A 126,764-nucleotide genomic window follows, 5' to 3' on the forward strand; every position below is an offset into this window, starting at 1 on the left:
GCGTCTTGCTCAAGGACACTTCGACACTAACTCTTCTGGGTTAACTCTTCTCTGGTAGCACGGGATCGAACTGGAAACCTCACGGCTTCCATCCGGCCACTCTACCCCTGAGCCACTGCTGCTCCTGTCTTGTTGACAAAACAAACCACTTAAACCCTATATAACTTCCTTGACCCAGGTTTTCCCTGAAGTTTCAATCTCTTAGCCAATCTACAAACGCAATTTTATTCAAAGTGTATTTATTTTTCGCCTAATGTTCACCTATTCTGACATGCCCAGATTCATGTGGTTCTTGTGGCTAAGTGTGTTCTTAACTCTCTTGTTGACCTGGCATTTCTCTGTTACTTAGCATTGCTAGTTATTATCTGGGCATTAAGTCCAAACTGTCATATGCACTCCTTACTATTGAATGATTCTTATGGTGCTCAGCACCCACATCAGATGGACCCAAACAGACAGTTCATTTAAGTGTATTCTTGACTGTAGTGCAGTTGTCTATAGGGCTAGATTACTGCAGGCCTCGACTCTAGTGATTCTCAACAAAAAAAAAATCAAGAGCCCCCATTTTTCAAAAGGAGATCTCTGATGGTGAAATCAAAGAAGGGGACCTGCACACTGTCAGAAACTTGCAAAAAGACGTTTCGGTCGTTAGACCTTCATCACGACAGACAATCTGTTGTCAGTCATTGTCAGACATGCATTGTCTGTCCTGATGAAGGTCTAACGTTTTTGACTGTCACCAACCATTGAGGTGTGCATCGGCCTTCTTCACAAAAGAACCCCCATTTTAACATGGATTATGGGGATTAGACCACAGACTCCCATTTGATACGAATCCGGTGTATTTACATGATACTGTATGTGTGGTGCTCATTAATATGCGCTGTCCCGTCCAAATAAACGCCCCCTCAAGGACCCCATGTTGAGAACCAGTGGTCTAGGCTGATGACAGAGGTGGGCATGGACCCAAGGTTGGAGAGAGAGATCTTATCCAGGGTTAGGTACTTAAGCGCAGTCCTATACTGAAGTAAATGTCCACCACTGGTTATATTTGTTTGCCTGCTTGTGGTGCTCCTCCTCCAGACATAGTGCTGAACTTCCGGACCACCTATGTGAGCACGTCAGGCCAGGTGGTGTATGACGCTCGCTCCATCTGCCTTCACTACGTCTCCACCTGGCTGTTTGTTGACCTCATTGCTGCCCTGCCCTTTGACCTCCTCTATGCTTTCAACGTCAGTGTGGTGAGTCTCTGCACAGTCTGTGCGTGTGCGTGTGTGTGTGTGTGTGTATGTGTGTGTGTGTGCGCGTGCGTGCGTGCGTGTGCGCGTGCGTGCATGTTTGTATTTCAGTTTATTTCATATTAAAACAGCATGGTTGAGATGATCATATTCTCAATCTCAGTAAAATTCATTTCATGGTATGGTAACTCTACACCGGGAGACAAGTCTGATCTTGTTGGTTTAGAGCTCCGTTCTATTGACTCATTGTACTGTATGGTGACAGGTGATATCACTATCCAGGATGAATACCATTCAGGCGATGAGTACACTGCAGGATTTTGGTGTTTATATTACTGCTTTGCCAAGGGACAGTAGGTTTAGTGATTGCGTCTTTCCTGGACAGTGAGTTCACTGAATGCCAACCACCACTGAATTGAACTGAATGGTGTCTTACATGGATGGGTGTGTAAATATTTACTTGTTTTGGGGGTATTATGTCTGTCCTCGTACGTATCAGAGCCAACATAAAGGTAGTGATCATTGCTATAGAGTGTTTGTTAATTGACAGGGGTCTCCCTGTCTCTCCAGCTCCTCTGGCGTCTGGCATTTTGTTTTGAAATACAAAATATGGTCATGGGTGGTATGGCCGACTTGGAAGGATTAATAAACAGAAGATTTTCAGGTGGGTTGCAAAATTTCAGCCAATCAGGGGATAGTACCCAAGTATCATTCATTGTTATAGTGTTCCAGTTCCAATTTTGTCTGCTCATTTCTTTAATAATATCTCAAATTTATAGCGCTTTTCTGAGTACCCAAAGACGCTTTGCATGGGGGCATGAGAAAACAATAAATAAAAACAACTTTATTAGGGGGGGGATTCTTTTTTTGAAACGGTGGAAAGAAGAAAGGGGGGGGGGGGTTGGAGTTAGCTAGGGAAAGTGATTTTGAAGAGGTCGGTTTTGAAGATTTGGAGGGTGGGGGCATCTCTGAGAGTTTTGGGGAGTGCATGCCTTTGCTGGGTGGGCCAGCAAAGGCAAAGGCTCTATCGCCCCAGGTACGGTACTTGGTCTTGGGGACCTTAAGGAGGTTTGCGTCACCAGACCTGAGGGAGCTTCCCTTTGTGTCATAACTTCCAATTTCACTTGTTTAACCTGTATCCTGTCTGAGTTCTCCTGATCGGATCAAATTCGTATCCCGACCTGAAAAAGCATTTTCTGTTTAACAAAGAGCTGGAGAGACATGGAGACTCCTGTTACTGAGCAAACAGTCTATAGCAATGAGTACTATCAGAACATGGAGCTATATAACACTTATTTTAACCAAAGAAAATAACTTACCCTACCTTTAATTTCTATATAGTGTATGTACTGCAGAAATGACAACAAACTTAATAACCAACTAATATGATATTCTGATGTCCACACATATTTGCATGGAAGAAGATATGTGTGGTGCTTGTTCTGTCACCTTTGAAAATACAGTGGAAATAATTGCTTTTAATCATGATATAATCTTGTTCTTGTGTTTATTTTCCACAAGTAATGGTAGTGTGGCGCAATGGCAGAGAGTCAGTCAAACTTTGAGAAATGGATAACGAAAGCATAATTGCATAAGCTCCCTGATGGATTTATTAACTCAAGGTTTTAGCCAAACTGCTATTCATCAAGCAGAAGAGCGACACAGAACCAAACTTTCTAATCCTGGCCAAAATGAATACATACTTAAGAACCTGCTATGGGAATAATGTATCAATATTTCCATATTTTTGAATAGAAACAGATGGTGAGCGCCATCTTATTCAGAACACGTTGAATGTACTTTGTGTTGGTTTTGACTAATTAAATTGGGTGAGCTGCTGACAGCTGAACAATCAACACAAGCTAAAACTGTATCTTCCCTGGGGGTTTGTTATACAGCAGTTGATTACCATGCATGCTTAACCACTTAAACCATTAAAGGAGCATTTCACCCCTGGAAGAAACTGCAATCACTCAATGGTAATAGTATTTGTAGTAGATAACAGTAGCACAATTTAAAATTTGCACCCTATGGCCAGAAAAATAATGAAATCTGGACTGGACTGCTGCATTACTACAATGACCATAATGCTTTGGTGCACTGCCCCTCTTTGTGGGGAGGGGAGGTTGCATGTGGGTGTGATCTCCAACAACAACATACAAACAGCATGCCAGTGTTGCCATGTCTGCTTATTATAAGCGGCTTCTTTCTAAAATGTAGTTGATATTTGGGCTTGTTTCCAAATGTTTTGATTGTTGTTTAAACCAGTGGTTCTCAAACATGTTCATGTATTTTTCCACAGACCCCCATCTGAAATTATAATTTGTGCCAGGGAGCCCCTAACAAATATGTGTCAAAAATATTCCACATTTTGCACTTTTTCCCCCTCAAGATTTTTTTGTAAATAGCAGATCTATAAGCTCACAATGGGTCGCGAAGCGTTGTGAGCTTGTAGATCGGCAATTTTCAAATATATAATATCCCATGTCTAGGTAAAGTGCTCTTGGCCTAGTTATCTTCTTTTGGGCTTGTTTTCATAGACCTGGTTGCTTATTTCTCTCACAATATCTGGCAACACTGGAATTTAGAAGAGCTGAAGAACGTGTACCTCGCACACGTTCATCTAGTTACATATATGTCCAAGGATTCGTTAGTGATGTCACATCACTGACAAATCCTTGGTATCTTTATGCAGTTCTACTTCCGTGTCGCATAGTAGTGACATCACTGTCGAATCCTTGGTATTGTGATCCTAGCCTTTCGCGACAGTGTTTGTTTACCAGCGCCGCCACTCCACGCTGTATTTTGGGTTTTTTTCACGCTTGCGCTTATGAAACACTAAACAGGATTATTATTTCATGTCAACATTCAAGTACAACTATCAGAAGATAACTCAGCTAAAGTAATGCCTCACTCTGTAAGGGGGGTTGCCCGCTGGCCGCAGCTAATGGGAGTGGCCGAGTGGGGAATGAAGGTTGAACAAAGTGTTATGGACACCCCTTGGGGCTGTCTTTGGAGCTGGTCTGACTGAGACGCGTCGAGACAACATGTAGTGGGGAAAGGAATGAGACCAATATCTCGTGACGTAAATAACGTCACGAAATCTTCGAAGATTACTAGATATCTAAAAACACAGATTATACACACAAAAAAAACAGGATCTTGTTTCTTGAGTCCTAAACTTCATTAAAAGAAGATCTAGTTGCAAAATCGGCGAAATGTCCCTTTAAACCACACGGTATATACTTAGTTGACCGGGGGTCCCCCAGGGCTCTATACTAGGTGCACTCCTTTTTTCCCTTCAACACCAAATTTCTTAAAATAGCACATCTACATCGATAATGCATTGTGTGCTTGTAGATCTGCTATTTTAGATCTGCTATTTTCACCCCATAATAGAGATGTTAGGGTTCTAGTGGTTAGAAGCCACTGTAAGCGACCTCGCCGCTTAAGGAACTCAATGCCAAACATGGACGAAAGTCAGCTACCAAACATGGTTGCTGAATGTGGTTGAAATTGTAAAGTTTGAGGATAGGTTTAGTCAGAAGCGCTTTTTAAAACTTTTCATTGGTTCAATATTTGTAAAATCCACACCCAGACGTGAAGGGTGTTCAATAGCATTGATTTATTTAAAAAAAATAAAAAGGTAAAAAAATGGAGATGGTTTCTGTTCGACAGCGACGATATATAAATGATATAGGCTTAGAGGTCCTATACAGTATATACACTTTCAATTCAATTCAATTTCATTATAGTGCCAAATCACAACAAGTTGTCTCAAGACTCTTGTTGTCCCTACACTACATGTAGAGCAGAGACATTGTCCCACCCTGAGCAAGCAATTTTTGGGACGGTGTCAATGAAAAACTCCCCCTTAACTGGAAAAAATGTCAGGCAGACTCAGGCTCTTGGGTGGGCGGCCATCTGCCTCGACCGTGTCGGAGGGAAAGAGAGAAAAGAGAGAGACTGAGAGAAGGAGAGACAGAGAGACAGAGAGATACAAGCAAAAGCAACACTGGCAGCAATGACAGTAAAAACACTAATACAAGTGCAGTAGGCTACTGTAGTTGCAACAGTAGTAGTAAGAATTATGACTGCAATAACAATAATAACGGGTACAAAATCAGTATAATATAACAATAAAGGTAAATATAATAGTGTGAGCTAATATATTATGGTATAATAGTATAATAGTAATAATGTTAAGATAATATATAATGGTTTAATGTAGTATAGTAGCAATCTACAATCACAGTACGTACTGTAAATAGAGGTCCTTATGCACTGTGAACAATGATCTCTCTGTTGCAGTACTTCGGGGTCCACCTGCTGAAGACCGTTCGGCTGCTGCGGCTGCTGAGACTTCTCCAGAAGCTGGAGCGCTACTCCCAGTACAGCGCCGTGGTGTTGACCCTGCTCATGTCTATGTTCGCCCTGCTGGCTCACTGGATGGCTTGCGTCTGGTACTTCATCGGACGCAAAGAGATCGAGAGCCCCGGCTCGTGGGACATCGGTTAGTTTAACCGCAGAAGCACGCACCAGTTATACGTGTATAGATACAGCACATGCTGTATGCACACAGAGTTCGATTTGCTGGGGAGGGAATAGGGGGAATCCATGCCTCTGATTTTGATACCCCCTTCTGGTCATCAATTTTTATCGCCAGTGAGGCTATGTTCTCTTTTACCCCTGCTACTGGTCAGACTGAATTAAATACATGCATTTCCTTTTGGGAAATGGATATTTCTGATATGCGACGCATTGTGAGCTTGTAGATTGGCTATTTTTGCTATTTGTTGTATGACAAAGTATATAAAGTAGGGCTTGGGTAAATGTTTTTTTCTCTTTTACAAATCGAACACTGTATGCACAAACCACATGCTCCTTTGTTTGAAATTAATGTCTTGTTTGAAACGAATGTGAAGCATCCACACACCATGGCTGCCTGCGAGCTGTACGTTCACCTTTATCACTCACGTATTTACACATCTGCTCCCATTTGTTCATGCGGCGTAAGCTCATACAGACCTGACTTCAGCAGATTGATGTTGGTGATTTTGTATCAGTGCTGACACAGCCCCTCATGCATTCTCATCAAGACTGATGCTTTTAATAAGGTGGAATTTGGCTGATGTTCAGCAAGCATCCCTCACAGGAAAGATCTCTGATCCCTCGGGTGGCATAAAACCTGAGCCTACGCTGTGATAAACACACACAAACAGACGTGTGCATCTTTTTCTGAAGGGATCAAGCTGTAATCCTTTTGACTCTGAATTGTGGCAACGATCCTTCTCAGACCATGTGTTCTTCAGCCCTAACCTGACAAATCCTTTGCCTGAGACACACACACACACACACACACACACACACACACACACACACACACACACACACACACACACACACACACACACACACACACACACACACACACACACACACACGTTAGTGGGCTCACAAGCACAAATATCTGTACACAAACAAGTGCACATGTACATGCATGCATACACGCGCGCACTCACCCACGCTCCTCAACTCAGAACGATGCTTAGACCCACCCATATTTTGCCCTGGGGATATTTATTTATTAAGTTGGTGTATACTCAGGGATTTTTTGGGCAGTTTAATGTGTGTCAGTGATTTTCATTCATATTTATTACTAACACATTACATCTCTGCTCTCATTTGATCTTGTCATATGTACAGACCTGACATCAGCAAAATGATTTTTGTGATTTTGAGTCCACTGCTTCGGCACGGCAGCCTGTCTCTCTGTCTCTCATTTTCACTGCCACTGTCTGTCACCCCTCTCTCTCTCTCTCTCTCTCTTTCTCTCTCTCACTGTTTTTGTCTCTGTCCCTTTTTCTGTATTGATTTGTGCCAAGCCACTTTCGGCAAATCACATAATGAGAGACAGCAACATTCTGGTCAATAATATATGAGTCAGAGTTTAGTCAATTCACTGTCAGACAAACAGAGGAATCCGATATAACAGATGAGACCAGTATGGCTGTTCTATTAAATCCATTAGAGATCAAAATGTTGCTTATACAGTATACAAATCAAGGGCCCGTTGTTGTAGTGGTGGCGTGCGTCTTTTGTCGGCAGCCTCATCAATAATTCAAGGGCATGGACCCTTTTCACAGATGTGTCATAACAGGGTGAACACAGCTGTAGTTAATTGAATGAATAGTGGGTACATTTCATTTAGGTGTTAAGTAGAAACAAGCCCACACACTTGCACGCATGCACCTACAGTACCTTTGTGAGAAGAAGGCCAGCTCTCTTACAAAAGGAGAGTAGGCTATACTGAGGTTGAACTGAAGAACAAAGACATTTTTTATTTTTGGACATGAACCCTAGCCTCATTATTCTGGCATGTCATAATAGGCGAACATTTGATAAAAAATAGCAGATCGGCTATTTTCTGCAAAAAAAAGGAGGCAACCCAGTATAGAACCCTCTCAACAAACGATATAAGGTGGTAAATGGTCAAGTCCACCAGATTGCCATTTGTGTATATGACTGCTTCCTGTTGTTAACAATCAGTAAGCACCTAAACAGTGAGGATGACAATATAGTGGTTATGAGGAAGAGTGTGGGAGATGGCAAGACAAGACGTTTACTGTAACCTGTGCAGGTCAGAGACAGAGGTTGCTGCACATCAACAGTTGAATAAGAACCGGTTTAACAAAGGAATCACACCCTGGGCAGTAAACTCTAAGCTGACTGAGCCACAGTGAGGCTTTTGATCATACTGTAGAAATGACTCACCAAGACATCAACATCAATAGATTCGATGACCAGGCACTAGTTGATGCCAAAAGATGATGGGGTGCACATGAAAGCACAAGTAGATGTTAATATGCCCCCAGAAGTATTTTAAAGTAAAACTTGAGGTCTCCGCCAGGTCAGGTAGGTTATTGTGGTCCAGCAATGTTCAGAATTCGCCAATCAGGATGTAATATGAAAAATCTGATGAATCCGTCTTGATCACTTGCGTGATGTTTAGACAACATTTGTAATTTGTAGTAACATAACATTGTTTTTTTGCAAAAAACGGCCCCTGCGTTCAGGATTTCCTGTGCGCATACACAGTTTTACACAGATCCATGCAGTTATAGGTAAAAACACGAATCGGCCTGTTATAGCACCACCATGAGGCTGATTTGAACATTTTCAAGTGGCATTTCTTCCTCGGCCTAGTGGGAATGTGCGTGCATTTCACAGAAATTGCACACTGTGTTCATGATTTGAGGCATTTTGTTCAAAATGGAGCACTCCCGCAAACTTTGGAAGCCAATCTTAGCCAATCAGGATGGGATATTAAAAATCGGAAAGACCCGTTTCATTTAATGACTATAGAGATTCTGTGTACCGATTTGCGTGATGTTTGGACAAAATCTGGAGGAGTACGGTCAATTTTTTTTTTTTACAAATATCGGCCTCCTGGTGGCGTTATAACAGTCCTGTGTGAAAAAATTGGGTCAGAGGTTCTGCTCTGGCTTCCAGGGAGTGTGTGTTTCGCTGTTTCACTGCGATCAAGCCAATGGTGCCGGAGATTAGCTGATCACAGACAGAACCAATGACGGACGGACAGACGGACATAGTCTCGGCCATGCCTTTCAGCCTGGCGGAGACGATAACCCTTTTAGTATGTGCCACCTTGACTTTTGCAGTCGCTTTCACTGAATTATTAACATGGACAGACTTCTAAAGACAGAATATCAAGCACAAAGTTCATCTGAAGTTCAGCAGTGTCAGTGTGCAACGTGCAAACAAGTGTTGGACAGAAACGGGCAGAGGGGTTAGGTTTTCCATGGTAGACGAGAGGAGGAGAGAATGTACTCAGAGTGAATCAGTACCCTGGACAGTGCCTCATAACTGTTGGCAACCTTGACAGAAGCGAGGACAGATCAGCACCCTGGACAGAGGCAGAAAAGCTAGAACTGTTTCCATGGTGCTAATAGTAGGGGGTACTAAGCACAAAAAATGGCCAAATCGTTACGCGGCGGATAAAAGCATGAAATTTGATACAGATGTCCCTTGGGTCATCCTAAAACATCCTAGAAGGGGTGCCCAAAAAAATCTCAAACAGGAAGTGAGTTATGGACAAAATTCAAAATGGCCGCCTAAACTGTTGACCGTTGACTCAAAAGACACCAAAAGAATCTCCAAAAAGCATAAAATTTGGCACATATGTCCCTTGGGTCATCCTAAGACATCCTAGAAGGGGTGCCCAAAGGAATCTGAAACAGGAAGTGAGTTATGGACTAAATTGAAAATGGCCGCCTAGTGTTGTCGATTGACTCAAAAGACAACTAAAGAATCTCATAAAAGCATACAATTTGGCACACATGTCCTTTTGGTCATCCTAAGACATCCTAGAAGGGGTGCCCAAAAAAATCTTAAGCAGGAACTGAGTTATTGACAAAATTGAAAATGGCCGCCTACAGTGTTATCCATTGACTCAAAGAACAACTAAAGAATCTCATAAAAGCATACAATTTGGCATACATGTCCCTTGGGTCATCCCAAGACATCCCAGAAGGGGTGCCCAGAAAAATCTTAAACAGGAAGTGAGTCATTGACAAAATTGAAAATGACCTTCTACAGTGTTGTCGATTGACTCAAAAGACAACTAAAGAATCTCATAAAAGCATACAATTTGGCATACATGTCCCTTGGGTCATCCTAAGACATCCTAGAAGGGGTGCCTGAAATTATCTGAAACAGGAAGTGAGTTATTGACTAAATTGAAAATGGCTGTGTACAGTGTTGACAGACGATGCAAAAGACACTCATAAAAAATAATCTCATATAAAAGCATGAAATTTGGTACAAATGTCCCTTGGGTGATCTGAATGCATCCTAAGGGGTGCCAAAAAAAGTTTTAATAGTCTCTCAATGGAAAACACTCTTCCCACACGGGCTGCACTGCTACAATATTCAAATCGAGCAGCCAATCTGGCATTTGGTCCAGAAGCCTGAAAGCTATGCAATCTCTACCATCTCCTGACAAATATGGATGGATTAAAGTCGCTGATTCGTGGACACCTTTATGGACACTCTTGCCAGAGGCTGCTTAAGTTTGTAGAGAACTCAAGTGTGGCGGCAAAGCTGAGCCCTTCTGTTCAAGAAAGTGTAGATGCCGGGATGCTGGGTTACCTTGCAGAGCATTATGCCAATGTGCTGGTAATTGCGAAATGGCACACATGAATACATGTACTAGTTACTAAACACTAATCACAAAAAAACAGTAATGATCAAGAAGAAAATACATGAGAAGATAGAGCGTAAAACAAGCAAGAAGATGTAGAGTGCAAAATAAATAAGATGCAGAGAGTAAAATAAGAATATGCAGAGTAAGATAAGATGCAGAGTAAAATAAATAAGAATATGCAGAGAGTTAGATAAATAAAGAATGCAGAAAGTAAAATGAATAAGTGATGTAGAAATTAAAACAGAAGGTAGACTACAAAATACGGCAGGTTATGCACTGCATAACCTGTCGTATTGAGTCTGCATAATATGCAGACTGCCATGGTCAACTGTTTAAACAGCCATTTAGAATTTCTTCAACATGGTCCCTTCCTAAAAAGTTTAATAAACAAGCAAATAAATAACCTCTTCTAGGATATATTAACACATTGGGTGCCAGCATTTTTTCATAACAACTTACGTTGGGTGCCAGCATTCTCCCCATTGACTGCGCTTTGCTGTTTAAAGCTCTTGACTCCACGAGGAGCAAATCCATGTAAAAAAAAACATCCATTCATGTTGCGCGATGACCCTGGCTACAGCCTGGAACGATAACATTTCACTCGCGAGTTACAATGGGGGGGGATCGCGCATCGCGCATGACCGGTTTTCCCCACCGGAAACAGATTCGGAGATATAGGTGTTTTAAAGAAGGAAATAGACAGGAAGTGGATGGCAGCCATGTTTTTGTTTTTCCGGTGATCTATCTGGCCTATCCTTCTCAAGATCACAATGGGTACTCCCAGAGCTGCTCTAGCCCCGCCCGTGTGGAGAAAAACGAAAAAAACAAAAAGACATATTTCACGGTCTGGACCGTGTTCGGCACCGGACCGCTACTCTGCGCAAACACGGTTCAGACCGTGTTTGGCACCCGATGTGTTAAGAAGCACTCAATGTACGTACCAAATTATACACTTTTATGACGTCCCTTTATGTTTTCTTTTGTGTCAACTGCTTTAGGCGGTCACTTCCTGTTTAAAACCTTTTTGGGCACCCCTTGTAGGATGCGTTCAGATCACCCAAGGGACATTTGTACCACATTTCATGCTTTTATGAGATTCTTTAGGTATCTTGCATCATCTTTCAACACTGTAGGCGGCCATTTTCAATTTAGTCAATAACTCACTTACTGTTTCAGATTATTTTGGGCACCCCTTCTAGGATGTGTTAGGATGACCCAAGGGACATATGTGCCAAATTGTATGCTTTTTGGAGATTCTATACGCTTTTTGAGTCAATCGCCAGCACTGTAGGCGGCCATTTTCAATTTAGTCAATAACTCACTTCCTGTTGAAGACTTTTTTGGGCACCCCTTCTAGGATGTCTTAGGATGACCCAAGGGACATGTGTGACACATTTTATACTTTTTGGAGATTCTTTAGTTGTCTTTTGAGTCAATCGACAACACTAGGTGGCCATTTTCAATTTGGTCAATAACTCACTTCCTGTTTCAGATTTTTTTGGGCACCCCTTCTAGGATGTCTTAGGATGACCCAAGGGACATGTGTGCCACATTTTATGCTTTTTGGAGATTATTTTGGTGTCTTTTGAGTCAACGGTCAACAGTTTAGGTGGCCATTTTGGATTTTGTCCATAACTCACTTCCTGTTTAAGATTTTTTTGGGCACCCCTTCTAGGATGTTTTAGGATGACCCAAGGGAAATCTGTATCAAATTTCATGCTTTTATCCGCCGCGTAACGATTTTTCACTTAGTACCCCCTACTATAACACCATGGAAACTCTTTGAGAATGTTTTTATTTTTTCCATTCTTTTGACTGGACTCGTTACCTGTAGAAAAGGAGACCCTGTATGAAATATAATTAAATAAATTATTATTAGGAATCCCACACCCAACAACAAAGCTATACATGAACCTTATTGTATATGTCAGGATTCTTCTTCTTCTTTCCTCCTTGTCTTCCTACATGCCTTCATATCCTTCCACCATCCTCATTTTGTCCTCCACCCAACTGTCTCTCCCTCATTACCCTCATTTGCAGCGGAATCCAGGTCTGTCTGTCTGTCTGTCTGTCTGTCTGTCTGTCTGTATGCTGCTTCCACCACTGTGAAATTACCTTGACTGCAATCACTACCCTGAGGAATTATCTCTCTCTGTCTCCGTCTGTCTCTCTCTATCTGTCTGACTCGCTGTCACTCTCTCAATGTGTGTGTGTGTGTGTGTGTGTGTGTGTGTGTCTGTCTCAGGCTGGCTCCATGAGCTGGCCAAGCGTCTAGGCACCCCTTACTTTCTGCCTCCGTTAGCCACGCTGGCCCCCGATGCGCTGCCTCCCAGCGTGGTCAGCGGCGTGCCGGCCAACAGCAGCCAGTGGAACGTGTCTGGGTCGGAGGCAGTGGGGCGGGACTCCTGGAACTCCAGCCAATGGAATGGGAGCAGCGTGGCCGGAGGCATGGCCGCGGCATCCGGGCCCGGCATGATAAACGGAGGCTCCGGGATGCTGGGCGGGGGCCCCTCCATGCGGAGCAGCTACGTCACATCACTCTACTTCGCCCTGAGCAGTCTAACCAGTGTGGGCTTTGGCAATGTCTCAGCCAACACAGACTCAGAGAAGATCTTCTCCATCTGCACCATGCTCATAGGAGGTGAGTCTTCTAATACATACTGTATGTTGTCTAATACAAATTGTGTGTCTTCTAAAATCTACCAAATAACATAATTAGCTGTTGCTGCCGCAGCTACTGTACTTGAGCCACGTGTTGTTTCTTGGCTTTGCGTGTCCGAAAGTCCAGCGATGTTGTCTTGCTGGTCCCATGGCTTGTGTGTTTGGACAATAGACTGTGTTAAAAGCTGAAGTTGTGTCCGTGACGTTATTGTCCCTTGAACAGAGCGTAAAACACCTGCATTTCCCCCCTGGAATTTTACTCACACACGCGCATGCACACACACATTGAGTCTGATCTGGTATTACAGAGCTTATGTTTGTTGTTTGCTGCTATTTTTCATTCATTAAATATTGTATTATTTCCGCTTTGGAAATATTGTCTTTGTTTAATGTCTCAAGAAAGACAGTTTATCGAAATGAAATTGAATTCCGCGACCGGGTGGTTTACCAGGCTAGGGTTTTTGGGCAGTGGATGCACTGAGGCGTCAGACCCCTTAGGCCTCAATGCACACTAAGTGGGCTGTGAGAGATGAGTACACGCCTTCCATCTGTCTCTCTCTCACACACACACACACACACACACACACACACACACACACACACACACACACACACACACACACACACTCCCACGCATACACAAATATAGATACAAAACCTTGTTCACAGAGCACACAAATATTCTCAGTCATAAAACTCTCCCAATCGTTATTTATCACACCCGACGTCCCTTCACCCACATCCACCCACCTACTCACTGGACAGGACACACATTACTCATTTACACACAATCACACAGTTAGGCATGATTTGCGCTGTCTCTATAAAGGGTCCATTTCAATGAAACCTAATGGTCTGGTCCAAGCTGCTAATGAACGTTTTATAAATGAACTATCCGCACTGCTGAACTGCCATAGTTTCAGAGAAACCAGCTAATGCAATGAACACACTCAAAACTGCCATGACCTGTGGATGTCTGACTGAAAATAGCACACGTGTGTTTGTGTTACCCCTGCATGTATGAGAATGGTTGGCCAACCGGAGGTTTAGGTCATGTGTCTATAACCTCAGCCGGAGCTGTCATCCACCCTGGGGGAGAGAGAGAGAGAAAAGAATGAGTGAGGAAGTGAGAATACAAGGAGGAGAGTGCAAGGTGCAAGGACAGTGAAGGGCATGAATCCTAGTCAACAATCGACAGGGTAAATGGTCATGCAATTAGAGTGCAAAGAAAACAATGAAGTGCTACAAAGTAACTAGGATAGCAGGTAAACACCAAACCTAGCGTCTGTCTAAAACAAAAACCGGATATCTAAATAATATTCTTAGCATTGTGGTGAAGCAAACAGTATGTCTATCTAAAGAACATAACATTATGTGAAGTAACCAACACACATCAACAAATACGTGACAAGAATGGACACTAGGAGTGCTAGGGGGTGAGGTGGAGTGTGAAGATGTGAATTTTCAGACTGCGGCATTGCGGTGGGATGTGTGGAGTGAATCTGCAGTCCTGACTGCAGACCTCCCGTGGAGGTCATTCCACAGCTTGAGAGTCGTGAGAGAGAATAGTCTAGGATGCGGCAGATACACATGCTGTGTTATCTGATGTGTGTGAGAACGGGTGGATCATGTCATGAAGGTAAGGGCTGTATGCCCTTGATTCAGCAACCAGAAGCAAGGGAAGGGGAAACAAAGCATGAAAACTTTTGGGATGTTGCAATAGGAGGGAGTTGCAATAGTCAAGCCTGGACATGCCTGAGGCCTGAGTAAGGAGCTGCATGTGCAGACTTCTTGTGAGGAAGGTCTGATCCTCTGGATGTTGTAAAACTACATGATCGAGTGATCATAGCAATAGGAGAGCTGATAGTCCACTCCCAGGTTTTTGGCAGTGTAAACATGAACCACTAGGTTGTCAATGGAATTTGACAGAGCTCTGTGTTGAGCTTCAGGCGGTGATAAGACATCCACTGTAAGATGTCAAGGGATCTGATGTAGAGGTAAAAAAAACAAAAACTAAGGTGAGGGTGATGTTATTTTGTTAGTTTTACTTAAAGTAATAGGTAACTTTTACAAAAAAAGGGTTAGGGTTAGGGTTAAGTAAAATTGTATATCTTTTGTGAGTGGCAAATGTTTCACAACACCCATTCCATGAACTTCACCCCCGAAAGCCTTTTATAAACATTTTCTATTGAAAGTGGACAGGGGCGTCTTTCCCACGAAAATGACGTCATCTGGCCAGAAAACGGGAACACACCGGTTTCCTGTTTGGCCCGGAAGTACCGCGCTAGTAACAAAAAGGAATTTCACGCTGTTTTTATGGCATTATAGGATTTGAAGAAATCCTATAATCCTAAACAACAGCAAAAGAAAACACAGCTCACAGTAACTAAAGCTCCACTGGCTAAGAGAAACGATCCGCAGATAGTATAAAACAACAAACAGAACTCTTTTTGAAACGCTTCCGCCTTCCGGTGAAAACAAATGGGACTCTGGGTAATGCAGGACTCCGCTAAAGACCTGCAATGACGGTAGTCACCAGCAGAGGTTGCTAAAAATCGTTATTTTTGGACCTACCAAGTATGGCTTTAACTGTAATGACCCTGCTGAGGGCTGATTAGGACTGAGGAGTGGGAGGCAGCCTTGGCAGCATGGAGTGCCTCTGTGAATGCAATCAGTACAAGTGACTATGTTGTGAATGTCTGAAAATGTACAATGTACTGTACATTAACACAGGAGACTTTCAATGTTTCAACACACATTGGGTTTAGTACAAAATAACATTAAAGTATATTAGAAATGGTAAACAATCAGATGAAATGATAATGATTAATTTCCTTCACAATGGGTTTAGTGCTTATTGGCTTACCACAGCTGTCTCCTAGCTCTCCTCTCCATACAAATAATAATGTATAAATGTGTGATTTCATGCTGGACTTAAGTGTTTTTTGTTTTTTATTGGACTGTCACTCTGGCCACCATAACAAACACACTCAACACACACTTAACCCCACTTCTCCTCCCGTCTCCCAGCACTGATGCACGCTGTGGTGTTTGGCAACGTGACAGCCATCATTCAGAGGATGTACTCACGTCGATCCCTCTATCACACACGTACAAAGGACCTGAAGGACTTCATCAGGGTCCACCGGCTGCCCAAGGCCCTGGAGCAGCGCATGCTGGAGTGTTTTCAGACCACCTGGTCCGTCAACAATGGAATAGATGTTAATGAGGTAAGGATCCTCAGTGTTAATCTAATTGTGTAAAAACTTACCCATATGGGTTAAATATGACCCTTACAAATTACAATTTTAACACTCTTATAGTCCTACTTTTCGGGTGAGTGGATTGGGGTGAGTCATGCAGCAAACGGGTGAATTGACCATTTCCAGAGGCAAAGTGGTCTCTGCATATATGTGGTAATTTGGGGACTCGCTATGCGCCAGTGTGGGAGGAGGGGAGCAGTAGGGGCTGTGTTGTTTCCTAATTGCAAACTGTCGTGAGTCATGATGCAGAAAATACCGAAGGCGTAACATCCATATCGGTTACTGATTGGTCAGCTAGATAAAATATTACACATACTGCCACGTTCAGTTTGGCTTATTGCCACATTATTGAATCATTTCATAAAGGACGACTTCACACATTTTCAATCTATCGTCATATAAATGGTCCTCACTAATGCTCTTGATAAAATGGTACCATAATGAACATTAGTGAGGACCAATTAAATTAAGATAGGTTGAGGTGAAGTCGTCCTACATAATATACCGTAGTGTTCAAAACAGCAGACACGTACACAGATCTTATTACCTAACACACCCTAAACGTAAGCTTAATCTAGCGTCCCTATTCTGGGCATGTCATAGGTGAACATTCGTGAAAATTGGCAATCATTCAGAGATTTGGGAGGGGTAAAAGGAGGGGACTTTTTAATGTAAACTGCATCATTATAAGTCGCGTTAACCCAACACAGGTAAACATATTTAAATTGAATGAATGCCCTTATATAACCTGAGTGCAGAGCCTGACTGATCTGCAACCCCACCTTCCCCTTGACACTCTCAACCCCCACCCTGTACACACCCCAACACATGAATAGCTGCTGAAAGACTTCCCAGATGAGCTGAGGGCAGACATCGCCATGCACCTGAACAAGGAGCTGCTCCAGCTGCCCCTGTTCGAGTCGGCCAGCAGGGGGTGCCTGCGCTCCCTCTCCCTCATCATTAAGACCTCCTTCTGTGCCCCAGGGGAGTTCCTCATCCGGCAGGGGGACGCCCTGCAGGCCATCTACTTTGTCTGTTCTGGATCCATGGAGGTGCTGAAGGACAACACAGTGCTGGCCATACTGGGTAAGGTTCTCAACCTTTTTTTAAGTTCTGGACCACTAGCATATCCTCAAGGACCGCCCCACCCCACCTCGCACAACGCATCATAAGCTCAACATATTGTATCTACCCCTCAACAGTCATGAATTCATTTCAAGATTCTTTTCCGCCAACACAAGGCCTTTTTGTAAAAAATTATTCTTCAATTTGATGGACTTGGTGAAATGTTAACATTGATACATTTAACAAAGGTATCATTTCTAAACATTTTAAAACATTTTCTCATGCCATGGACCGTCCATGGCTGAGAAAAAGTGCTAGTATTATTGCGTAGCCTATTTTTCAGATTTGATGGTTCCAAGGAGGAGGGTAAAAATGTAATTGCCTGAAACAGCCTAAAAAATACTGTAGGCCGTAATGGTGGAAAATGATGAGACTTCTTAGAATTTGTGTGATTGCTGTGAAATAACGAAATGGTTATGTACTCTGGGGGGGGGGGGCAACAGTCCATTTCTTGGAGAGAGATAGAGAAGAGCCTCATATATGTGATAGTGATACTGTGTAATAGTCAAACAAGGAGAGACCACTGAAGAGTGATGGAAGAACTTATTGTACACTCTGTATTATAGGTTAATGAATGTGAGAAGCATCCATTTGATTACACCCCGACATGTCCCTGGATAATCTGTGTGAGCCAAGACATCAAGTAAATACATAATGAAATTAACTATGACCTTAGTTTAGACCCTTAGAAAGAAAGAGAAAGAGAGAGCTGGAATGGAAAAAGGGTCTGAGATTGAAAACCAAGAGAGAGAGAGGGGGGGGGGGGGAGGGGGAGAGAGAGATTCTGTGCTGAGAATGATTTCTCTGCACAGTGACTATACAGCCAAGCTAATTTCACAGTGCCGAGACTTCATCCAGGGAAATGTAACTGACCTGATCTGGATTCAGCTGGAACTGTGGTTAATGATGAGGGGCAGAGATGTGGTTAATGATGAGTGGCAGAGATAGGGAGGAATGGATGGAGGAGGGAATGAAAGGAAAGAGTCAAGGTGAAAAGAAAGTCAGGGGGAACGAATGAAGGGGTACGTCTGTCTAGTGGGGGAGGACAGGCTGAGAGAGAGATGATAAAAATGGCTTTGTTCTCGTTCTCTCTCCTTCCTAATAGTTATTAACAAAACAAAAGTGACAGATTGACAGAAGAATGAGCCAAGACGAGGCTCTTAGAGGCATTCAAAAACCTACCGTACCTGCTGGGTCTCCCTGAAGAAACCACAGCGCCTAATAGTTCTCACTACTCTGAGAGCCAGAAAGGACTTGTTGGAGGCATATAGCATTTGTCAAAGCCCAAATTGACTGACAGACAGACAGACAGACAGACAGACAGACAGACAGACAGACAGACAACGTGTGCACACATTATGTCCATTAGATGTATATGTGCAATTTGATCTTACTGATAGTCATGTGTACGTGCAGTGCAAGAGGCTTGGTATTGAAGTGTGTGTGAGGTGTCATGCACCAAATGAATAGCAGTGTGACACAGACTAGATGAGCCGCGGGCTTCCTCACTGAGAGAAGGAGTTTTGATTACTGCCATAATCTTGTGTAGCTGAGACACACACATACTGTACATACACAGCACACACACAGACACAGAATATCAGCGAGACATACAGTATGAAGTCGAGGGCAGTGAGAGAAAGAGGGAAAAAAGACAGACTGTGTGATTTGTGCAGTCCTGTGTCCTCACTTACAGTATACTATGTAGGAGGGTTCAGGGGCTGGTATGAAATAGGAGATTACTTCCCACACACAGACAGAGTGTGTGGGTGTAAAACGCACATAGCAGTCTTGCCGCTGTGTGGCCGTGGCCTTTTTCTCTTTAATCTCACCACTGCACACATATATTCTACATCACAGAAAGTGTTCGGTTCACACCTCATTTATTCTGCCGGCTCGCAGCTCAGAAGAGCAACCAGAGAGGCCTTAAAAATCAATTCCCTTTCCATCCTTCTACAATAATAGTATTGTAATAGTCTAATCTCGCTGCACTTCTTTTACCATTCAGTGTGGCCCCCCACCCCCCACCAAGATTGTGCTTAGAACAGGTGTGTGTGTCTGACCGTGCTGAGTTGACAAGGTCCAGTGCGCCTAGAGACCACGTTCCCTCTGACCTTCTGATGCATGGACGGATACATAGATAGATGGAAGGCTTACTTGATGGATAGATGGTATAGGTCATTATACGGACGATGACTGCAATTTTACTTTCATTAAGAGGCAGAGCACATGAGCTCTTGGCCGATCTATCCATCATTCAGTCATGTTGCATATTGCCCACATATTTCTGAGGGATTTGATCAATGCCCTCAGAGAGGTGGGTTTTGTCTTCATGGTTAATGCATGGATGAAAGTCAGACAGTAGAATAATAGTCAGATAGATATGGAGATGTATCTTTCCCCTTCTCAGGTCTCTATACCAGCTAAAGGTTTTGATTGACGAGCGGTGTCACATTTCGTCATGGTCAAAGATTCTTATTTATGGCCCGGACCGCTGGCATAGTGGTCCAGGCACCTACACTACAATGTAGCCTGACAGCGCGTCGCGAGTTCAAGTCACGATCCCGACGGCCTTTGCGGTGTGTCACTCCCTCTCTCCCCATTTCCTGTCAGCCTACTTTCCTACAAATAACTTGAAAAAGTGCTCCTCGGAGCACAGGTCTCCGCCAGGTCAGGTAGGTTATTGTGGTCCAGCAATGTTCGGAATTCGCCAATCAGGCTGGAATATGAAAAATCTGGCGGATCGGACGTATCCGTCTTGATCACTTAACTAAAGAGATAATTTGTACTGATTTGCGTGATGTTTGGACAACACTTGTAGGAGTAATATTAAAAAAATGATAATAATCGGCCTCCTGGTGGCGCTATAATAGGGCAATGTTGAAAGGGTGGCATTTGTTCCTCAACGTAGTGCGAATTTGCATGCAAAGTTTCACCGCAATCGGACGCTGCGTTCATGATTTGCAACATTTTGTTCAAAACAGGCCACTCCTGCAAACTTTAGATGTCAATCTTAGCCAATGATGATGGAATATGAACAATCTAACAGATCCGTCTTGATCACATGACTATAGAGATCATGTGTACCGATTTGTGTGAAATTTGGATAAAATCTGAAGGAGTAATATCAAAAAAATTGTTTTATATAAGTCGGCCTCCTGGTGGCGCTATAAAAGGCAGATATGAAAAATTCAGGGCAAAGGTTTTTCCTTGGCCTCTAGGGAGTGTGCATACAAAGTTTTACACAGATCAGTGCAGTTATAGGTAAAAACACGAATCGGCCTGTTATAGCGCCACCATGAGGCTGATTTGAAAATTTTCAAGTGGCAATTCTTCCTCTGCCTAGTGAGATTGTGCGTGCAAAATGTCACGGAAATGATGTGTTCATAATTTGAGGCATTTTGTTCAAAACAGCGCACTCCTGCACATTTTGGAAGCCATTTTAGCCAATCAGGATGGAATATGAAAAATCTGAAATACCCGTTTTGTTTAATGACTAGAGATACTGTGTACCGATTCGTGTGACGTTTGGACAAAATCTATAGGAGTACTGTCAAAAAATGTGTTTTGCAAAAAGCAGCCTCCTGGTGGCGCTATAACGGGCCCATGTGAAAAATGTGGGTCAGAGGTTCTGAATTGGCATCCAGGGAGTGTGTGTGCACAGTTTCGCTGCGAACAAGCCAACGGCGCCAGAGATTAGCTGTCCACAGACGGACAGACAGACGGACGGACGGATGGACAGGGTGCAAAACATACTCTCTCGCCAGGCCGTAAGACAATAAAGGCATAAAAAGCCCCCCCCAAAAAAGATGCTTATTTACATTCCAGCATCTTCACTGGAAGTGAAGTCCAGGCCTGAGAAACTCACTGCAGTTTTCTCAGGCAAGTTTGTTCTGGCACGCCATGCTCACCAAATTATTGATGATTTTTAGGGCATGGGTCTTCAACAGGGGGTCTGTGACCCTAGCATCCCTATTCTGGGGGGAATATTTGCCGAAAATAGCCTATCAACAAGCACGATGCGCTTTGAGCTTGTAGATCGGCTATTTTTGGCATCGAGGGTTTAAGTGGTTAAATGTCTGAAAATTACATGAATTAACATGAATCCAACATATTAATAGAAAAGATAATGTGTAAACAAACAAACAATATTAATTTACACAACACTGGTGATGATAGTGCTGTCAAACAAGTCTATGAAGCTATCTATGAAATCTATGAAAAAGTTTAATCTACAACACAATTTTAATACAATATGTAGTGTGTCCCTGCTTCATCTCTCTCTCAGCTAAGGGATCCTTGGCCTGAAAAACATTGAAGATCCCTGATTTAGGGCAATACAACATAATGCACCCGATCCACCACCACCACCACGCACGCACGCACGCACGCACGCACGCACGCACGCACGCACGCACGCACGCACGCACGCACGCACGCACGCACGCACGCACGCACGCACGCACGCACGCACGCACGCACGCACGCACGCACGCACGCACGCACGCACGCACGCACGCACGCACGCACACACACACACACACACACACACACACACACACACACACACACACACACACACACACACACACACACACACACACACACACACACACACTGTACTGCATGTCAGTATCATGGTCAGTATTATATCAGTATCATGGTCAGTATCTGTCATGGTCAGTACCTGTCACAATACCTGTCACAGCCCTTTGACTTTTGTCAGGCCCTGTCACATTAGGCCTCTCTCAGCACTGTGTGACAGGGATGTCAGGCCTGTCACAGGGCCTGAAAGCCCTGTGACAGGGCCTGACATCACTGTGACAGGGTTTCTTTTGCAATAATGAATGAGCGCGACTAGCGAGACTAAACTATAATGCGACACGAACCGAAACCCACCACTGGAACCCACATTTCTTTCCCCTTTTTTCTAAACTGGATCACACAGCTCAATTTTAAAATGAATGGGACGGTATGGTATGGGACCTGGAAGTTGGATAGGGGGCACTGGCCCGAAAAAGGTTGAGAAACACTGCCCTAACCTAACCCTAAAACACTTCCTTTCCCTATTCCATTCTTACTTAAAAAGCTAAATACTGATGTTGATGCTGATGTTGATGCTGATAATAACCACAGCAACAGAAAACACAATCTAATTTCCTCTGGCAGTGATGCAAACCTGCAGTAAAACTTAACCAGATAACAGAACAAGTTGGCTGACAGACAGAGGGGAGGGTGAGAAAAATGAAGAGAAAGAGAACAAGGCAGGGAGAGAGGTTCATGAATGTGTATGGCAAGGATAGATGCACATGTCAGCTCCTCAAAAGGTCAAGAGGCATTGGATGATATATAGTGTAGGTGTGTACAGATAACCCTGCCTGTGTCTATGTGTGTTTGTGTGCGAGTGCGCGTGCGTACGTGCATGTGCGTGTGCGTGTGCGTGTGCGTGTGCGTGTGTGTGTGTGTGTGTGTGTGTGTGTGTGTGTGTGTGTGTGTGTGTGTGTGTGTGTGTGTGTGTGTGTGTGTGTGTGTGTGTGTGTGTGTGTGTGTGTGTGTGTGTGTGTGTCTGTGTCTGTCTGTGAGAGTGGATTTATCTTCAAATACCAAGCCCCCAGCCCATATATATGATGTTGGACGTCTCACTCACACACACACACACACACACACACACACACACACACACACACACACACACACACACACACACACACACACACACACACACACACACACACACACACACCACACACACACACACCACAATACCCCTTGCCCTTGCGCTCAGATGCACATCAATGAGAGACTGAATGTAATGCTGTGCCGGTATTAATAATGGATACGCATTGCATTATTAAAACACCTTGACTATTAATGCTAAAATGTGGAGGGAGGGGAGCTGAACCGTGGAGAGCACTGTAACCTATCCATACACATGATTACAGCCTACCTTGGCCTTTTAGCCATCAATGCTACGATGACAATGCCATCATCGTACACCTAGCGATGCTGACACCATGCTTGGGTCTGTTGTCAGCACAGAGAGCGGTACCTGGGAAGGGAAGACAATGGCTTGACACTTGACATTATTCTCCAACAAGAAAGTGACTATTCTCAACAGGTAAATGGTGGTGATGATGATTTGTAGTAGTAATTTCTGTCGGGATGAGGTGTTACGGATTGAGACACTCGAGATAATGATGACGGCAAAAGCACTGGTGATGATGATGATGATCATTAATTCAATTCAATTCAATTCATTTTTTATTAAAGTGTCAAATCACAACAAGTTGTCTCAAGACACTTTACATGTAGAGCAGTCCCGACATTTTCCCACCCTGAGCAAGGAATTTTGCGACCCCTTAACTGGAAGAAACGTCAGGCAGACCCAGGCTCTAGGGTGGGCGGCCATCTGCATCGACCGTGTTGGGGGGGAAAGAAAGAGAGAGAGAGAAAGAGAGGGAGATACAAGCAAATACAAGTAGTAACAATAACAATAATAATAAATATAATAGTGTAAGATAGTATATAATAATATAATATAGGATAACAATAATGCTAGATAGTAGTGGTATAGTATAAGATATACAGTATAGTGGTGGAATAGTATAATATAGTAGCAATTCACAGCCATGTTCCATGGAGAGCCCCGGTCCACAGTCACACTCTTGATCTGCAGCTGGGGGTCCGTAATAACAATCCATGGAACTGCGAAGTGGGAGACACAAAAAAATCCAGGGAGCGGGTCCCCGTATGTCGGGTAAGTGGCAGGCCTTACTGGAGGATGATGATGATGATGATGATGATGATGATGACGATGGCGGTCATGAGGCGGTCATGAGATGATGACGGAGGTCATGGTGATGAAACATCAGATCTGTCTGTGGGGAGGTGGTCTCCCTGTTCTTCTATTGAGCAGTAGTTCTCAACCTGTGATATTTGGCTGTCCGCAGATGACAGTGAAGTGCCAATTTGAGAAAAGGTTGAGAACCACTGCTATTGAGAAATGTTGATCCTGTGCATAGGAACTACTTTTGACAATTTGGCAATTTATTCTTTAATTTATTCTATACACATTCCAGCATAATAGATCTTTTACTTTATTTCAAGGATGGATTACAAAGCGTTGGATAGGCAAATTCGTCAGCTTCAAGACAGATTTTACTTTATTCTTTCAATTTTTTGTAACCCATTGTTTTTCACCCAGTGCCTATTGCCTAAACTGTAATCCTGAGCGCTCTCCCTCTGCCTTCAATACATGAGGAGTGAGCAGGCCGCTTCTTATCACCTGACAGGGGGGAGTTTCCCCGGTAGGACGTAACGCGTGGAAGGAACACGTTATTCCAACCAGTTTCTTTCCCCTCTATCAGGGGCCCCGGCTGACCAGGGGGAGGCAGCGAGACAGATTTTAAAGTACGTTTCTAGCTCTTATGAGGACAGAGATCATTCAAAATGAATAAATGCTATCCTGAAGGACCTTCAAGACTCGAAAGGTTTAACCAAATATTATTTAACAATATTCCAAATGTGCTAGCCTCTTGCGCTCTGGGGTGATGGTAATGAATTCCCTCATGTCAACAACTTGATAGACTCCGGCTGAGACTCATCATTTACACATTCAGGTGGTTGCTACTTGCTTCTGTGCTTTTCTTTGATTTGGGCCAACCAAAGAAATCAGAAATTTGTTACTGTGGCATGTTGTAAACAACTTGTACACTCAATGAGGATAGCTTGTGCACGTAAAGTAAACACTAAACGGGAAACAGCGGGCAGGCGCTGATTCGTGATGATGATAATAAAAACAAAAAAGGTGTAGTTTAAGAATATAAATGTTGTATTTCTAAAATAGGCCTATTTTCTTTTATTCCCCAACCCAGTTCCATTTTTTATTTACTATATGAATAACATGACAGGTTTAATTTTTTCTTTTCTTTTTTTCCATCATTTGTTCAACGTCCTCAACCTCCTGCTCGGGGGGGGGCGGCCGCACCCCCTGCACCCCTAGTTCCTGCGGCTATGCTCCTGTGGTTAGGTAGGACCACTGCACTGCAGGTTGACTAGCGGTATTGCATTAAGGCCAAAGCATAACATGTTTTCTGTGTTAGCTCAGCAGTAAGACCACATTTTGTTTGGGAGACCACAGTTAAAACATAAACCTAAATGAGCTTTAGTACCAGTGTAACAGAGGTTTCTGCTACTACTTCGATATTGTATTAAAGGACTGTATTACTTAATAGGCTGGCTATTTCTATCGATCGCCGCAAGAGCTTGACGGGGGGCCCGGATTGGATATAGATCCTTAATCACGCACCTTAGATATGGTGAAAAGGCCCTGGTATTTATATAGGTATTATTACTATTATTACTATTGTTACTTATGACTGCCGACGCTATCCCATCTGACAATCTCGGTATTTATGGGTAGGACATGATGCCATGCGGTCGCAAGGCGACGTCACGCTGGCGTTGTGTCCATATACGGGCGTAGTACTGGATATCGCTGTCCTTTGTAACAACCAGTATTTGTCAAATACCAAAGATGTATTAATCTGTAGCATATGCTGCTTAGAATCATTGATGTGAGCTTCTTTTTTTTCAAACTCTCAAACAGAAATACGGGCACACATACAGACAGACAAGTCTGACAAGGGTACTTGACAGATACACAATCCTATTCATCTCCTGCACAGCTCAACATTTCTCTATGATCATTATTGAAAGGTTTCCCTGACATTGTCAGCACCAATGTCACCAGTCATCTCTTTGACAAAGACAACCAACTGTGGAGAAAAAATGAAAAGTACATGGAACTTTATTATAGAAGTACAGATAGAGGAAGATTACACGTGAAGAGGCCATCAAGCCAAATTAAGTACTGTAGAAGAGAAGAGAGATCAGGAAATGTCCATTAAAACAAGACTACGGCCTTATTCTGGGGCAGACAGAATAGCGTGGGGTGTGCAGTGTAATGTGTCTTTCTCCACCCGGTGTTTGGTATTTTGTGGACTTGCCATGCACCAGGTGGGGAAAGACCACCCCACGCTAATCTGTCTGCCCCAGAATAAGGCTGTGTATGGGAGGAGAGATGTAGTGGTGTGTCATTTGCATATCAGTAATGCACTGGAACGTTGGCGTCTACCAGGACTACAATTTGCGGCATCTTCCACCTGCATGCTTGGATCAGGTCTACCAGCATATAGCGAGTTGCGTGTTCATTGATATTTTTGGCACGCTTTATATTGGCAGAAGCAAAACCCAGACAGACATCTCAAAAGATCTAACAAACCCGCTTCATAATTTATGTGTTATCCTTCTCTGTTTCAATATAGTATGGATGGATCCCTCAAGCTGAAAAGAGAAATAAATAATGTCAAAGATGTTGACAGCAAAGGGGGCAGAGAGACATGCAGGAGGGGAGATAGAACAAGCCAGTTGGACAGAAATGAGTGTGATGAGTGTAATGAGGGTGGGGATGGGGAGAGGAAGAAAAAACATGTGAAATAGCTGCTGTTGCTCACAAAGCAGAGTGATTCTCTCTCTCTTTCAGAACTCCTACAGACCCCCATTACACTCCCGACTCCCTACCACGGTGCACATCTATCAGACCCACCTATACCCTCCATCCCTCCCTCCATTATGCCCTCTCTTCTTTGTGTTTCCTCCAGCCTCTTCCATATCTCTCTCTCCTCCTATGTACCTCTGTTCCGTTCCCCGTAGAGCAAAGGGGCTTAGCTGTGAAGCCCTGGAGCAGTCTGTGCTTTTCTTTTCAGTAACCGTGCGTTGCTGTTGACTGTTCTTTGACGTACTGTAATAACATAATGCATACAGTGCATAATGGACGTGATTGTCATACAGGATGCCGGCATCATCCGCCTATAATTCTACAAACCTCAGTAGTGGTGAGGCCAAAATCGTTCTGCCCGGTTCTCCTCAGTGGCTGCGGGGCCGCGACGCGATGTGTGTGTGTGTGGGGTGGGGGGGGGGGTTGCCGCGACGGGACACGGGGGGGGGGACGCGGGATAACCCCACGTTTGCAACTACTTTCGCCTGCGCACTTCACCAGGTATGGACTAGTGTGTATAATTGACCAAGTGCAGGCATAAAGATAAAGACTTGAGCATTGCATTTATATTTATTAGTGTACAAAACCTTTAATTGTTCTCTCTCTTTGTTTATTATGAACATTGTACAGTTCTATACCTGTCCTTGCGAAAGCCATCTACTCTGTTTCTCCAATTAATGACAATTAACGTTTCACCTTTATTTGATAATGAACACTTTCTTTGTCTCTGAAACATTACCTACCCAAAATGCGATCAAATATTTGAATAACTGATCAGTTTGATTTTAAACTACTATATCCGGCCTGGGAGAAAACCTCTGAAGTGAAGTCATATCATCAATATAGAGAATTCAGTTTGCAAATGTGTTTCAACATTTTATGCATTAAGGCGTTAAGTTGCCTGTAATCCTTTCAAATGTAACATGATTTGTGTAATTTTATGCTCCATCATCATTAGATGTTCCTTGTTCAAATGGCATAATTCAGATAATGGCTACTAGACCTAATGCTACTAACTGCCAGTCCGACTGCATTCCCTCCCAGTCTTTGGTATAGTGGGCCCCAGCGTCCTCCAACTGATCAACTCCTCCCTCCTCTCTGGCTCCGTCCATGTCACCCTCAAACATGACATTTTACATCCTCTTCTCAAGAAGAAAAACTTAGATGCTGCTACTCTGGCCAATTTCAGGCCCATCTCACTACTCCCATTTCTGTCCAAACTCCCGGAGAAAGTTGTTTACTCACAACTACAATAATTTTTACTTCAGAACGGACTTCATGAGCAATTCCAGTCAGGATTCAAGCCAGGGCATAGCACTGAATCAGCTCTCCTGAGAGTTTTTAATTACTTACTTTTAACAGCTGACTCTGGTATCTCTCAGTCCTGGTGCTCCTTGACCTTTCAGCTGCGTTTCGACACTGTATAGTGTACACCATGAAATTCTGCTCTCCCGACTGGAACACCATGTTGGCATTACTGTTACTGCCTTAGCCTGGTTCCGGTCCTACCTCACTGATAGATCCTTCTCTGTTCTAGGGGAATTCTCATCCCCGTGGCCCCCCTTACATCTGGAATTCCTCAAGGCTCAATCCTGGGGCCTATCCTATTTCTCCTATACATGCTGCCCCTAGGTTCCATTTTTGCCAAATACAACATTGCCTTCCACTGCTATGCGGACGATGTCCAAATTCAACTTCCCCTCACAGTCAATGCAAATGACTCCCTTCAGCTGCTTCTCGACTGTCTAAAAGAAGTCAAAACCTGGATGGCCATACATTTTATAACGATAGCAAAACGGAAATAATATTGTTTGACCATGATATTGCCCAAGCCACCACCATCCTAGGTACCCTCAATTCTAACATCTGCTCATCGGTCAAAAACCTTGGTGTTACCCTCGACAGCAATTTCACATTAAATGAACACATTAGCTCTGTCGTCAAAAGCAGTTTCTTCCAATTAAGACTCCTGGCCAAGGTAAAAGCCTACCTCCCCCCTAAACAACTGGAAATTGCCTTCATGCCTTCATTGCATTTCTTCTAGGCTTGATTACTGCAACTCGCTATATATACAGTAGGTATTGAGCAGTCCGCACTTAGGCGCTTGCAGCTGGTGCAAAATGCGTCTGCCCGTCTCCTCACTGGCAAAAAAAAGTGAGATCATATCACTCCTGTCTAGGGGTGGGACGATATATCGATATATCGATATATCGCGATACTTTCTCCCGCGATAAATAATCGATATCCTCCCGAAAAATATCGATATAATTTTTTTTAAAGTTTGTTATACGTTGTTTTTCCTACTCTGTATTTGTGTAATGATGATTTTGAACTGTTTGGTGCTATTTTATGTGTTTATGAATTGAATACAAGGACTATCGTGATATATCGTTGGTGAATTTTCATGCAATATATCGTGATATCGCAATATATCGGCATTTTCAGATATCGTGATATATATTGTTATCGTGGGCCTAATATCGTGATACATATCGTATCGTGAGGTACCCATATCGTCCCACCCCTACTCCTGTCCTAGCTGCGCTCCATTGGCTCCCTGTCTATTTCAGAATTAATTTTAAGGTTATTTTATTTGTTTTTAAATCCTTACATGGGCTGGCTCCCTCTTATCTCGCGGAGCTTATTGAACCCTACTCTCCAGTCAGGGCTCTGAGGTAAATGTGCTTTATAAAAGTTTGATTTGATTTACAATGAAAGATGGTAAGGATGTGAACAAGTGGTAAGGATCTGAACAAGTGCCTGAAAATGGCAAAACGTTTACTGTTGTTCATGCACCAGTAGGGATTACTAGGGGAGCTAACTAGTAATTAGCATGCTAGCAACAACCAGGACAATAACCACTGTCCTATACATCCGGCTCATGGTAAGAAGAATGTGCATTTCTCTATAGAGAGGTCTATGTTTTGGTGCCAGCAGTGAATTCACAGGTGAGCTGCATTACATATATACCCCGTCTAGCACATTCATGGCCTTTCCGGCTTCTGTTGTAGATGAGTCATAGGGTCCGGTCCTTTCATGTCTCTTTCATGAGCTCAAATACAAACAGTGTGTGTTTAAATTGGACCTAAGCAGCCTCTCTGATCCTTATGACCTTTCTCTGAAGTGGAGATATATCGGGAGAAATGCACATGCTGCAAAAGTATTGCTTCAAAGATACTAACCTGTGTGTGTGTGTGTGTGTGTGTGTGTGTGTGTGTGTGTGTGTGTGTGTGTGTGTGTGTGTGTGTGTGTGTGTGTGTGTGTGTGTGTGTGTGTGTGTGTGTGTGTGTGTCCGTCTCTTTTCTATTTACATGTACCTGTGTGTGGCGTTCTATGTACGTATGCACCTTCGTCCTGCGTGTTTGTGTCTTGTCCGCCTCCGCTCAAATGGTGTCACCAGGCAAAGGGGACCTGATCGGCTCTGACTACCTGACCAAGGAGCAGGTGATAAAGACCAACGCCAACGTCAAGGCCCTGACCTACTGTGACCTCCAGTACATCAGCCTCAAGGGCCTCCGCGAGGTGCTCCGCCTGTACCCCGAGTACGCCCAGAAGTTCATCAGTGAGATCCAGCACGACCTCACCTACAACCTGAGGGAGGGCCACAGTGCTGACGTGAGTACCATGATGAGAGAACTTGAGAGAGAGAGAGAGAGAGAGAGAGGTTGAGACTCAGTCTCATGCTGTGCACACTAGTGCCGACAAAAGCTACAAAACGACCAAGTGTGACCAGCTACATTGCTGCAGATTCACCATTGGAGTGTTGCTCAAGTCGCACTGCCACTGAGTAGGGTTAAATAGCAGAGGGAACTGGTTAACAGCAAGGATGTGATTTTCTTCAATTTACGGAACAGAGCAGGAAATGTGGGTAGAGAGAAGTGGAGTGGAAATGGTGAAACAAAAACATATGATTAATTGACACTTCACTACAATCAATCTGACCAGAAACAGGAATAAAACATATCCCCACTGCCAATAAAAGAATGCCCAGAGGGGGATATCAAAAGCGGAGGCATGAATTTTCAATTCCAATTCCCCAGCAAATCAAACCCTACACACACACGCATACACACACACACCACCACACACACACACACACACACACACACACACACACACACACACACACACACACACACACACACACACACACACACACACACACACACACACACACACACACACACACACACTCTCTCTCTAAACAGATCCCTATTTTGCACATAGATGCAACCTCTCAACATTGGCCTCACATGTCAGTCACGGCAGGGGGCTTGGGTCACCATCATGGCAGTGGAAGTAAAATGATGCTGGGAAAATTTCAAGGATCAGCATCTCGTCTCAGCTACCGCGAGGAGGCCCAGACCTTGACACATGGGTGGACTGTATGCATAATCATCTAATCTCAACTCCACTTCCTCCTGAACACACACAACACCCCCCAATGCATGTAACAGGACACACACAAATACACCTCACATAAATACGCACACACTCCCTCTGATACGTGTGTGTGTGTGTGTGTGTGTGTGTGTGTGTGTGTGTGTGTGTGTGTGTGTGTGTGTATATATATATATATATATATATATATATATATATATATATATATATATATATATATATATATATATATATATATATATACAGGTATAGCCTTGTGCATTGTATTCATGTGCTGCCAACACACAAAAAAAATGTTTTCTCATTACCTGCTCACACGTAAGTGCATGCATGCACGCACACACAGAAACATTACTGTTACCAGCAAGACCACAATCACATGTATGCAAGTTCAAGTTCACACAACACACACACACGCGCACGCACGCGTAGGGCTGTCACGATTATACAATTTTGCGTGACGATTAATTGTCACGCAAAATAATTGCATTTCTGTTTGGCTTTTAGGCTTTGAAGTTGCACACTGCAGATATGACAAATAACCTAAATATACAAAGAAATGACTGACATATTTAACAAATTCATTCTTTCAAAAAGGATCTACAAGCTCACAACGCGGCGCGAACATTAATGCAACGCGTTGTGAGCTTGTAGGTCGTCTATTTCCACTATTTTTGAAAATGTTTGAAAATATCTGAAAATTTTTCAACATGGAAACGATTATAATGATTATGACGATTATGCTAAATAGTAGCGATTACCTCAAATAATTGCGATGAGACGATTATGTAATGCGATTAGGCGATTATGTAATAGTTAGTGACAGAGCCTACACGTGTGCACACAGGCTTTGCCTGGTGCAGCAGCAGATTGAGACATCGGATCCAGGAATAGCTGCGGGTACTGCTGTTTTGAGCCAGCCCTGTTGCTAAGAATAGAAGCAGGGGAGGCTGGGGCTCTCCCTGACTGGCTCTGTACCCCCGCAGCTGCTGCTAAGATTGGATCCTGCCTGATAAAAATAGCCCAGCCAGCCGAGTAGGGGGAGGGGGGGGAGTGTAGGAGTGCAGAGGAGGAGACGCGACAGGGAGGGAGGGAACCTCGACTCTCATAACCTCTGTTGTTTTTCTCTCTCTCTCTCTCTGCGCTATCCCTTGTGCTCTGCTGCAGTGCTGCTTGCTTCTTCCCGCCATGGTGTGCTCACTGCAGAATGTGAGCATGTGAGTGTGCGTTTGTGTTGCTTTCTCACAGCGAGAAGGCAATGCAGAGCCAGGTGTGTGAAGTGTGTGTGGCCCTGCGTCTTGCATCTCGAATCCCAATGATGTCCAACGTGGTTATTTATGCAAATCCCTTCTGTGTGACTAACACAGGGAGGGAGTGCAGTTGTGTGTGTACAGTTGTGTGTGTACAGTTGTGTGTGTACAGTTGTGTGTGTACAGCATGTAGCCTGGTAAACCATGGCGGTCGCGTGAATTCACATTATCATGTGTCTTCTGCAGAGCACTGGGCGGGCGGTTCGCAGACCAAAAAGTGCTCAGGGCCTTGTGATTGAGAGACGCTGATTGGCTCTTCTACGTTTTGGTTTATGCAAAACACCCACCCAGCGCTTGGGGCCAGACCGGTTTGCAGAAGACACATGATAATGTGAATTAAAGCGACCGGGATGGTTTACCATGTGTGTGTGCGGTGTCTGTTTGTCTGTTTTGGCACAGTGGAATAGCAAAAGTAAGCCAAGACCAATGAAAAATTGGCCTTGGTCTGTCCTTTTTCAGTAAACATACTGCAGAGGATAAATGTATAGACAAAAAAAAGATGTGCTGAGAAAAACTGAAAATGTATATGAATCAAAAATAAGGAGGGAGTAGAGTAGAAGGATTAGAGATAGATTAAGAAGTAAAATAAAAAGATGTATAATATGAGAAGGGGAGGAAGACATGGATAAAGTAGAAGAAGGAAATGAAGGGAAAATGCAAGGACAGAAATATGTGGATAGCAAATTCACCAGAGATGAGGAAGAGGTTGTTTAGTACACAAATTAAGAAAGAAAACAACAACAAAGTCAAGAAAAGCTGAGAAAGTTAAGAAAGAAAGAAAAGTTTTGTTACTTCCTCATGTCCCTCTGTTGCGGATTCACCGGCAGCTGATTCGACAGTCTGCCACGACGTACGTGTGTGTGTGTGTGTGTGTGTCTGTGTGTGTGTGTGTGTGTGTGTGTGTGTGTGTGTGTGTGTGTGTGTGTGTGTGTGTGTGTGTGTGTGTGTGTGTGTGTGTGTGTGTGTGTGTGTGTGTGTGTGTGTGTGTGTGTGTGTGTGTGTGAGCGCGTGCGGGTGGGTGGGTAGAGGACACGATGTGCCGCAGCAACCATTCGGGTTACGCCACTTCTTTTACCATGCGTTCCACGCACGCACGCACGCACGCACGCACGCACGCACGCACGCACGCACACAGGAGGCGAATTCATGTGGATTCATGAAAAGGCACTCAGACATTCCCACATGCATGCACGCACGCTCGTGCGTGCACACAAATGCATGGAGACGCATTTATGTGGATTCATGCAAAGCCACACTTTCCCTTTTTCACACGCATACATGTAATGTGCACTCAATCTCAGACATTCATGCACGCTCGCACACACACACACACACACACACACACACACACACACACCTCTGCAAGCACATAGTATGTTTGCATGCACGCATGCATACACACATACACACACGCACATGCACGCACACACACACACACACACACACACACACACACACACACACACACACACACACACACACACAAATTAAAAAATTTGTAAGCACATTATTTTGTGTACATACACCACCTATAAATATGCAAGTACATTACGCAACAAAGAAACAACGCATGCACCAACACGCACACAAACATTATACTTGCATGCACACGTGCACACCGTCACATAATAACATTACACAGAAGGCATGTTGATTGCATATGGGAAGAATCTGCCATTTATCCAGCATGAGCGTTCTATTAATTTGAACCACACTCACATCCCCAGTCTCAGCAGTAGACCTCAAGCATAAGACATGACTTACATGCTGAATGGGAATGAACCCACACACACACACACACACACACACACACACACACACACACACACACACACACACACACACACACACACACACACACAAGCACAAACATATGGATACACACACAGTGGCACGTGTGCACATATATCACACCCCCGCATCGCAATTGCACTCCGCGGTTTCCTCTGGCACCGGGAGCTAAGATTAGAATGAGAGAGCTAAAAATAACCTCACTCTGGTGGAGGGGAGCGAGGAGGGATGAGGGGGGTTGACTGAGAGCACGGGAGACGGCGAGGAGGGAACAGGGAAACGAGAAAGAGGAAAAGAAGAAAGAATGAAAGCCGGGCAAGCATGGATGGAGAAAAATGGAGAGAGAGAGAGAGAGAGAGAAACTTTTTTCTTTACAATACAAACACATAAGGAGTATGAAACACAGAGTGAGAGATACTGTAGGTAGAGAGATATATAGAGAGAGATAGAGAGATACAGTAGAGATAGAGATAGATAGATTCCTTTTGCATGCCAGTCAGAGTTGCCCCTGTGCAAAGGTTTCTGTCTTTTCTTTTTTTTACACAGTGAAATATACATTGGTAAATTAGCTTTCACATCATATTGCTCAGAGGTGGATCTTAACCTTGACAGCAGTACTTAACAGAATGCAGAGAATCTAGATGGAAAGGAGATTCAGTAGAAGGATCTCTGAAATTTGATAGCATTCTGATCATTACTTCCAGAGATAACTAAATTACATGTGAAGGCACATGCTGTCCCTTTTGGAGAGGCCCAAACATCAACCAAATAAAAAACAATTGCCGTCAAATGTTTCAAGAACTAGACATATTAAATAGGTGGTGATATCTCAACTTTTAGCGACCTTCGTTCCTTTACTAAAAGTAAAATGTGTCTTTCTAAACCACTGACTTCTACAGAGTCAGATGTAAGTGAACATCTGATTGGAGGAGGTCTTGTCTCGCCTCAAACAGACTCTGTCAGGAGATTCAGCATGTGGAATCAAAGAGTTGCATAATTCAACATTCACTTGCAAGTTCAGAGGCATCGGATGAAATATTGTTCTTGTCTACCTCCTACTGGTGAGAAGGGGCCACTACACCAGAGTAAACAATGACCACTTCATTACTGGCAGGCACTCATTGACGAGTTTGCTCCCAAACCTTTGAATGGCACCAATTGTCAAATTTAATTCACACTATGAAAAGGATGTAATTAGAGGTTAAATGTTTGCGCGTGCGTGCGTGCGTTTTTCTTGAGTTTTTCTAATTGAGTGTCTCAATGTTAATTTAAGTGTGAAAATTGTCAGGGGGACATTTACACTCTCTCAAAGCTGCGATTCAAAACTTATTTTAATCAATCTCTGTGTTAATACAACATAACTAGTCTAGAACATCTGCAGAGGTGGTCTCCCTACTCTTCCATTGAGACATTTAGACCCCATGGTGTCAGGTAGGACACCTGCTGATTAACTTAATTTTTTAGTCTCCCACACAGGAAATCAGGGTTCGATTAATGGTTAGGAGTTAGGACATGGGTCTTCAACAGGGGGTTCTCAGACGTTGTTATTTTATCTCACTCTCTCTCTCTCTCTCTCTCTCTCTCTCTCTCTCTCTCTCTCTCTCTCTCTCTCTCTCTCTCTCTCTCTCAGATGGACTGGGAGAGTAACGGCGGTCTGGTGAAGAAGCTGCCCTCCATAAAGGAGGATGAGGAAGGGGGCGACGAGGCGCACGGTTCGGTCCTGTCCCACTCTCCTCGCTCCCCCCTGCGTCTCAGCAGGGGGCTCAGCTCCCCGCTGCGCTCCCCTCTGCTGCCCCCCCGGCCGTTCCGTGCCCCCTCTGAAACCGCCCGCCCCGCCACCCTGCAGATACCCGTGGTCAGTTTCCTCAGTGCGCCTCCAGAGCTCAGCCCAAGGTACCACACACACACACACACGTTTGTATTACTATACAATTTACGGCCAATTTGAACCCTAATCCGAAAGTCAAAAATAGCAGATCTACAAGCTCACAAAGCTTTGCCTGCGACGCGTTGAGCTTGTAGATGTGCTATTTTCTGTGCATGACACACACCCACAACTAATCTGCATAACTCCAACCCTAACCCATAAATGTAACCTCTACATGCCTAATCATGATCCTAACCTCAACCTTAATCTTTTCTTAATTGTTAGACTAAAATATTTGTAACCATAAAACATACATTGTTCTGGTGAGGACCAGGAAAATTGTCTATTTCTCAAATTCTACTATACTATACATGTTTAGTAATACTAACACGCAGGCAGGCAGGCAGGCAGGCAGGCAGGCAGGCGCACACACGCACACACACACACACACACACACACACACACACACACACACACACACACACACACACACACACACACACAGTACTCCCACACATACAGTACATCTACAAATACACTTATACAGTACATGCACATATGCCCAGAGACTACAATTAACACTTGAACTGAGCTGTCTGGTTACCATGGCAACAAGTTGGAAACACTGTCGGATGGCACCGGGGTGTCACTGGGTTCGGAAGATGGTGTCAATATAATATTTTGCATGTGTGCACACAGCATGATAAATCATAAGCACTGGATTGTGGTCGTTTCCGTTTCAACAGAGAAGAACAGATCATGTAAAATCAATGCATTCAATATCATACCACAAACAAATTCGCGCACGCTAACCCAGGAATTAGTATTCTCTTCCTGTTTTCACTTTCTCTCTCTTCTCATTCCTCTGTGTAGATTTGTGGATGGAATTGAAACAGATTGCAACTCCCTCTCTTCCCAGAAGTTTGAGTTCAGTCCCAGCATATCTCCTGCACCACCCTCCCCGTACCCCGGTAACACACACACACACACACACACACACACACACACACACACACACACACACACACACACACACACACACAGACACAGACACAGACACACGCACGCACGCACGCACACACAGTCACTCTCTCTCACACACACACACACACACACACACACACACACCATTCACCAGACTGAAAAAACATTCAGTGTGAGCCAAGGGGCTTAAATCTTTGTCAAATAACAAATATTTGTAGTGGAGGAGAGATTGAAAGTCTCTCTCACACTGTGATGGAATAGAGTGCTGTGGCTCAGTGTGATAAGACATTTTCTAGATGTTCCTAAGATCATCTGTTCAAACCACACACGTTCCCTGTCTCTGAAGCGTTTCATGTTTTATGTAATCAAATTTGTGTGTGTGTGTGTGTGTGTGTGTGTGTGTGTGTGTGTGTGTGTGTGTGTGTGTGTGTGTGTGTGTGTGTGTGTGTGTGTGTGTGTGTGTGTGTGTGTGTGTGTGTGTGTGTGTGTGTGTGTGTGTGTGTGCGCGTGTGCGTGCAGGGATCCGGGAGCAGTCAGAGATCAAACAGAGTGTATCTAAACTGGCTGATGAGGTGAGTGTTGACTCTAAACTGTATGTATATGTATAAAGGCCAGACCGCACCAATGCAACTAGTCGCAACTCCTTGCAACAAAACAGTTTTAAGGCCAGTCCACACCAATGCAACTCCTGCAACTGCCATTTGGGATAATGGTTGCAAGTAGTTGCATGTTGCAAGGAGTTGCAAGGAGTTGCATTGGTGTGGGGACTGGCCTTAATGTTCAGTTTGATCATTTTGTTCTGTGGAGTCTGTATGTACGTACGCATATATGATGTAGACATTACGGGAAGGAAGAAACGCAAGCAGGCGAATACAGACAGTATGTACATCCACTAATTAGGTCCCAGAGTCATTCCATGTTGTTTTAAAGTACATTTATTTCTGTGTGTTTCCTCACTGTAAAGATGACCAGTCTCTCCAAGCAAGTCTCTCAGCTCAGTCAGGAGCTGCAGATAATGACACGCCTGCTTAAGCCCCTCCTTCTGACGGCACCACAGCCAATCCTGACAGCCCTGACACCGACGTTGACCCCGTCGTGTCCTGTCAGCAGCAGCCAACCGGCCTGCAGTACCTGCCTCGGAGTCCCGCCCTGCTCCTTCCAGAGAACTGATACGTGCTCCCTGTTGGACAGCGGAGACGCGGGGGCAGTAGACTTGCGCGGATGCCTCCTCCCCACACCTCATTCACTGTGCAGGCCTCCCTCCTGTCCCGCTCCACCACAGCCATCCCAGCCTACCTGCCTGGGGGGGAGCGCCGAGGAGCCCGGGTGCTCTGACCTTCCTTCGCCCGGGGGAGGAGACCGAGAGCTCTCCCCGGTCCTCCGGAGCAACGGGATGTTCTCCCCCCTTCTCCAGGACCAGCCTCCCCAGGCCTGTCGCACCCCGTCGCCCTCCCTCTCCTTCACCACGTCTCTCTCCTCCTCCTCCTCCTCCTCCTCGTCTCTCTCTCCCTGCCAAGGCCCCCATCACCCCCGGCCTGGAGGTCTGCTCCCCCCAACCCCCTCCCAAGACACCTCGCCCCCTCCTCCCCACCTGGCCTCCCACTGCTCAGCTCCCCCGTCGCTCACCTCCTCGCCGGCGGACCGCAGCTTAGGAGCTTCCCGCTCCTCCGCCACCCCTCCTGCCCTGCCTCTCGTTCCCCCTCCCGCCACCTCCGCCCTCTCCCTGGACTCCACGAGCGAGAGGCGAGGGGGCGGGGGAGGTGCCCCGACTCCTCCCTGGTCTCACTCGCAGCTGCATCGGGGAGGAGGAGGAGGGGCGGGGGCTAGACCCGGAGCTCGCCCCCAGGAGCTGGAGATGAAGCAGTGGGGGAGGAGGCCAGAGGAGGAGTCCTCTGCAGAGGACATCAGCTTCATCGATGAGGAAGAACCAGCGCTATGAAAGAGAGAGAGAGAGAGAAATGCAGCAAAAGTGAGAGTGTGAGAGAAAACAAGCCTGAGGGGAGGAAATAACAATACCATTGAATCGCAATGGCTGAAAGAACCAAATGGATAGAAGAAGGGATGGCAAACAGAATGGAGACAGTGCCAGTTTGTGCTGGAAGCGACAGACACTCCTAAAAGAGACACACAGCCATACATACAGAGATAAAAACCATGTGTCAAAGTCACATTCCTGCTCTCTTCAGGCCTACACTGCAGAACTACTTCTGCTCACTCCGTCTTGTGAAGTTTCAACACTTGAGTGGAATCCAGAGGTACTTAAAGCCACTGGGGACCCTGTAGCACAATGTCGCTGATTTAAGATATTTCCCATGAGAGCGCCAGAACCAGTGAGCCCAGTTTTTGGCTCCAAACTAACTTAACTCAACAGAACAGAACATGGGTTTTGAGTACTGTTGTTAACCCCACATGGATGGACGACCCAGATGCCTGTCCAGATGTTTCAGCAGCCTTGTCGTTGACTCCCGGGCGAGGAGTCTACACGATGTCTCGAGCTCAGCACAGGAAGCATGCGTTTACCCATGTCAGATCATCCAAGCCACCCTGCTGGGACTGGGAATGTAAACTCCTCATTCAGTCTCCACCTGTTTCAAGTCATCTCATCTCTTGGACTGGAAACCCCACATAGACATTTTCCTGTTGAACACGCACACATGCACACACACGCACGCGCACACACACACACACACACACACACACACACACACACACACACACACACACACACACACACACACACACACACACACACACACACACACACACACACACACACACACACACACACCTGCAGAGACATCCTTTGTAAATATGTGAGCTTGTTCAGATTTTTTGACAGAGTATGCCATATTTTCCTTTCCCCTTGTGTATCCCTCCAAGAACATCTTTTGGGGTACACAAGCTAAGCTAAGCTTTCAATACATGAGTGAGTGAGTGAGTGAAAGACCAGCCATGTGAGCGAATGTGTATGAATTCATGGAAAGCCGCAATGGACATGGCAGAGGTTCTGATCTAGGGATGGAGATAGATGTGCCAAAGCCCAAGGCCAGATCAAAGGCACGGTAAAGAAGTTAGACCACGTCATGTAAACCAGAGTCATCGATAGTACAAATATACTGCATATCACTATCTGTGACCGTTTATTACCAGCCAACATTATACAGGTAAAGCCTGAGTTATACTTAGTTGTGTGCAGGTGCCACATGCTGGAAATAGCTGATCTACTGTAGATCAGCCATTTTCGGTATGCTACACTGGCACGTAACTAAGTGTAGATCAGGCTTGAGATAATTCCTACAGCACCCCCGAGCTTTAGCCATTCAACCATTCGTGCCTTCTCCATATATGATGACATACGACTTCCCAAGAGATATTTAACTATTGGCTGACTGGCAAGCATTTGATCACGCATCACCATTAACACTGCACTGCGCTTCATTTAAAATGAACTAATTTATTTATATATTTATTTTTTTGTTGATGAATGAGGGAAGTGTTAGGAAATCTTACCTTATCATCACGGTGTCCAGCAGGTCGACTGCGGGGGACTGGGTTAAGGATGATGTGCTCCCCCCTCCCCTTTTAAGCTCTAATTACTCAACGTGTGTAGCCTTTTACACTCCTACAGTATGTAGCGCCAACACACACACACATGCGCACACACACGCACACGCACACACACAAAACACTACAAGCCACCTCCTGAACACAAACGCAGGTACACACAATCATCATCATCTGCAATTCCTGCCTTGACCACTGAGCTTAAATGCTGGTACAAGACAGCGTACCCAGGCAGCAGCATCCCTACATGATGGTTCGACGACTACCTGATCTAGCATTATGCTGTCAGCGACATTCTACTGTGTGCAGGATAGGCCAACCACGCCTTCTTTGTAATATAGGGCAGGCAGATTTCTGGTTTCTATTTTCTGTAGAGGGTGCAGGGGAGGGGAGGGGAGGCGGGCGGGTTTGGACTGTTTTCACGTCAAAATATACTAGTTTGTAAAGCAGACGTCCCACTGAGAACACCAGGAGTTCTGATTCTATTAGGGTTCCTATTGGACAGGGTGAAAGGGCTCCATTAACATTAACATGGCACAGGCGCACATACGGGCAAAAATAGGCAAACTTTCTGTGAACATTCAGTGAAAACAGCCGATCTACAAGCTCACAACGTGTCGCAAAGATATGTTATTTTCTCTATTTGACATACAACGAAGTATATAGGGTTTAAGTGGTTATGGGGTTTTAAATCAAATGCATGTCAAAAGCTATTTGCATGAGGAATGTGCCTGCTTATGATCTATTGACAGATGACAGGGAGGTGGCATTAAACAGGCCGCTGACCTACTGGAGGTTATTGGGCTTCAGATGTATTTTAACTACTGTTACAGAAACTTTACCAGGAATAAATACTGTACAATAAAGAAGTGTTGTTTTATAAGATTTATAAGACTCCTGTGCTTTGTCTGTCTGTAAAGGGCAAAAATTATTGGTACTAAAAAAATATATATATCGGCCAAAAAAACTTCAGGAAAAAAACTATTAGCGGTCGACTTGTACTGACACCATGATACTGACCAGGATACTGACACCATGATACTGACTCTAGGATACTGACACCGGGATACTGACTCCAGGATACTGACACCATGATACTGACCCCGGGATACTGACACCGGGATACTAACACCAGGATACTGACACCAGGACCAAGATACTGACTCCAGGATACTGAGCATTATTCTGATACCGGGATACTGACTCAAGGATTTTGACACCAGGATACTGACCTGGGGCCTATTTCACGAAAGCAGAATTAGGGGTCAAGCCTGGATTTAACACCTATCCTGGCTTAATTTAGCCAGGATTAGCGATGAATCAGTTTCATGAAAGCTGAATTATCTTGCCAGATTAGTTTAGCCAGAGCACCCTGGATAAGTTTATCCATGACTCGATTTCACGAAAGAAAATTTACGCAATCCTACCTTAGTTACCATGGAAATGTAGCTGTGAAGTTAGCCTGGTAACTTCCAGGCTAACAGCCAAGTTTACTTAATCCAATGCCTTGTTCTTCAAGTTTTTCCACAGTTAATTCAACACATGTGTTTGTATATGGACTCATTGACCCTGCATTCAAATAAAATGAAATAAATACAATAAGATTTAATCAATTTAATTATATTACTGAAATAGAAAAAACAAGACTCGCGCAACAAAAATCGGCAAGACACACCATCTCCGGTTTACTTCCTGTATCTGCATAGTCTCACGTAGCTATCTACGTGAAGTGGGCGGACGCCTTTTTAGAAGACCAGAAGCAGGTTGGCGTCCGCCCACTTCACGCAGATAGCTACGCGAGACGCGAGACTATGCAGATACGGGAAGTAAACCGGAGATGGTGTGTCTTGCCAAATTATGTTGCGCGAGTCTTGGCTTTTTTTTGTCGATCTGCTGTTTTTGCTATTTTAGAATGTTTATGCTGTAAAGTAACAGTTTTGGCCATAATGAGGTTTCCGCCCGACAGACAATATATTAATATTTATATTGTACATGCAAAATTGCTGCTATACGAAAACGTATTGTTACTGCACTGTTTCTTATTTTGATTTTCATTTGTAATAAAATGTCACTGACATCACAAGGCATTCTTCATTTTACGTATGGTCCAGTATATTATTATTAATTCATATCAGTCACTGTATTCCAGTGGGGCAAGGCTGATCGAATCCCAGCACAGGAACCTCGGCATCTGAGCAATCTAGCTACTATCTTTTTTCGCCTTTATCATAAAGGTTGCTGGACAAAATCAGGGCTGGCAACACTCCTGGATCCCGCAGGAGTCTCCTGGTTTTTGACCACGTCTCCTGACACACTCCTGGATCGCCATTTCTTCTGGTTTTCTCCTGGATTTGGTATCAAACTTCACCAGAACACAGGAAATTACATCTACTATGTTCAAAAGTTTCTAATCATACAAGGAAGTAAAATGTATAATAAGCAAGAGAGGAAACACGGCCGCAATAAATATAGATCCAGCGTGGCAAAGTATTGCCGACAAATTAAATGCAAAAGTTGTCCAAAATATGCAATTAATTTGTATACGTCCATAAATATATAATTCAGTTAGGCTTAAACATGAGGAGTTTAAGTGAATGTTGGAATTATAATTATAAACACTTAGAATAATTTTCTAATTTCTAAAATCGAAGATCTACAAGTGAAAAGCTTGCCTTTTGGCGGCCGGGGGTCCCCGGTCCACGGGGGTCAACGGGGGTCCAGGGGTACACGGGGGCCGGGGGTCAACGGGGGTTCGGGAGTACCCGGCCCCCCTGTGTACTCCCGGACCCCCGTTGACCCCCGACAGGTGTTCGGGGGGCCGGGGGTCCACAGGGGGCCGGGGGTCCATGGGGGGCCGGGGGTCTGGGGGACCACGGGGGTGGGGGTCCACGGGGGGGGGCGGGGGTCTGGGGGACCATGGGGGGGCCGTGGTCCCCCGTGGTTGAATAAGTGTGGAAAAACTCATTGGTTTACGATTGGAGTCATTGGACTAACAGCTATTTCACAAAACTTGAAGAACAAGGCACTGGATTATTAAAGCTTGGCTGTTAGCCTAACTTCACAGCTAAATTGCCATGGTAACTAAGGCAGGATTGCTTCAATTTTCTTTCGTGAAACCGGATCGTGGATAAACATATCCAGGTTTACTGGCTAAACTAATCTGCCGAGCTAACTAAACTCAGCTTTCGTGAAACCGATTCCTGGATAATTTAAGCCAGGATAGCCGATTAAACCCGGTTTATTCCTAATCCAGGTTTCGTGAAACGGGCCCCTAGTTGCTTGTTTCTCTCGCAAAACCTGGCAACACTGATAATGACCCTATGAGCTACAACAACTCAAACAAACAGTGATCGGTTGGATCTATAACTCTTAACATCCCTTCACATCCTCCACATCAATCATCATCATGTCTGTGTAGCAGTATGTGGACATGTTCTCTCAGCCCTGCAGATCCGTGTAGGCCTGACATCTTCTGCAAGAAGAACAACATTCCCTTTGAATTTAAAGAAGTCGCGCTGTTTGACGGTACGTACGTTCACTGTCTGTGGTGGAGTCTAATATCAATACTGCAATGCAGAAATACTCCGTTACAAGTAAAAGTCCGGAATTCAAAATAAATGTACTTGAGTAAAAGTATAAAAGTGTTGGTAGGCTATGTACTTTACGTACCAAAAGTAGAAAGTACTCATTATGCACAATGTCCCATTTCACAAATTTTCAAAATGTATAACAAATATTTTTGTGCAGATCTGATGCGATGCATTGTTGTGAGCTTGTAGATCTGCTATTTTCTAATGGCCGAAATGTATAGGGCTCGAAGTGGTTAATGTAGCCTATATGTTTTGTAATAATAGTCAAAATCTAAAGTAACTATTAAGTAAGTAGTAGTAGAAGTAAAAGTATTGGACAGTTGAAATACTCAAGTAAAGTACAAATACCTCAAAATTGTACTACAGTACTTGAGTACATGTAATTACTTTCCACCACTGGTTAATGATCCGTCCTTGAAACATTTCAAAGTTTATTTGGATAGAAATTAGGAAGCCAAGCCATTGGGCAAATTAATCCTATAATTTATCAGGCTCGCTTGCTTTACCAGCATTTACTTACTTTACTTGCTTTACTAGCATTGGATAATACAATTTTATCCATTTAAAAGATAAAAGTAGGCCAACATAAATTGATTTGATGACTGAAGCAATTTAAGACCCATATTAATAGTAATCATGACTTAAAAGTGAATATAGAGTTACATCATAAATTAAATGACCACTTCATCCATTTTCAACCTAAATACATGTAATCTGTCCTCACAAATGCTCATTATAAGATGGCACCATTTCTGTCTATTTGGTCTGTGTCTACTAGTGAAAATGGCAGATCTACAAGCTCAAAATGCTTGTTTCGTGTTGCGAGCTTGTGTATCCGCTATTTTCACTACTTCTTAAACTAAAAAAATATATATATGGAAATTATTTTATTTCTTGAATTAATTCATTAAATACTTTTTTTGTTTAAGCTTTTGTGTGTGTGTGTGTGTGTGTGTGTGTGTGTGTGTGTGTGTGTGTGTGTGTGTGTGTGTGTGTGTGTGTGTGTGTGTGTGTGTGTGTGTGTGTGTGTGTGTGTGTGTGTGTGTGTGTGTGTGTGTGTGTGTGTGTGTGTGTCTCACTAGGTGCTGGTTTCAGTGCGTGTGCAGATAGAACAGTATGTGTCCAGCAGACCAGAATGGTCAGCTGTCATCACTCAGGCATGGAGGTTCCTACTGGCTAAAGACCAGCACATGAAGATCAGAGGTATATAACACACACACACAGAAATGGATTTAGAAGGCACTGGTCTATGGAGTCGACTACTCCTCTAGACCAGTGGTTCTCAGACGTTTTAATTTCAAAGACCCCCATAACTCTGAGAGTGTACAAATGGAAGCAAAGGGTCCATTGTGTTGTATTTATACGCTCCAAGAGTTACAAACATGTAAGGGTCCATTTTAATTGTTGCCCCCTCAAGAAACCCTGAGGGTCCCTGGACCCCACTTTGTGAACCCCTGCTAGTTAACTTAAAATACATTTTCATTTAACTATGTTGAAGAAAGTTATAACGTAGCTTTTCAACTTTTAATAACTCCCCCATTTTCTCTCTCTCTCTCTTACTCACTCACTCACTCACTCACTCACTCACTCACTCACTCACTCACTCACTCACTCACTCACTCACTCACTCTCTCTCTCTCTCTCAGAGCTGCTTCAGTCGTCTCCAGGTGATGACTTCACAGCGGAGCCTGGCATACCGGCACATGGTTCTAGAACGGCGGATGGCTCCATCTTGCCACCCTGCCCGCCCATCCCCCCCAGGCCCGGAGCAGAGTGTTCGCTGTCATCCTGTACGCAGAGTTCCTGAAGGAGCTGGCGGCCATCGCCCAGGAGCACAGCGCTTGAACCCCAAATTTCACTGTTCTGGGGGGAACGTTCACCAGAAATAGCTGATGTCCAGGCTCATGTCACGTCAAAATGCGACGCGTTGTGAGCTTGGAGATCAGCTATTTCTGACAAAGAGATTTGGTGTAAAAGGAAACGAGAGCAGACAAGTACAGTTGCAACTCCTCAGGTCTGTTTCACTGTGTATATCGAGAGTTTAAGTGGTTAACCTGGTATTCTCCTGGTGTAATCACTGACAGGTTAGATCTGTCAGTGCAAGCAGTACATGAGGTCCTGGTAGGATTGAAAGCCAGCAGTACTAGAGGTCCTGGTAGGATATAAAGCCAGCAGTACATGAGGTCCTGGTAGGACATAAAACCAGCAGTACTAGAGGTCCTGGTAGGATATAAAGCCAGCAGTACATGAGGTCCTGGTAGGACATAAAACCAGCAGTACTAGAGGTCCTGGTCCTAGGATATAAAAACAGCCGTACTAGAGGTACTGTGTCAAAGAAACATTGCCAGGATAGATAAACAAGCTGTCTTGGGAATTGAACTCGTGAGATTTCTGTTCTGGGCTGTCACCATAAAATCATTATCTAGCCATCAGCCCACAGTGGCTTTGTAAGCCATTTGTATTAATATGTTGTATTTTATAATGCAGTACCATTCAAACACACCATAATGTCACTATCGGGCAGAAACCAGCTATCTCCATTTTTCTACTTTTTCTTTTTTTTTCATAAATCAGTGCTATGTATGTCTGTGTGTGGGTTTTACAAATATTGAACCAATGAAAAGTATTAAAAAGTGCTTAAAGACTAAACCTCCTAACTCCATTGTATCCTCAAACTGTCGGTCAAACCACCTATCTGCTGTTTTTTCCATCATTGATTAGAATGACAAAGTCAGACGGAAAACCATGAATGGTCAAAAACTCTACTTGAGCTGTATTTGGGTAAAGTGATGATGATAATATAAGGAAGGACACATTCAAGTATCTGACAATGCATAAAGTCACCACCAACTTTAATGAGGCAGTATTGTGTTGTTCTTAAAAATAAAATAAAATAAAAACATTTCCTGAAAAGTTTTTATTTGACATTTTGGTTTCTGCCCGACAGCACTGATATACAGTACTCCTGTCAGGACGTGACTGTGACAAACATATTTCCCTGTGTGATTATGAATATGTAGGGGATCATTTATTTGTATTGATCATTTATCATTTGCATATAAACGCAATGAGATTATTCTAATGATGCTTAATCTCTAAATATATTTTGTGACGGTGTGAATACCAGACTGGTAAATTTTTTTATTTAACTGAATACATTTTACAGTTTGATTACAAATCATATTTATAGCCTTATACAGTTTCCATACTGTTAGCTGATACCTAAAGATGTTCCCTTAATTGTGTCTTGTGTCTTTTTGTGATTACAGTTGGTTGATGACCCATAATTATTGTATTTTAGTCATTCTTGGTTATTACTCTATCAATCGTTCTGTTTTTGTATAATAACGGTCACCTTATTTTAACTGAAGTGTTTGTTGTTCCCTTCAGATTGTTGTGTTGACATCCGTCACATCTTAAATAAACAGCTTTTAAAAAGACGTTTCGTGTATGTGTGTTTGGGGTGTGTTTGAATGAGTGTTTAACCCTCTTTTTGGACAGACTGACTAAAAAGACTAAAAACTGCTGTTTGGACGCCATCTAGTGTCCATCAGCAGACACTACATCTGTCTGAGGATATGGGTGTAAAATGTATTTCAGATTTTAAATCATTTTGACACTAGGTTAGGGGTCTTCAACAGGCCTTTTGTAGTCAAATGTATTTACATCAGTGTGTTTATACAGTTTATCAATGTTTAATAATAATAACAGCTAATGTCCCTGTCTTGTTGACATAATTATTTTAGCCTGCTTTACATTATGTTCTTTAATAGAAATCATATTGATTTAGAGGGAGGGGAAGCATAATTTCTTAATTGATTTTCAGTAATCCCATCAGCGTCTTTTAGCGACGAGGTCTACATCTTCTTGGACGTTGTATGGACGTCGTACGGACGTCTTTTTTTTGTATCTGTTTTTGCAACGCAGCTGACTGAGTGAGGTCCGACTCGGACGTCGTATGTACGGCGTATGCACGGCGTATGGGCGTAACGTTGTATTGACGTCTTTTTTTATGTGTTTTTGCAACTAGTGAGGTCCGACTCGGACGGCGTATGCACGGCGTATGGACGGCGTATGGACGTAACGTTGTATGGACGTCATATGGTTGTGCGCACAGTGGGGCAGAGAGAGAGGTCTGTTGAAAAGACAGATACATTTATTGAAAAAAACTGTTTAGATGGCTTTTCCCAACCTGTATGCCAAAATAAGGTAATTACAGGTGCTGACAAATATGCCATGAATAATTATGTTGTCAGTACCGTTTATAAAGCCCTGCACCGTTTTTTTCAGCCAGCAGGTGTCATGGCAACAACATGAGACCAAAATACTTAATTGTTTTGTGCCTTTTCTAGTCAAATGTATTCATCAACGTGTTTATGTACATTATGTTACATCAATGTTTAATAATAATATGTATTATCATATTCATTCATAATAATTATTATTATAATAACAGGAACTACTAGTATTATAATCTTGTGTGACTTGTGACGACCGGCCGATATATAGAGAATGAAATGCATAATTTATTAAATAATATAAAGGTAATGGTAATATCAAATACATTGTAAAAAAAAAAAAAGAGAGAGAGACATGACGCTTTATTAGCAAGATAGTCTTTTATTATATTATTCCTCATTTTGCTGGTTTCCCCTGAAACCCCTTTACTGTTACAGAGTAGAACTGCCTTAGAATCTGTGCTGATGATGTGGCCATAGCTGAATGGTTAGAGAGCCTGCCTGGCCAGCCATACATCCCAGGCTCAATCCCAGGCTTCAACAATGTGTCAAAGTGTCCCTGAACAAGACACTTAAAAGAATAGTTCAACCAAAAAATAGTTATTTTCTATCACTTACACACTCCATGAAGCCTTGAATTCATGGAGATTTTTTTGGTTTTTGACACATTCCTGAGCACAGACTCAGACAGTTGGATGCATGGCGCATATAATAGGCTATCGCATTGTAGATTAGTAGGCGATAATTCCAATATTCACAATACACTCCTCATGTTTAAGCCTAAATGAATTATATATTTATGGACTTGTATATAATTTGTATGTATTTTTGGACGACTATTTAATTTGTCGGCAATACTTTGCCACGCTTTCTCCCTGGATCCATTTATTGCGGCCGTGTTTCCTTTCTTGCTTATTATACATTTTACTTCCTCGTATGATTCCGGGGAGACATCAAATTTCTCTTTTGGGTCTTGAATCAAGACCCAGGCTCCCGGGGAGACATAAAATTTCTCTTTTGGGCCTTGAGTCTTGGGACTCAAGACTCAAAAGAGAAATTGTATCTCTCCCCGGGAGCCTGGGTCTTGACTCAAGACTCTTTTGGGTCTTGAGTCTTGGGACTCAAGACCCAAAAGAGAAATTTGATGTCTACCCGGGAGCCGGGACCCAAGCCTCAAGACTCTTGAGCTAAAAAGTTTGTGAACCACTGCCATTTAGAACAGTGGTTTTCAACCTTTTTCATGCCAAGGACCCCAAAATTGATATACATTTGGCCGCGGACCTGAAAATGTTTTGTGCCAGGGACCCCCAGAAGCAAAGATTTGAGTTAAAAATGTTCGCTTTAAAAATGTATATATATTTCAAAGATATGCACACATTTTCTAGATTAAAAAAAAATATCAGATCTACAAGCTCATAGCGCGGCACTCGGTGCTGCGCTATGAGCTTGTAGATCTGATATTTTTGAATAGCCAAAGCTAAGTGGTTAAAAATCATTGTGATGCTATCAGTGGCGTACCCACCGTAGAGGCAGGAACTAAAATCTCGCCTCCCCTAGAAAATGAAGTAAAAGACTGACTGAAAAAAAAACAGGCAGTGAAAAAAATCCAAACAGAATACTGTCCGTCGGACCATTAGCCCGCCTCCTCTAGCCTGGGACCAGACGAATCTGCCAGTGCAAAAAAAAAATGCCCTCTGTGATTTGGGTCCGGCACCGCTCCATTGTGAATCCATTTCCTGCTCCATAAGTCTGGGGTGACCAATCAGGGCCCAGTATTCAAATATGGGAGACTGTAATTGGTAGTTGGTTGTAGGTCTAACCAATTGCGTCCAGAGCCATTGTTTTGATCCCGCCCCTTGGGGAAAAAAACTTCCTCATAGAAGCACCAGACTCATATCCACGCAGTGATATAGTCTGGCTACGCCTCCTCGTCCATTCACGCGGGCAGGCTGAAATACGTTTTTCAGTTTTGTAGTCAGTGTGTGTAGTATTTTTCCCCGAGTAGGGGGGGGGGGGGGGTCTCGCCTGCCCTAAATGTAATTCCTGGGAACGCCACTGTTCCGTGAGCTACTGCAGTGCTGCTGTTCAGCCACAGAGAAGAACGCCGCTCTGGTTTTGGGCTCCATGATTGGTCAAGTTCAAGGATTCTGACTTTCATGGTCTTTTATAGGAATACGTGAAGCCTGGCTTTACCATCCTGGCTTGACAAGGTCTAGCTCGACAAAGTCGCTCCTTTTCAGCTTGGCTTGGCGTTCATGGAACGGAATAAACCAGGCTGTAGGGACCAGACTTTGTCAAACCTGGATTTGACTTAAAGCCAGGCTCATTTAATTCTCCTTCCGTGTAATAGGCCCCAAATAGCGTCCAAATAATCAAATATTAGGCTTGTCTGACCATTTATGGGTTATGCAGTAATGTAGTCATCACAAAAGTAAACTATCTGTCACAAGGCTTCATGAGAGTTAAAAATAAGGGGCTTCATTCACTAGTTGAGGCAAGGTGATATGATGTCTGTATCAAGACCGGCCCTACTCTGCCTCTCAATTATGGTTGAATTTGTTCTGAGGGTGGGTAAACCAGAGACTCGGAGTAGAAGTGTCATCTCAACATTGTGGGCTTTTTTTTGTATTATTACACAATATAAACCTGTGTAAATATTTAAAATGTGTGAATTTGAGAATAAAATTACATAACATATGTATTTTATGTATTCAAAATACAAGATCTGAAAGCATCTTGATACAAGTAACATCAAATTATCTGTCCCACGTATACGTATTTTAAATACATGCATTTATACACACCTACAAAGGCAACAGGTGGGTAGGAGAAGACTAAACGAGGGCCCAAATGTATTGAAAACGGGGATTAATCAATGTTACATAAACACAAGGTTGTTGGTTCAAATCTGGCTTTCGGAACTTCAGGCTAAGTATTAAAGGACAAGTCCAGACTGAAATAACATAATAGCCTTTTTTTCCTACTGATATTGATCCCAAATGACTGGCCATGGGGTCTATTTGCAGAATTGCCCCTGTCGTCCAGTTTCTCCAGCAGCCCCCATAGCATAGAGTGGAGCCCATAAGCATATCGCTACTTACGCAATTTGTTGCGGCCAAAAGTGTTTTTTCTTCATGAATCTGTTATTAGTTGTCATTACACACACATCCATGCCTTGGTTGTCCCACCCGAGCCACCACAGTCTCGTAAATCAGGTTTTGGGGCGAGCGTTCGGCACAACTGCCAATCAAAGTGACTATTGGTCAATCACAGCCATCACAGCACGTCTTTTCTGGGACTTGGCAAAACACATAACAGCTGTAAATACATGGTTGGTCTGTTTAGCAGACTATGGCGGTTCGTGTGTGACAACCAAGGCATGGATGCGTGTGTAACAACTATAACAGATTCATGAGGGGGGAAAAAACACTTGACCTCTACAAATAGCATAAGTAGCGATATGCTTATGGACTCTCTAATATGTCTGAGTCATAGTGGCCGTGGTCCGCCCGCCCCCCCTCCCCCCATTAGCCAATTTCAATATAAGACTAAATTTAAATATTGCTATATTATGCTAAATATGCTATTTGGGGGTCCTTGGCATGTAAAGGTTTAGGAACCCCTGGTTCAGAAACTTCTTTTGACTTCTGAGAAATAAGACTCACAACACAAACGAGGGTCCTTCTTTAAGGTCTGCATATATTTCATTGGTAACATTCGTTCTATCAGAGCTTCAACAAAAGGTTTGAAATGTCAAGGGACAACAGTCTAGAAAGGCTTCTGAGAGGCAGAGAAACTCATACAGGAGAAGGGGAGAAAAACAACAATGTAGTATTGTATTCTGGACAATTAATGCTTTGTCCCCCAGGGGCCAGGCCCAATCATTTCTAGCTTTTATTCCTGACGCCCGCCGTCCCAAAACACTCTCTCTTGTCTTGACAAGTGGATAAGACGGGATGCAGAGAGCACAGGGAAGGCGCTGGAGATGAAATCTCAAGTATGCAGGTATTGAGATACGCACACTCCTCTGTACACTTGTACACTAAGCCCAGCTAATTTGAAAGGGTCAGGGTAGTGGCGCATCTATCGGCAATAGAACTGCATTTCCCATTGGGATTATAAACGATATACTAATGAGATATATATATATATATATATATCTCAGACATAATAGGGCAACAGTACACCACAGTACCGCCACCATTGCTTTCAAAACAGAGAAAAGTAAGTGCACACAGAAGCAGAGGGGTGTGTGTGTGTGTGTGTGTGTGTGTGTGTGTGCATGTGTGTAAGGGGGAGAGGGGCACACAGAGATAATGTATATTTCCTAATTCACCTCAATAAACCTTGCTCAAGTCCAGGGTGTAGTGTCACACTGCAGTGGATTCACACTGCTATACCAGAAGTTACGGATCAGACATATTGGGGAAACAAAATCAAAGGGGAGCGGAGGAAAATAAAAATCCAAAAAATATATTTGTGTTTATATTTATATATATTTACGAGGTATGTATCCACAAAAAAGAAAAAGAAAGAAAAAAACACAACCAAAAAAAACTTCAAAATAAGCAGTCTTTTTTTTTCTCTCCAAACATGTCCTTTCTTGTGATGTCTTAAAATAACAATAATATTAAGAATATTTGTACATATTGTTACTGAATAATTAATTAGCAAAAATAAAACCAGGAAGCGTCGCTCTCCCAAAGCCCTGCCCTTGGGTTCGAACCAAGTCCGGTTCTCTGAGACAGAGCCTCCACACTGCTGGGAGTCCAAAAGAACCAAGGCCTCCTGGCCACATGGTGGTGCTCATTAGACTGCTGTACTCCAAAGAGGGGGGGGGGGGGGTTCTTCACAAGTCTCAGAGAGAAAAAAATATCTTCACCTCATCTGTGTATTGAAAAGAAAAGGGTGGGGTGGGGAAGCTGAAACCGCCGAGACCACCCCCATATAACCGTTAGTTGTCCAACATCAGCAACCATCGACCGCCTCAAGTCTCCTTGCTGAGTTTTGGAGAGAGAGGGACTGGGAAGGCTGGGTTGGGGAAGCAGTAGGTGCAGGGAGGGAGGGGGCAGGGGTTGGTGAGGGGGAGACCCGCTGTAGATTAAAAATAATAATAGGTGTCTCTGTGCATCAAATCAAAATCTTGGGGTTAAAAATAAAATAATGGAAGAAAAAAAAAGTCTGCAGGTCTTCCTCTCGATGATTGTTAGTTAGGCTGGCAACCAGGGGAATCCATCCCCCCCTGTGGTCACGCTAGGTACTGCTGCATTGCCGTCTTCGCCCTTAGGGTTATAAAAAAAAAGAGTTAGTGTGACCTCAGCAGTTTTATTAGCATGCAATGTAAACATTTTGCTTTGGTACTACTTAGTGTATCTTCTGTACTACTTGATTTGCACAACAGGAATCATTTAACATAGTATACTACTTCTTTTATAGTACTTCTTTCCTAGGAAAGATGACAGAATATTGTTGTGCCGGTGCAACCCTAGGGGGGCTTAACTTACACATTTGTGAAATATGTTGGGGACAATCTGCAAATACAGTCAAGATAGTACACACGAACATGTTTGTGTGTACTATCTTGACTGTATTTGCAGATTTTGCACGGTCTGTCGTGTGTGTGTGTGTGTGTGTGTGTGTGTGTTAGTGTAGTACCTTAATTCTCGTTGCTGTCAGGCAGAAACCTCCATATTTCAACCTTTTAGTTGTTTTGTAAATGAATGCCCTACTTCAGCATACTACAGTCACACAAAAGTAGCAAAAATACAAGCTCACAACATGTGATCTTATGGATCAGATTATTTTTTAAACAAAAAGTAAAAATAATTAAACAAATAAGTGAAAGTGGTTCGGTCTATCTGTGGGTTTTACAAATATTGAAACCATGAATAGTATTATTAACAAGCACTTGTGACTGAATATAACTACATCGGATCCACTAGAACACAGGTTGTTTTTCCCATTTTCTGAAAAGTAACATACAAGGTTTCCACCCGACAGCGACGGGTATGTGTGCGCATGGTGAAACAGAGATGGCCCACCTGTCACAGAGATTGGGGTCAGAGGATTGGGTCAGTTTGTGCAGGATATCTACAAACCCCATCTCCCTCAGTTTGTCCTGCCGCTCCTGAGAGCCTGATCTCACGCACGCGCGGGCACAACACACACGCGCACAACACACACACACACACACACACACGGAAAGGGTTAGGCTGTAGTTTCTATGAGCTTGGAATCCCCCATCGATGATATCATGGCAGGTTTCTGAACTATCCATAGCCCACCAATGAGACGCAGAGTTTTGTTAATGTTATTTTGTTTCGTTTTTTGTGTTTGGTTGATGTTGTTTGAACTGTCTGTGAAATATTGTGGTTAAATGTATGAACTCTGTATTTTGAAATTTGTGGACCCCCTTGAGAAATTTGTGGACCCCCTTAAGATGATACATCTCATGGATGGCCCCTAGGATGGCACCAAATGTTCGCCCCTGATGGTACATCTCAAGGGGTTATTCCCAATAAAATAATTTCAGTGAATAGACTCAAATTGCAGCATCTTATAATGAGTATGATATATGATGATAAGGTTGAAAAAGGGTAAAGTGCTCCTTTACTTAAACCCCATTTACTTAGGGTCATCAGAGGCCCCTAGCGGATTGCACTGGGCCCCTTGTTTCTGCATCTATACTAAATATATACGCAAAAAAATAGCTGATATAAGCTTATTTTCACCAAATGTTCGCCCCTGGAATAGGGACACTAGGGTTCATGTAGTTAACTCAAGAGACCCTCTCTCTGGGTGTGACACTCACCATCCTCCTCGTTCCAGATCAGGTTGGAGATGCAGAAGGTGGCAGCCAGCTGCAGTTTCACATTCGAATGCCCCTGTGAGGGATGTGGGAGAGAGAGAGACAGAGAAAGAGATGGGATAATTAAGCAATAACTTACGACAGGCCATGGTTTATTGTCATTAACACAAAGCTAAGGGGAGTTGTTAAGCTCAATGCAAAGCAGAGTTATTGATTTCATAAAGTGCTTACCAAATATAGGGGAATAAATTAAGTTTTTAATACAATTTTAATTACAAGAATAATTTCTACAAGAGAGTAATCCCAGACTGCCAGTATAAACAAGGCTGATATGCCCTATAAGTGCATGGAAGCACCAAACTATTGTTCTAAATGTGAAGATAATCAATATTGAGAAACTGCTTGGCTTATTTCTTATCTAACATGTTACTCAAAACTATGTTTATTGGACTGCATGAATGAAATAGAGATCGTTTCCAAACAAGCTGCCATTGTAGACAAGCGACTTGGCGACACCTAGTGACAAAGTCGCTGCTGGTGTGAGCATGGGGGAAACAGGACGTGATATACAATTTGACCAACCTGTTTTATAAGAGAACAAAAAAATAAATAAGACTTGAGTAACAGTCCCCTACACACTGGGAGTGTTTTTGTGTGCTATTAGTTATTTAAAAAAACAAACAGCTAAGGGTTATCTTGTGTCCCACAGAGTGCAAATATTATGTGGCGATACAACAACCAATAACTTTTTTAACAAGGTCGATATTTCACCGCAAATAAAAGCATTCATTCATCACAATCGTGGTGTGTTTTGGGACCAGATGAGTTCCTGTACCATGTAGTATTTCACTTTCTGTAGCATGTCGTCATTGGTCATGATGAGGTCCTTGGCTGTGTTGCCGTCTGCGATGTTGGCCAGGATGCACAGAGTCTGAGGCACAAGACAGACAAAGACAGTTAGTTCCCTTTTATTGTTGCTTGGTTCCGACCGCACAGAAATGTTGAAGAAGTTCTACCGGTCGGTAATGGCTAGCTCTCTTCTTTGCGATTGCATGCTGGGGGGGTTACATTAATGTCGGGGACACGAGCATCCTGAACAGGTTCCCTCCCTGGGGCTACCCTGGACAAATATAAGAACGCTTGCCCCAAAACACGCTCACCCCGGGTTAATCCGGCGACCTCAGAACGGTCGCCACCAGGTATTCCTAAACGTGACCTCGGTAAATCTATGCCTCAACCTAACCATTTTCCTAAATGTGACCTCAGTAAAACTATGCCAAAACCTAACCTTATTCCTAAACTTAACCTCAGTAAAACTATGCTTAAACCTAAACTTATTCCTAACCTTATCCTCAGTAAAAAGTAAAACTATGCCTAACCCTAAACTTATTCCTAACCTTATCCTCAGTAAAAACAAATACAAAACTAGAAGAACAACTCGGGGCGAGCTGTCCGCGGAAAAAATGGGGGCGAATGTGTTTTGGAGCGAGCGTTCCGGTTACCCCCTGGACGGGCGAGCGAGGAAGCTGGACTCAAACCCCCTTCACTTGGAGATTGTGGCAAAGTTTAGCAGGAGGGGTAAAGATAGATTCATCTTCTCCGTGGAGACAACCAATAGGACTTAGACAGTCCTTTGAACAGCAAGCTATGAAGATGTATAACAAGGCACACGATGGTCGCTTGGCTCACTCAATAGATGAAATGCTTGGAAAACAGTATGGACACTATTAGACATGCTTCTGTGCGTTCCTTTGCATTTTCCTTTGTCTTGCACTATGCAAGCACGGCTGAGGGTGTATAGTGTTGCATGTTATAATTGCATATTGTAGATATGTTAATTTGTTGGGCATCTATTGATAGGCATGTCCTCATTATGACCACGGGTATGCACTAAACGTGTGACAAACATTTTTCATTTCATTGCCACTTTAATAGTAGAATGTGCTCAACAATGTGCCTTTTTGACTTAGCAGTTTTACCCCATATACAGTTTATTACAGTATATCTGTGTGAGCCCAACCTGTTCTTTGACTTCTATGCTGTGCTCTCCTTCCAGGATGAGAGTGACCGCCTGCATGATCTGCTTCCCATGAGAACTCATGATCTGGTCAATGTGCTGAGAACATGAAGGAAGACGGGGGAGAGAAAAGCACAGTTAGTGCGTGGGAGAGGGGAAAGGGGCAACATGTCTCAGTGTTTGCATCTGTGGAACAATGGCGGGCCAGGAGGATGCAGGAGTGGTGAAATAACATGACATTTCATGCTTTCCTGGCCGATTCGTGACATAATACACAGCACATTGATCTGCCTGTGATTGGTCTACTTTTGAGACATCTTGGCCTATAGTTTACGCCACATGTTTTTGCCAGACCCAGGGGGTCAGGCCTACATGAGGCTTTGTCTGTCCCTCTTTTCCTCCCGGTTCAACGTTTTTGTCCATATATGGTGCTTACATATCCCTATTTTTGATTGGCCAAGCTTAGCGTGACGTAGTGCTCTGTCGGCCATTCAGATTTCCGGCCATTCAGATTTCAACCACTAGGGGTCTGGCAGTACCAGGTCCCCTGGTTCCCTGTTTATTTTATTTTAGTCTGTACCATGGCACCATATTTTCAATGTGGTACTTGCCTTTAAAAACAGTGTCAAGATGGTGGAATTGGTCAGGTTGCACAGTGTCAGATTTAGGAGAATGACAGCTTCAGTGTGACATGGACGGACCACATCAGAAATGTGGTCCTTTACGGGGACCTACCACGGGTCACAGATAAAGTCAGAGAGAGAAGGATGAGGCTGGCAGGGCACTGCGCATCAGACACCCGGAACTAGTGGCAAGCAAACTGATACTATGGGAGCCAACCCAGGGCAAAGCCAGGAAAGGCAAGAAGCGCAACACCTACGTACTGTAGATACACCGCGGCGCGACAGCTTAGCTAACAACACTGTAGAACTCAAGACCCTGATGCTAGATAGGAGTGTGTGGAGGGCAGCGATTCAGGAGTCCCGAGTTGGTGTTGGCTAGACCGCACTCTCGCATGGCATCTTGGCTATTCCTGTGTGTGTGTGTGTGTGTGTGTGTGTGTGTGTGTGCGTTTGTGTCTCACCGGGCGTGTTGACAGGAGGTTGCGTAACAAGCCGAGGGTCTTCATCAGCACGTTGGTGTCGGGGTCCGAGAGCAGTCGGAACAACTGCTCCGTCCCCAACGACCGCACAATCTCCACCTTCACCTTCTGATCTGCCTGGAACGCCATGTTCTACAACAACCCCCCAACACACACATTTAACACTCTGGCCATAGTCGGTGTAGGCAGATTGAATGACGTACAGATCAAGTGTGAGAGAAGGACGGTGTGATAATGAACAGGAATATAAAATAACATTTTCTCACCATCAGTGCCCAGATCCCATTGACCCTCAGTGCAGGACTGTCACTCTGGGTTAGGCTGCATAGTAACTCTATCACCCCTGACTCAAGGATGGGCTACACACACGCACGCACACACGCACACACACACACACATCAATATTTTAAGAAGACAAGTCTGCATGGAAGTGTGTCATCAATCATACTATCGCAATCTAATGTGAATGTGAATGTGAATGTGTGTGTGTGTGTGTGTGTGTGTGTGTGTGTGTGTGTGTGTGTGTGTGTGTGTGTGTGTGTGTGTGTGTGTGTGTGTGTGTGTACCTCTTTGCTGGGGGAGAACTCCAGCAGCAGGTTGCATAGTGTAGAGGAGGCCATAACCAGGACCTCATCTGGGGCATTCTGTAACAACTAGAAACAACCACTAGGATGAGAAGCATAGCAGCTAGTCCTAAAGCAACACTGGTACTGCTGGGTTTCTATTCTACATTAAAATAAAAGTACAAATCGGCACAATCGTAGATTGTGAGGTTGTAATTATATACGGTATATACTGGGTTAGGGTTAAATGAGTACAGGTAAGCCTTTTAATGAGCCACCCCTGACTTTCTGTCCCCATACTCTCTATTATGTATGATCCCACTTACTACAAGCTACTGGTGGGATAGGAGTCCTAGACATAACACTGACCTTCATGAGTGGTTTCCACACTGCGTGATCATGGAAACTGGTCCTTAGCTGCTGCACCGACCGTGACAGACTGTGGAGACACCTGGATGGATAGACAGACAGACAGGCACAAACAAAAGAGAGGCTGCAGTCATTTTTAATTCAGAGAGAGAGAGTCTGTCTAAGAAACACAGGGACTCAAGAACCAGGAGGTCATCAGAATGTGAAAGCATGACCAGAGTGTCACAACAGAATAGATGGATGGATGATAGAACGAAGCAGAGGCGAGAGGTCCCCAACATACCTGACAGCCGCTAGACGGACTTTGATGCTAGATTCTGATAGGCCGCTGACTATCCTGTCCATCATGTTCTCCGTCTCTGTGATCTGTAGGGAGAGAAGGAGGGGGTAAGGCCTCTAGTACAGGGTGTAGACTAGAGTATTCACACTTACACACTGTATACTGTATGTTTGATTGAGTGGAAAAGTCACCTTCTTGCGGATGTCCTCGTCATTGGAGCCCAGTGAGGCGTACAGTTTGAAAGCGGCTTGTCTCAGCTCGTGAGCGTGCTTTAGGTCATGGTCCAACTACACAGGAGAGACAGTGGCCCCCGTTACAGTCCATTACAAAGCCAAAACTTAACAAAAATCGCTTTAAGATTCTAACTAGTAAAAAAGTATTCTGAAGTACAGGAACTTTACTAAAGACTGCAGTAATTCATTTTTGGGCGGTGAAACCGCCCCTATAAGTGAGATTTGGAAAAATGTACATTTTCCTGCGCTGTGATCTGGGCCCAGGAAATTAGTAGAATTATCCTGCGCTGTGATTGGCCAATCACAGTCTATTCAGGACTGTGATTGGCCAGTGTCACATGACACATGTGCACAGCCCTATATAAGAAAGCATAACTTGAAAAAAACCAAAAATTTGTTTTTTTCAAGTTATGGTTTCGTCCATCATAAAGAGTGTTTCAATAAATGTATTTATCTTTTGTACATGATTGGTTGACTCCATTCAGTATTGTGATTAGCTAGCAAGACACCGCCCACTTCACACAGGGTGTGATTTTTTTACCACCTGGCACTAAATGGTAATGTATTGGACATCTTATAAATTGTGATGGCCGAGGTTTTGTCAATTTCCCTAGAAACATTTACCAATTTAAATTGCAGCCAGCCACTAAGAGTTACTGGGGCCAGTCTGATTCAGTGGCATCATTTTCTGTAGATAGATAATACTACAGGGAACTGTTCAAACTGCTGCTCCTGCAATTGTAACTTCCTCAAGTAAAGCTCAGCAGCTGTAAGGGGACTTAATCTGGTCAAATGAAAATAAAATAGAAATTCACAGAACAGGGAATTGTCTGTGGCGAGTTTGATGTATTTTCTTGATTCGAACGCCACTCACACACAAATCTCTAGATGTTACTACAAATGCACACACCCTCTTGATGTCGGTGATGGCAGACACTGAGCTTGGGTATTTGAAGTAGTCGGCCAACATGGCAACGAGGTGATCAGTGGTGCTGGCGATCCTCTGAAGCTCCACGTCAGGCTCCATCAGGTAGGCCAGGGTCTCTGCCCCCTCCACTCGCTCTTCCAGCAGACGGTCTTTACTGCACATCCGCACCAGGCACGGCAAGGTCTGGGGAGAGGACATGGACAGTCAGATATACTCACACTCAAACAAAATGAGCACAGCTTATCTTCAAGGGGTCTTATTATTTATTAATCGATAGGCCTGTCCCCGACTAAGGATTTGTTTAGTCGAATCTAATTGGCGACTAATTGCCAATAGTCGACTGGCAGTCGACTAATGCAATTTCTTCTTTTTTTTTTTCTTCTTTTTTTTTAGGGCCAAAATACATTTTACTTCAAAGGGCCAAGTCTACACAGTTTGTTTTGTGTCTCCAGCAGAGTTTCTAGTGTCTCTATCTCTCTCTGGAAGAGGTTGCACATGAACTCTGCAGCCGCACTGAGGCGCTCCAACACAAACAATACCAATACAAAGACGAGGAATAAGAAGAATAAAGTGGAAGTTACGTGTGGTTGCAGGTGTAGACTTGGCCAAAAAACAATTAAAACTATTTTTGGCCCTTAAAACTAGATTCGACTAAGAGACACGCAGTCGACTCGGACCCCCCGCGACTAACCAGTCGACTATTCGACTTAGTCGAGGTCAGGCCTATTAATCGACCACTTGTTTTAATGGTTATAAAAAGTGACGTAGATGAAGACGGCGTAAGAAATACATTTTGTTTGAGCCGTTCAGATTTTATATTAATTTTTGTAATGACCTTTTCCAAGATCCATCCATTATTATACACCGTTTCAGGTAACACATCCCAAATTAATTTTGTCACTTCTCTCTGAACTACTCAAGTCCTTCCCATAAGACAGACAGGCTTTCATCATGTGAATTGATGCCCTCTCTGGAATGTCTCTACGCAGGACGTTTACTTCATGTGACTCAGGCAAGCTGGTTAGAAGCTGGTTAGCAGATATATTATGACAGCTCGCATTGGAAAGTAACCCATATGAACTGTAGAACAAGGTGAATTTAGAGCAGCATTCCCCATTATATTGAGTAGAGGATGCTAGTGTGAGAGTGAACATTTTGATGCACATGTTCTCCCTATGAAAGGATACCTAGATTAACTGACATTTATTATAAAAACGTTTTATCTTGCAATGCACATTTCCAAAGTTCTTTCCATAATCTTGCTAAAGGGGGAGTGTCCCTGCTGTATGACTGTCAAATGGCTATCTCACCTTTAGAACTACGCAGCTGTCATCTGTCCTGATGGCTCCTGCTCGACACATGTAGGTTAGACTGGCAGAACAGGAGAGCAATTAAAAACGATTAAATCACACAACAACAAAAAAACAATCATTTCTCCATAAAAGAAACCAATGTGTGAATGACTATCCACAGCCGATATGTCTTATCCAGCAATGTTATGGATCCCATGTGGGAAAGGGGCTTTACATTCTCTGATCTACATTGGTATTCACTCACTTCAAGTATGACTGTAGATAAATGATTTGTAGATACATTGCTGCTATTTGATAGGTTTGTATTTTGTACAAAAGAACACGCTTTGTGTATATTTTATATTTGTTTTGATATTTTTACTCTTACTTTCACTATTATTTTAAGAGTTCATCCACTCTTTAATACCTGGTATAAACTTACGATGTGACAATAAACTGACATTTTATTTACTAATGTTGCTTACCATTTAGCGGCTGTTAACTGCATTTCAATGGGCTGATCCCGTTGCATCATTCTGACAAATACCTGAGAAAGCAGCTCACCCTCCACCAGCACTGGAAAGACATAGATAAAATATAACAACCATATGAGTAGAGGAGAGGAGAAGAGAGAGAAGAGTATAACAGAAGAGTGTAGAAGAGAACACAAGAAAGACAGTCAAAGATAAGAGAGTCAAAGTGACGAGTCGAAGAGTTAAAGAGAAGAGTCGATGAGAGTTGAAGAGAATAGAGTTGAAGAGAAGAGGAGAGATTCCTCACCATTCACCAGTGTCATTGAGACCTGAGTGTTCTCGTACGCCAGGACTGAGAAACACTTTAACGCCTGCATCCGGACCTGGAGCAACCATGAAAGAAGAGACAAAAAGAGAGACATTGACAGTAATCAGAGACATGAAGGAAAAAACACACTTTAGTGATGGGTATAAGTGCTTGTAAGATGGAGCGTACGCACACACACAGTTATTTACCTTGTAAGAGGGAGATATAAGTAGAGGCGCGATATTCTGGATGGCGCCATGATTGAAAAGAACCATCTGGTGCTCTGGGGTCTGGAAAGAATACACACATCCAGTTAATACAAATCTTAGCCAGGAAATAAATGGAGAGTGTGTGTGTGTGTGTGTGTGTGTGTGTGTGTGTGAGCCAACCTTGCAACAGTGGGAGAATATCTGTGTAATGTACTCCTGTGTCCTCTGTGAGCGGCTCAATAGAGACATAAGATGGGGGATCACAGTGGGGTCCTTAAAAAGAAACAGACAAAGACTATTAAGGGCATTTTTCTACAACTGCCACCATACGCAATGCCGTCTTGAAAATCACTGGGATCCAAAAGCAGCTAAACTTTTTCAGCTTTTGCATAAAAGCTCATGTGACATCAACCGCCTTTTATCAGCTGACCAATCACAACAAAGGAAATTTTGCAGGTTGTTGTTCTGGTCTGGATAAGAGAGGATACGGAAATGGTGCATGCTTGTACAGTACAGGATGTGTGTGTGGCCGGGCCGCGGAATGGCGGTCCGGGCTGCAATGCCAGCCTGACAGCGTGTCGCGGGTTTGAATCCCAATCCAGACGACCTTTGCTGCATGTCAAATCTAAAAAAATAAAATAAAAAGTACTGCGGAATGCCTGATGACGCAAGGTTAGTCAGCTGTTGGCCGACTTCAATGTGCGTCCTGTGCCTGCGTGAAAGGAAACAACGCTCCATACCAGGAGGTGGCAGTAATCTGTATCCCAACATATCTAGCAGGGCCAAGCGCCAAAGCAGAGATGAAAATGGCTGAATGCAAAGTACACGCTTGTATCCTTGGGAAGAATGTTCTCTTAAAGTTAACATTGGTCTTAACATTGGGAGAATGTTTTCTCAAGTTCAGGAGACTAGAGAATGCATTAGTTTGAGACAGACTTCTACTTGAGGTCATAAGATCACACTCTACAACTTATTTGTATAATCAGACGTGCCCGTTTCAGTCAAATCTTCGGCATATACTGTTGCAAATAAAACATAAGCAATATAATTTATTAAATAAATTATAAACTGCCACTACTACTGTTAATATGAATTGCTCAATATGATAAATATCTGGTCGTGAATGAGTGAAGTATGTGAATGAATAATGGTACTGTAACAAATTAACAATTGAATCAAGCAGGGTGTTGGGGTTTCCAAATCATTACCGTCATTCCGACTTTGACGACTGAATGAATGCGCTTTGAATGTGTTGTGGGTGAAATATCACTTCTTTGCGAAAGGATTTACAGTACATTTCATTCGTTTTTCATTCTTGGAGCACAAGAGCATATCAGCAGAAGAATGTAAGCATAGCCGCCGAATCGCCAGAACACGTTGCTTTTTCACCACAGTGAAAGGAAAATCCTTACTGGCGGTCTGTCTAATCCGTCCCGCAGGATAAGAAAAAATCCATGATTGACCATTGATTTTGTATCTGCTGTATGAAAGACAGCTGTCCTCATGTCACTCTCTCCTTACTGCACCAGCAGCTTGTTGTGTGTAGGTAGGCTAATAGAGGGTGATTGACTGTGATAGTTGGACAGGAATTGAGTGGAGTCAGAGAAACCCAGTGTCGCTCAAAGGAATAATTACAACATGGACAGGTACAGGACCTGATAGCATGACTGAAAAATGAACATACTAAATTTGGGTAATCCACTCAGTTGTCAAAAACAATTTCTGAAGACACGAGAGCAGAAAGAGTGTGCGTGTGCATATGTGCGTGTGCACAACTGGTCCAGCCCGCATGAAGTCGTGCCTGTGACCTAAAATGAGTTTGACAACCCTGATATAGATCAACTTCAGCATTAGTCACTTGCTATGTTAACATTAAGTACACCTAATTGACAGTCATTGTAGCTCGTTGAGCAGAACTGGATGGTTGTAACGGAGATTCCCAATGTGTTTATACGCGGACACAGTTATGGTTGTGGAACACACACGTTGTTCCTTAGTATTGAATCAGTAGTATTTCTACACCTCTGATGTAACTTTCTTGTTGAGAATAAGCAGAGCTTTCAGCCATGGTAATCATACATCGTGGAAAGCTATTCAGAAAGTAAACAGTGCCAGCACGGGCAAAACCCGCCTCCTACAAAACTGTATCCAGTAATTTCCACACACATGCACGCACACAGACTGTTACCATTTGCACTGATTCTCTCTAGACAGGATATGCAACTTTGCAAAAGCGGACTAATCCCAGTGTATGACGAAGGTTATTGACGATTTCGCAATAATTTGAATTATCCGCAATACAATTATTGTGAGTGTTGTTTTAACACACACACACACACACGAGGGTGAAGTAAAACCACAGGCCACTTACAGTGTAGAGCAGCTGCACTGGAGTGACTGGACTTATAAAGACAGTTCTGAGACATCTGAGGCAGGCTTCGATGAAGATCAGGTCTGGACACAGGAGACCTGGATGTGACACACAGGTTACTTATGCTATATACACAAGTAAGACGCGCGAACGCGGGAAGCGAACGCAAAAAAAATTAAATAAATATGAAAAAAAATATTTAAAAAAAAGTAACCAATAAAAAAATACAAAAAAATCTGCGTTAAAAGGAGCATCTTAGAAAAATACAAATTCACAAAAAAAAAAACTTTGAATGTTTTTGAACAATTCAACAAAGTGTAGGTTTGCTTCTTTCAAAGTTATTAAAAGCGATTTCCTGCTGCTGTGTGTTTGTATGTGTGCGTTTACCTTGCAACAGGGCAGGTATGATGTGACAATCGACTAGGGACTTGATGTTGTTCTCAGTGCCCATGGCGAGGCTGCCCAGCACCACAGCACATTCTGTTCTCAGCTCTGAGCTGGATGAGCTCTGTTGTAGCAAGTACAGTAACCTGGATCAAACAGCCAACAAATACAAAGCAGGTTTCACATACTGTACATAAACAGTAAAAATGTTGGTGGTAATAACAGATTATGCTTTTTTTTTTTATGCAAATACACGTTTGCTATCTTGCTAATAGGGTCAGGGTTACTTCTGTATATCTATTTGTATTTGTCTTCTGCATAACCATGGGCAAATTCCCACTGCATGTACAGTATATGCATTTTGACAAATAAAATGTACTACTGAGGGTGAGGAGGTCATGTTGGACTTGTAAGAAAATGAGAGGGAAGGAGACAGAGAGGGAGAGCAGGAGGGCTGAAGAGAGGGTGTGTGAGACACATGCCTGGGCACAGCTCCCAGGACAATCAGGTTGGCTTTCTGTTTATTGTTTCCAATGACGGCATTCTTCATGTCACTGTGAAGATACAAGCACGCACAGACACACAAGAAGAAGAGATTCAGCTATCCATAACACACCCAGAAACAGCAGTGTATTGTATGCATCATCAACAAAATTGAGCAGTATCTTCAGTCATATAGTAGGCATTAGGTTGTGTTAGGCCAGTAATTAACAGTTTGGGCTGTTTGTTATGACAAAGACCGTAAAAACCCAAACACATTTATTATTACTATTATTATCATCACCGCAAATCAGACCCACTTCAAATCCTCTGCTTCTCAAGTACGCACTCTCTCTCGCTCTCACCCCCCCCCCACCCCCATGTATGAGAAGCTCTGTGTAGAACGGTTACGAAAAATCGAATAAAAACAAGGTAAAATGCAAGCAGTGCAAAACCACGTTATGCTAGGGCTGGTATGGATTTTTAGTGACCGCGGTAATAACTCGCCGTTTACCGGCGGTATGGCGGTATCGCAGCCCTCACAAATAAACAACGATGGACATGAATTTAAAGATGAAGCATCCAACAGATATGCCTAAAGAGGCTTCACAACAGCTGTCCATGTAGCATCACTGTAAGATCGCGTCACGTGCAGGTGAAACAATGCTAATCACAAAGATGGATACAATACATGGAAAACATAACCACTTGAATTGAAAAGCTCTTTGACTAGATTGTACAAAATCTCTGCAAAAGATGAATCAACTGTCCCAAAGCTGGCTCTAACAACAAATACATGGATGGCACTTACCACTGAATATTATGTCGCCATGACCTAGCCTATATTTTGATTTAGGTTATTGCCGGCCAGCTGAGCCAGTCAATGTTATGAAGGATTATTCTGAAGTGCCTATTTTTTGCAGTACTGTTCATTGCTTGTTATTCTAATAAACGGGTGCATTATTTTATTGATAAAACATTACGCACGGTCACATACAAAAACTGTGCTATTTATTGTAATATAGCTATTTCAATCTGTTTGTGCAAGATCAAGCATTTAGGCTATATTCAAAAGCAAGACCCTGGGCTTGGTCACCTGATGCATTATAGAGACACTAAAAGACCTGGGGTTCAGCAGGGCAAAGCATCTTTAAACATTCTGGTACAAACAGACCAGCAGTAAAGCAGATATGAGCCTCTTCAGTTGAAAAAATTGTCTGTCTGCTACATTTCCATAAGTTATGATGTCTTCCTGAATGTGCTCCAGATGGTATCAAACAGCAGGTGAATGAGCCTAGTGGGAAAATACAGCTGCAACAGACAGTCAAATCAGGTACCTGCTGGGATAGTGGAGTGGAGCAGGCCGTAACTAGAGCTAGCCTAGCCTGGGTTAAAAATAAAGATGAAATGGTCAGAGTCCAGCCCACTGGAGGGCAGGAGAGAAAGGGAGATACAGGGAGTGAGTGAGTCACGCCGACAGTGAAACGCACTCTCACACAGACACAGACAGTCACATGCAAGTCTGCCGACACGTAAACACACAGGCACACTAACACTGCCGTGATTCTTGTTGTCTCCGAGTCCAAATCAAGCTCTCTCCATCACACATGTTCAAACCGGTTGTTTCAAATGTTAACCTGTGAGCCCTCGCTCTGCAATGTGAGGGATGCGTTTCATATTTATCTGATTTCAACATACTTCCCCATATCCAACCCCTATAGCCTAATTTATACTTTGGCGTACAATGATGTCTAAGTTAAGGACACCTTTACATTGGCGGTGCACACATGATGTGGTTGTACCAAACTCACATGACTCCCTGCAGCACTTTCTGTGGGTCGGGGTCGAACAGTCGGTCAACATAGTGCCGGCTGGTGGCAGTTACTTCCTGTATGGGCATGAGAGACAAAACAAGGCAAACAATGACATCATGAAACAGTTTGCCTACATAGTCGCTATCTAGCTAGCTAGGGTCAACACCTGCATCACACACACATACGCACGCACACGATCTTGGAAAGGTGTTACATATCCATGGTTAGGTGTGTGTCACCTGAAACTGTGTTTATGTTTACATCATCATCTGCAACCTCATATTCAGAACTTTCCCCAGAGTCACTGAAGCACAGACAGCCTGGCCTAATGTCTGCGCCCTGCTTTCAACTAGATACCGTAGCATTATTCCTCAATAAAATGCAACAATTACGCATGAATATGTAAACAACATACAAACTCACCAGCCCCACCATGTGATCTGACTGGAATGGGGACTACTATTGTAACAATAAATGTGGTGGAAAAGACAGTTAGGCTATGAATGGAGAAAACAACCATCACTCCATCAGCTGCTATACTTTGTACTGTTACTGAATATTTCAAAAACAGTGAACACATGTAGCAATAATAAAGCAGTGGGGGGGGCGTTTCCTCTAATAGCTACCTGAACTTATCTGGCAACCACTGTCACTGTGTCACTTGTGATAAAAGCTAAATCATATCTATCTTTGGGGATGTGATCTCGGTCAAAAACACATCAACAGCCGAGTCACTAGACTGATAACTTTTGCTGAGTTAACGCTGTAGTGATACATGTCTGGAGCTAACTGACGTTAGCATAGCGAAGCTACTATTAGGTATATAACGTTAGGAGAAAGGCAAACTAGTGAATCATGATGGGATCGGATCTGATGCATTCCTGCTCATTGTTGTCTGCAGTGGGTTTACAACGCGTTTGATCCATTCTTTCTCTACAGTACTTTCAGTGTGGCTAGCAATGCTAACTCATTCCGGGTGACACTGACAGCTCCAGGATGCGTTTGGTTTAAGTCACACGGTACGCCGACGGGGTGGATCCTGGCGGCGGTCCGCACGTCTTTCAACTTCACCCACGCCTCGGCCTGTCACAATTATTACATAATCGCCTAATCGCAATTTTCTTTTAGATAATCGCAATTATTTTTTGCATAATCGTTATAATCGTTTCCATGTTGAAAAATGTTCGCAAATTATCAAACTGTCAGAAATAGTGGAAATAGCAAATCTACAAGCTCACAACTCGGCTATTTTCACTACTAATGTTTTAAGGAGATAGTTATAAGAAGGTATAAAGTTATTAAGGATGTCAAGTAATTTCTTTCGTATATTTAGATTATTTCTCTCATCTGCCCTGTGAAACCTCAGAGCCTAAAAGAATTTTTTTTTTTTTTGCCATTATGTTCCAGCGATCAACGGCAGAAACACAATTAAATTGTTAATCGCAATTATTTGTGTGATAATTAATCGTCACGTAAAAAAATGCCATAATAATCGTGACGGCCCTACCGACCCCGCCCGCCGGGGCACAACGTGACACAAAAGTGTCCTCCATCATCTACGTATGGGTGGACGGACCGCCCTTGCTGTGCATGTTGCAAAGCCCTTTAGCATCGCCAGGCTAGCAGGAACAACTTAAGACCCCCTTTCGTATAGACCCGTCCGTCCGCTTTAGCTCCATACGACCCGTCAGAACGCACGGTGCGTGCAGTGCCAGAGTGAATGCAACGCAGAGTGTACAGATGTGGTGTAAAGGATGGGTGTGGGACTCACAGACAGCACACTGATGCGGAGAGGGGCCTCCAACAAGCACGCCATCTCTCTTCCCCCTGATCCCAAGCCCCCCCAATCGGAGCGGCACTCTGCAGTGTTGCCATGTACGCTCGTTATAAGCGATTTTGGGTACTCAAATTTTTTACTTAAGTAAAAGTATCAATACTGCAACGTACTTAAAGTACAAAAGTAGAAATTACTCATTATGCAGGATGTCCCGTTCACAAGTTTTCAAATGTATAAAATCTAAAAAATAATTTGAAAATAGCAGATCTACAAGCTCACAATGCATCGCATCGTGAGGCATTGTGAGCTTGTAGATCGCCTATTTTCAAATGGCCGAAATGTATATAGAGCTGAAGTGGTTAATGTATGTTTTGTAATAATAATCGAAATCTACAAAGTAACTAAAGTTAATTGTAGTGGAGTAAAAGTACAATATTTGAGTAGAAGTCAAATTATTGAAAAATGGACATACTCAAATAAAGTAAAAGTACCTCAAAATTGTACTTAAGTACAGTACATGAGTAAATGTACTAGTTTCTTTACACCACTGATTGTAAGCGACTTTGGGCTTGTTTTTCTGTAAAGTCAGTGAATGGTTCTTTTGGGCTTGTTTTCCTAGTTGCTTATTTCTCTCACAAAATCTGGCAACAATGGCACTTTCCACACTCCCCGCCCCACACAGATGAGTGAGTGGCTTTAAAAAGTAGAGTAATAATGAGTAGTTAAAACACGCAACGCTATCAGAAGAGTTTTTAAGATAGTATAATAGCTATTTGCTATGAAATATATATAATATATCAAAGATAACGTAACTTAGCCGCTCATTGATCGAAAGTGAATTCGTTAATGAAGTAAATGTTCATTCATGCATGTGACGTAGTCGGGACAATAAACAAAACCGATTCGTCAGAAGCACTCTTGTATGAAATATAAATATTTTGTGCGCACCAATACATGAGCATTGAATACAGTATGCAACTGTTTGGTGTTTTATAACATAATCATTATAATTATAATTATAAGTAATAAAATTGATTTGATTGTTGCGTTCCTCAGATAGTAATGGAATCTGCTGTTAGCGATCCAAAATTATTTTACTTTAAAAAAAATAGTTTTGCGCATGCGCCAGCGCCCAGGGACACAAGGTGGGAAAATTGACAATGTTTTGGTTCTGTAGAAAATAATTCTGTGGAATAGTTTGTAGAGTTACGTCAGGAAAGAGCGGAGAAACACACTCTTCGGTTATTAATCCAACTCTGTGAGTATATTATATCTCGTTAGCTGCTGCTGTTCAACTTGTTGCATGGACGTGTGAGACGTGTGGCTTACACACACACGGCTCGTGTGGTGTTATCAATATACTGTCACACGATAAAAATAGGCCATGCCATGGTATTGTCTGATACTCTGATTTATATGTATAGTCAGGGGATATTAAAAAAATCTTGGAATAAATTCCTTACCAAAAAAAAATCTTCACCAATGTGTTTGTAAAGGTGTCTAGTAACACATCTCACAAAGACTGAAATGCAGTTTCCCTAGGGGAATTTGTGACAGCTCCTGAAAGTTGGGGTACCCACCATAACCTTATGCGGGGGGAAAAAATCTAAATTTAATTCTGTTTTAAGTAGCATGTGAGGGGTCAAACTAGGGTGTTTTTATGATTCTGAATCCATTGCAAGCATTTGTTTTGCACCAAAACCACTCCTTGGGCTACCCCAACTTTCAGCAGCTGTCAAAAATTCCCCTAGGGAAACTGCATTTCAGTCTTTGTGAGATGTGTTACTAGACACTTTTACAAACACATTGATGAAGATTTTTTTGGTAATTAATTTATTCCAAGATTGGACATTTTTCTGCTAATATCCCCTGACTATGTAGTCATGGAAAATGGCAAGCTCAATGCAATGCCTTGTGAGCTTGTAGATCGTCTATTTCTCTCGACGCGCGCATACAGTAGCTTATGTACAGTACAGTATGTACAGTAGACAGTAACATCAAATGAAACAAAAGTGGTCTTTCCAATCACTCTCCTCTCCTGTCATCGCTGGCACATTTCAACCAACAAATGCAGCATGCCTACTACTACTCTCTAGTAATGTTTGTCATTGTTTGAATCCTTACAGATCACAACAGCTTCTTTAAGTTAAAGACCATCCATTTCAGAAACCCAGGCAGGACACTTAACGGTAGATTTGCATCACTGGAGCTGACATCCCCAAGCCAAGCTCATAAATATCAAAGAGATAACTAAATCAAAACTCAAAGTGAATAAGTAGCCTTGAACGGCGCCATATCTTCAGTTTCTGATTTAGCTTTGGATCCATAGCTCCCTCTGTTGACCCACGATGAAGATTGCGGTAGAAGGCTGTTGCCACGGCGAGCTGGATAAGATCTATGAGACGATTGGCTTCTTGGAGAACAAGGAAGGGGTCAAGGTGGACCTGCTGCTGTGTTGTGGGGACTTCCAGGCAGTGAGAAATGAAGGAGACATGTTGTGCATGGCCGTTCCAGCCAAGTACAGAACGATGCAGACCTTCTACAAGTCAGTAATGCTCACTCCAAAGGAAAAAATCAAGAGTACTTAACCACTTGAACCCCAGCCTATTCTGGGGGTAACATTTGCCAAAAATGGCTGATCTACAAGCTCACGTCGACGAGTCGTGAGCTTGTAGATCGGCTATTTTTGGCAAATGTTACCCCCAGAATAGGCTGGGGTTCAAGTGGTCCAAGTTCAGTTGTAACTCATGTCTGTTTCATTAAGAATAGAGGGTTTAAGTCAGTGGTTACGGCTTGTCTTTCTAATCACAGTCTGTGTTGCAGGTACTACTCCGGAGAAAAGAAGGCTCCAATCCTGACCATCTTTATCGGAGGGAATCATGAGGCATCCAACCACATGCAGGAGCTGCCATACGGAGGCTGGGTGGCACCCAACATCTACTATCTGGGTAGGGAATGTGGTTGGTCACCATCATGCAATTTTAGGAATTAATTGACGATTCATTGTCACACAAATAATTGGCATTAAACACTGGAACATGGAAACATAAATTACATTTCTGTTTGGCTTTTCGGCTTCGTAACCAAAAGTTGCGCAGGGCAAGATGACTATAATAATTGTATACTTTCAAAATCAATTAAAATAGAGGAAATAGGAAATAGCCGATCTACAAGATTCATTTGTCAACACGGAAACGATTATGACAATTCTGCAAAATTATTGCGATTATCTCAAATAATTGCGATCAGGCGATTATGTCATTATTGTGACAGGCCTAGTTCGGGAGGCGTTTACAGTCGGAGCACACATCCATCCATCTGTGTAATATTCACTCACTTGATAATATGCCCATGTACCCTCAGGTTATGCTGGTGTCATTCGCTATAAAGGGATTAGAATTGGTGGCTTGTCTGGAATCTTTAAATCACACGACTACAGGAAGGGTGAGTTCTTTAACCTTATTTCTGTCTAATTCATCATTACTGTTGTATACTATGTCTAAATGAGATGAACAGTTGTTATATGCTTAAACAATGTATATTTGTTACTACAGGTCACCACGAGTTCCCTCCATACAACCCAGACACTCTGAGAAGTGTTTACCACATCCGAAACATTGACGTCTTCAAATTACAACAGGTAAAGAAAATAAATAACAATTACTCTGATATCAACCAGAAATGCAGCCCATTTGCTGTTCTTAAAAAATATATTCATTCATGTCTGGACTCAGATCCAGATGCCAATTGACATCTTCATGAGCCACGACTGGCCCCGAGGAATCTATAATTACGGAAGCACAGAGGATCTGCTGCGCAAGAAGAAGTTTCTGCGTCAGGAGGTGGAGTCAAACTCCCTGGGAAGTCCTCCTGCGGCGGAGCTCCTGGCTCACCTCCAGCCTAGCTACTGGTTTTCCGCACATCTCCACGTCAAATTTGCTGCCCTCATGCAGCACCCTGTGAGAGCGCGTTCCATTTACCTGTACTGTAGCTGGTGGTATCAGTCGATGCTACTGGGTGTAGTAATTGCTGAAACTTTAATGCCATCCATTTCTGTCCCTCTGATAATTCAATTTAATTTTATACATGGTCTTGTGTCTTCCCTGTAGCCTAAAGGTAATGCTGCCTCACGTACAACCAAGTTCCTGTCTCTGGATAAATGTTTGCCCCACAGAGAATTCTTACAGGTAAAGCCTCTTGCAGAAAGACGTACATGTAGCAATTGACTGTTAGTAGTGGTTTAGACTCAACTGTAGTTGTCATGTCTAAGTGAGGAATGGTGTGCTTGTATTTCAGATTGTGGAGGTACCAGACAGACCAGACTCCTCTGAGGATTTGGAGTATGATCCAGAGTGGCTGGCAATTCTGAAGGCCACCAACAGCCTACAGAGGACCACCCCACATCCGTGGAACCCCCCAATGAACAATGGCCTGCATGAACGGTACACATGCACACACACTAGGGCTGTCAATGAATTTCCAAATTCAAATTATATAAAATAATTGTAATATCTGTTTGTGAAAAAGAAAGTGTGGGCCGGGCCTAGCATGACAGACAGGAGTAGGAGTCACACATCATCACTTATGATAGATTGAAGATCAAATATATGTTATGTTGAAATGAGCAAACAAACAACAAGCTTGTGATAATGATCAGAGAGTTCACAACACAACAAGGACATAGAGAGTGGTTTGCACTCCGAGCAATTTAAAAAGCCCCTATTGGAAATGAGGTTTTGGTTAGTACATGCCATTGTTTGATTATCTCCCGTTTCATGTCAAGGAAAAGATACTTGTTGGTCTCAGTTCTTACTCGAGAGAAAGAGAGGGCGAGAATGAAAATGAACATGAAATAAAGAGTATGGGACCGTGCAATCTGGGAGCCCATTATAGAAAAAAGAGGAAAATACTTTTTTTCTTTGTTTTTGCCTCTGGGGGCATGCCGCACGCCCTCCTTTTTTGTGTAAAACAGGAACTCTGGTTTGGCTCCTCCCCTTTCTTAGTCTACTTACTCCCGGGTGCTTCTGTGTTTATTCATACTAACAACATTAAATGTTTAAGGCAGTGGTGCTGACAGATCTTGAGAGATTAGGGACCGGGTGGAGAGGGGGAAACACGCTTGAGAATATTTATAGTTTCATTCAAATAGATATTCAAATGGTTCAAAACCTATGTTTTCTTTTTTTAAGGAATAATCAAACGTAATTTTTGGCCAAATTTGAAAGCTCTAATGCACACTGCTCGCTGTCAGACAAATTCAACATGACCATCACATGCTTTCTGTGGTTATTTCAAACACACCTCTGTTTTATTCAATTCAATTTTCAGTTCAATTCATTATTATTGTGCCAACTGCCAAATCACAAGTTGTCCCAAGACACTTTATATAGACCCGATGTTTACACCCTTAGCAAGTATTTGGCAACAGTGGCAAGGAAAAACTCTCCTTTTAACAGGAAGAGACCTAGAGAAGAACCATGCTGTAGGGTTGGCAACACATTCAGTGTTGCTATAGTTGTACCATTGGGCCTATTTGTGTTGACTTTTACATACTATGTAAATATGTACAGGTTAATGGATTGTAAAAACTCAATGTGGTGTGCATGATGTATTAACTTCAGGTGGGACTTCAGCGCTTCAGAAGCTGCCATGATGGATGTGGTAGAGGAGATGAATGGGGATTTAGTAATTCCAGACAACTTTAGCAGGACTGTACCAGTTTATGACCCAGCCAAGCCCCGGTCTGATGCCAACCCAAACTGCAGCACCAACCCCCAGACGACAGAGATCTGTGCTACGTTGGGCCTCACAGACATTTATGCCCAGTTTGGGCAGGGAGGTGGGAGCGCCGGAGGGGAGGGAGAGGATGAGGACGATGACCAAGATAGTACAGGAAGTGCGGATGAGCCAAGCGAGTATCCAACTGACACGTCGGCATCAGGATTGTCGAGTTCATATAATCCTGATGAGATCACTATAGAAGAGGAGTGGGAGGAAGAGGAGAAAGGAGAGGCTGAGGAAGAGGAGAAAGGAGAGGCTAAGGAAGAAGCTAAAAGTGGTTCCGATTCAAAGGGAGATGGGAGCTTTGACAGCGCCTCCAGAGAGATCCATACCCCAGGCCGCATGGTTTTGCCAAAACCTAAATGTGACGCCTCACCGCCCGAGCTGTCCTTTCCCATGGACCTGCCTCCTGCCTCCCACTCTACTCCATCGCTGACCCGCATCCAGCCCTCATCAGAAGGCGAGGGACTCTCGGATAGCGGGGAAGGGGAGGCCCCCGTGGTCCGTATCCCCAAACGTAGCAGTGATGAAGGATGCACTGGACCTACTGGCACAACCCCGAGGATCAAACGCAGGAACCAGGTCATCTACACAGCAGCGGAGGATGAGGAGAGTGAAGATTAGTGGTCAGGGTGAGATTATACAAATTGATGAATTTATTCCGTTTAATTATGTCATTATATAGAATTGTGACGTTGTAAAGCGTAGAATTAGTTTGTGTACAGTCATGCAATCCAAGAATACTGGCGTATTGCCTATAATTCTGAGAAATTACCAATTACATTTTCAGTATCCAAATTGAAAGAGCTTAGCTTCTCTCTTGGACTCAGCTGTTAGAAAAAACTGCAAGTTATTGTAACAAAGGTGTGTAATTAGATTATCCTGATTTTCGTTTTATAAATATTGATTTTATCATAACCTAACCCCAAAAGTGATTGTTTTAGCAACAGGATTTGTAGTCCTGTTTGAAATGTATTTTTTATATACCATGTACAGTGATAAAAAATCTGCTTGACTTCTCTGGAAAAATAAAATCTATTTTCGACTTAAATAAATCGTTCACCCTCTAAACAGCCTAGGAAGATCATTGTACAACTGCAAGGCAAAACTCTCCGCAAGAGAAAACAACTCAGTCCATTAAATTACTAACTTATTCTGTTAGCATTCTGCGCTTGTGGCGCCATACACAGCTTTATTGAATGAGACTTTACAGAGGTGCTAATAATCGAGTCCATTTCCACTTAATGAACTTTGTCATCATAATTGCACATGAAACTTGTGATCACTGAAGAGAGATAATGAATGTTATTCCTTATTCTAAACAATTTTACATGAGCTGAGTGTTAAGTGTCCAGGAGAAAACTCTTGTAACTATATAATACTATTTTCTTTGAGTATCACTGTCATGGATGATAATGTCATTCATATTCTAAACCAATTTTGTAAGCCTATTACTGATTCGGCACGCTTATCTCGTGATGATTGAAACTTGACATGAGTTGATGAAATACAAGGAATTTCCCTGGGACACCAACATTTGTTTAAATCAAACAGATTGATAACATTGATCTTGGTTCTTTTTTTCTTTTTTTTAAAGATTCATTCCAGGTTTACAGGTGTGCTCTGGTAAAATCAACGGCATATATTTTCATTAAAATTAGACAACACATAACATACAGTGTATTTGACAAGAGCTCTTTAACGACCAGAGCCAATGCAGCCTAGAATGACAGGGTGCCAAGTTATTGGATACTAGTACAAGCCAATGTCAGGGAGTGCTTTTCTCGCGCTCTGCCCATCAAACACACACCCTATGAAAGCCCAAAACATGATTCAAATAAAAACTTAAAAACTGGGAATAGGCACTTCTGTTCTTTTTCTTTTTGTATTTTCGTCGCTTCCTTTTGCTTATTTTCTTCAGCCAAACCTTGAACAGCAAACATTTATCAATTAAAAGCATTAAAGGTTGCGATTGTTTCACTTTCACATCAACAACTTAGCCTTAAGACACTTGACAGATGAGGGACACACTGAAACCAGATGAGGATGAGTGCTACTGTATGTTCTCCTACAGGGCAGGGAGGTATGTCAACCTCAACGACTCAATAGCTTCTACTGTATCTTCCTCCAATTCTGTCTCCTGTTATTCACCAAGAAACATATTGGAGGTAAAGGTCAGTGATATTAATATTGTGTGTAAGAGACCCTAAGAACATATCTAATGCTAGTGGTCCACATGTGCAAGGCCAGATTAAACAGATAGTACTGTGTATCACATTTTCCTCATAACCAATTAGCCCCCTCATCCCAATTGTAACACGCACACATTTCCCGTTGTCCTAGCTCATTTACGTTTAACCAGTGCGTTCATACAAGATACAATAAAATGGAGTCCAGCTTCTGCTTATATCAATTCCCAAAACCCGCCTGCTCCGGGGGCACAGCTACCTTGCATACTGACCTGTGAGTAAGTGCACATTTGTAAGGGGCTACATACTTGTATCGAGGATGTACGTGTCCAAAAGAAAAAGACTTGGCCTGTTAATTGATCCATGAATCTGGCCAAAGGATACGCTAAGAGTCATAAAACCAATATCCGATTATAAATTCAATACAAACATAATTGTGACTAATCTGTGCCATCTCAAATGGTCTCATCCATCTGGTGTCCTTGCATTAGAGGAAGTATAATGCTTGATTTATGCAACAAAATAGAAGCTCTACGAACTCACAATGTGTCGCAAGCTTGTAGATCGACTATTTTGGTACGACGATGCATAAATCGGGCTAAAGCAGGGGTGACAGGGTTTGGAGGCTACAGTATGGGATCATTCCAGCAGGTCCCATGTGCAGTATTGTGCACAGCAGGGGGTGATGCATTTTTTTTTTATCAACAGGGAAGGAGCTTATAGGGGATCAGCACAGGAGTAAGCCTAAAAAAAAATGGAAGCGAAAAGGCTAAATAAGGAATTCTGTATTCCTTTGGCTTCTCTTTTTTTTTTTATATATCTCTTCCAAATTCCTTGTCCCTTTATTTTCCTCCTTGGCCACTAACGAGGGTGTGATGCAGACGACAGTTATGTGCCTCATTACACAATCAGTTTGGACTGATTGAAATGACTAGAGGCACAGTGAGATTAGGGGGGGGGGGGAGAGAAAAAAGAAACAAGACATTCACAATTAGTGCTAAATACAAGACAAAGTCACTCTCTTCCATGTTCTTCCTTTTTTCTTCCCCATCTCAGCCTTGGTCATACCTCCTCCACTGTTCATTTCCTCTGTCCAGCATCGGTCCTGCTTGGCGGTCGGGAGACAAACTTGCAAAGACATGGTCTTTCTACTCTCATCTCCCCGCCCCTCTCCTCCTCATCTCTCGGTATTTTTAACCACAGGCTGTTTGTCTGTCTGGGTCACTATGGACTGAATAGGAGGTCAGGTTGATCTTTGCGGGGGTGAGGGGTGGGTGTGGGGTTGGAGGCCGGATCTCCCCAAGCCTGGCCCAGCCCTGTAGGTTGGTTGAAGGAGACAGGATGGCTAAAGGGCTGCGGTGGTGTCGTGGGAGGTGGAGCGGGGTGGGGCGGAGGGTCTAGTTTCCGCCACAGCAGGTTCGGGTCGAGTGGGCGTCAGGGTCCTGAAGGTTGACTCCCCGGTGCCGTGCCGCATGTGTAGGGTTCTGGGTGTCTGTTTTTGGCATCTTTTTTGCTACATTAGGAGAAGGGTGAATATTTCAGTACAGCTGTGCTGACAATAGGTTACTGTGTATTATCCAGTCAAAGGTAGCAACAGACACAATGACGTCTTCTTAAAGGAATATGTCACCCTTTTCACCATATTGGTCCTGACTAGTGCTCACTATAAAATTGTACTACTTCTGTCTACTCGCTCTGTGTCAGAGCAAAGTTTACCTGTCTATGGCATAATCGGTGGGGATTTCAAGCTAACAGAAACTACAGCCTTTCTCTTCCTACATTGTTAGCGTGCCAAAATAGTAGCCATGACTGTTGCATGAGTGAAATTTGTAAAAAAGGAAATGCAAAAGTTTTAAGAACACAGTACACATAAATTGTACTTAAAGGGATACTTCACTTTCGGGCCGGGGACACATTTAAAAAAAATATTAAAAATAAATGAAAAAAGTTATGGAAAATTCATGGCCCCCTCACGACACGCAGTGTCCTACTAATGTGTGAGGGGGCCATGAATTTTCCATAACTTTTTTCATTTATTTTTTATATTTTTTTTAAATGTGTCCCCGGCCCGAAAGTGAAGTATCCCTTTAAATAAATAAAAAAAATTAAGCATTTAGTGAAGGCTGATCTATGGAGATACGGTTGGAAGAAAAAAAGTTTCCTTGCAGAGACAAGACCTCGGTTCAATGTATAGATGATAGTATATGCATGTAAAAAACATTTGTACATGCATATCTCACCAATGTTTATATTTACATGATGGCAAGGTATGGTAACCCAAACCTGGTTTGGTTTCACGTGTAAATAAAACGGAGTAAGTCACTCACCAATGGCCAGAAAGAGCTCATTGACATTCATGGCTGTCTTTGCCGAAGTCTCCATGAAGAGTAAGCCGGTGTCTTCAGAATACGTCTGGGCTTCCTGTCCCATACAACACACCAAAGATCATACACAATCAGTGGAGAATTTGTTGGAAATAGCCTGAAAGCATCAAAATCCAGCTTTGGCCAAAAACTAAAAGTGTAAACGGTCTTCTGTAATATAGGGCACTGGGACATCACAACATTTGCAGCATGGGGCAAGCCTTCAATATACTATTACCTCATACTCTACTAATCTCTTCTCTGCTAGGTCTGCCTTGTTTCCAGCCAGGGCAATGACAATGTTAGGACTGGCCTGTCTCTGCAGCTCCTTAACCCAGGCCTTGGCTCGCTCAAATGTCTCCTGTAACACAGAGGACCAAGTAACATATAAAAAAAAACGACAAAAAAAAAGTATTACTCACAATACCACTGATTTGCTCAAGATCACAGAACTGTTAGAATCATCAGTTGGTGAACATAAGCTCTTTTTTTTATAACTATTTGGATAAAACGTGTACTATACACTATGGGTCCAGACCCACAGGTTGAGAACCACTGCCTTAAAGGACGACTTCACCCATTTTCAACCTATCTTCATATAATTGGTCCTCACTTATGCTCATAATATGGTACCATTTTTGTGCAATCTTAACAGCCCTCCTATGAGACACAGACCGAGCAGATTTTTTTTAAATCATGTCATCATGAGGACCAATTATATGAAGATAGGTTGAAAATGGGTGAAGTCATCCTTTAACCACTTGGCCATCGGCCCCAAATATTATTCGGATACTCGTTCCACAGGTTGCAGGTTGAACATGATTTCAATATTTCGGTGCTTAATTTATGATGTTTTAATCATTGCACAGCCACGTCCCATGGAGCTGAGGAGTTGTGTGTCCGCTTTCAATATGATCCCATGTTGATTTTCTGTTGGCTGCTTGTGGGTCTGGGGTTGTTGTTGTTGTCCCCTTTAACTCAAGTTTATAGCAATCTTTACAAATGTTTCACCTCTATGAACAAAACTGCTCCATACGAACAATGTTGTAACTAGGGATGGGCAATACTATTGATTTCGGGATATATCACGATATTTTATTTCGCGATACGGTATCGATACTCCAGGCCGTCATATCGCGTTTTTTTTTTTTTTGCTTTTGCAGATTCAGGCTTTATGAAAAAACATTCAAAGAACCTATCACTGATCTGCAGCTACTCAATATGTAGTGTGTATATATATACACAATATGTAGTTGTGATATGTATACATCGCAATATATTGCAATATGTATCGTATCGCAATATGTATCGTATCGCAATATATTGTGATATCGCAATATATCGCGTATCGAAATATATCATTATATAATTGTACCGTGATACGTATCACGGTACGTATCGTGATACGTATCGTATCGTGAGGTTCTTGCCAATACCCATCCCTAGCCGTAACCGAGATTCGCTGAAAGAAAATCTAATAGCTCATCAACAATATCCTAAGTTTTACATTCTCTTCCTGACTTTCACTTCATTTTCCTTGCAGAGTCAAGACCTCAGTTCATTGTATAGTTGATAATATGCAGATGTGAATAATGATGGCGACTCTCACTCCAACTTTGTTCTTGTGAAGCAGTTTATAGGTGAACTATTTAGGCAATGCAAGGCAGTGGGCTGTTTAGTCAATGTGAATGGCTCTCGGGACACCACTTAGCATATTACCCCCTGCTTAGATAACAATCTCACAACAGAGTCTTGAATGGATTTACTAGCTATTTAATTTAGCACAAGTATTCAGATATTTGCTTGAACAATGCACAGAATATCCAAAGCTTGAAAAAACTTTTGAGACAGCACTAGTAACATGCAGAAGAAAAAGAATGCTGCTGCATACATGACTATCTGGAGAATTTGTGTGAGCTAGCTAACGTGTCTATCCATTATGCCTAGAAAAATAAGCACTGTAAAAGTATAGGGCTTACCGGCTTGGTGATGTCAAAGACCACAATGGCAGCCTGAGCCCCGCGGTAGTACATGGGAGCTAAACTGTGGTATCTCTCCTGTCCTGCTGTGTCCCAGATCTCAAACTTGACTGTGGTGTCATCCAAACACACTGACTGGGCCAGGAACGCAGCTGGACACAAATTAGGACAGGTTATTACAGTATGGCTCTTTCTCCACACTGTGGATATCCCCAAAATATCCCCTTCCTACAATAACAATTTAGGCATTTTTTAAAGACACGTATAATCCAAGTGTGGTCAGAGTAAGCATCATGAAACTTAGTCAAACAACAACAGCTTTAAGTGGTTGACTTGAGAGTGCTAAAAAAGTACGGTAGGTTAGCAGGTAGACATCATACCTAATCTTAATATAACTAGCACCTTATAAACGGTATCTAAAAACAAAAATGCATGACTCCGCAGGAATTGAACTCATAAACCTCTGTGCGACCCAAACATTTCTATAAGCCCTACACTTCAGTCTCGCCTTTACCATTCCTAACCTCCTGTGTCCTCCCTGCTGATGGGACACCTGACTGATTTGATCCCAAATAGCTGATGATCCCAAATAGCCCATAAATGTATTCCACCTTTACCCCCTTCCATACCTCCAATGGTTGTCTCTTGGAACTCGTCAAACTGTCCCTTGACGAAGCGCAGGACCAGGCTGGACTTGCCAACAGCCATGTCTCCCAAAAGCACCAGTTTGAACTGACAGATCTTGGTCTGTGGCAGAGCGCCGTTCGTACGGCCGCCACTACCTCTGGAGCTCATCCTGACTGGAGTAGGAGACGGCAGGGGGACTGGGCCTCCTCCCTGTGGGACAGGAGCTTCTGGAACTGGTAACGCACGTCTCTCAAACTAATGTCACCGAAACTCACAAATGCCTCTATCTAGTCTCTTCTTCCTGGGTTTTGCTATGCAAGGTAAGAAGGAAGGGTTACGTTAGTCAGTTACAATCATTCACAAAAGCACAAAAACTCTTATCTTTAACCACTTAAACCCCAGCATCGGTAACAGAAAACACACTAGCTCATATGGGGTTTAAGTAGTTAATGAGAGAACTAAAATCCTTACTCCCATATGGTTCTGCCAACATGTATTGTTTCCCCAAAAGGGTCTAGAACTAGAGGTCGCAAGACAATAAGGGAGAGAGAGAGCACAGCATGAGTGCCATTGCATTACGGCCATCATCAACAATGAATGTCTAGTTTATATTGTGTGAATGGACGCTGTCAGTAAACAACAGGCCCCCATATAGTCACATGCACCATGAAGAGCTTCATTTCACAGGGATGCAGGGTTTGTATTGCTGCGGTCCTCCAGCTCAGTGGTTCTCAACCGGTGATCCGGGGACCACCAGTGGTCCTTGGGGGTTCCAGGTGGTGCCCAGCTAAACGATGGAGAGTTGGTAACCAAATGGACCCTTTACAGATCTTTAACTCCTGAGTGAGAGCATAAAATGAAACCAAATGGTTTCATTTCTCTCAAAATGAATGGTTTCATTTATCTCAAGAGTTAAATTATTGTTAAACATCTGCATTACTTAAATAAAGAATTGTCGTTTTAATCAACGTTTGCATGTTGTCTCTCCGTCTCAACAGTACCAACATCAATACAGCATGGAATTGTGGACAAAGTCTTATCCAACAACAACAAAATATTCTAAGACTTGTGGGTCTGAGAGTCTAAATCTCATCAAACGGTGGTCCGTCCGTGGCTCAAATGCCGAATAAATAATGGACCTTGATATGAAAAAGGGTTGAAAACCACTGCTCCAGCTCATAGACATTTAAATCAAGAGACAGACAACGCAGCAATTCCCTTTATCCGTAACGTGTTGGCCCAACGCAAACGTTTAGTTGTTGCTGTTGTTATTGTCAGTGAATGTGTCGTTCTGCTTTCTGCTGTGACATCAATCAGACCAACATCACATCATAATGGGAGTGCAAAATAAATGGACTCCGGTGGTCCGTCCAGTCACATCACCACCAGGATGACACATAAACTGGACAAAGAAATATTTCGACGCCCGATTCACCACAATCTACCGCTACATTTTAACATCTGGTGGATGTATTGCACACCCCTTAAGATCAATACATGCTGATGTATTTACCTCAGACAGTATGGTCCGTTCAGCAGCTGGAGGAACCAGAAGGTTTGACTGTTGACAATGTAGCAATCAGCTGCTGCTTTAGGACATACAGCAGTGTTCAGTCAGCAAATATAACGGAGCAAATATAAGACTTCCGGTGGACGATCTCTTCAGAATAAGAGTACCCTCTAGAGTAAAAAGAAACCATTGAAAACCATTGAAAAACGGTTCATTTGCACATTAAAACTATAAATTAAGCATTTAAACGAAGCTATATATCACATATTATGTTTCTGTGTAACAAAAACGGATTTAAAACATTAATTATTTATCTAAATTGATAGATGCTGTTCAAAGGAGTGCATAGCCTATACAAATTGGACACTGGACAGGAGACGGTGCTTAGTGCCGGAACTTCTGAGGTACGCACGCGTTCGGGGAGACCCCCTCTACACAGCCACACTCTCCGCTAAGCGGCACTAAGGTGTAAAAAAAAGTGGCGGGCCGTCCAGTGAGGTCAAGGGTCAGAAAAGGGCCCTTTTCAGTGCATAGCCTATACAAATTGGACACTGGACAGGAGACGGTGCTTAGTGCCGGAACTTCTGAGGTACGCACGCGTTCGGGGAGACCCCCTCTACACAGCCACACTCTCCGCTAAGCGGCACTAAGGTGTAAAAAAAAGTGGCGGGCCGTCCAGTGAGGTCAAGGGTCAGAAAAGGGCCCTTTTCAGTGCATAGCCTATACAAATTGGACACTGGACAGGAGACGGTGCTTAGTGCCGGAACTTCTGAGGTACGCACGCGTTCGGGGAGACCCCCTCTACACAGCCACACTCTCCGCTAAGCGGCACTAAGGTGTAAAAAAAAGTGGCGGGCCGTCCAGTGAGGTCAAGGGTCAGAAAAGGGCCCTTTTCAGTGCATAGCCTATACAAATTGGACACTGGACAGGAGACGGTGCTTAGTGCCGGAACTTCTGAGGTACGCACGCGTTCGGGGAGACCCCCTCTACACAGCCACACTCTCCGCTAAGCGGCACTAAGGTGTAAAAAAAAGTGGCGGGCCGTCCAGTGAGGTCAAGGGTCAGAAAAGGGCCCTTTTCAGTGCATAGCCTATACAAATTGGACACTGGACAGGAGACGGTGCTTAGTGCCGGAACTTCTGAGGTACGCACGCGTTCGGGGAGACCCCCTCTACACAGCCACACTCTCCGCTAAGCGGCACTAAGGTGTAAAAAAAAGTGGCGGGCCGTCCAGTGAGGTCAAGGGTCAGAAAAGGGCCCTTTTCAGTGCATAGCCTATACAAATTGGACACTGGACAGGAGACGGTGCTTAGTGCCGGAACTTCTGAGGTACGCACGCGTTCGGGGAGACCCCCTCTACACAGCCACACTCTCCGCTAAGCGGCACTAAGGTGTAAAAAAAAGTGGCGGGCCGTCCAGTGAGGTCAAGGGTCAGAAAAGGGCCCTTTTCAGTGCATAGCCTATACAAATTGGACACTGGACAGGAGACGGTGCTTAGTGCCGGAACTTCTGAGGTACGCACGCGTTCGGGGAGACCCCCTCTACACAGCCACACTCTCCGCTAAGCGGCACTAAGGTGTAAAAAAAAGTGGCGGGCCGTCCAGTGAGGTCAAGGGTCAGAAAAGGGCCCTTTTCAGTGCATAGCCTATACAAATTGGACACTGGACAGGAGACGGTGCTTAGTGCCGGAACTTCTGAGGTACGCACGCGTTCGGGGAGACCCCCTCTACACAGCCACACTCTCCGCTAAGCGGCACTAAGGTGTAAAAAAAAGTGGCGGGCCGTCCAGTGAGGTCAAGGGTCAGAAAAGGGCCCTTTTCAGTGCATAGCCTATACAAATTGGACACTGGACAGGAGACGGTGCTTAGTGCCGGAACTTCTGAGGTACGCACGCGTTCGGGGAGACCCCCTCTACACAGCCACACTCTCCGCTAAGCGGCACTAAGGTGTAAAAAAAAGTGGCGGGCCGTCCAGTGAGGTCAAGGGTCAGAAAAGGGCCCTTTTCAGTGCATAGCCTATACAAATTGGACACTGGACAGGAGACGGTGCTTAGTGCCGGAACTTCTGAGGTACGCACGCGTTCGGGGAGACCCCCTCTACACAGCCACACTCTCCGCTAAGCGGCACTAAGGTGTAAAAAAAAGTGGCGGGCCGTCCAGTGAGGTCAAGGGTCAGAAAAGGGCCCTTTTCAGTGCATAGCCTATACAAATTGGACACTGGACAGGAGACGGTGCTTAGTGCCGGAACTTCTGAGGTACGCACGCGTTCGGGGAGACCCCCTCTACACAGCCACACTCTCCGCTAAGCGGCACTAAGGTGTAAAAAAAAGTGGCGGGCCGTCCAGTGAGGTCAAGGGTCAGAAAAGGGCCCTTTTCAGTGCATAGCCTATACAAATTGGACACTGGACAGGAGACGGTGCTTAGTGCCGGAACTTCTGAGGTACGCACGCGTTCGGGGAGACCCCCTCTACACAGCCACACTCTCCGCTAAGCGGCACTAAGGTGTAAAAAAAAGTGGCGGGCCGTCCAGTGAGGTCAAGGGTCAGAAAAGGGCCCTTTTCAGTGCATAGCCTATACAAATTGGACACTGGACAGGAGACGGTGCTTAGTGCCGGAACTTCTGAGGTACGCACGCGTTCGGGGAGACCCCCTCTACACAGCCACACTCTCCGCTAAGCGGCACTAAGGTGTAAAAAAAAGTGGCGGGCCGTCCAGTGAGGTCAAGGGTCAGAAAAGGGCCCTTTTCAGTGCATAGCCTATACAAATTGGACACTGGACAGGAGACGGTGCTTAGTGCCGGAACTTCTGAGGTACGCACGCGTTCGGGGAGACCCCCTCTACACAGCCACACTCTCCGCTAAGCGGCACTAAGGTGTAAAAAAAAGTGGCGGGCCGTCCAGTGAGGTCAAGGGTCAGAAAAGGGCCCTTTTCAGTGCATAGCCTATACAAATTGGACACTGGACAGGAGACGGTGCTTAGTGATTAAATTGTCCTCTATTGTGATAACAGCATTAAGTGATGCATCATTACATTTCACATAGAAATAAATGTACCCATGTGGTTTTGCCAATTGCAATGCATTTGCTGGTTGAAGGATGTTTATATTTGTATCATCTGCTCTAATTACAACATTGTCATAAAGCAAATGTGCCCAGAAGTGTCCGGCTTTGGCCACTGAGCCTACATGACAAATGATTGAGCCCAACTTATACTTAATTTTACTGCTGTCACGAATGGGAATTTCGATTATATCAGATGGGACTACAGGCGTGTGGAGCACCGTCCCACCATTATCAACACGGGACACAGAAAGAGTAATGACATCAGGAGCATCAATCCAACATATTTGTCTCTTCATTTCTGAACCACATGCTGTACATCTCTGTTGACCTTCACCTTCCATGATTGTGTGTTCGAAAAGAGAATTGAGGGACTCACATTTCTGTGTCAGCGGTAATGCAAAAACAGTAGGCGCGCATGAAATGCTTTCAACTTTCGATGCACATTTTTTACAGATGTCTGTATGTTTTGCCATAGCAGTTGTTTGGACACTACAATCATGCAACCAGATTAATAATTTGTGTATCAAATCTAGTGGGTCATTGTGCATTGACAAGGACAACGCTGGGATGCTCTTGACTAATTCTTGAGTGACACCATGGATTGTTTTAGCATCAAATGTGTGCCCTGGATTTTGAAAAAACGCTTGGATGAGAGCTGCTAAATTCCCTGGCATTGATGACATCGCAACCATATAAGTAGGTGTCAACTGTTTCAATTTATCTTGTACTACTTGCAGATGCAGTATCGATTGTAGGGTTGCATTTAGCCAACAATTACTCTCATTATTTGCAAACCTGCATATACTATTGCATATTTCCTCATTTGTGCCTCTGTTTTGTGCCTTTGTTTTGTCTGGCACACTTGCTGAGCTGTCATTTTGCTTGTGGCTTATTTTGATAAGAGCGTCTCAGCTGTGGCGGCAGAGTTCTCTTTTTGTTCCACTCTTCTACAGGTGGTGGGTGTGGACGCTGTGATGCCCGTGATATCCTGTAGCCTACTTTGGCAATGAAATCTATGGCTGACTGCTTGTATAGTGAGCGTATGCGCTGTATACATTCGTCAATTCTGTGTTTCTCATTTCGTAAAAGCAACACTTTTGTGTTTTTGAACATGGCCTCACTAATAGCTGTGCTTTTCTTACCATGGTTTATTTGTGCAGCATAGGCTCCAGAGAATCGCTGCAAATCACCTGAGAGTAGATCTGACCATATTGGAATAGTTGGGAGGAAGTTTGAGAACAGTTTGTTTAAAATAGTTTCTCCATGGTATTGATTTTCACCTGTGTCATTGCTGGTTTTAATTGTATTATTGGCTGTAGCCCTTAGTTGTTCAAAATAGTCTTTGAAGGGAGATGTACCTTCACAAACATCAGCAGTCAAGTCAAATATATCACACACACACACACACACACACACACACACACACACACACACACACACACACACACACACACACACACACACACACACACACACATATATATATATATATTATTTACTCTTTACCCAATGCTGCAAAGTTTGCCTAAAAAAAACCCTTACTTTACAACCTTCTAATCAGCTGTGACCTGCTCAAATCCCCTGCTCATTATAATCACAGACACGATACCGGCAGCATAATTAGAAATAACAGATTTTTTGTATATACATTTCAACAAAACATTTTAACATACTGTACAACAAGATCATTGATGCACTAACCTAACAATCAAATATTCACAACCTCTGTAGAAAATATAGGTTTAGTGTGTGGACTACAGTGGCTGGATTCAGACAAAACTGTTTTTTAACAACTGTAGTTGTTGCATTGACACACACACACACACACACACACACACACACACACACACACACACACACACACATATACATATACATATACATATACATATACGTATACGTATATATATATATATACATATATATTATATTCAATGGTATTTGGGCTTTGTGCTCTAAAGAAATTGAGGGGAAATTTAACACCATGCCATGACAAACACACACACACACACACACACACACACACACACACACACACACACACACACACACACACACACACACACACACACACACACACACACACACACACACACACACACACACACACACACACACACTGTATTGTATTGTTAAATATGTTTATAAACCCCCCACATGTTACACCTGTACAAGCTACTATTATTATTATTTATAGAAAGGGGATTGCCATCTTTGGCATTCCAATTTAAATCTGAAACCTGTTTACAGTCTAATCACAGTGGTTAAACATGGGTGTATGGAAAATGTGCTAAGTGCCCATTGAATGTGGATCAAAGGCCAATTTCAATAACGACCTGTTAGGGCGTAGGCTAATTCTTATAAATACATCCATCAATGCAGTGGTGGAAAAAGTACTAAAATGTTTTACTTAAGTAAAAGTATCAATACTGCAATGTAGAAATACTCTGCAAAAGTAAAAGTCCTGAATTCTAAATGTAATTAAGTAAAAGTACTGGTATCAAAATGTAATTAAATATACAAATATTTGCTTGTAGATCGGCTATTTTCAAATTGCCAAAGTTTAAATAGGGCTGAAGTGGTCTTGTATAAATATAAAAATCTTTTGCTTGTAGATCGGCTATTTTCAAATTTCCAAAGTTTAAATAGGGCTGAAGTGGTCTTGTAATTATAATCAAAAATATACAAAGTAACAAGTAACTAGTATAATATCTGCCTCTGAAATGTAGTGGAGTAGTACTTAGTTACTTTCCACCACTGTATACGTGTATTTTTCAAAATGCATAGTACAGTAATTGATTACATGTACTTAGTTACTTTCCACCACTGTATAAATGTCTTTTTCGAAATGCATGTATGTCTTTCATAAAACATTAAATGCAATGCTCTTACTTTGAAGGCAACCGGAAACCTTATATTTGCTAGCTCAGAAACCGGATGTGTTATATTTGCTACCGGAACGGAGCTAGGACATACATGGGAACGCTCACACTTCCTGTACATGCGCGCGCAGCCGCAGTAACTGTCGCATTGTCAAAATAATAACCAGTGGTGGAAGAAGATATGTACTGACATTTTGTACTTTAAGTAAAAGTACCAATATCACAATGAGGAAATACTCTGTTACTATTAAAAGTCCAGTATTCAGAATGAACTTGAGTAAAAGTACAAAAGTATTCGCATTAAAGTATACTTAAGTAGCCTACTCATTTTTGCAGAATGTCCCATTTCACAAGTTTCCAAATATATAAAAATGCTCTGAAAATAGCAGAACTACAAGCTCACAACGAGGCAACGCGTTGAGAGCTTGTAGAGATACTATTTTAAAATAGCTGAAGTGGTTAATGCATGTTTTGTACTAATGATCAAAATCTACAAAGTAACTAGTGACTAAAGTTGTCAAATAATTGTAGTGGAGTAAAAGTACAATATTTGCCTCAGATGTATTGGAGTAGAAGTAAAAGTACTGAACATTTTAAATACTCCAGTAAAGTAAAAAAATCCTCAAAATTGTAGAGTGAGTAAATGTACTTACACCACTGCAAATAACTGCAAGCTATCAGAATGGAAATGCTCAACTCTGCTGACTGAAATAAAACAATTAAACCTAAATACCTATTTTCTTTACTTCTTTACTTCTTCTATTTACATCATCACATATATTTCATTTATGCCATAAACGTGCCATTTGGTACCGCGTGTTAACGTCGCAGACTCACAGTTGAGAGTCATGTCTAATGAGTTGTATGGCATGGTGAATTTGTCATCATATCCAGTGGTGTGTTTCCAATTGTCAATCATTTTACTTCTACTCCACAGGCAAATTGTACGTTTTACTTTGATTATTATTAAACCACTTCAGAGCTATATACTTTGGCAATTTGAAAATAGACGATCTACAGGCTCACAAAGCTTTGTGACACATTGTGAGCTTGTAGATCCGCTATTTTCAAAGGAATTTTATACATTTGAAAACTTGTGGAATGGGACCTTCTGCATAATGAGTACTTACTTTTGGTACTTTAAGTATGTTTTGATGCTAATACTTTTGTACTTTTACTCAAGTAAAAATGTAATACCGGACAAAACTTGTAATAGAGTAGTCTACAGTGTAGACTCTACACTACATGCAAGGTTAATTATATCCATATGTTACACATCTGAGCCAACAGAGGGCGTCAGCGGCTCGCCAGGATGATGACAGATCCGGATGTCAACAATACGGACCCGGAAGTCATTGTGACGTAGGCTTCTGTGCTTTAAAAAAAAGCACATAAGAAGAAAATGTTAGACTTGATTAAAGAGAATGTATTTGATTTCATACTATGTTTAATGGTTGGACTGTTTTGAGCGACGTGACAAACTGACAGTCAACGTTATGCCAATCACACCAAAGCAGGGAAGGGACACTGCGGTAAGGTCTCTCACCCCCCCCCTCCCTCCCTCCCTCTCTCTCTCTCTCTCTCTCTCTCTCGCACACAGCACAAGTAAGCAAGTGGTATAAAGTAATTAGGTACATTTACTCAAGTACTGTACTTAAGTACAATTTTGAGGTATCTTTGGGTGGTGAAACCGCCCCTATAAGTGAGGTTTGGATATTTGTACAATTATCTTGGGCAGTGAAACCGCCCCTATAAGTGAGGTTTGGAGATTTGTACAATTATCCTGCGCTGTGATTGGCCAATCACAATCTATTCAGGACTGTGATTGGCCAGTGTCACATGACACATGTGCATAGCCCTAAATAAGAAACCATAACTTTAAAAAAAACATAAATTTGTTTTTTTAAAGTTATGGTTTCGTCCATCATAAAGAGTGTTTCAATAAATGTATTTATCTTTTGTACATGATTGGTTGACTCCATTCAGTATTGTGATTAGCTAGCAAGACACCGCCCACTTCACACAGGGTGTGATTTTTTACTTTACTGGAATATTTCCTATTTTCAATACTTTTACTTCTACTCCACTACACCTCAGAGGCAAATGTACACTTTTACTCCACTATTTGAGCACTTTAGTTACTTTGTAGATGTTGATTATTATTACAAAACATGCATTAACAACTTCAGCCCTACATTTCAGCCATTTGAAAATAGCCGATTTAGAAGCTCACAGCGACGCATTGTGAGCTTAATTGTAGATCTGCTATTTTCAAATAATTGTTATACATTTGAAATGTTGTGAAATGGGACGTTCTGCATAATGAGTACTTTCTCCCTTTGGTACTTTAAGTACATTTTGATACCAATACTTTTGTACTTTTTCTCAAGTACATTTTGAGTTCCGGACTTTTATTTGTTAAAGTATTTCTAAATTGCAGTATCGATACTTTTACTCAAGGAAAAAATGTGAGTACCTTTTCCACCACTGCAAGTAAGTTACCCAAACCTGGCACTTAACTAAGTTTAAATGAAAGTACAATGTGAATGCTATGAGAAGGTGAACTGGGGCTTGGCTGTGCTCTCTCCTCCCAGGTGCAGGGAACTAATGACAACAGTGTGGTGAGCAAGGTGTCTGCTGCTGCACAGGGATACTTCCAGGATGCTTTCCTCCAACACTTTGTGTGTAAGGTGTCCAGAAGAGCCCCGCTCATCAACAGGTCAGTCTGGACTGGACGCTGGAGTCTCAAGTGTCCCATTGTTTCAGAAATAAAAGTGATATTGTCATGTTCTACAAAATAAAAAGGAAAAACTCCACGTAACAGGGATACCAGCTGTTACATCTGTATTAATCTCTCAAGACAGATTGCGTCTGTATTAATGAAACTACAACAATGTAGCTTGCCATGTGTACTGTAAACATGGCAAGCTACCTCTGGCAGTGGCTCAGGAGGTAAAGCGGCCGCTTGGGAACAGCAGGATACTGGTTCGATCCCTGGCTCTCCCTGGGTGGGTTAGTGTCGAAGTGTCCTTGAGGCGTGATTATGAATCCTTATCCCACCACCGCCTTACCTGTGTCTGATTGGCTCCCTGGCAGGCATAGTTTTACTGAGGTTAGGGTTAAGGTTAGGTTAGGCCTAGGCATACTTAGTTGCAAAAACGAGAACTGTCAATCACAGCGACTGCTGGCCAATCAGAGCAGGTTTTGCCTAGAACTGGGGTGGGATCCATAATAACCCGTCCTTGGACAGGATCTCCTCATTTATCAACAGGAGTGCTCTAAGGCCTCTAGCCGGAGCCCTCATCCAGTGTCATTTTGACTATGCTTGCACCTAATCATACACTAGCAGCATCGCCAAGTCACTGACAAATAAACTGCAGACCTCCCAAAATAAGCTTGTGTGATTGCTTCTCAACTTGCACCCCAGGTTTCACCTAACCCCAGACCACTTCATTAGGCTCAAGGTGGAAGAAAGCTCTCAATGGTTCTGCTTTTCAAGATACTCAAAGAAGCAGTTCCCAAGTACTTGTCGAATTACTTCTCCAGAGTAGGGAATGCTCATAGGTACTCCACCTATGAGGGAGTTTTTCTGACCTTGTCCCTTCCAAGTTCAAGTTGCCTAAGGGTAAAAATGCATTCTATTGCGCAGTCACAACACAGTAGAATGCTCTACTAACAGCCCTTCAAGGCTGACTTAAAAGCATGGCTCCATGAACATTCAAATTGGACTTAGCCAAATTCTGCTCACTCCCTGTGAGTGACCTCCCCCATGTGTCATATACCGGGCCCCCACCCCCTTTTATGACGCTATATCATAACCCTATCATGAATACCTGCATATTTTCATTTTCTATATTGTTGTGTAGTTTTTTTGTTGCACTGTTTTGTCCAGAAGTTTGAGTGTTGAATGTTTAATGGACCACAATGGAATTAAGCCTCTGGCTTTTTGTGTCATCCAAGTATTCAACAATCAAAAACACGTAACCCCTAACTGTTTCCGATGAGCAGGTTGGTGCCTTGCATGGTTTCCTCTGCTGTTGGTGTGTGAATGTAATGTACATCATAAAGCGCTTTGGCTAAAGACGCTATATACTGTAAATGCAGCATTTATAATGTATTTACCATTTAAGAGTTAATAACAGCTATACAATAAGGCATTAACTTAACTTTTGAGAGCTACTGTCAGATCCACAGTGGATCATCAACCAAAGCATGTATATGTTAAGTAATATGTTTTGTTTCAGGGGCTACTATGTTCGCTGGAGAGCTGTGGACCACTGTGTGAAGAGGTTTCTTCAAGTGACTGAAAACTGTCCTAAAAGACAGGTTGATATTAGATTGTTAGTACAAGTTAACAACATGTTTCATTGAAGATATGCACCTTATTTCATTTTCATTTTTCTCTCATTCTCTCATCCTCTGTCTTCATCTAGATTTTGTCTTTGGGTGCAGGTTTTGACTCTCTGTATTTCCGCCTGCATGAAGAGGCGGCTCTTGACAGAGCTGTGGTGTTCGAGGTGGATTTCCCAGATGTTGCTCGACGCAAAACCGCCCTGATCAGTGGCAATATTACACTGAGTGGAAAATTGGACTCCAACCCACTTTCTGTCACAGGTCTACCATGACATCCACTCACATCACAAATTCATAGTAATTTAGACCAGCGAAATTGTGATTTATTCCAAAACATACACATTTGTTTGGGCTAGATACTGTATACATTGCTAATATCAACTGCCTTTCATGTGTTCATGACTGTCTCTAGACCCTGTATATGTGTCCAGTAGTCAGTATCGCCTGCTAGGGGTGGATGTTAGAGAAGCGCCCCAGGTGGAAGAAGCTCTTGGTGAGGCCGGGATGGACTGGGCTGCCCCTACCCTACTGCTCTCTGAAGTGGTGCTTACTTACATGGATACACAATGGTACTTAGCATTTATGTGTCAGAGTAAGGCGTTATCGCTGTATTTGTGCATGGATTTGTTTTTGCAGGAATTATATGGTACATCTGGATATTTTGTGTGGTACAGGTCGGACGCTGTCATTGGTTGGGCAGCGCAGCTTCTGCCCCAATCCCTCTTTGTAATGTATGAACAGATCCTACCCCACGATCCCTTTGGTCGCATCATGCAAGATCATTTCCTGAAGCTTAACTCTACTCTGCATGCGCTTCGACAATACCCAAACACTGCTGCCCAGATACGCAGGTTCCTGGACAAGGTCAGTCCCAAGTTAGGGCAACAACAATATACCCCATTATGTATTATGACTGTTATCTTTTGTGTGTTTTGTATCCTAATTAATTTCATATGAAATATTCCCCATTTCTGTGGGTTAATTATGTACATTAAATGGTATTAAAGTATTAAAACTATGATAAACTGTATGATTAATTATGTTTTATTTTTGAATCATGCTCAAATGTTCAGTCAGAATGAGTAATGGTGTCCCTGGTGATGTGTTGTCAGGGCTGGGAGCACTGTGTCTGTCTGGACATGAATGACTTCTACCTGGACCTCGTTGAGGAGGAAAGACGCACAGTGGAGAGCCTGGAGCCTTTTGATGAGTATGAGGTTAGCACCTTGGCTCTATTTCCTGTTACTTGCACTTGTTCTCAAATAGTACAGCATTACATACTGTAAATACCTAGTAGGTTAACCACTTTCAACCCTATTTTGAAAGTTGGCCGTGTCATAGGCATGCCATTGCCTAACTTACTTATGATAGATTAAAAAAAGTAAAAGAAAAATGCCTTTGTTTTGCCTTTTGGCTCCTCCTCTCTTCAGTCCTCTCCATCCAGGTGCTCCTGTGTACATTCCTACCAACAACAACATCACATGTTTAAGGCAGTAGCACCGACAGATTCTGCTGCTAGCAGAATTAGTCGATTTAAGCAATTTAGTATGTCCTTTTATATCTGTATCCCCACAGGAATGGCACCAGAAATGTTCCCACTATTTCATCCTCACCGCCTCTCGAGGCACTCTGACCAAACAGGCTTTACTCACACAACCTCCAGGTAACTCAATTGACCATGTTCACATGGTGGTCATTTTGCTCTTGTGTCATACCCAGGGCTATTATAGTTGACTAGAGCTAACAAAATAACAAAAACTAGAATTGAAAGAAAAACATTTTAGTTAACTGAAATATGCAGATAAGGAGAAGGATAGACACGCCAGTGTCCCCTCCAAAGCTTTCTAGATGATATAGTATTTGTTTCAGTTGATTAGTATTAGTAAACGGCTGCATATCTCAACAGGCCTTATGTGTTTTTCTCTGCTAAAGTTGTGATTGTCTTTGTAAACTCTGTTTTCTTATTATTTGACTTCGGTGTTTCCAGTTGCATCCATAATCTCCTCTCCGAGCCCCGTTCTCCTGAGTGCGAGGATCCTCCCAGAGGAAGTGGGTGTGGAGGGACTGGGCATGGCCTCCACTTCTATGGGCCCAGGCCAGGTGCTGCTCACTGGAGGCTCTAGTCGAGGAGGCAGGGGGGCAGCCCCAAGGGTTCTCCTCAGAGGTCAGGCCGGCTGGAGATGTGCCTGTGTGGAATCCTCCACAGACTGGGGTAAGTTTGTTTCAGCTTTTCTTGATCATTTACTAGCATACTGTATTGGAGGTCATTCATTTTCATTTATAAATGTTTCTACCACCAAGGCGTGCGGCTATATCACACTGTGACCTCCCTCCCTGGAGGGGAGGCCATACTGTATGGAGGTCGCTCCTCACCCCTCAACCCAATCAGAAGCCTGCTCAAAGTGACCGCTGAGCTCTGTGGTCCACCTGACTCCGTTGGCTCAGAGGACCAGGGCATTGTGAAACTGTCCGTAAAGGAGATGGCCTGCACGGGGGATACACCACAGCCAAGATGGAGGCACTCTGCAACCGTGGTCAGCCACAGCGGTGAGAGATTTACAACAAAGGAGGTGTGAGCTCTAACCTAGCTAGAATATACTCCTGCCAGGAAATACATTATTTTCTGTTATTGGAAAGTGTAAGCTCTGCTTGTAAAAGTAAAGAAAATCGGATAAACCATTATCTGATAATAAGGCATGTACCTCAAATCATTGTTTATTTACAGACGCAAGAATAAATGAGTGATTATATTGGTTGAACCTTCTACATTTCCCCATAGATAAGGACTTCCTGTTCATTTTTGGTGGAAGAAATGAGGCGGAGCCAGTGCTGGGTGATGGTCACTTCCTGTCTGTAGACCAGAAGCATTGGACTGAGGTTTGTTGAACCCAACACAGTTGTATAGCTCCCACATGCCAATGGCAGTGGTGTCTTGGTCTTTCTCTGCAATTGTAATAAACTTAATTGTAATCAACTGTGTGTGTATGTGTGTGTGTTGTTAGATCGTGATAGAGGGCGAACCACCTGCGGCCCGTCTCTCCCAGTCAGCATGTCCATACCAGGGAGGAGTGGTTATGTTTGGTGGGCTGGGGAGGGAGGGTGTGCCACTAGGAGACACAGTACTGCTAAGGCCCACCAACAGAGGCTTCCGCTGGGACAGGCTAGCGGTCCAGCCCCCTCCTATTGCCAGGTATTCTTCTGCCTACACATCTCCTAGTATGAGCGAATAGGGGAAGGGGATCAACGTCACGTGATTCCCTTGTTTGACGCGGCAAAAACTCGGATGTGTGTCTCAAAGACTATGATTATTGGCAGAATCGTGGAAAGTTTAGAATATTTTGCGGTCCCGTTTTCATTTTTGAGAAGATCGGTGGTTGTTGCAATGACCTGCGCTTCACCTGCAATACTTCACCATATGCTGCGCTATGACGAAATAAACCCACAAAATGTAACAATGTGTACGTTCCGTAATGCAATTCCAATTGTGAAAGCTGTGTTGTTTCACCCGGCGAAGGAATGGCGGATTCGGCCAAGCCCCAGGGCATATATATATTTTGAGTATGAAAAATCAGGGGGTCTAAAGTTTAGTAGTGCCACAATGCCAGTTGATGTTTGGCATAGTACTGGACTTATGTGCCAATTTGTGTTTATTTTCATGCATGTGAAGGCAGATTTCCTGGCAGAAGAATCAGAAATACAAGAGGGACCAGCAGCATCGCTGCCTGGACCCCAATAATGAATTTTCACTTGTTCCACAGATGGGAAGTCTTCCAAATTAATGTGATGTAAAGAAAGCTAATGTTGTGTCCACCCTTCTGTTCTGTCCAGATATTCTCATTGTGCTCATGTGATTGGAGATCGTCTGGTTTTGGTGGGTGGAGTTTGGCTGCATTCAGAGTGTGTGCCAGGTGTTGCATTTATACATCTGACCACTGGGATCAGTGTGGAGCTCACTCTGGACACAGTAAGTTGACTTTACCTCTTGCTGTTTATTATAGCTATATACAAATATCACATAGAATAGGCTTTAAAGGATTTCCCCTATTGTTCACACCTTAAGGGTTTAATGATGGATTTCCCCATCAGCTTCATGTTTGGGACCATTAAACAATTGACTTGATGTTGAAATGTCTCTCTTGTCTGTTGCTCCTCTTCTAGACCTCTGTACCTTGGCCTCTGTTGCTACATTCATTCTGCAGTGAGCTGACAGACCCTGACGAACCAGTTGTGCTCCTGATAGGTGGGGGAGGAAACTGTTTCTCCTTCGGGACTCACCTCAACCGTCAGCCTGTCACTGTGGACCTCAGATCTGCACTGGGATTAAATGATGTGCGCTTCTCTGACACTGACTTAGCTAGTTTGGTACAAACCTAAACAGAAGAATCCAAATATTCCAAAGGAGGAGCTGTGGAGTTTAAATTATTTGAGAGAATGCTCTTATCAGGCCTGATATGAATCTAAAGTAATGGCAAATAGTTGGTTCTCTCTATATGCTATATCAGGGACACTTTCATCTAAAGTGCTTTATACTAATAGTGTATGCTTTTTTAGTGGGAATGGAACTTGAATGTGCTAGGCTTTACCCATATACAGTAACATACCAATCCTACAGAAGGACGACAGTCTGCCAGGACATAAACAGACTGACACATCACACTCCAAATAAATGTTCTCACAGTTTGCTTACCAGACAGGTTTTTTATTTCAGGTGGAGACCTCAGTTTGAAAAAAAATCATAAAATTGTCAAGAATTGAGTCTGATATCGATCATATTGGGGGCGTAATTTTTATATGGGACTCATTTTGGTGGAGGTTGGTCGGGTCACTCTGTGCAGCGTCTGAAGGACTGGACGGTGGGTCCAGCAGCGCCCCAGTCGCCGGGCTTGCGGTACTCTCCCTTCTCCAGGTAGTACTGGCGGCCGCGGTAGTTGGGGTGCTCGTAAAAGACCCACGAGCCGTCAAACACTTTGCAGGAGTAGACCTCCCTCCAGCGGAGCTTCTCCTGCAGCGAGGGGCAGTCCTCTGTGGCCTCGTACACCTGGCCCCCAAAGTCTGCCTTTTCATACAGCTGCATCTTGTACTGGGTCCCACTGGTCTGGGAGGGGGGACGCAGGAAAGGGGTAGGAGTTTGGATGGAGTTGGCAGTTTTGAGTGTCAGTTGTGTTCCAGGGAAGGGCGCAAAGCAGTGGAGTGGGTGGAGCACAGGGGAGGAAGAGTGTTGCAGGAAGAACGGTTAGTGCAGTGGGTTGGGAAAGAAAGGGGAGGGGATGTGGGGTAAGAGAAATGGGGAAGGGGGGGAGATATATAGGGAGATGAGATTCATATCACAACATGGACAAGCACAAGGACATCTGTTTCTGGCCTTTGACATTTGATCCAAAGGTATACATAGTATGCCATCATGTTCCACTCAAAAGCGACTAGGAATCCTGTCATTTGACATTTCTGTTAGACGCTTTGCTTTGCACCATTATAAATGTACGTACACTGCACTGAATTAGATAGATTTTTGTTTTGTATGAAAGCGGGATGACTGATTATTATGCCCCGTGGTACTGGGCCAGCTGATAAGCAATATTGATCTGCATTATGTGCAGGTCCTGGAAATAGATTGCATGGTATTGATCTTCATTGATGAAGCCCTGAACCAGTAGTATCAACACCAACTGCATGGCCGCATTGGCATGGCCAAACTCAGCCCTTTTCCTCATTTACTCTGTCCAGTAGGCAGTGGGTCCGAATGCCACACCACACTGTGTATTGCAAGAGGTATGGAACAGAACACTATTTTGTCACTTAGATATTAGAACCTTACAGGTTTATAGGTAGAATAACATCAAGGTTGTACAATGCAAGTGCCGAAAGGGGGGGTCTTAAGTTGGTGTAATTAAAACACGTCTTTGAGGTGTTGACCACTTAAACCCTTTATACTTAGTTGACTAGGTCTGTTCCTTTTTCCTCTCATCTCTTAGCCCTCTACAAGCTTCCGACTATATTCCAGCGTTGTCAGCTTGTAGATATGCTACTTTCACCAAAAGTGTTTGCCCCAGAATAGGGACTCTAGGGTTCCTGTGGTTAGTTAAAACACCTGCTTTGAGGTGTTCAAACGGTTGTTAAATCTGAGCAGAAACCTCTAGACGCCTTCAGACGAGGCAGTGGCTGACTTACAAAGTGGATCATCTTGCAGGAGCTGAGGCGGTCATTCAGGCCCATCCAGCGCAGGTATTCTGGGAACTCCCCCCGGGTCAAGACATACTGGTAACCCATGTAGTTTGGCCTCTCGTACACCACCCAGGCTCCACTCTCCACCCGGATGGAGTTACAACGGCTCAGATAGGCGTGGAAGTCCGAGCAGTCGCTGTCGCACTCATAGCGACGGCCCTGGAAGTTCTTATCCTCATAAAATACAATCTGGAGGAAATAGATGCTACCATTTCAGATTCAGACAACAGGTGGTTCCTTTCTAAAAGATAATATATTAGAGATTTTGCTTCTTTACAGTTGATTCAAAATATTGTTGCTGTTCTCAGTTAAAATACAAAACTAGACTAGGTTCCTGTCATTCCTGTCAAGTCATAGTATCACCAAATGTTTGGCATTTTCAGTGTCCTTATCCACCATCTACTGTAAATGACATGAGATCACCGCTGTTCATTCCATCTTCTCTTACTCACCCTGCCCATCTTTGACATCGTATGCAGCCTGGCCCTGGTGTTGAGTGGTTGCGGTCTCCCTGAAGTCTGGATGCATGAGTAGCTGTTCACCAGCCCCTTTTATATCCACGCTCTTCCACTTTTATAAACAGAAACAGTGGTGGCAGTGGGGGAACAATCGCTTTGTCATGAAAATGAGATCCAAAAATTGAGTCAGTGATTCTGTTGCTATTGACTTTTTCCAGAAACACGAGGTGGGATTATGGCATAATGGCAGAGGACTGTGAGCGTACACTGACCGCCCCCTCTATCCCTGCTTGGCTGGGTGCAATGCCCCGCAACTCACCTCACTTCACGCCTGCACCATAACACAGCACGTGCAAGCCCCACCAACCTGACCCACTTGGCTAGCACCCACCAACTCATGCCAAAATTCTTCCTGCAGTGTATTACGAATGCCTTGTTGTGCAAACGTTTGTCAAATGTCAAAAGTCCTTTATAGTATTTCAAGTGTCAGTAACTGCTCATTGTTTTTATCTTACTTTGAGATTCTTCATTAAATACATTGAAGCAACTATGCCGTCTTGTGATGAGAAAATGCGAGCTGGAAATTACACATGCAAGGCAAAAAATTACACAAAAGTCAGAAAATGTACAGCTTTATTTATCTATAACTTTTCTTACATTTACATTGTGAATCGTGCTCTTTTCATACCGTGTTCAGGCCATAGTGCAAATAAGAATTCGGTTACAGCAGTAAGGCATAGTAAGTTACAGTACAATATATATATTCCACACTGGCCACAAAGGTGAAAATACAGAACGGGTGAATAACACATAACACTACAGCATTTTGGACAGTCTGGCAACATTGTTCTTTATGAAATATATTATTCAGCAGTCCATATGATGCAATATGTACCTCCTTTTGCCCATATAACGTAAAGAAGCTGCCTTGGGCACATTCTGCTCAACACAGCTCTATATCATTTGAAAGGTGTGCACTGGGAGAATGACGCTGTTGACATTCTGAATACAAAGCAGAGCACGATGTATGTAATTTAATAAACATTTAATAAGCATGTAATCTCCAGGCCAAGAACTATCTGAGGTAAATAAATGCTCGATCCTTTCTTTGAGGCAGCACCAGTCTTGAAAAACTCATCACAATGCTTATGAAAAAAAGGCATATTCATACAGGCCTCGTTTAAGCACATAAAAGGCTTTTAAGTATTTTATCTCTATTCACATCAAGTATACAATAAAGAATTTGCTTCCATTACACTGAAGAGGCTACATTTTGGGGACACTAATAAATTATCGAATAACAGTAAAACAGCTAAATATATTGATTAAATTAACCTTAGACTCACTGGGTGAAACTTGTCTTATACACCCAATCCCCCGCTTTATTTTTTGTAGACAAAAATATACTAAGCTAACCTGAGCCAGCTGTCTGTTATACTCCTAAATGCCATTATAACAATAACTATGTACATCTATATTCCCTATCCTCAACTGCGTATGTCTCACTTTTCCTTTGTTAGAAGTATTTCATACTATTTCATTGTGCATATCTTATGCGTTAGAGTGCACAATTTGGAGAAGAAAAGGCATCAGTCACTTCAGACTCCACTCCATGCTTCACCTCTATGCCATCCTATCTACAGATTGGAGAATTCAAGGAGGGTGCTCACAGATCACAGATCTGCGGCTCTCCTACTTCTAGCTTTGACATGTCTTAGCGTACCTTTTCTCTAGTAAAACTCTGTAGACATGGCAGCACATAACATCCAACGCAAATTGGATCAATGGCATCAGTTCTGCTGGCGACATGCGTTGACCTATCATGCACAATGATCACAAAGAGTTGCAATAAACAATACTCAAGCATATACCTCGAACTTCAGAGTTCCAAAACGTAGCAAGCCAGATAGCTCTCTCATATTCCAGAACACCACTCAAATGACAATGGCATAAGTCAACTCAGCAAGCCAAGTGTCGGTCCCATTGCCCGTCTGGTCCCGACATGTTTGGTGCCATTAGCTGTGGACTCAACCAAGCTGTGTTTACCTGGGCAGTCTCCTGAGGATTCATTTAGGGGCCCCTGAGACTGAAGCGTACGGGGTATGAGGCTATCAACTTCCTGTATGTGCCCCGTTTCCAGCAGCCACTTGTGGAACCTTTGCTCCACCAAGTCCCGGAACTGTTGCTGCTGCTCCCTGGAGACAAGACAGAACAGAATCTGTTAGAAATGGATAAGCAGTCAGGGAATTTCCCACAGATACTGTACTACTTAAAGCCACTGACTCTCTTCACCTGTGCTTCCTACATGCATTTTCCATATCCGCTTTACTACTGGGAGAGGACAGTCTATTCTCCAAAAAAAGACAGTAAACTGTAAAGCCTAATTTATGCTTCTGCGACATAGTGTAGGCAAGCCGCACAACAAACTTAAATAAATATATTATATAAAGTATATATAATATTCAGATGTTGTTTATACAGATGCTAGTTTCATTGTTTAGCTGGTATCCAAGTTTCTTAGCATTTAAATTAATGTTGTTTTTAATAAAAAATATAACTGCAAAAGGAAGAAATATCCACAGACACCAATTTTCTAATTAGCTTATTACAATGTTTCACTCAATGGGCCGTCCTTCAGACATGATATTGCTATCTTAAAAAGGAGAAAAAATGATAATAATTTAACCACCCTGTAAAAGTCAAGTTTAATGACAAGATAATAAACCGAACTCCAGAAAGTAATTCCGGGGTCATTTTTGCCCTCTGCTCCTGTATTTGTGATGCATGATTGCATTGTAAACTCACTTGTTGAGATGAGCCTCTGCCACAGTCTTCTGCCAATTCTCTATCCTCTTGTCTTTCTCCTCCTGTGCTGCCTGGTACGGCGCAGGAAGCCCCCCTGGCACTTCACATGTATCCCCCTCCATCTTGAAGGGCACTACCATGGTATGGAATTCCGTTGGGGGCAGCAGACGGAAGCAGCCCGGCTCTGGGTTGGTGGCGGATGAGGAGTGGATGAAGCCCTCGGCCCCCAGCACTAAGGGCTGATCCCAGACGTTGGGCACCACGGCCAGTCCCACAGTGGCCATGTGGTCCTCCAGGGAGGGGTAGTGTGTGTGAAAAGGCCCCAGGGTGATGTCTGTGTTCCCGGGTAAGAGTAGAGGGCGGGTGGGGGTCAAGGCGCGGACGGTGCAGTGCGAGGAGGAACCGACGGCTACGCGGGCGGCCACGCACACCACGTGCACGTTCTCACAGCCGTGGATGTGAACGCTGGTCTCCACAGGACCCAGGACCACCGTGCTGTTATGGCACTTGTCCACGCTGACTGATCTGAAGGTACATACATATGCATGTCCACACACACACACACACACACAAAAGATAATTTCTCTCATTTAAAATCTTAGAGACAAAATAAGAGTTTGCACACTGTAGCTCCCTTTTGCATATTTATTTTTGGTACCACCTGAGTCAACAGTGTAACTTTACATTAAAAACAAACTTTCAATCATCCACATTCAGGTAAAGAATGTAAAATTGGAGGTGTTATATCATGCAAAACAAAACAAATAATATATATGCTTAAATATCCCTGCGGTCTGGTGTATATTGGAAAGACAACTAGAGCCCTGAAGACGAGAATCTGTAAACATAGGAGTGCTATCCGCAACCATAATTCAAGTCCTGTAGCTGTCCACTTTAAATCAGGCAAATCATAATGTATCTACTCTGAAATATATTGGCATTGAGGTGGTAAAATGTCCCCGTAGAGGCGGAGATATGGATAACCTGTTACTGTTACCGAGGAGAGAGTTATTCTGGATCTATACTCTAGATACCATTGCACCAAGAGGCCTAAATGATGACTTTAGCATTAGGCCTTTTCTATGACTGGTTGTATTTGGCACTATAGTGATGTTTCATTGATCTGTCTACATGTAATAATGATACAGTGTTTCACATCTATGTAGGTTTCCTTCTGATATTATGTTATGATATTATTATTAAGCAAAGGCGCAGAAGGCCAAAGCTAAGAAAGCATACTCATCTACAACAGTTTGGTCAAGGTGGCCAATTGTTACAGTATTAAGACTTCGGCCTTGTTGTGGGATCAATTCAACTCTATAGTCCTCTTCTGTGTTACTGTTGTAGATGAGTATGCTTTCTTAGCTTTGGCCTTCTGCGCCTTTGCTTGACCAGTGTTAGGTGTTCTCAGAGGGACACACACACGCACGGACGGTACTGTTCCAATGAAGACTGATTGATCCTGTCTTACCTCACTTCAAAAGTCATAAATGGCCTTTTGAAGTGACACACCTATTTATAGGATTTTTTTTCGTCATGCGTCCCAATTGGCCACCTTGATCAAATACATTATGTAGCACTAGAGAAAACTGACATAGATCAAACACACCAATCAACTGCTGAAACTGTTCAAGACAATGAAGATGAAGAAGACAGACAAGCATTTGAACAAACCAGTCAATTACGACGACTCCCATATGACACATTGCTTCAAGAAGAACATTCTTTAGATGCAGACACTACATAGTCAGTCGCCCCTGCAGAACACCAAAAACCACGCGCATTCTACCAAGACGACCCGTTCTACCAAGACGACCCGTGCTATTAAAATAGCACGGGTCTGCTGGCGGAGACTTGTGCTCCGAGGAGCACATTTTCTAGTTTAATATATGCCTTTTTATGTATATTCACTTTGTATGAAAATGTTACAAATCATTTAAATGGTCATTGCACACCGGTTGCCTATCAGGTGATCACTTGACCTGTTCATTCATTGTATTTAAGATGGCGTCTCTGTTGTGCCAAACTAGTCTGAAGAAGAGCAGTGTGCTCAACGCGTCGCTCAGCCCACTCAGGTGGTACCAAAATAAATATGCAAAAGGGAGCTACAGTGTGCAAACATTTATTTTGTCTATACGTTTTGTAGTTTGAAGTTCAGCACCTGCGCCTCTTTTGATCCTCATTTATTTTTTATTGATTTAAAATCTCCAATTGATGTATATAATAAAACTATACTTTGACAGCATGCCATGTATCAATGTTAGTAAGACTGAAATATGCTATAAATGGCAGAATGTTAAGCAAAGTTAATAGTAAAAAGAAAAGAAAAATCACACCCAGTGTGAAGTGGGCGGTGTGGTCATCACAGTGGTCATCATAGTGATGGAAGCTCACTTCAAAAAAGAAATACATTTATTGAAAAGAATCTTTATTGGTCATCATAGTGATGGAAGCTCACTTCAAAAAAGTGATTTTTGGAAGTCCATAATCTTATTTATAGGTTATTAATGTCATCATGTGTCTCGCTAGCCAATCACAGTGCTGAATAGTCAGCCAATAGAGTCAGCCAATCACAGTACAGCTAACTGGGCCAGCTGGGCCAATCACAGTGCAGGAAACTAATACTAATGAGACGTCCCAACCCCACTTATAGGGGCGGCTACACCGCCCAAAAAAAACTACATCCGTGCTGTTTTTATGAGCTCCAGTGTGTTCGGGGTAGGCCAGCCTTACCTGAGAGGTGAGAGGAGATAGATGAAGGCACCGGAGCATCGGTGGATCTTGATGTTGGCACCGACCAGCCTTTCAGAGTCTTTAGCCAGGGTCTGTTTGAAGACCTGCGACATGAGCACCATCCTGCTGCCAGGTGGAGCCAAGTGGGTGTTCCTGGCTATCTTGGCTCTCTTCATGGCCCCCTCCACTGGAAGGCACACACACAAGATGGGACAATACAAGTGAACATAGAAAGTAATGTTGACAGAGACATGTAGATGCGGAGATGGTGAGCTAGCACACACACCTGTGGTAATACAAATCAAAGTGTTCTATATGTGATGTGCTATAGGTGTGATGGGGTTTTCATCTCTTCCTGAATCAAGCAGATTTGTATATACCTTGCTGGGCCCAGGCCAGTTTTTTGCCGGAACGCAGGCAGGTTGTCATGCCAAATGGGTTGAATACGAGGTTGTTTCGGAGGCAGGTGAGGAGCTGGTGCAGGGGAAAGGAGCGGGTGAGTTTGGAGTAGCCGGCCTGGCCCTGCAGGGGGTCTTTGACCAGCAGCTTGTGTACAGGGTAGACACTTCTACCATGACCCATGGAGCCCTCCAGTAGCAAACTCAAGCCCTGCACAGCTTCCACTGATACCTGGACAGTCACGACCGTAAAACACAAACAGCCTCAATCCATCTTAATAAACATTCTTATACAATCAGCCTCAATCTATCATAATAAACATTCTTAAAGGTTTGTTAAAATAAACCTCCATAGGCGGTTGTCTAATGCTTGAGGTCCACAGACCTTAGTATCTCGTATGGCCTTTCCAGAGTCCGACAGCTGGCCTGGCTCCACAAGTAGCTCCAGCAGCTCACACAAGTGGCTCTGCACAAACGACAGGTGGGCCTGGTCATCCCAGTTCTGCAGAGTTAAGGAAGGACACAAAGAGAGAGAGAGAGCGCGCACAATGAGAGAAAAGGGGATGCAAAACCAGTCCTACAAGTTTCCTACAGTGGAAAATGTACTTGCAGAAATCATCAAGTCATAAGCATTTATGAACAAATGTTTTTATGTGTGGTACTTTCTGCCATAACCTTCTAAAGTCTACCATCGTCATATAATGGGACATTTTTCCACGGTAATATGGTGTTGTACATCAGGGGAAATGACCTTGTTCTGGGAGCTGGTCTTGGCCTCTCGGTCGGAGCAGGCAGAGGGGGAGCGGGCGCGGGGGCTGGGCCACTCTTCACCAAGCAGAGAGGTCCGCAGGGACACACGGCTCAGCTGCTGGATGTAGAGGAATAGGAGGAACTGCAGTGTGTCCACAGACAACTGGAAGAGAATGGAGGGGAGGGGCGGAGATGAGGAAAGTGATACAGGCGGTGGATATCAATATCTGGTTCACTTTCCCCCTTGGGCAAAAAATAGCTGAGCCTAAACAATGAGCACAGTAGTATGCCCCCACAAAAGATAGATGACTCACAAAAGCAAGTGACATGGTGAGATAATGTTACAGTTCCAAGGAATAGAAGCTCTTAGCTTACACAGCTTGACAAATTCGTCTCTCACCTTGCTCCTTTGACGATCCAGTTCTCTGGACGTGGAACACTGGGACAGAGACTCTGCCCACTCCAACTTCTCCTCAGGCGGGTGGCCCACAAGCAGGTCGAAGGTCTCAAAATAGAGCCATGCCAGGTCTTCTTTGAGCTGCAGCTTTCCACAGGCGATGTGCTTCCACATGGGCCAGCCCAAAGTGGGGAAGCAGCCATCCCGCGTACGCACGTAGGTCACCATCTTACGAAGGTAGTAGATGCCGAGTTTGGATGGGGGAGCCACCTACAATGACATCATGCATTAGTATTTTTTAGAGCATCGGTGTGTGGGACACACAATGAATTAACTGATGTTACATAGGGGACCATGTAACAGTATAATATATTCACCGGCAATGCTCCCAGCAGGAAGGGCTCCATGCGTGGCCATATGCTCACATTGTCAGGCTCCATGTCTGATAAGGAATGAGACAAAATAGCTGCAGAACGTTTGGTTTTCATAACATAATAATAATATGTATTAGCATGACACAGAACAAAGTGACTACTACACACAGAATCTCACAGTCAAACTACTGAATGTCAACTTTATGCAATACCCATAAAAAGTAAACGTACAGACTTTGTTGATTGGAGAGCTGTAGGGAGAATAGTTTTACCCATTTCTCTTTGTCTACAAGCTTAAATCTGATATGGTGTAATAATAATGCAAACCACACAGCATCAATGTTCCCATGACAACTGGCATCAGAGTTGCTCATCATAAAAACACTTGACATCACCTTAGTTTAACATGCAAGCAAGCGTGATTCAATCTCACAACATATTGGAGCAGTGAGTGTTCAAGGAAACGTTCTCTTTCGATCTCTCCAGCATAAAACGTAACTTGAAGGATGGGGTTATAGCCTAGATATAGTTTCCAGGCTCTCAAACATTAGCTAACTATGCTAACCAAGCAGGGATGGAGGGAGACGCCTCCTGTGGGTCTTACTTTGAGCTTCTGTTCTCGTCCAAGCAGAATGATGTTCTATCTCGATGTTCCAGGGAGAGCAATGGATCTGTAAAGTCCGTCATAAGTGAAAGTAAAGATCTCGAACTTCAGCTGTGATGATGGCCGTTGGGTTTGTTGTGAAAGCAGATAGACAACAAGACACGCACGCGAGGTTCTTCCTATTTGGCGCCCTGTTGTTCACAGTCACTCCATCTGTTGCGCGCTCACGGGCGCGCGCCCGAGGTGAACTTTTATGAATATGAATGGATCTTGTTTTGATATCAGTCGTTTACTGTGTAAACATTTAAAATGAATTATCTGATTGAGATAAATACAACGTACGGGTTTTTGTTCCTACTCCAACCTAAAAATATTGCATTTCATGACATTTTAACTTACATAGATACATGACTGTCATATTATGTCAGTCATGGATGAACTTCAACATAGTGTAGTGTATCTACATAAACGTTCAGATTCCAAATATAAAGTGCTTCCCTATGGCCACGGGTGTTACAATTATGTACGGGCCTTCAGAAGTACCCGTATTTACCGTATTGTTCAATAAAAAGCATTTTAATCCGATCGGTGGCTATTTTCTCCGAATTTTCTCCATATGCTTTCAACTGCGGCGATCCTATCGGTTGGGAGGTGTATTGCACTCTGATACCTTATAACTCTATGAGGAAATGGCCAGTTTTGGCCACCGATCTGATTAAAATAAAATGCTTTTTATTAAACAACAACACGTACTTCTAAGGGGCCGACGCCGTATATAATTGTAACTCCATGGCCGTGGGGTAAGCACTTTATATTTGAAATATGAACGTTTATGTAGATGTACGGGCCAAAAAGGGAGAACGTGCAAACACCGTTCATCTATGACGGACCGTCTTGGATCCATGGCTATGCGACTGTGTGCATGCGTGCGTGCGTGTGCGTGTGCGTGTGTCGTGTCGTGTCGCTTTAAAAAGTGGATGGGGTTTGAATAAAAAGAGGCGGCTCTTCCGCTAGGAAGGGGGCGGGACATTGCCTGACAGAAGGAAGGAGGTTTGTGACCAGGGTTGCCATGTCCGCTTATTATAGGCGACTTTGGGCTTGTTTTTCTGTAAAGTCGGTTGTAATTGGTAGTTGCGGCCGGTTTTTGGGCTTGTTTCCAAAGTGTAGTTGCTTATTTGGGCTTGTTTCCTAATGTTGTTTAAAACAGTGGTTCTCAAACATTTTCATGTAAAGGACCAGGACCCCCAAATTAATGTATATTTGTAGACCAAACATTCTGAAAGTATTTTTTTGCCAGAGACCCCCATACAAGAACTTGTGGGATGTTTTTCTCCAAGATTGTGCTTTGCAAATAGCAGATCTATGATCGGCTATTTTCAAATAGTGCTCATGTGGCTTCTTTGGGGCTCGTTTTCATAGACCTGCTTGCTTATTTCACTCGCGCAACCTGGCAACACCGTTTGTGACTGACAGGCAGCACTGGGAGGAAAGCAAGTCTTTTAGAAGCCGGCTGTTCTGTTGGCCTCTTTAAACCAAATACACAGGATCTATGGCCACCCGAGGCATGAATTTGTCCCATGTTTGCTGTCTGCTGCTCTATGTCATCACGGCGGTGCTCGCGGGGTGAGTTCAGTTGTTCTCTTATTATATTATAATAAACGGAATAGAAAACACACTCATCAGCCGGGCTGGTACACATGTTCCATTGTGATTGGTCGGCTGAGCAGCAGCATGTGAGAGAGCGAGAGAGAGAGAGAGAGAGAGAGAGAGTGGACAGACAGGAATCTGATCTGATGCTAGCTGGCTAATAAGAAGTGCTGATCTGCCTTTGATTGCTGTTATTATAGTGCTGTGGTTCTCAAACTTTTTCATGTCAAGGACCCCCAAATTGACACGTATTAGCCCGCGGACCCCCATTTGAAAAGATATGCCAGGGACCCCCATAAGAGAATATGTTTACGGCTCTAGCAGTGATTCTCAACCATTTTCATTTCAAGGACCCCCAGTTTGACATGCATTAGGCTACGGACCCCCATTTAATGGTATTTCTATCTCTGGGAACCCAATTTAGATCGTAAAATCAATGTTAATTTAATTCAGAGTGTAAAAATTTATAATTTATTTGGTTCCATTTGTACACTCTGAGTTACAGACCCATAATGGTCCATTTGGTTCCTAAGACTATCTATCATTTAGCTGGGGACCCCCTTTGACAACCACTGATATAGTGTACAGTTATTATTATTAGCAGTAGTGGGAGTTTTCTCGTAATGTAATCCTTACGTTATGGCCATGTTTTCAATGTTTTCAATGAACATGATCAACTTACTGACCTACATGTAAGCTTAACGTTACCCTCTTCCTACCCAGGGGTACGATACCTAATAGCCACTGTTCTCTTGTGTGTGTGTGTGTGTGTGTGTGTGTGTGTGTGTGTGTGTCAGTCACTTACTTTATATATTTTTTTACTTTTTTTTATTTTATTTTAAGAAGCACATACACACACATACAGCTCAGATCTTTAGATACAATATTTGCATATTCACATATTTGGTCCATAGGGGTATATACCTTATTTTTGAACTCTATGGTATATACAGCATTCAGCTGATCTATAAGGTTGCAGATTGCTTTATTGTAGTATCAACGTTGGCACGTCCTTCACTTTGTCGTCATCCCTTTTTATTTGTGTGTCCCGTATAGACGAGATTTCTACAAGATCTTGGGAGTAGGCAAGTCTGCAACAGTCAGGGACATCAAGAAGGCCTACAGAAAGCTGGCCCTACAGCTGCACCCCGACAGAAACCAAGATGACCCAGACGCTGCAGACAAATTTGCAGACCTGGGGGCAGCCTATGAGGTTGGTATTTATTTAAACAAAATATACATATATTTATTTTAATTTTAATTTTATTTTATGTTGCAAATGCTAATAAAGTATTCAATCAATCAATCATTCACCTTATATTAATGTTTCAAAATACTGATGTTTATGATGCAGGAGGCAGGGGCTTATGTGGGATAACTGTCCTTTTACTGGTGGTGTAAAGTAGCCTACAGTACATTTTTACTCAAGTACTGTACTTAAGTACAATATTTCCAATTTTCAATACTTTTACTTCTACTCCACTACATGGCAAATATTGTAATTTTACTCTACTACAATTACTTGAAAACATTAGTTACTAGTTACTTTGCAGATAAAAAAAATATTATATTATAAAACATACACTTTAGTCTTATTTTATACATAGGTTATTTGAAAATAGATACAATAGATACAAGCTTGTAGATCTGCTATTTTCATGTTAGTACTTTTACTTTTGGTACATTTAAGTATATTTTGATGCCAATACTTTTGTACTTTTACTCAAGTAACTTTTTGAACACAGGCCTTTTACTTTAGGCCGTAACAGAGTATTCTTATATTGTGGTATTGCTACTTTTACTGAAGTAAAATGTCCGAGTAGAATACTTCTTCCACCACCGCTTTTTACATAGGAAAATTGACTAAATTTTCCAAATGTGTTGTGTTATAACGCGCTACATGGTTTCTGACTGTATAATATGTCTTATAATAATATTTCTTATGTCTATTATGTGGAGAAACACGATATATTACAACTCTATGGGTAAAAACGCTCGAGGCAAATACAAAAGTCCTCTGTACTGTACGCGACCAGTGTTGCCATATTGTGTGAGAGAAATAAGCAACCAGGTCTAGGAAATCAAGCCCCAAAGAAGCAACTAGCCCAGGGCACATGAGCACTTTAGTTTAAACCTATATGCATCGGCTATTTTCAAAAACTCTTGCAATAAAATGTGGAATATTTGGATTATTTTGAAAGATTCTAAGACAACACAAATGCTCCCCTGGGCACAAAACATTTAAACAAATATTTGAGGACCACTGGTTTAAATAATAATTTAAAAAAATTGGAAGCAAGACAAAATAAGCAATTACACGTTAGAAATAAGCCCCAAAAAACGCAACCCACAACTACCAATTTTTACAAGCAACTTTACAGAAAAAGAAGCCCAAAGTCGCTTATAATAAGCCGACATGGCAACACTGTACGCGACCCGTTTGGTTGTCGTTGGAAACGCTTGTGACATTTTGATTGGTCCAATAGACAGTGTGGCTCACTCTGATTGGCTGTTATGTCAGCCCTTTGGCATTCGTGAAAACTCGACGTGGAGTACTGGGAGTGGGCTCTGATTAATTTTATGTTGCAGGTGCATCAGTGTGTTCAGCTCTCACGATGTTATTTTAAGCGACAGCCCTATGATTTTGTATGTGGGTGTAGTAAGATTGATTGACATGATTATGATTTTTTTTAATTTAATTTTATGTGATTGATTGATTGAATACTTTAGTAACAGTTTGCAAAAAAGGTACAGATTTACACAAAAGGTGCTAAAAGGATAAACACAAAAAAGCCCAAAGGGCTTATTTCCATTGTGGTCATGTGACTGATAAGTTGTTTGTATTTGTAGGTCCTCTCAGATGAGGAGAAAAGGAAACAGTATGATGCTTATGGGGAAGATGGTCTCAAAGAGGGTCACCATGGCTCGCACAATGATATCTTCTCAAGGTAGGTCTTATGAACAGAACAGAAGTCTTGAGGGAGTTTACAGGAGCAATGGATTCATTGTCATGTGTATCAAAACATTTACTGTACAGTACAGGTAACATTTGCAAAATGTTAAAGGTAGGGTAAGTGATTTTCTTTGGTTAAAACAAGTGTTAAATAGCTCTATATTCTGATAGTACTCATTGCTATAGAGTGTTTGTTCAGTAGAAGGAGTCTCCTTGTCTCTCCAGCTCTTTATAAAACAGAAAATGCATTTTCGTTTCAGTTTCAGTTTCATTTCCAATTGTATCCAATCAGGATAGAGAACTCAATCAGGATATAGATTAAACAAGTGAAATTGGAAGTGATGACACTAAGAAATGAGCAGGCAAAATTGGAACTGGAAGAATGAAAAATGAAGCTTAAAAATGGGTACTTTCTCCTGATTGGCTGAGATTTTGACACCTACCAGAAAATGTATTTTCTGTTTATTAAAGAGCTGGAGAGACGGGGAGACTCCTGTTACTGAACAAACACTCTATAGCAATGATTACTATCACAATATAGTGCTTTAACCTTTTAACAAAATACTTTTTGTTTTAACCCAAAAATATCACTTACCCTACCTTTAATGTTGTCCAAAAACGCTACTTCAGTTGAAACTAGTTGACAATGTTGTTCACTCTAGGTATTGGGAACAACATGTCACTCTTGAGGGAAGTGAAATGGAGGTTGTGTTAAAGCTTAACAGATATCTCACTTTTAAGCCACGTGTGTTGTACCTTGTGAGAAATGGGAGGCTTTAAAACTGGGTTTTTATTTTTGAAATAAGTTGGGTTTGTCCAGTAATTTTGGGTGCGTCCGGATATGCGCACCGGGAGCGCATTCACGTATTGGTTTGTATTGGACCAGTGCACTCAGTGCCTTATATCCGAATACACCCTAAGTAAAAAAGTGACTTGTTGCTGTCACTTTCTTTACCCTTGCTGGACTATGGTGATCTACTATATACTGGATGCATACCTCTGGTTGGTGTCTTCATAGTTGACACAGCTTACCATGATTCCTTGAGGTTCATTATCAATTGTAAAGCTCTGACTCAGCATAAGTTATGTGGTACACATTTATATACATATGAGGGAATTGTTGGTCTGCTCCCATATTATTTATATGTTTTTAAGACAATTCTTTGTCTGCTGCTCCTACAGTATATTTATATGTTTTTAAGACAATTCTTCGTCTGCTGCTCCTACAGTATATTTATGTGTTTTTGTCAAATGGAGTGTTGCACAATACTCTGCGTTCTCAAGGCTTCTGCAACATGCTTCCTGTCCCAAATACCCGTATGGAAATTGGGAAGAGTCGGAGAGCTGTAGTACTGTATATTCTGCACCCTTGCCATGGAATATTTAGCAGAATGAGCTGTAACTAAATGAATTAATTTAGCTAAATTAAATGCTTTAATCCAAAATGAAAGAATTGGAAGCAGAATCGTTTTCCTCGTTCTCCTTTATGTTTTCTGTTTGTAACTTTGTTTCGAATTATGCTGCTGCCTGTCTTGGCTATGTCTCCCTAGAAAAAAAGATGTTTTAATCTTCCTGGTTAAATGAAGATTTAAAAAAAAGAAATGTGAGAACTTCCAGAATGCTTGTGTTACAGCCAGGTTACTTGTCTTATGTGACTGTAGTAGAAAAGCTCAGTACTATCTTGGTTACTAAAACATACAACACTTCCTACTACATCTTCCCTCCCTAGTTTCTTTGGTGACTTTGGATTCATGTTTGGTGGTAAAAATCAGCAACAGGACAGAAACATCCCAAGAGGAAACGACATAATACTTGACCTGGACGTCACTCTTGAAGAGGTTTACTCTGGGAACTTTGTCGAGGTTAGCATCAGTCAACAGCTCTTATTCTCAATACACAAAATCACCAGTTTCTTTGTCCAAACAAAACACCTTTCTCCTCCTGTTTTGAGTTGGTGTGAACACAGAAGTTTCTATTGCATGAAAGATATTCTATTATATAATTGGCAACATTTTCCAGTTCATGACCTGCTTATGTACCAAAATCTCTCACCCACTCTTTCATTTATGAATGATCCAACTCTATTTGCCACACAGGTCGTACGGAACAAGCCTATAGCCAAAGAAGCCCCTGGCAAGAGAAAATGTAACTGCAGACAGGAGATGAGGACGACACAGCTTGGTCCCGGCCGTTTCCAAATGACACAGGAGATGGTCTGTGATGAATGTCCCAATATAAAGTGAGTCATGGGTCAGCGTCTTGATAGTCTCTCCTTGATCCCCTTCAAAAATCCTACAGCAAGTACAGATAAACAATTTTATATACCAGAGAAACTAGGCTAATGCCCATTGGGAACGCTTGCCCCTCCAGCTATGCATACCCGTTGCACACTGGTTTTCAACATCGTGTCCGGGGGTCCAAATGAACAATGTAACTCGGAGAGTGTACAACGGCTTATCTCTGGGACCCCAATCTACACTTTTAAGTCCACAGTGTTATTTTAACTCGGGAGTGTGCAAACGGAACCGAACAGAACCATCCATTCGGTTCCATTTCCACACTCTCAGAGTAACAGACCTGTAAGGGTCGATTTGGACCCCTGGTGGTCCCCGGACCCGACGTTGAGAACCAGTGGTATAGTACTTGGAGTCCAGTCTATGACATCAGTATTATGATGTCATATTGATGACATCAGGGATCTCATTATGGGCACACAGGCAGACATGCCCCTATATGGGCATAAAAGGGACTCGGAGAGACAGACGGTTACACAGACGGACAGAAACAAAGATGTTTTGATTTTAGGTTCTGGACAACGGGTCTAAATTAAGTCGATTGGTCGGACGGTTCTCGACTTATGCGAGGGGCAAATACACATACAGAGTTTCTGTGCATTTGTAGATAGATTTACAAAATATACGTCAGGCATTTATACAGACAACATTTAAGCAAATGTTTTAATGAAAGATCTGATGGGAATGTGCTGAAGCTGATGAGTGGTATGTGGTACCTATTTCAGACTGGTAAATGAAGAGAGAACCCTGGAGGTAGAAATTGAACAGGGAGTGCGAGATGAGATGGAGTACCCTTTCATTGGAGAAGGTAAGGTGACATCCACCTTTGTCTCAAGGCTGGCTATGAACCAAAAAATCTTTTGGCGTTCTCTATCCTCATCATTTTCCCTGATCCACAGGGGAACCTCACATCGATGGAGAACCAGGCGATCTGCGCTTCCGCATCAAAGTGTTGAAGTATGAACTCTATCTCAAATTTATTTGAAAGTGGAATCATCCACAATATCTGTGCACTGAAGAGTCTGTATTGGAAAGCCTACATGAACAGCTCAAGAGCAAAGAATAAGCTGATAACATTCATATTCTTTCAGGCATCCTGTGTTTGAGCGTCGCGGGGATGACCTGTACACCAATGTCACAATCTCTCTGGTGGAGGCACTGGTTGGCTTCGAGATGGACATCACCCACCTAGACGGACACCGGGTAGGTGTCGAGGACAAAACACCTTTTTATTTTAGTATGCCAACATAGTAGGGTTACACCAATGTATCAGTCAGTACCTACTGGTGAATGTATTAGAACCCTGTGTAAGCGAGCAATTCTTCATATGAGATATGGGTACACAAACGAATACACATGCAATTTTATTTGAAAGGAATGGTATAGAAAATGTTACGTTGCAGTACTTGGCACCTGTGTAATTGAATTGAATTGAATCTTTATTCACAATGTTTATTATACAGGGTAACACCTAGATTTGTTCCAAATGTGAATGGCTGACAGTTGATCAGTGCTAATGTTTCTCTAAACTGTTGGCTATTATCAGCCGATACTAAATATATTTTGTGTAATGTGGCTATAAGGGGCATTTACATCTACGATGAATCTGTCAAATAGCCTGTTGTCATTCCAATGCATTCTAAGTGTTTTGGATCACTATTGAGTAAAGGGGATTATGTCATCAATGTACCAGGTCCATATAGTTAGGGATAAGATCACCAAGCCCGGTGCTCGGCTATGGAAGAAGAGTGAGGGCCTGCCCAACTTCGACAACATCAACATTCGTGGCTCTCTCATTATCACCTTTGATGTGGATTTTCCCCAGACACAATTGGATGAGCAGCAGAAACAAGGTATGTGTGTGTGGGGGGAAGGCAGAGCTGGGAATTGAATTTGTCGGTGCATTGTTTTTGTTAGGTTTTATGTATTTATGGAAACATATGGTCTTTTCATTGAGAGATTAGATCAAATATGTTTCAAAAGTGTCAGGACTCAGGAGTAGACGTGATCAGAAAGCTGTAAAAAGTTTTGTCATTAAACAATGTGTGTGTGTGCCTTTGCTTGTAGGTATTCGAGGTCTCCTGAAGCAAGAGTCGGTACAGAAGATTTATAATGGACTACAGGGATACTGACACACCAACAGACACAGCCTGGACTGAGTTGTCTGATAAGACGCATACACACACTGACACACAACCACAGTCTATCAGCAGGAGTGTGCATAAGGCGTGGAGCCCAGGGTGTATTTATTATTTTCAGATTGTTCTCAGGATGGCTTGAATTGATTTGTTTTTATGTTTTAATGTTCAACATGTTTGCTAACAGTGGCACATTTGCCGTTGTTTTGACGTGTGGAATTAGAGCGTGTGCCTGTTGTCCTTTTTGTTTTGTCTTCATGTTATGTTGCCATCAAGCTACAGTATGTATGTGTGTATATATAATATATATATATACATATATATATATATATATATATATATTATGTTTGTTTTGTTTTTTTGTACTTGAAGTCACTTCTATGGTTCAGAATGGAGGGTTTCAATCATAAAAGTACTGTCCACTTCTGTATCAACCACTACCATTACGGAACACCAAAACCCTGGCTATTCTGTTGCAACCTGATACAGCAGATAACGAAAGACCAGCTCCATTCAGACTGGAAATATTGAACATAATCTATTACAGACTTCAGCAGGACTGGGAGACTATCTTTTTAAATTAATTTCTTTTTTATGAATGCGTTTTATGAATGTATGACAAACAATTTCACCAGTTGAGTGATAAAACAGATTTGCACCGTGGCATCCTTGGTTGAAATTCTGTTCAGTAACATTACAAACATTTTGTAAATAGAAAAGAACAAATTTGATCTTTTTTTTTTGTGTGTTTAGTTTTTTCCTAATTTAAATCTGCGCGTACAGTTTGTTCAGACATGTAACGCGTATGACTGTTGCATTCTCTCTTCATGGCCAATGTGGCATGTTAAACTCTTCATCTGGACATTGGAGAGTTATTACAGTGGAATGGCCTTTGCCACCCTGAGCTCTCCTCTTCTTTCACACAAGCCTCACTTTCTGCTCTGTTGAGTACTGGGTCCTTCCCCTTCTTTCTCTTCACCGTTTTAAACTGCTAAAAATTAATTAAAACTCATTAAAAGGGACTATAGGCCATGATACACAAGCAGCCATTTTGGCAGTTCTTTCTGGCCAGGGTAAATTTGGTTCCCCAGGTACATTGGGTTTTTCTTCAATGGTTAATATTTTTGTTTTCCAACTTTCTATCTCGTCTCAAATTAGACTGCAAGGCTGCCTCCAGAAATCCTCATACTAGTATCATGGCCTTAACTGTGAATGAACTGGCCATTTGTACGGTGTGATCCAGGAGAAAATTGTACTTTACATTTGAAAGTTTCAAATAAAAGATTTATATAAATAAGCTGAGTGGATGTCATGACAAGATCTTACCAGCAGATGGCATCAGAACTTTAGTTTAAATCAGTGGTTTTCAACCCTTTTCATATCAAGCTACATTATTTATTCTGCATTTGAACCATGGACCACCATTTGCCCAAACCTAACAACCTTTGTTATCGTTGGATAAGATTGTGGCCACAATTCCATGCTGTATTGGTGTGGTACCATAGGAGAGATAACAGGCAAACGATCAAAATAACAATTCTCTAATTAAATCATGCAGATGTTTAACAATATTTTAACTCCTGAGAGCGTAAAATGAAACCAAATGGACCCGTAAGGGTTTCATTTTACACTATCAGGAGTTAAAGATCTATAGGCTAAGGGTTCATTTGCTTACCAACTCTCCATCATTTACCTGGGGACCACCTGGAACCCCCTCAAGGACCACTGGTTGAGAACTACTGGTTAATAAGTTATTGCATCAGAGGGTGGCAGGCATAAACACAATCAGACCCATGTAGGATGTCAACATGGGGTGTGCAGTGACAGGACAAGTGAGGGACACTTGTGATTAGACTACCTTTTGTTCACTATCTTCAACATCAATATCTCACACACTGTTCTCTAATTGTTTTGTAGCTGTAGATGTAGATTTCAAGCAGCTAACTTTTCAAAAGTGTTAAATAGCACTATATTCCCCTAGCAATCATTGCTATGGGCTATTAGTGTTCAATAACTGGGGTCGCCCCATAGGTCTATCTCCAGGTCTTTAGTGAACAGAGAACATAGCAATCTAACTACCTACATTTACTTAAAAAAAAGAAAGAAATATATATAAGATCTTTAAGTGTGTAGCTCTTACCTTTTATGAAGAGTAACTTAGCTAGATACATCTTATTAGCTAACCCACGTTAGCTACTTAGATGACATTACCCTTTAACAGTGATGGGCCAAGAGTGTGTTGCTCTACAGCAGCAATGGCTTAGATTTATGATGCTGAATATGTATTGTCCTCTTATTCCTGCCGTGGGAAAACCTGTGTGTGTGTGTGTGTGTGTGTGTGTGTGTGTGTGTGTGTGTGTGTGTGTGTGTGTGTGTGTGGTCCATATGACATTGAGACAACCCCTGTCATGCCCTGACACCCTTTCTGTGACCCAGCTGGTTTTACTTATCTCTGTCTGACTGTCTAACTGCCATCTGAGCGCTATAGTGGCTCAGTATCACAGCTATCAGCCGCACCGCTCGGTCTTCACAGTGAAATCCTGTGTTACTTTGACTGAGAGTGCAAAGATGAACCCAAATGGACCTGTCCATTTGGGATCATTTTTTGCACTCTTAGAATTAAAGTAACACTGAGGATTTGACCGTGTTTGTGTGTGTGGGCGGCCGGGTGGAGGGGATGAGGGAGGGACTGTGGGTGGAAGGCTGTCGGGGAGTCTGTCTGCTTGGGTGCGGCAGGGGATGTCCACAGGAATCTATTCAGGATGCTTAGTTTATAGTGTGGCGAATGGTGTGCGCATCTGCCCACCAGCGTTCATGTCAGTGTCTCTCTCCCTGTGTGTGTGTGTGTGTGTGTGTGTGTGTTTAAGTCTGTGCACATAATGGTCCCCCCAATGCAAGCACCAGCATTCATGTCAGCATGTATGTGCTGTACTGTACGTGTCTATGTGTGCACTTTGAGACTGTGCATTCATGTATGTGTCTGGCATATCTGTGTGTGTGTGTGTGTGTGTGTGTGTGTGTGTGTGTGTGTGTGTGTGTGTGTGTGTGTGTGTGTGTGTGTGTGTGTGTGTGTGTGTGTGTGTGTGTGTGTGTGTGTGTGTGTGTGTGTGTGTGTGTGTGTGTGTGCGCGCGTGCGTGTGTGTGTGTTCATGCATGCGTGTGTGTGTGCGTGCGTGCATGTGCGTGTATGCGGCCAGTCTGTGTGTGTAATGAACTCCCACAGAGATAGTAGGGCTGCGGTGAAGGGAGTTTCCTCCCCGGCCCACCGCACATCCCTTAGTCATTATCAGGCTGGAGGGTCTCCAGCAGGGAGACGTGCTTTGTGATCGGCCCCAGATAAAGCATCTCACTGTTCCACCTCACACTTAAGCACACCAGCTATTACATCCTAATAGGGCCGGTGGGACTCACACTGTGTTCTCTTCTAGACCACCATAGACCACCCCACAGAGCCGGAGCATCACAGCCAGTTGGATGGTTCCGCTCAGACAAGTTGTCGTCGAGGCTCTTGGAAGTTCACAGAAGCAGCACAATGCCCGGCGGGTCCTGAACATATACAGGAAGATACAGTATTAAGGTGCCTCGAGGGTGACCCTCTCTCCCTAACATGTGGTTTCAAAAAGGAGGGCTAAGTGAATTATGGGGGGGGGGACACTCTTAAAAACCTACCCACAAATGGTATTTCTTAACCACTTGTAATAACTGCTATCAAAGCACATGAGGGCAGCATTGCCTCTTCAATGGCATCCCTTGCTATATCAATGTTATCGCCCAAGAGAACTCTCTCCAGAAATCTGAAGGTGGTTTGTATATGTGTGCATACATGTATGGGTGGGTGCATGTGTGCGTGCATGCACATGCTTGCGCCTGCATACACATGTGTGTGCCGCTGATGCAGATAAGCACAGGGATCACACTTGACCCTGAGCGTAATGACTGCTAAGTGTAGCTCCAGGTTTAAGAGAGGAACAGGCTAAAGGAGGGCTAATTGAGCAATCCTACCAGCCTGTGTGTGTGCGTGCGTGCGTGTATGCGTGCGTGCGTGGTGGCGCCAGTCGGTGTTTTGACCTGCTCTGACTTGGCAGTGTGCTCAGTTAATGGTGCCTGACCTGTCACTGGAGCCCGGCTTGTTCAGCGGAGCACTGGAACAGCACTGGTACAGCTAATTTATACATTTTTGTATGATCACTGTGGACACATGGTTATATGTCACTTGCAGAAATTAACAGATTTTCAACTGAAAAGCTTGTAGAGGTGTCCAGGTGGTGTAGGGGTAAAGTTCCTGGGCACCACCGTGGCAATCTGGGAAACCATCGCCAAATGAAAAGGAAAAACAGCGCCCTCTGCAGTTTTTTACTATCTTACTTGGCTCTGGGAGGAAGTCGACGTAGCACACGTACGCAAGGAAACCGGGGTTTTGGTCTGCCTTCAGCCTTTCACTTCCGGTGGTGCGACTATGTTTTCATTCCCACTAACAATATTTCTACACGGAACACTAACACCACTTCTCCCAGAGAACATGGATCGTTTTGGTTATGAGCCCACTTGTTCAATTTAAAATGTTACTAACTTTCCGTGGTCTTGTCGGCTTCGAGGACGCTATTGTTAAATGAGTTTTCGGTTTGTTTCTAGTAGGGAAGGATCGCCAGACACGTATATCCCGCCCACTACATTTGATTTGGTAAAGCGCGGCCTGCTTCCTGATCTGAAGGCACGCCCACTTGTAGGCCAATGCATACGCGATATGACGAACCCCCCCGACAGATTCAAACGCAGAGCAGAATCTGTTCTTGAGAGATTACCACCGTGGAGACTGGGGTTCCAAACCTCCATGGTGCCCCTGGCTTGTTGTGTGGCGCTCCAACACAGGCACACCGCACAACTGACCGTGTTTGCAGGTGGGAAACCGGCAGAAGAGAGCGATCTCTGCACTAGCGACTCCTAGTGGTTGGTCTGTGTGCCTGTTCAGCTTGGAGCCTGAACTGAGAAGGATGGCGTGTTCCTCCACACGAGTTACATCATCCTGGTGAAACTCCTCCATCTGTCAGGTGAGAAGAAGCGGCTGGCGACTCGTATTGGAGGAGACATGTGGTTGTCTGCACCCTCCCCAAGACCAACAGTATAGTGGTTGGCAGTGACAGTGAGAAAAATGGAAAAGAAAATCAAAAACTGAAACGCATAATGCCCAGTGGTGGAAAGTACATTCACTCAAGTAGGCCTACAGAACATTTTTGAAGTACTTTTACTTTACTTGAGAGTACTTACATTTCTTTATACTTATAATTATTGCTTCTACTCCACTATATCTCAGTGGCAATTACAATCCAATAATATGACTGTGACATTTACCATTCTGCATAACTATTCTCGTTTGGTAGAAAAAATACATTTTGTACTTTTACTCAAGTAAAATGTGTGCAGGACTTTTAATTGTAATAGAGTTTTTCTACATTGTAGCTAGTATTAGTCTACTACTATTAAAAAATCTAGTAATAGTAAAAAAATCTGAATTCCACTGCTGCCAATGCAATGTGTTAAAAGTTGAAGCTGAAAATCAGTAGAGCGACACTTTTGTACGACAAACTTTGATTTCTAATTTATGCTCCATAATACGACAAACTATAAATCAGGTTATAATTAATCAAATCATAGCACAGCACACTGCTCCCTTGACTTTTTGTTTATTTTGTTGCGCAGCAGAAAATTCCCTTTTTAATTCTGAAATCTACACAAATTGACCCATTCAATCACAATGCAAAGGAAATTCTTGAAATCGACAGGAATAATTAAATAGAACATAAATAGATAAGTAAGTATTCACCCCATGTTGTGTCATTGGAGCTCAGTTTGTTTCAACAACTTTTTCTGTCCAGTTTCACATTCAAATTGGACAGGAAAAAACTCACTAAAATTGCACCCCTCTGTATTTTCACATAGTGATGGGAGGGTGATGATTCATATTTTCTTTGAAACCTCAGGAACTGCCCTCGAATGCCATCTATGAATAAACCACATATTCCATACTATGCCTGAGTACTCTGGGGGAAAGCTCAACACACACCCTAAAATCGCTTTTAAGTTGAGCTGAAGGGACATAATGTTGGCCTTGGAAAACTGTTTTCAAAACAACTTTGAATATGCTGAGAAATTAAAAAAATATATATAAAAAAATACAATACTCATACCTGAGAAATATATGTCACTGAGATGCCTCATAGATACAAAGAGAATGAATCTTCTATACGCCTTCCCATGATGTTTTTCTAACATTTATGACCATCGAGTTGAGGAGTACTTTTAATTACTGTACACAATTTAAGTTGCTCCATTAAATTAAACGTTGGGGGGGAAATAGAACATTGAAATGTAATTAACTGGGGCATTTTCATTTAGTAGAGCACATGATTTGTTTTCTATATTTCATGGACTTCATTTTAGACCTTTGGATTGAACACAAAGTAGGCCTATGAAGTGAAAAGTCACCTCCACCACGACCACCCCAACCCCCCACGGAGCAATAGCAAGGATGAACAGACAACAAAAAGTCATCTGACTGTTTCAATGTGTGTGTGGTTATCAACGCTCTGTTACACTAACATATGCCAAGGCCAAGGAGGACAGCGACGAAAGGGGGAGACTCAGCCTGAAATAAGAAATGTTGACGGACAAAGCCTACAATTTGTGGGATCTGAGCATAAAGCAAACAAAGGGCAGCTTTTGTAGGGAATAATGCATGTCAGCCGTATCCCTATCCCGCCACGGCTTTGAACACCGCTGGGGACGGCCATTGCTCGACTGTGTATGTCGTGTTTCTATATTAAAGCCAGTCACCTCAAAGAGAAAAGCCTCAACTATTCAACAATTGAATGGTGGGGCTCTCATTATGGCCAGTGCGGGCAGGAAAAAGTGGCTTTGGGGGTTTTCAATTCAGCGACTTAAAGCCCTCCTGTTAGCTAGGACGAGCTGCTGTTTATCCCAATGCCTTTCTGGGGGCTAAACATAGTCAACTGTCATTATGGATCTCTCTCTCTGTCTCTCTGTCTCTCTCTCTCTCTCTCTCTCTCTCTCTCTCTCTCTCTCTCTCTCTCTCTCTCTCTTTCTCTTGCCCCCCCCTTCTCTCTTTCGCTCTTGCCCACTCCTTCCCTCCTCCCACCTATCTGACATTTATTTATTCCTCACAGTTTGGTCATCTAATGACCTGTGTTGTGTTGTTATTTGAAGGTGGGCGATGTGCTTGCCGGTTTTCCCACATCCTGAGGGGAGTGCTGGGATACTGCAGGACCACGCAGGGCCCAGGACAAACAGTGTCGTGGACCACCTATAGGGATGAAAGACATACACGTCTATTGACAGCATACGCAACGTAAAGCTGGTGAGACAACTGAAACAAACCACTCTTTACGTCTGCTGCCCGTGCCACAGCGACCTGTATACGCACATGCCCTCCGGCGCACTCATTCATAAATGACCAAAATCAATCACTCTCGCTGCAAGCTTCACACGTAGAGGTCCACACTACACAGAGAGGATTTTTTATTCAGCCGCTTGACTTTTACTCATCAGTGTCAGGGACTTGGACGCTGGGTAGGACAGCTTCCCAGCAGGACAGCAACCGGTTCCAGATCCATATGAATGGCGCCATATTAGATTCGTCAAAAAAACTGTATGCACAGTATATGAAATGATGTAAATATGTATTAGCGGGTGTCGGGGGGTCAGAGGGGTGTGCGGGGGAGCGTGGAGGAGACCGCGAGGGAGGTGAAAGCGGTCTTTGTGTTCGGAGCAGAGCCCTCTGGTGGACCCTCCCCTCGGCGCGGGGCTGCCCAGGCTCTGTGGTGGCGGATCACAGTTAATAACTGTGCGGTGGGCTGTCAGAGGCACTTAGCCTGACGCTGGGCAGGCTGAGCCAGGCAGGGCCCTCAAACACTGCCTCCTCTGCCTGCACCAGAGCACTCAACCGTGGAGGAGCACAAGGAGAGAGGAGCCCACAACCTAGACCATGGGGTCAGAGGTTAGAGAAGCCGC

General features: G+C 43.0%; 8 protein-coding genes across 12 annotated transcripts in view; 4 read left to right on the forward strand and 4 right to left on the reverse strand.

Moving 5' to 3' along the window:
* The window catches only part of kcnh3 (potassium voltage-gated channel, subfamily H (eag-related), member 3), a gene marked incomplete at both ends in the record, with an annotated part of 138,998 nt that extends 99,637 nt beyond the window's left edge, over nucleotides 1–39,361 (forward strand). The window contains 10 exons of the mRNA XM_080412176.1: nucleotides 1,084–1,241; nucleotides 5,550–5,751; nucleotides 12,707–13,102; nucleotides 16,153–16,352; nucleotides 17,222–17,471; nucleotides 30,470–30,684; nucleotides 36,202–36,464; nucleotides 37,312–37,409; nucleotides 37,942–37,994; nucleotides 38,387–39,361. Coding sequence (XP_080268302.1) covers nucleotides 1,084–1,241; nucleotides 5,550–5,751; nucleotides 12,707–13,102; nucleotides 16,153–16,352; nucleotides 17,222–17,471; nucleotides 30,470–30,684; nucleotides 36,202–36,464; nucleotides 37,312–37,409; nucleotides 37,942–37,994; nucleotides 38,387–39,361 — 2,810 coding nt within the window. The remainder of the gene's footprint in view (nucleotides 1–1,083; nucleotides 1,242–5,549; nucleotides 5,752–12,706; nucleotides 13,103–16,152; nucleotides 16,353–17,221; nucleotides 17,472–30,469; nucleotides 30,685–36,201; nucleotides 36,465–37,311; nucleotides 37,410–37,941; nucleotides 37,995–38,386) is intronic.
* A 13,929-nt stretch (nucleotides 39,362–53,290) lies between these two features.
* On the reverse strand, nucleotides 53,291–70,291 carry armc8 (armadillo repeat containing 8). Of its 2 annotated transcripts, none has more exons than XM_080412536.1 (22): nucleotides 70,216–70,291; nucleotides 68,442–68,518; nucleotides 66,633–66,704; nucleotides 66,154–66,296; nucleotides 65,767–65,864; nucleotides 63,576–63,668; nucleotides 63,396–63,476; nucleotides 63,187–63,262; nucleotides 62,892–62,982; nucleotides 62,425–62,485; nucleotides 61,097–61,297; nucleotides 60,145–60,240; nucleotides 59,957–60,039; nucleotides 59,674–59,755; nucleotides 59,308–59,394; nucleotides 59,008–59,100; nucleotides 58,724–58,873; nucleotides 57,643–57,738; nucleotides 56,458–56,553; nucleotides 55,626–55,698; nucleotides 54,856–54,949; nucleotides 53,291–54,096 (listed from the first exon to the last, which is right to left on the reverse strand). In XM_080412536.1, the coding sequence occupies exons 1-22, from the start codon at nucleotides 70,258–70,260 to the stop codon at nucleotides 54,063–54,065; spliced, it is 2,022 nt and encodes a 673-aa protein (XP_080268662.1). In that variant the 5' UTR covers nucleotides 70,261–70,291; the 3' UTR covers nucleotides 53,291–54,062. The 2 variants fall into 2 exon arrangements, with proteins under 2 accessions (XP_080268662.1, XP_080268663.1); XM_080412537.1 differs by lacking the exon at nucleotides 70,216–70,291 and adding an exon at nucleotides 68,868–69,623.
* A 1,054-nt stretch (nucleotides 70,292–71,345) lies between these two features.
* Nucleotides 71,346–78,866, forward strand: dbr1 (debranching RNA lariats 1). 2 transcript variants are annotated; one of them, XM_080456965.1, is made up of 10 exons: nucleotides 71,346–71,479; nucleotides 72,348–72,410; nucleotides 72,551–72,766; nucleotides 73,045–73,169; nucleotides 73,585–73,665; nucleotides 73,776–73,861; nucleotides 73,956–74,180; nucleotides 74,331–74,408; nucleotides 74,518–74,663; nucleotides 75,843–78,866. In XM_080456965.1, exons 3-10 carry the CDS (start codon nucleotides 72,570–72,572, stop codon nucleotides 76,624–76,626), a joined length of 1,722 nt encoding a protein of 573 aa, XP_080313091.1. In that variant the 5' UTR covers nucleotides 71,346–71,479; nucleotides 72,348–72,410; nucleotides 72,551–72,569; the 3' UTR covers nucleotides 76,627–78,866. The 2 variants fall into 2 exon arrangements, with proteins under 2 accessions (XP_080313091.1, XP_080313092.1); XM_080456966.1 differs by lacking the exon at nucleotides 72,348–72,410.
* Nucleotides 78,867–79,012: 146 nt separating this feature from the next.
* On the reverse strand, nucleotides 79,013–84,763 carry rab5b (RAB5B, member RAS oncogene family). 2 transcript variants are annotated; one of them, XM_080456969.1, is made up of 6 exons: nucleotides 84,674–84,763; nucleotides 83,163–83,461; nucleotides 82,534–82,685; nucleotides 80,793–80,915; nucleotides 80,519–80,612; nucleotides 79,013–79,704 (listed from the first exon to the last, which is right to left on the reverse strand). In XM_080456969.1, exons 2-6 carry the CDS (start codon nucleotides 83,326–83,328, stop codon nucleotides 79,589–79,591), a joined length of 651 nt encoding a protein of 216 aa, XP_080313095.1. In that variant the 5' UTR covers nucleotides 83,329–83,461; nucleotides 84,674–84,763; the 3' UTR covers nucleotides 79,013–79,588. The 2 variants fall into 2 exon arrangements, with proteins under 2 accessions (XP_080313095.1, XP_080313094.1); XM_080456968.1 differs by having other exon boundaries at nucleotides 83,163–83,471.
* A 7,246-nt stretch (nucleotides 84,764–92,009) lies between these two features.
* lcmt2 (leucine carboxyl methyltransferase 2) lies at nucleotides 92,010–99,705 on the forward strand. Its single transcript, XM_080412306.1, has 14 exons — nucleotides 92,010–92,145; nucleotides 93,208–93,332; nucleotides 94,858–94,939; nucleotides 95,047–95,227; nucleotides 95,379–95,535; nucleotides 95,641–95,830; nucleotides 96,079–96,183; nucleotides 96,542–96,629; nucleotides 96,954–97,178; nucleotides 97,268–97,513; nucleotides 97,746–97,843; nucleotides 97,969–98,156; nucleotides 98,795–98,930; nucleotides 99,125–99,705. Exons 1-14 carry the CDS (start codon nucleotides 92,110–92,112, stop codon nucleotides 99,338–99,340), a joined length of 2,073 nt encoding a protein of 690 aa, XP_080268432.1. The 5' UTR covers nucleotides 92,010–92,109; the 3' UTR covers nucleotides 99,341–99,705.
* Nucleotides 99,706–99,751: 46 nt separating this feature from the next.
* Nucleotides 99,752–101,658, reverse strand: crygs2 (crystallin, gamma S2; the record flags this gene model as incomplete). Its single annotated transcript, XM_080412177.1, has 3 exons — nucleotides 99,752–100,061; nucleotides 101,135–101,377; nucleotides 101,641–101,658. The coding sequence occupies 3 exons, from the start codon at nucleotides 101,656–101,658 to the stop codon at nucleotides 99,789–99,791; spliced, it is 534 nt and encodes a 177-aa protein (XP_080268303.1). The 3' UTR covers nucleotides 99,752–99,788.
* A 604-nt stretch (nucleotides 101,659–102,262) lies between these two features.
* tbccd1 (TBCC domain containing 1) lies at nucleotides 102,263–109,895 on the reverse strand. Of its 2 annotated transcripts, none has more exons than XM_080412307.1 (9): nucleotides 109,708–109,895; nucleotides 109,107–109,171; nucleotides 108,733–108,999; nucleotides 108,334–108,495; nucleotides 107,968–108,084; nucleotides 107,565–107,814; nucleotides 107,185–107,371; nucleotides 104,452–104,976; nucleotides 102,263–103,841 (listed from the first exon to the last, which is right to left on the reverse strand). In XM_080412307.1, exons 2-9 carry the CDS (start codon nucleotides 109,167–109,169, stop codon nucleotides 103,601–103,603), a joined length of 1,812 nt encoding a protein of 603 aa, XP_080268433.1. In that variant the 5' UTR covers nucleotides 109,170–109,171; nucleotides 109,708–109,895; the 3' UTR covers nucleotides 102,263–103,600. The 2 variants fall into 2 exon arrangements, with proteins under 2 accessions (XP_080268433.1, XP_080268434.1); XM_080412308.1 differs by having other exon boundaries at nucleotides 109,107–109,195.
* A 1,284-nt stretch (nucleotides 109,896–111,179) lies between these two features.
* dnajb11 (DnaJ heat shock protein family (Hsp40) member B11) lies at nucleotides 111,180–119,402 on the forward strand. Its single transcript, XM_080412317.1, has 10 exons — nucleotides 111,180–111,330; nucleotides 112,411–112,567; nucleotides 114,205–114,302; nucleotides 116,037–116,169; nucleotides 116,404–116,546; nucleotides 117,327–117,409; nucleotides 117,501–117,558; nucleotides 117,693–117,804; nucleotides 118,295–118,454; nucleotides 118,669–119,402. Exons 1-10 carry the CDS (start codon nucleotides 111,257–111,259, stop codon nucleotides 118,731–118,733), a joined length of 1,083 nt encoding a protein of 360 aa, XP_080268443.1. The 5' UTR covers nucleotides 111,180–111,256; the 3' UTR covers nucleotides 118,734–119,402.
* The last annotated feature ends 7,362 nt before the right edge of the window (nucleotides 119,403–126,764 follow it).

Source organism: Gymnoscopelus braueri (genome assembly GCF_963280865.1).
Source record: "Gymnoscopelus braueri genome assembly, chromosome: 18".
In the NCBI taxonomy this organism is placed as follows: Eukaryota; Metazoa; Chordata; class Actinopteri; order Myctophiformes; family Myctophidae; genus Gymnoscopelus; species Gymnoscopelus braueri.

Bases quoted from the DNA above. Each gene is read 5' to 3' on its own strand.
- armc8 (XM_080412536.1), bottom strand. From the start codon at position 70,260: ATGGCGTGCTTGTTGGAGGCCCCTCTCCGCATCAGTGTGCTGTCT. The intron at 65,865-66,153 runs GTAAACGCACAC...TGTCACATCCAG, and splicing joins CATACCTGCCCTGTTGCAAG to GTCTCCTGTGTCCAGACCTG. The intron at 63,669-65,766 runs GTAAGTGGCCTG...TTTCTTTTTAAG, and splicing joins CAGTGCAGCTGCTCTACACT to GACCCCACTGTGATCCCCCA.
- dbr1 (XM_080456965.1), top strand. From the start codon at position 72,570: ATGAAGATTGCGGTAGAAGGCTGTTGCCACGGCGAGCTGGATAAGATC. The intron at 73,862-73,955 runs GTAAAGAAAATA...GTCTGGACTCAG, and splicing joins ACGTCTTCAAATTACAACAG to ATCCAGATGCCAATTGACAT. The intron at 74,409-74,517 runs GTAAAGCCTCTT...CTTGTATTTCAG, and splicing joins CCCACAGAGAATTCTTACAG to ATTGTGGAGGTACCAGACAG.
- rab5b (XM_080456969.1), bottom strand. From the start codon at position 83,328: ATGAGCTCCAGAGGTAGTGGCGGCCGTACGAACGGCGCTCTGCCACAG. The intron at 82,686-83,162 runs GTATGGAAGGGG...ATTTGTGTCCAG, and splicing joins CCAAGAGACAACCATTGGAG to CTGCGTTCCTGGCCCAGTCA. The intron at 79,705-80,518 runs GTGAGTGACTTA...CTCCTAATGTAG, and splicing joins TGAGCTCTTTCTGGCCATTG to CAAAAAAGATGCCAAAAACA.
- lcmt2 (XM_080412306.1), top strand. From the start codon at position 92,110: ATGCCAATCACACCAAAGCAGGGAAGGGACACTGCG. The intron at 95,536-95,640 runs GTACTTAGCATT...TGTGTGGTACAG, and splicing joins ACTTACATGGATACACAATG to GTCGGACGCTGTCATTGGTT. The intron at 98,931-99,124 runs GTAAGTTGACTT...CTCCTCTTCTAG, and splicing joins TGGAGCTCACTCTGGACACA to ACCTCTGTACCTTGGCCTCT.
- tbccd1 (XM_080412307.1), bottom strand. From the start codon at position 109,169: ATGGAGCCTGACAATGTGAGCATATGGCCACGCATGGAGCCCTTCCTG. The intron at 109,000-109,106 runs GTGAATATATTA...ATGTCATTGTAG, and splicing joins TCCTGCTGGGAGCATTGCCG to GTGGCTCCCCCATCCAAACT. The intron at 108,496-108,732 runs GTGAGAGACGAA...ATTCTCTTCCAG, and splicing joins TGGATCGTCAAAGGAGCAAG to TTGTCTGTGGACACACTGCA.
- dnajb11 (XM_080412317.1), top strand. From the start codon at position 111,257: ATGGCCACCCGAGGCATGAATTTGTCCCATGTTTGCTGTCTGCTGCTC. The intron at 116,170-116,403 runs GTTAGCATCAGT...TTTGCCACACAG, and splicing joins ACTCTGGGAACTTTGTCGAG to GTCGTACGGAACAAGCCTAT. The intron at 118,455-118,668 runs GTATGTGTGTGT...CTTTGCTTGTAG, and splicing joins GGATGAGCAGCAGAAACAAG to GTATTCGAGGTCTCCTGAAG.